Source organism: Miniopterus schreibersii (genome assembly GCF_964146895.1).
Source record: "Miniopterus schreibersii genome assembly, chromosome: 19".
Taxonomy (NCBI): domain Eukaryota; kingdom Metazoa; phylum Chordata; class Mammalia; order Chiroptera; family Miniopteridae; genus Miniopterus; species Miniopterus schreibersii.
This window is the reverse complement of record NC_138119.1, coordinates 23,705,101-23,849,279: the sequence shown is the minus strand read 5'-3', so window position 1 is coordinate 23,849,279 and position 144,179 is coordinate 23,705,101. Positions and strand designations below refer to the sequence as shown.

Genomic DNA, 144,179 nt, shown 5'->3' with positions numbered 1-144,179 from the left:
TCGAGGCGGGGTTCTTTCGGGCGACATTTGCCAGAGCGGCTTCAGCGTGCATCCGTGTGCGCGCCTGTGAATACTTGTGGCGGAGGGAAGGCAGAGGCCGGGGGCACTAGATTTAAAAATAAATGCGGCTAAGAAGACAATTCGCAAAGAGGAAATACCAGTGAAAAACAAACACGTATTTAAAAACTGCCCTCTTCAATATGCAAAAGCAAACTAAAACCAGATATCAGTTCCGCTTACCAAATTATCAAAATATTCTTAAAAAAAAAAAATAACACGCCGTGCTGACAAGGGTGTGGTGAGACAGCGCACACTGCTGATAGGAATATGACATAATCCCCCCCTTTTCCTGTTATCTCCCTGGCATGGCCCACCTCCCCTTCCCCTGTGGCCCCTGTAATGTCTAATTATGCTCACACTCTGCATGCATAACTCTCCCTCTATCTGGCTCATATGGTTTTTGAGGCCGGACACCGGTTTGAGCAATCTCTGGTCTCAGGAGACTCCAGCTTCCATCCCAGAGCCTGACTCATGGTCATTATTTACAAGACGTTTCTTAACTGAGTTCCTAAGGACCAGAGGCCTTGTTTTGATACATGCTATTCTAGCTAAAATTGGCAACATTCGCCCCAAGTTTAAATGTTATCGTTCAAAGAAATGAAGCCAGGAGAAGTACTTTCCTTTCTGAAATTCCGATAATATCTGTGTAATCAGACGTAAAGGTGGAGACGCACATAAGCGTGTATCATGCATATCCCCGAATACATGTGCTGTCCCGGCCCTTCTTGCATTTTATTATTTCAACGTTCTCGAGGTAAGTATTTTCCTTGGTTTGAGTCTCTATTTACCATCTCATCTTTCTTTGAGTATGAAGGCTATTCATAGCTTCCCAGTCAATCTAAGACAGTCATACCCTCTGCTGTCCGGCCGGCGTATGACTAAAGCTCTGTCTAGCAAGTTCATTGAAATTGGTGAAAATGGAAAAAGTATAAATTCACTTCGTATTTGAAGTGGGAAAGTAAAACATGAGCAGGCTTTAGTGTATTTTTAATGTGCTTCACATTTCCCAAACTGTAATTTTAATGACTCATCGGAAATTACTGTGTCTGCAGGTACCACTCAGGGCATCTCAGGAGTAGTACACTCATCACTGCAAAAGCAGGTATAAGATTTTATGATACGTCTTGGGTGTTACTCTTCTAGGACTGATCCATGCCACCTGGAGGGTGAACGGAGCCAGCTCCTTCAAAGAACTTGGCAGTGCTCTTTAAGTACGCCAAAATTGCACTATTACTCCTTGGCTTGCTTGTGAATATACTGAAATGAAAACAACTTCTCCAATTAGGCATTACTCCTTTATGTGCTAAATCAGTGGTGCTCAACCAGGGGCAATTCTGCTCCCCAGGGGACATGGGCCACGTCCAGGAACATTTTTGGTTATCACAACTCAAGGTTGGGGGGAGGGAAGGGTTGCCACTAGCATTTAGTTGACCAGGACCATGGATACTGCTAAACATCCCACAGTGCACAGGAATGCCCCCCACAGCGCACAGGAATGCCCCCCGCAACCCAGACTTATCCAGTTCAAATGTCAGTAATGCTAAGGCTGAAACACCCTGTGCTAACTAACTGATGGCGTGCGTGCAACTTTCAGAGAACCCTAACCCCAGTCATTAGGCTTTCTCGGGTCAACCCGCAATGACATCTTCACAGGTTAAACTTTCCATAATTTAGGTTTCATTTGATGGAGACCGCCTCAAAGAGTTTTTGAGGAATCAAATATTCATTGCCGGCACTTCTCTCTTCCCTTTTTGTAATTTGCCTGTGTTTTAAGACAACTCGAGAGACTCACTATTTATGTTACTTTCCCTTTCCAAATTTTCTTTTGTAAAATTTTTTCAGGATCTTTACTGTAACACTGGTTTCATAGATAATAAGTTTTGAAGTGGGAAAGAGTAACTAATTATTCCATTGTTTTTCCAGCTACAGTGTTTGAGTAATATTTCTAGTAACTCATATTATGCCAATGTCCTTTGTTTGGTCATCCTACTAAGCTTAAAAACAAACAGAAAGGCTATGATTTTTGGCTTCTGATCAACCATGTAATTGTCCTTCTATTTAAAGTTGGAAGATTTGGCTTGTTATTTCTAATGTCAGGAATTCATACCCCCCATGAGCCAGTAGTGGAAGGAATGGGAAACATGGCGGGGGGCGGTGCTTTGAAAGAAAGCTAATGGTCGACTTGAATTCATTAGCAATACTTTTATGAAACAAGCGATTTTCTTGAAAAAGAAAAGTATTTTAAGAAGTCACTGCCATATTGGTCATTTTTTCCCCCTGATTTTTGAAGGAACTTAAAATATGTTTGCCATCTACAGACATAGAAGCTATAAGTATGTGGATATAAATTGTTATACAAAGTGATATTAAGGCTTAGAATCATTATGCAATAATTATGCTTATTTTACCTACCCATTGTTTTTATTTTATTTATTTTATTTTTTTAAAAATATATCTTTATTGATTTCAGAGAGAGGAAGGGAGAGGGAGAGAGAGAGAGAGAAACATCAATGATGAGAGAGTCATTGATTGGCTGTGAGCCCACAACCCGGGCATGTGCCCTGACCGGGAATCGAACCCTGATCGCCTGGATCCTAGGTCAACGCTCAACCGCTGAGCCACACCCGGCCAGGCTACCCATTGTTTTTAAAGCTAGTTAGATAGCCAGGTTACTTGGTTGTGCGTTTCTAAGAAATGAAGAGTCACGATGGAAAGATCTGAATTTTGCCTAAGGCTGAGGGAGAAGATGTGATGGAGGGGACACTGGCAGAGGCCAGCGAGAAGACGGTCGTTTTCATACTGAACAGAAACCTATCTTCCTGTCACTTCCATACTGCTCCCCTTCTGGAGCAGCACAAACAGGTCCTATCTGTCTTCCTCAGAAAGTTCCCTCGGACATGTGAACACAGCTGCCCTAATTTTCCCAAGAATTCTCTTGGAACTCATTCAGACACATGGAGTATCTAGTCTAACCAAAGACAAGAAACACTCAGAGAGAAAACGCTGTGTGATACCGACACTTGAGTGTAACCCAAGTGTGAGCAGACTTACTTTTGAGATTTAAACACTATTTGACTTGAAGTCCAATCCCTATGTGTTGGAGTGAGCCTCCTCCAACTGTCTTCAGGGATTCTTTAAACGAGGAGGGGAGCTGAAGACTCCCTTTTCTCCTGGCTACCAGGGCTTAAGTTTTCAGTGACTATTGAGCCACACTTGATTATTGCCTCATGTGGATATTGTTTTTCTCTTCTGTCTTGAGCACTAACTCAAACATGAAACACAGACCCTTGTCCTGCATTTTCCCAAAACCAGTCACGCAAGGCATTTGTGTTTGTATACGACTTTATGGTAGTTTGTGGGGCAACAGAAGATGCTTATGGTGTAGGAACGCAAATGACAAATATCTATGGTAGGCATCTTTGTAAAATTAAACTTTAGACACCCTTATTTGTTTTTTTAAACATGTTTTTATGATTTTTAGGGAGAGAAGAAGGGAGAGGGAGAGAGAGATAGAAACATCGATGAGAGAGAAGCATCACCGGTTGGTGGCTTCCTGCACGCCCCCTACTGGGGATCGAGCCCACAGCCCTGGCATGTGCCCCGATTGCTGGCCTCTTGGTTCCTGGGTTGACACTCAACCACTTAGCCACACCAGCTGGACTAGACATTCGTATTCTTAAAAGTCCTTTGGCCATCCAGTTTAGCCCTCTGCCCTTTTAAACACTTCCGCACAGACTTCACCAATTCTTTCAGCTCCAGCCGTTAGGTGACGCTCTTGGCCTTGGCCTCCAGGCTGTCCCATTACTGGCTATGGGGCAGGGTCTGCGTCCCTTCCATTTGCATTATCGGCGGTACCGCTACTACACCGGCCACGCTGGCTCGGAGCCACAGTAGTGCATCCCGGTGTCCCTTCCTTGCCATCAAGTCCTGCCTACGCTTACTTCAAATTATAACCTGCGCGGAGCTCCACCCCTCCGCCTGGCCATGCCCTTTCACCACGCAGGCGGCTTCTGCTTTCAGTCTTGGTCTGATGAAGGCCCTCATGCCACGGCCAGCTTCCGCCTCCACGGGCAGGGAATTCATCACTCCGCCTCTGCCCCAACCTCCCCCCAGACCTGCTGGGGTAAGTCCCACCTTTTCCGGTCAGAATCACATCAGCTCCAAATATAGTCACATTCTGAGGTACTGGGGGTCAGGACTTTAACATATGAATTTGGGGGGGTTAACACGCAGTCCATCTCACCCACCTAAGTTTCCCTCTTCCTACTTCTCTCTAATACTTAAGGCTACACTCAGGTCCTTCTTCCTGTCCCGCCGCCTAATCATTCCAGCTCAGCCTCCCCCCTTCTATGCTCTGACCGCATTCACTTTGGCATTTGTGTAGTTTCACCTTCCTGGTTCAATCCTTCTATCAGAAAGTTTAAGCTCTTTTACGCTCTTTAAGTTCTTGGTAAGTGTTTACTGAGTGTGGGTCGGAAACTCAACAAGACTGAATTTCCTCAATCCGAACTGTCCTATTTTGGGAAGATCTTCTGGGGTCATAGTTACTGAGATGTGGCTTTCATGGACAGCGGCTAAGTGGATACGTAAGAGACAGTCACTACTCCGTTACCAACTAAAAAGTAATGGTTCAGGTCTCAGAGGAAAATTTTCTCTTCTGTATGAGTACATGTGAGACCTCTCACCTAAATCTTAAATTTTCTAATAGTTTACCCCTTTTAAATAACTTCTTCAAACATTTCTCCCCCCAGGACCTTTGCAACTAAATACCATAAAATACAATCCAAGCTTCTCACTCAAATTCTCTCTTGTATGTTGGGCTCTGATACTTAGGGCCTTTTAACTTGAAAAATTCAGCATTTACCTCAAGAATAAAATGCCAACTAACATTTTTACTGCCCTTATGAACAGAGTATATTCAAACTGGTCTGCCTGCATTATCTCATTTGATCCTTAACAACTCTAAAAATGCGTACTGCGACTCCTCCCGTTTTGTACCTGAAAAGACTAAGGCAGAGAAACGTTAAATAACTTGCTCAAAATATTATGGTGGATTAAGACAAAGGAGTCTGGCACTAGCAACCAAGGGCTTAACTACGATGCAGGATTTATCCGCAAACAGGAAAGAAACCATTCTCTGTCTCCCTGTACGATTCTTTTTAAACCCTACATTTTAAATTCATAAGTTATTTTCCTAGTATCAGTCACATCCTTTTGATAAGAATTTTTAATCACAGAAAATAGTCTTAAGTACGTTTGTTCTAATATTGTCACCTTGTGTTTCAATCAGTTCAGCAGTGTGTATGGGGGAAGAAATGACTCCGTTTACATGTTCTTGAGCTTCTTGGTTTCCTTTGTAAACCGTTCTCCGCGTTCAGGTCAAACCGGACAGCAGGCTTGTATGAGATCATGCTGCCCTCACGTGGCAGACCTTGTGAACTGCAAGTAGAGCGGACTCGCGCAGAGACTATGAAGCCCCCCTCAGAGGAACCGGGAGCAGCTACTCCCCAGGTCTTCACTGACCCCTCTCCAAAGCCAATGCGATTTTCACAAATGAAACATAACAAAGCGGGAGACTATCCAGTTAGTGCAGGTATTTACAATACTGTGTGTTTATAGGTAGTATATACATCTGCAGTTCGGTAGTAGGAACTCTCAGAAACGCTCTCCCTGTAAACTCTAATGCTAATAGAGAAAGTTAATACATTACATTGAAAATTGTATTTTAAAAACTGGAAAATTCTCAAGAAGTTAATATATTAAATTGAAAATTATATTTTAAAAATAACTGGAAAATTCTCAAAATTTCTCCAAGGGTGTATGTAATTTACCTATTTGATTATGCAATCTGACAGGGACCGCCATTTCTAAACCTGAATCTTGGAAACATGGATTTAAAACATACACTTAAATCCTCTCTTCATCATTATGAGCATGGGAAAAGCCTGTGTTGATGAGATAAAACAGCGGAAACCCTGCCCGTAAACAAAACCCAAGGCAGATCTCCACAGGGTCCTCTCCTCCTGGAGACGCAGTCTGTTGGCTTGCAAAGTCTGTGGCTAAAGTTCCCCCCTTGGTCATGATATTCTCATCAAATTTGGACCTAAAAACTCAAAACAGAGCATCAAAATTCCATCCTCAATGATGCAGACAGCTGCCTAGAAAATGTGCATCTGAGGCTACCAAAAGGCCTCCAAATTCTCTCTCAAACAGGTCTGCTTCCAGAGCCTGGGATTCCTGCCCTAAATATATTTTTTTCTACTTCAGCATGATGTCTCTGGTAGTTTGATTTTGAAATATCAAAATACAACATTATCTGGAGAGATAAGACACTATAAATCACAAATTCTCAAGCACAGATTAATTTATCAGAATACTTACTGTCAAAAGAAAAGCCGCAACTGAGTCACATGAGGAGGGGCGCCGATGTGGGTAGTTGCTTAACGGACAGGAGGGTGAAGGGATGACCCAAAGCTCAGGGTGCTGGCGAGGAGAGCAGCCCGTAGGCTGTGGGGCTGGGAGCCGGAGACGGTCACTTAATGAAGGGAAGCCAAGCATGCAAAGGGAAAGGGGGCTGAGGTCAAAACAAAACAGACTTCTCGAGAATGTTATGTGGGACTGGCCTTGTTGACCTAAACTGAAATACAGAAATTATCCAATAAGGAAGGAAAATTTTTATCAGAGTTTACAGATTAAATACAGCAAACAAAGGGTAAAAATTAAAAAAAAAAAAATGTTTTAAAGGACTTTATAATTGATGACTCTACCACAAATAAATTCTCACTCTTTAAAGATTAAACGTTCTGCACATAGAAATACGAGTGATATAGAAATGCTAAAGCCTTGGATGGATAGTGAACAGACTGTTCAGTCTCCTCTCAGCCGGGTTAGGAAAGGGCTTTGTTGTGTTTCTAAAGAAATTTTATATCTATTCACTTGATATCTTGAAGTGTTTAGAATGAACTAAATAATTTTTTAAAGAAAAAAAACTACTAAAATAATGTACTGCCAAATGAGAAAAAGGAGTTGTCGTGACTCATTTAAAATTGAGATCTAACCCTCCCAAATTATAAAAATGGGCACTAGAAAGTTAGCCGCGGAAGGGATCCTGTAAATCAGTTTTCTTTTCTGTGTATCTGAGAAAGCAGCTGTTAGTTGGTCCTTCTGTGCCGACCTTTTCCAGGTTGCACACTTATTTGCAGCACAGCAGTTGCTCTTTCCACAGGAAATATTGGTACAGTATCCCTACTAATCTCCTGGTGAACCATGTGTTCCTGTCACGGATGATGGCAGGTCTTTAACATCTAAAGAAAACACTCTGAGATCCCATTTTACATACCTTCTGCTTCAGTTCTTCTCTTGTGTGACCGGGAAAGACCCCAAGGAACAGTAGGGATACAAATTTAATATGGGGGAAATTGCAACCGATTCCTTGACTGGCTCTAACATCTGCACCAGGGCAAAGAGCAGCCACAGCTGGCGGCGCTCCTTCCAATGAAGTGCCCGAAACTGGGCTCTCTGTCAGCCTCTGCCCCTGCTCCCCATTTAAAAGACAACACTCTTTAGGAAAAGGATCCATTTTTTCTTTCCAATCCCTAAGGATGATATTCAAAACATTTTCTTTAATGAAGGAAAGGTGGCGAAATGGCCAGTCAGAATGGGCTGGATGTGAACAACAGGTCTAGGGCCCCTGCAGAGTGTTCCACACCTGCTCAGTCTCCATTTTCCATTCTTCTTACTTTCCAGTTTTAATAAAAATTTAAATATCATGATTTAAAAAAAGATCTATGTTTTTTAAAATAAAGCCCTAATAGTATTGCTTCCAACTATAGCCACACCAAAAAACACACACCGACTTGTAACTTAGTTAAGCTTAACATAGTCATACAGCTACTTAAAACATTTTTAAAAGAGAAAGAAACTCAGGAGAATCTAAAACCTTGACACTATCAAAATGGTGAGTTAACACACATTTCTTCCTAAGGTTTTGATCACATTTAATAGTACATTTACCATAGTAAAATATGGTAAGAACTTTTAAGGTGAAAAGCAAGAATATTTATAGTCTATTCATTTGAGACTATACAAGAAGGAATATAGTCAGATGTAGAAATATTACTAGGAAAAGTTGAGACATATGTGCAACAGGAATCTAAAGAAACCTCATCCGAGGTCAAATTAAAGTACAAGTCTCGGTTTCAACCCTTATGGTTTCTGGGATCTTGTGCAAGTTACTCAACCTCCCTCACTCTGTTTGTTCATCTGTTGGTAACAGCTCTCCCTCCACTTGGATTATTGTGAAGATCAAAATGAAACCATGTCAGTAAAGGTGTATCATAAATTATTAAAAGTAACTCAATAATCCCTAATTAAGCATCAAAATTATAATGATATTAATAAGCTTAATTCTAACACAGGTTTATAATTCATCCAAGAAGAGTTGTTTTCTTCATGCACGATGCCTTGAGATACTAGAAATGTGACAGGCACGACAAATGCTCTAAGGATTAACCCTGGATTACAGAAGCAGGAGGCTAGACAACCCCTCATACCTTGACTACACCTTTGTAAGCGCGCACCTGAAAGTGAGCATTATTTATAGATAAAGCCGCCCGGTTAATTCTCACAAGAGGATTACAAGACTGTCAAGGAAAAGGCCCGGCAGGTACAGGGTTTCTGTGAGCTAACGGTTGTGTCAAAGCACTTGTGGGAGTGAATTCCAGAATCACTGGCTCTCTCACAGCCTCTCCTTAATCCAAGAAAATGTACCCTCCGTCTAAGAACAAAAATAAGAGCCTGGTTTTAAATAGACGTATGTCACCTAAACCACACTGCAGATTACACAGAGGATAAGTGTGTTCTATACGCTCAGGTTTGGGAAATCGTACTAAGAATTCAAAAGGCTGCCCGATGTTTTCAGAGGTATCTCAAAATAAATTCTAGTTCCTTGTCAATTATAACAATATTCTTCTATATCCAAACCTGACTCTTCTCTCAAGCTCCAGGCCCAAATTTCCTTGGACCACCCACCCAAAGATACTTCATATTCATTATGTCCAGAAACATCGCTGTGCCCAGACCTCCCTGATGAGGGTTTGGTCTCAGTGAAACGTTATCACTGTCATTCTAACCGCCCGGTTAAAACTGTACATCGCCCTGGTTGCTGGGGCTCAGCTCGTTGGGCGCCGTCCCATGCACCAAAAGGGTGCCGGTTTCATTCCCGGTCAGGGAATATAGCCGGGTTGAGGGTTCGATCCTGGTTAGGATGTCTACACAAGGCAGCCAGTTGACATTTCTCTCTCTCTCTCCCTCTCTCTCTAAAATCAATAAAAACACATTTAAAATAAAGTGAATCAACATCGCCACTCAAAATCGGCATCATCAAAAGAAAACACAACTTTGCATCATTGTTAATCTCTTCTGCACCCCCACTCCCGCCACAGCCATTAATTAACAAAAGCCTTTGGTTTCTACCTCTGAAATGCCTTACACTCATTCAGTCCTCTGTTCTGTTCCTATTGTCATTGCCCTCGTCCAGGGATTCATCAAATTCCAACCAAATCATCTGTACAATGCCCTAACTGTTCTCACTGACTACAATTAAATGAGCGCCAATTATGTGCCAGGCTCTGTGCCCACTTTTCACTATACGAATTGAGTCACTTAATCCTCAAAATAAATCTATGAAGTAGGTAACATCAGCCCCGCTTTATAACTGAAGTAATAAATACCCAGGAAAGTTAAGCAGCTTCCCCAAGGTCAGCACTAGTCTGGAATCAGAATTGCAAACCAAGGTCTTTCATAATTCACAAGTTTTGCCTTTAATATATAGCTCTGGATAGTTAATAGCTGACCACTAAAAAAAGAAAAGAAAAAAAGAAAAGAAAAGAAAAGAAAAGAAAAGAAAAGAAAAGATGAATACTGACTAAAAGCATCGCAAACATCTGTGCCTAACAGATACGATAAGACAATTTTGAAGATTAAATAAAATGAAATATGTAAAATGCCTAGGGCAGTGCCTGGCACACAGTAGGAGTTCAAACAAGTTTGGTGCTTTTTTGTTTTTTCAGGTGTGAATAGTATAAAAAGTATATGTAAACTTATTCCCTAAATTATAAAATCCTAGGTCAAGCAGACACACTTTAAATTCATAGTGGCTGGAATACCAGATAAAGGGAAATAGTGTTTTAAATTTCAACATAAATTTATAAAATATTTCTTAGCACATCTGCTATAGAGAGAAAATACAAACATATTATTACAAAATTGTTCGGAAAAGGTCGCAAACACAGTTCCATCTTAGCTTTTGAGGTGGATGGCCTCTCCCAAGGAACGTTCCCCCCCTTTGCTGGGAAGAGAGCACTGGAGTCTTTGGAACTTGGACCTTGAAGTTCATCCAACAATCGTCATCATACCAACCGCTACTCATGGAGCAATTACCGCCACTCCTGTGTACCACCAACTCTTTCACTTTTCATAAAGCACCTATGAAGTTGGTTTTGCTGTTATTTTTGTTGTTGTTGATATTATTAGTCAAATGAGAAAACCAAAATATGAACAGTGCCAGTAATTTGCCCAAAATTACACTGCTGTACGTGGCATGGCCAGAACTGAAGTGTGTCTCTGTCTGACTCGGGAGCCCAACCTCTTAGTCAGTCTGTTTCCCTCAATCTGTAATCTACCATTGCTTTGATTTTTTTGATTTTTCTTTTATAAAGGGAAATGTTGGCGTGATTCATTACATTATAAACACTAGGTTCTTTTTAAAACCTCACTTAAGCACAACACTCATTGTCTAGGAAATCCAACTTCTTTTAATTTAACACAAAGAGCAGACATAAACAAATTATAATTTATGTAGCCTGAATTCTAATACCATAAGACCAGAAGGTTTCCTGTACATTTATCTATCCACATGGTCTTTTCCCAGAATGGTCTGGAACCCACAATGATGTCACTGGGAGGCAGACTAGCTTCATACCTTATGACTGTATGGTGATGTGTTCTGGGTACGTTTTTATCTCGCTTTCTATAAAGGTCAGATCTGTAATACATCAAACAAGCTATTTTTAAAACCCACCAAAGTCAGCAACAGTGTCCAGTTTTTGCATCTACGTATTTGCATTGCTGTTTTCACGGTGACGCTCTTTTTCTAATTTGATACCAATCACTGCTTTCTTTATGATCTGGGCTCCCATTTGAAGAAAATGATCCTGTAAGTAATTGTTCACATGAAAGTTCCATCCCTGCAGGAGAATTCAAGTTTTAAATATTTATGTTGGACCTGCTCACCGAAATAAAAATGTGTACAGTGAAGGGGTGCACTCGGGATTCACCATAACTATCTCTGAACTCTCCTTTCTCCACCACATAAAGAAGCAGAGAGATGACAGAGAAGTCAGAGGGTTCAATTTAACATGATGGTGGTTTCGGGGCCCCAGCATCTGATTATGGTAATTAGAGACGCTGCTTGCCAAATTCACTATTTTGAAGTTGAGACAAAGCTTTCATTTAAGCCTAACTTTCAACTATTTATAAAGCTTGAAGTTATTTTCATTGTTTTGTTGGGCATCTTAAATGATTATCCTGAAACACCAGAGATACCCACTAAAAGACTCTTTTCTCCTTAAATACTTTGGAGTGTTATGCTTTTGTGTGACTACCTTTTCGCTTTGTATTTCTCATTCTTTGGCCAGACCTACAGTCACTAAAGTCTAGAGCTCTTTCAAAAGGAGTTAAGATCCTAGGCAAGTCACTCTACATGCTCTTTTCATATATTCTGTCCAAAAACACTTTGTTTGGATAAATCATTTAAATAGCAAAATGGTAACAGAGTCCAGAAGGGTGTATAAAAAAAGAGGAACAATCCTTTAGTAAAAAAATAGAACATGCTGTATTCTTGCTTATGTATAGGAGCTCTGCCAATGTTTGTTGGGTTTTGGTGATTTTTTTTTTGTTTTTTTGTTTTAACCAGCTGAAGAAATACAAATTTCCTAACCAGACATCTATCAAAATCTGTAAATATCAATTTATTTTGTTGCCGCTGTTAGAACTGAGCCTTCAGTTTAATTTAAGCCACCATTTTGGTCAGTGGAAAAATAGCCCTTGTAAAGTTATTCTTATACTATTCGCCAATAATATTCATTCTGTCCTGCAATGAAGTCCAGTGCCATTAATCAGAAGGGGAGATAATACTTTTCCAAACACATTGGTAGCAGGCTGAATAATGATCTCCGAAGATATCTGGGTCCTAATTTCTAGAACCTATGAATGTTACCGTATATGGCAAAAGGGATTGTGGAGATGTGACTAAGTTAAGAATTTTGAGATGGGGAGAGATCCCTAAAGCCTCCAGGTGGGTCCTAAATGTAATCACAAATGTCTTTAAGAGGGACGTAGAGGAAGACTTGACTACAGAAAATTAGAAGGCCCTGCGGTTACTGAAGCAGAGGTTGGAGAGATGCGGCCGGCCCTCGGGAAGGAATACAGTGCGGGCGGGCAGGCAGAGCAAGAGGCAGGCAGCTCAGTGCAGGCTTCTCCCTGAAGCGCAGTCTGTGTGAGAGGCTCCTGTTTGGAACGGCTACTAGGCTCTGTTTTGTTGTTGTTTTTCATTTGAGCCCAGTTAGCCACCAGGAGGCCACCTTGATAGGTGTCTACTATCTTGGGCTCAACACGGGGTAGGAAAATCTGAACTGCAGTTGACAAATTGCTAAAAGCTCAGTGTAAACAAGTCTGAAATAGTTAACTCTAGGATGGACCCCATTTTTGGAAGTGTTATCTTCTGGAGCTCTACCAATTTCTCACAGTGAATATCAGAAAAATCCCTTTGGCGTCTGACGGGGAGGGCAAAAGACACCCTTTTGAAATACTCCAGAGCATTCAGTTTTGGTAACAAGGTCTGCGCTCAAGAGACTCTGTTTCGCTAAAGCTGAACGCATTAGGGTTTTATCAGAGACCTAAGTGACCCCCTTTAGCCTTCCAGGAAGGAGGAGGGAAATACTCCACTCTAGCCCCCTCCAACCACCTGTCCCCCTAGGGCATGGGAGTGGGTGACAGAGAGGCCCTTGTGAAGTTCACATCCAGAGGCCTAGGCTCACTGGAAGACAGAACTAGTCATGGGACGATGGGACAGCCTCCCTCACCAGAATAGGAAGAAACAGCTAAAAGAAACACACTGCAACCCAACAAAATAGTATATCTCCTACTTATTTTTCAACATTTGACTTCTGACAATGTGCAGGTCCTATAAATAACATAAATTTTACTCATAGGTTCCAAACCATAGACTCAAAATACAAAATGAAAAATTCAGGTAAAAACTCCTCGAAGGCCAGATATATAGATGTTTGAGAGTACAAAATTAGTTTCTCAGAATGGAAATGAGCCTGCGACATCCTGTTGTAGAAACAAAGGATAAAGTTTTAAGAGTAAACACAAATTATTTAAATTACATCTGGAGAAGAGAAAGGATACACAGAAATGAGAGAAACAGAAGAAGCAGAAATAATAATAGATTACTGTCTGCTTATTGTGTGACAGTTAACGGTGCAAAGTAGTTAATATACATTAGATTCTCAGAGAAGATTGTCACAACAGTAAACAAAAGAGCTAGGGCTTGGACTTGGGCATCTCTTACTCTAAAAACAATGTTCTTAACCGCTCACACCCCACACCCCTCCTACTGGGGACCGAGCCAGAAACCTGGGCATGTGCCCTGACCCAGAATCGAACCTCAACCTCCTGGTTCATAGGTCGATGCTCAACCACTGAGCCACACCAGCTGGGCAAGGGTGTGTATTTTACAGATAATTTTTTTTCCCTTCATCTGAATCATTAGAAAGTAAGGTTGAAGATTATTTGGGTGTGCTACCTTTATCCTCATTATCTAAAATTGAGGAACAGCCTATTGAACAAGCAGCTGAAACAAAGTCTCTTTGTTTTATCCCAATGCTGTTATCTTGACTGTCTAATTCCTAAAAAGTTGTGTTGCTTTCAGATTTAATTGCTAGTTCTGTTAGAGTAAGGTCAGAATCATCTGACTACTGTTGTGTGGTTGATTTGTACATCAGATTTACACAAACTGCACTACGGTCTAGTCAATGACCTTTGAGCAGTTGGGTCCAAAATATTAATGTCTCTTAGGAACACGTTCAAAAGCTTGAGTCAAACCTGTTTACTAAACTATTATATACCTAGGTAGTTCCGTGTTTGATGTGTTGGGTTACCTTAGACTACTTCAATGTGTATTTCCTGAAAAGAACAAGAACACTCTCTTTTATAACCACAGGATAGTTGTCAAAAGCAAAGGACTAATATCGATCCTGGGCTGTTGTAATCCAGGATCCTACAATCCCGGGTCACGTTTTTCGTCATCTGCAATGAGACACACACAGCTCTTTCATCTCCTTTGATCTGAAACAGTTGTTCATTCTCTGTCTTTGACATCTTCCTCATGATGACCCTCAGTTTTGGTTTGTCTAATATTTCCTCGTGATTAGATCCAGACTTCGCATTTTTTGTTAGAATTCCACAAGCGTGCTGTTGGGTCTTTCTCAGCATCAGAGGCCTGTGATGTCGGTTTGTCTCATTGCAGATGATGTTAACTAATGACTCTACTGGGAAGTTTTTACAGATTTCTCCACTGTAACTTGCTACTTTTCTCTTTTTAGTTGTGGCGAGGTGCTCTGAGACTCTGTAGATGTCCAGTCGTCACCCGGTGTTAGCATCCATTTATAATTCTCACCTGAATGAACGTTACCGTGATAGCTCTTAAAACATACTAGATTGAGGTAGTGGGGGGAAAAAAGAGATATTCAGGTCTTGACTGGGTTACTCATGTAGAGATGTGTAAATGTGTATACTTGGAAAAAGAATAGAAAACGGGAAGACCTTTGTGTGTAAGAATGAGAGCTGGGCTTCCTGCCAGTAATACTGCTACGGTCAGAGGTCTGGAAGCTTCTTCCTTTTAGTTCTTACAGAAATACAGGTATTAAATACAGAATTTATTTTTAGAAAAGAATATTTACCAATATTAATTTATTCTCTTTTTGAGGCAATTATACATTTTTTGTTTTTAAATTTTTATTGAATTTATTGGGGTGACATTGACTGATGAAAGTACATAGGTTTCAAGCATACAGTTCTATCACACATCATCTGCATGTTGTACTGTGTGTTCACCACCCAAAGTCAAGTCCTCTTCTGTCACCGTTTCTCCTCGCTTCACCCTCTACCTGTCCCCACTCCCCTTTCCCTCTGGTTATCGCCACACTGTTGTCTGTGTCTATGAGGTGGTTGTTTTTTAATTCCTTTCCTTTTTTCACCCAGCCTCCCAACCCTCCTCAACTCTGACAGGTGTCTGCCTGTTCTCTGTAGGTATGAGTCTTTCTATTTTGTTTGTTTGTTTGTTTTCTTCATTAGATTTCACATGTGAGTGAAATCATATGGTACTTGTCTCTCTCTGACTGGCTTATTTCACTTAGCACGATGCTCTCCCATCTCTCCCTGGCGGACTGAATGCCCACTGCTTTTCACAGCCAGAGTACTAAGTGTGCTCATGCTCCTGGAGTGTTGTTTCTACGCCCTCCAAACACAGAACTAGGAAATGTATGTATGTGTGTATATATACACACCTAGGTAGGTAGGTAGATAGGTACGTAGATAATAGATAGATGGGTAGATAGATGATAGATGATTAGATAGATAGATAGATAGATAGATAGATAGATAGATAGATAGATAGATGATAGATAGATAGATGATAGATAGATAGATAGATAGATAGATAGATAGATAGATAGATAGATAGATAGATAGATATAGGTAGATAGATAGATAGATGATAGATAGATAGATAGATAGATGATAGATAGATAGATAGATAGATAGATAGATAGATAGATAGATAGATAGATAGATAGATAGATGATAGAACAAGCCATGAATTCATACTGACACTTCCAATCCCAATTCAAAATTGCCAGCTTTATGCCAATCTTCCCCCAGTGCATAGTTATACTCCAATCAACAACGGTAAGAAACTAGACTTCTTTTACCCTCAATGTATATACTCATGAGCATGCCACACAAAGTAGACAATAGATTGCTAACCTGCAACACACAAAAAAACAATCCTACTGACTAGAGTTCAATATTTGTGTACAATTCTTTTCATCATTATTCTAAGGTTAAGTTTTCAAAATATTGTATTCAAAAGTTACTTGGGCTCATTGCCCACCAACTTCAATGTGGCTGTATTTTTTAATTTGAAATATTTAGTTTAAATTGCTTCTGTTTGTATCCCATTTTAGAGTCCCCTCATTCTTACTGGCTTTACATTACTTTGTGGGTTTAGTTTGTGTATGTAAAATGTTATCATGACTACAAAAGTCAAACTATACAAAAATTATACTTAGAGAAGAGTCACCCCCGCATCCCCAAACCTTCATTTCTATCCATTCCCAGTAGATAGCCAATCTTATTGCTTTCTTGGCTTTTCCTTTCTATGCTTCTATTTGGCAAAACTAAACAGCCATGTAATTGCTGTCTATCGGCCATTCGATGCATCCTGTAAACTATACGCTGACTACTCTTAGTTCGTGGAATAGTCGTTCTATAGGATAGCCTTGACCATCAGTCTCAGTGCAAAAGTCTCATTTCTGAAGACTGCAATAAAACTTTTGGTAAGCTTCCCCTAGCAAAGGGTATGGTCAATACATTGCTGTTGAACAAAAGTTCATTGTTTTGAATGGCACATGGAAGAAAAGTGAAATGACCAGCATAGTGGAACAAACAAGGACAAGACAAGATACAATAAAGCAAAGGCCATCAACAGTGCTAAAGACTGTATTCAGATGTTTCCGGGATTTTTTTTTTTTTTTTTTTTTTTTTGCAAAACAAAAAAATAAAAATAATAAGGAACAGCAGAGATTTTAATACATGAGACACTTCAGGGCACTAAAAAACAGGGAAGAAAGTAATTGTTGCATTTAAGAGGAAAAATGTACCATGCCGAATGTTGCTGAGAAGGATAGTTATTACAGTTAAATCAAGAAACATTTCTTATTCAGAAGAACTAATTTTTTCTTTCAAAATGGCAAGAATAGATCTCAGTCCATGCTGAGAAGAGAAATATTTTTTCTTAAATAACATGCAATAGGTGGACAAAGATTGCATTTACCACAGGACTTGAAGCTCTTTTTTTAGTTTATTTGTCTGTTTTCACCCTACTGTTAACAAACAGGCTTTGTTAATTCTCTTATGTCAATCCTATTACTTGTTCAGAGCTATTTCTGCAAGGTCATCAATATCCAGGGATCTTAAGTCTGAGCTTAAACCTGTCCAAGTTCAAGAGGAGTTCTGTATCCAGGGATTCTCACCCACTGAACATAGTCAAGGACACCAGACACAGAGAACCAAACTGTGAGTCTCAGATAGTCTTCTTGATAATTTTTAAAAATTTACCTTCAGGGAAAGAATATTGAGTTCACTGTTTGTATATTATTGTGTGTTCTTTTAAAATACTGCAAAGTAACATTAATTAATAATTTACTATAAAGACAATTAAATACTGTGTATCTTCCCAGGCATCTTCACTAATGTAAATTCAGAGTAAACATGTAATTTTGAGTCTGATGATTCTAGAAAGTTAAAATAAGACCATGCATAGAGAATTAACTTTGAAATTTAAAGTTCTTCAGTCATCCCTTTGAGTAAAAGGACTGAAGGGAAGAAGTGATGATTCCTTGCACTTTGTGTCTTAAGGTTTGCCTCCCAGGATGTCAAAGGGAATAAGCCTTACATTCAACACTGAAACACTCTCAGGCCTCTGAATGAAATACTAAACCTGTATTCTTGGGCCTTTTCCTTAATATTATATTTTTTGTTGTTTTGTTTTAACCTTTAAAGTGGGAATAATAATAATAATAAAGGTATTTGTTTCAGAAGGTTACTTCAAAATTTAATGAAACAGAAATGATGTTTTTAAAAGAAAAGAATACAGGAAGTTCACTGCTATTAAACTGGGTGAAATATTTCTTTCAGTTGGTTTTACTTTGCTATTTTGCATGCATGGAGGTGATTATTAATACAATAAACTTTACAGTTTACATCATGAAAATGAATGAAGTAAGATTTTTTTCTCATTGTTTTCCCATGAAATATTTCCATTAACTGCAAAAATAGCTTTAACCATGGCATCAATTTTAAATATATATTTTTGACCATAATACATGCTACTTAGAATCACCTAACATTAAAATCTAAAAAAAATTTAGAGATCATCTAACTCATCATGGCGATTCTTTGCCTAAATATTATGTTTATAAGCTGAATTTGATATTGCATAAGTTGTCAAAATATATATGAACCATTCACGATAATGTCTATAATGGAATTCAAACCATATGTGCTGGAATAATGTATTTATAAGATACAGAAATATTCAAAATAAGGTAGGTGCTCTGAATTCCCTGCAAGAACCTGACATTTCTATTTTCTTCAGAATTAAGTAAGAGAATATCTGTAAGAGCAAACCTGGGTAAGTTAATATCTTTTCCTTTGATTAGGAGCAAGAATCCAGGTATAATTTGAAAGCTCATATTTTCCCAGAACATTTTTTACTGATGATACTGATTGACAAGTAGAAATTGCTATTTATTATGCATTCCTGATTTACAAATTATTGAAAAGGCTCCCTAAGCCTCCTACCTGCCCCGTCTCATTTGTTGAAAAAGCAAAGCTATTTGGGAAGGGTAGAAGCTGAGAAAACATTGTATTGGCTCTGCAGTGTCTTACAACAAAGCTTCTATCACAATTCTCCTGTCAAGGTTGTTACGAACTTTAGATACTAGAAAGGGGGAAAGAAATAAATGGAGTAAGGGATGTCTTAAATAGCATCAAGGTGGGTGTTTTATGCGGAAGGAAAGAAAGCTAACATTGGCTTAGTGCCAACCATTGCTCACCATTTATTTGTCACAGCCATTTTGAGGATGGTGTGTCCTAAATGCCACTCATGCTTCTGGGATTTCTTTTTAACTCTCATTTTGATACAAAAATATAAAAGTTGACCTACAACAAAATTAACAGCTAGCATCACAAAAGGTGGCAACAGAAACCGAGTGTTGTTAGTGTCTGTGCACAGTCCTACTCCATTAGACAACCGAAAAGTAGAAAAAAATATATAAACCACTGTGACATAAACAGTAAAGGAAAATAAAACAGCAAATCACTTATGGTTCGTAAAATCAGAGGTAGAGAAGCCAGTTCATTGGGAAACAAGTATGTTACATTCAGATGAAATCATCACCTGCTGTTTTCCACTTACGCACATAGCTACAGAAAATCTTTTTACTACTGTTTTCAAGGAGGCAATTTCTTGTACATTTTATTAGCCTGTATTTGGTGACTCCAAATTCACCTCCCTTCAGGCTTCACATTCTTAAATGCCTTATAGTGAACAGGCCTTACTAGAAGTAAATCAAAGTATTATGATAAGAAAAGGACCTAAGTAATGAAACAGAATATAAAAGTTTTGAAATAAGTGTATAATATACATGTGACTATGTACAACACACACATACACACACGTATTTTGGGTGGAGGAGATAATTAGTCATAAACAGCACATATACGTACTGATTCCTAAATATAATTTATATAATTCGACTACATTGGTTATGAATTTTAATTATTTGGTTTTAGTATTTCAAACTTTTAATTATTTACTAATTATCATTTTTATCCAATGCCTGTTAGGTTTCTACTACTAAGTACTATACATTCTACATAATACATTTTACATCATTTAAGCCTTCACAGCCTTTTTGAAGTAGATACTAATATTACTCCAATGTACAGATAAGAAAAACAAAGCACAGAGAGTTTTAGTGATTTGCTCAAGGTCACACAGCCAGTAACCGGCAGAGCTAGATTTGCACCCAAGTTTTTATGTGCTTATACAGCGTGCGGCAAAAGTAGGTTTACACTTTCGAGTTGTGAACACTCGAAACACAGTGTATTCTTGAATTATTATTTATTAATTACTGTAGTATTAACAACTGTAAACCTTGTTTTGCCCCACCCTGTATGTTAATCATTCTGCTATACTGTCACTTGGAAGCATTGTAATGCATGGCTCCTGCCACAAGAAACTTAGTTCCTCCTTGGGGGGGAAGTATGCCTCAGGTAAAATTATTAGAGCTACATTTATGATTTGAGAGATAACAGAGGTCTCCACACGCCTAGTAATAACTCCCAGGACGGGACATGCTACCGTCAGGCCTATTTGATGTAAAATTCCCACCCCTAATCATTTTTTAATAAGAAAGAAAAGGCAGAACTATTTTCTATAGGAGTCCAATATGACATTGAGAGGACAGTCATGGCAGGGGTTAAACATCTGACTGAATATATTAGTCTTGGTGAGAACATTAGCCTGGCTTAGTTGATCAGATTAGCTCACAGTCACCTTGGAAAACACAGGAGAGCAGAGATCTAAGGAGATGGATGGCCAGAGGGAGAGAAAGGTAGAACATGAAGCCCTGCAAGGGTGGACGCAGACAGTGTGATACCTTACAGAGCGCAGATCAAGACAGAATCTAGGTTTCTATCAAGAGTGAAGCAGAATTTCTATAGACTTTCCCCACCTAGCAGTCTTGCTTGGTTTCAGATAGGCCTTGGAGATAATTTACTAAATTCGGCCTTACATGGATTAAAAATTTATTTTAATCAAGCCCTTCAGTACTTGATTCCTGGTCAGTTATTTCTTTCCCACGGCTAATCATTCTCAGATACAATAATGCCATGCACAGTAGAGCACTTTCTCTGAAACAGCTTGTTATCTTGTGTTTCCAAAAGGAAACATGTGCATTCATGTATAAGAGAGAAGGAAAATTATTTGTTTTAAATTGCACAACAAAAAAACTTATTTTGAAAATTTCACATTGGAGCTACTTCAATGCTCTATGTTTTCTGTATTTTTATGTCCATGGAAAGACGCCACGCATATCATAGGTAGAGGGTAATTTTAACATTTGGTTGTTTAATAGTTTTATTCTGTACTTAGGGAAACCAGTATTAGAATACGTCATCTCAAACCTTCAATTATAATTTTTAAAAAAATGAATGAAGGCACACTTATCTGAACCTCAGCCTTACTAAATAGAATGGAATACTTCTATTGAGCTTTCTTTCCCCAGGCATCTATGCCTTTTATTTCTCAACAGAAAATAATAGTTACCGAAACTATTATTAGGACATCAGGACAACCCAGACACTGCCCAAGGAAATAATTGGCATTTGTATTACCTGGCATGGTTCCTGGCCCATATTTTTGTAGGCTCTTCCGCAGCATCCAAGAATGTGGGTCCAGAAGCAGGGGAAGAACTAGGGAAGCATCCAAAAACGGACTAGTTAATCCCAGGTGAGCCTCATTTGCCCAAAGGTAATTCTTAGAGGATCAATGGGGCCCCTGAGAAATCTAGAGTCACTAAAGCGTTAGAAATTGAGGAAGAGGCAGGCTGTATCAGCCCAGGGCCCAGAGCACAGACATAGAGGCCAGCATCTACATAACTTAGGTAATTCTTTACGTAAGTCACAGTCAAGTGCTATGGAATGAGTTGTGTTCCCCCAAATTCAGATGTTGATGACCTACTCTCAAATGTAACATTTTGATACATTTAGTCTTTCAAACTAAATAAGTAGTCCCCCTTCTCCATGGTTTTGCTTTTCATCGTTTCAGTTACCTGTGCTCAACCACAGTCTGACAATATTAAATGGAAAATTCCAGAATAAACAATTCATGAGTTTTAAATTGCACACTCACTGGTCTGAGTAGGGTGATGAAATCTCGTGCCATCCCACTCTGTCCCATCCGGAACGTGAATCCCTTTGTTCTGCATTTCCACCCTGTACATACAATACAATAAGATATTTTGAGAGAGAGAGACCACATTCACATAACTTTTATTAGAGTATACGGTTATAATTATTATATTTTATTATTAGTTTTTTTTGCTAATCTCTCACTATGCCTAATTTATACTCTATCATGGTTATGTATGTATAGGAAAAAAAACATAGTATATATAGGGTTTGGTACTATTCTTGGTTTCAGGCATCTACTAGGCAGGGAACTACTATAGTAATTAACAAGGAAGTAATTAATGGTCAAATGAGGTCATAAGGGTAGGGCCCTGATCCAAAGAATGGGTGTCCTTACAAGAAGAGACACAAGAGAGCTCCCTCTCTCCCCACCGTGTAAAGTCAGCACAAGAAGGTGGCTGTCTACAAGCCAGGAAGAGAGGCTTCACCAGAAACCAACCTTGTCAGACCTTGGTCTGGGACGTCTAGGCTACTAGCTGTCAGAAAATAAATTTCTGTTGTCTAAGCCTCAATGTCTGTTGTATTTTGTTGTAGCAGCTCAAGCAGACAAAGATACCAGGAAACTACGTTCATATGTGATTGTTGATAAATAGAAAAGTAGCAGAAAGTTTGAGAGACTGAAGTGTTAGTTTTCAATGATACACCATACATTGAGAAGATTTTTATATAAAACTTGGGCTACATAATAACAGGACTAAGAAACAGACTTAATTTTAGAAGTTTATCTTAAATACTAGTGAAGCAATAGAATTGTTATTTCAATTACATTTAAAAATTCAAATACTGCCCTGCCAGTGTGGCTCAGTTCGCTGAGCATCCCATGCACCAAAAGATCACTGGTTCAATTCCTGGTCAGGGCACATACCCTGGTTGTGGGTTTAATCCCTGTTCAGGTGGTAATGGGAGACAATCGATCAATGTTTCTCTCTCACATAGATGTTTCTCTCTCTCTCCCTCTCCCTTCCTTTCTCTCTAAAATCAATAAAAACATTTTAAAAATTCAAATACTATTCTTTGAAATATAGAATTCTTTTAAATGGTTGATATAAATCCATGAGTGCAATATCTCACTTTGCTGCACAAATCTCCACAGAAAGCTCAGTGTAATCAACTCACTCTAGGGTGTTTATTTTATTTTACAAATCTGTATAGCACTTGCTATGTGTCAAGATCTAAGCACCTTCCAAATATTGTTTTGATTAATTTTAGGATACTGATGCAAATTTTGAAGAAGATAAATTATTTGATGGCAGGGGATATTAATAGGAGTGTAGATAAAATACATTCATAGCTAATTATACTCGACTGTGTCTTTCTCTACTGAGTCTTCAAGCAGTGCAAGCAAATATGCCTCATGTTTCAATATTTTCCTTCCAATTTATGTCTCTGTTCACTGGCTCCCCTAGTAGTAAAAAGTAGTACATTTCACCGGTCTTTGCACTCTAACTCAAATAGAGGCATTAGGTAAGAATGGACTCTGTGTTTTACTGAACAGGTAACCCAGCTGCCTTAAGTCTTAGTATTTGTGAGTGCCATACTAGAAGAGTTGTGTTCCTCACATTTTTCAGAGCCCAGGGAAATGCCTGGTGCATAGTCTGTTCTTAACATATACTAATATAATCAATGAACCTGGTTTTTCCCAAGTAACTGGATTAACTTTTCATTAAAGTGATTCTTTGAAATTGTCAAGTCTTTTTGTAAAGCAGCTTGATAACTGGCCCGGTCACATGTGGCTGTGTGAGAATTAAATAATTTTTGACACTTATAATAATTGGAACAATGCCTGGCACACAATAAATGTTCATAGTAAGTGAGTATATAATTATTATGAATTAAAATGTTTTTATTATATAAAATATTGAGATATAATTTTACAAAATTCAGTAACAAACAGTAATAAAGAAAGAAAATCGGTAATAAATAATGTTCACTAAGTACATAGGCCTACACTGAAGGCTTTTTAAGTAAAAAAAGACAAACTGTGAATTATGTAAGATCCTTAGGTCCAAATATCTTTAATAACACAAATGTTAATGTCCTTTTACAAGCCGATAGAAACATACTAAACACTTCATCTGCTGGTAATAATCCTTAACCTCCATAAAACCTGACAGCAGGGGAATATTTATTTATTTATTTATTTATTTATTTATTTATTTATTTATCTATTTACTTATTTGTTTCTCATCTGTCATTATTTCTTTGTTCATCCTATAGATTATATCAAATCTAATCTTTAAAATGGAAGAAGCCAAAAGCCAAAGTTTGGAAGAAGATTTTGAAGGACAGGCCACACATACAGGTAAGCAAAGCTACAGGAAGAAAACTAATTATTAAATTAAGATTAAATCTGGATATCTCTAATGTTCTTATTGCCACTGTCCAGTATGAAATTTGTTATACCTTTGAGTGGACTGATGGACTCATCTAATAATAATTGAGTGGGTACATTAATGTGAGATCAAGTACTTTAAAAACAGTTTTACTTAGATGCTAAGGAATGAGAAATTGAATTAGAAACACTAATTATTGAGGATTTCTTGCTGCCCAACTATCGTAAGACCTCTCTATATACGCTAAAATTAAGCCATTATCCTCTCCCCTAATATCCCCCATTATGGACTTTCTTTGCCATTGTAAACAATAGTAGACCAAACGGTAAAAAAAAAAAAAAAAGCACGTTTTTAATTTTTTGACTTAAAACAAAATAAAGGTAATGACGAAACATTCTTAAATCAGTATCGCTCCAGGAAACCCTAAGACTTAGGTTTGTCATAGAAAAAAATGTGGAAGCGACAACGTGTATCAAAAAGAAAACTGTTTAAGTAAATCAGCACCTATGCAACGGAATACCATGACTCCAGTTTTTAAAAAAGGAAGCCTCTCTGTATGTATGTGAAAAAAATCTCTGAGATATATTATGAAATAAAAAAAAAAATCAAGGTTAGGGCAAGTGTGTATAATATGCTACCATTGTTTAAAGAAACAAGAGGAATAGGAGATCCTCTTTCTATACGTATAAGCACATGCTACACCCACGCATGTTTTGTACACGCAAAGCATGTCCCTGGAAGACGACGACACAAGTAAACAAAAAACATGAATTGGCCAAATATAACGAATGCAGCGGTGGGCCAAAGCGGTCTTACAGGTAGTTGTTCATATGGAAAATAATACAGTAATTAATAAGTAATATTATAAGAATAAGCTTTCGTGCACTCACAACTGTAAACCTATTTTTGTCCCCCGCTGCAGACATAAATTTATATTAAAATTACTTACATAACAATTCTTAGGAACTCTGTGGAGAAAGGTAAACTACGTCCACAGGTGTAACGCGGCATCAAAGGCATGGGTATGGCTGAGCGGTAGAGAGGGGTATGGAAAACTGCGTATTTTCAAGAACTTAGACCTTCTTCCAAGCACTGGTATTATTTATCAGGGCAGCCGAACGTCAGAATGCCAGCTGGGTCGCCCTTGGTTTAAATCTGCAAGTCCTGTCCTTTCTGCATTTGAGAAAGATTCTTAGAATCAGAGAAGGAATTGGGATGGTTATGTAACAATTTTTTAAAAGCTGTTTTAGTTTCTTTAATTGAGGTGGGGCCTCCCTCTCACTGGCTTTCTTGTATGTGCTCTTTGTTATTCTGGATCTTGAGAATTTGTTTTCTTTAATTTTAATTTGTTTCTCCAACAATCCTAGCTTCCTTTGTTACTAGCGTGCTGCCAATTTCAGTTTATTGCTGAAGCTGCCTTCTGATGTAATAAAAGTGCTGCTTTTCTAAAATTCTACTTTCCTCTCTACCCTCTAAATTTTTAATACCTCTGCCCCCAAAATATTGACAATAGTTGAAAGTCCGTAATCTGCATTTTCATCGATGCAGATGTTTCAGGAAGAGTCTTAGCCAAAAGCCATTTAACAAGATTAATGCGGTAGAACGTTTTTATGTGTGGCAGTTAGAAAGTTCTAGCCCGAACAAGACGTTTGTTTCTGATACGGAACATGACAAGTCTATTCCCATGGTGATGCTCGTGCAAATCTCAATGGTATAAAGTCCTTTTGAAAATAAAAAGGGAAACAATTGGTTTTTCCTTGTATTCCAGGACCCAAAGGAGTAATAAATGATTGGAGAAAGTTTAAATTAGAGAGCGAAGACAGGGACTCGGTCCCACCTAGCAAGAAGGAGATTCTCAGACAAATGTCTTCTCCTCAGAGTAGGGATGACAAAGACCCAAAAGAAAGATTCAGCAGAAAGGTAAGCTAAGGGAAAATCGATAATAAATAATTTACAATGTGTAAACATGAATCACGTGTTTTTTTTACAGCACCATTTTTTAACCTCACTTATTTACTTGTACAATGTGTATGTCTATGTGCGTGAAGAGGTGTGTTAGAAGGTGATGTTCTCTACGATGTTAGTGGAGGTTACCGCAGAGTATCAGAGTGGTGGCATTACTTTCCGCCTTTAGCTTATAGATCATTTTTTAAATCTTTATCATGTATTAACTTATAGAGCAACAATATTAATAAAAGAAACCATAAAGTGACTTTTCACTGTGGAGGGAAAATCACTTCAGTGGATTATCTCCAGATCAGTCTGTTTGAGCTGTATGTTGGTTCTCAACAGACAGTGCTTCAGAAATATACTTGCTTCCAGGCTTCTGGCCACCGTAAAAATTTTCTAGTCTAAGATCTTGGTTTTGGCTCCTTCGTTATGTGATGTGGACGAGGCGATTACATTTTCCAGTCTTAGGAACGGGAACAACACCTCCTCCCCTTGCTTTAAAGGGATGTGCAGAAAAAATAAGTGTAAAAGTGTTTTGAAACATGTAAAATGCTACACAAACATTAGGCATTATCATTATTAGAGCTGTACCAAGGTTAAGTTTTAGAAAGGCATCTAAGTGCTTAAATATCTACATGCCTGAATGTGTGAACGGGACAAGTTCTCATAAAAATGCTCAAATGCGTAAGTCCACATTTGTGTGGTTTAGTCTGTTAAATGAACAGAACTGTAGTAGTGACTTAGAAATTATACGAAACATTGAACAATTTTTTTAGGGTGAAAATTTTTAAATTGGGACAATAATCTTAAAGCAGGAAAAAAAATAATATGATAAGAAAAAGAGTGAGAACATTAGAAAAACAAATCTAAGAGGCAGAAACAAGAGGACTCAGGAAAGCATCAGATGCTTTTGCTTAACCTGAATCTCAATGCCTCCTGCGAAATTCTGTAATACCTACCTCGTAGGTTTGTTGTGAGGATTAAGAAAAATCATCTCTGTGAAGTGCCTAAGGCATAGATTTTTCATAAATACCAGTTTCTTGCCTTCTCAACTGTCTACTTGCAATATTGTCAGCAGTTGCTGTTTGAGAGGCTACTTGAGGAGAAGGCTAATTGATCCCCCTTGGGAACGGCCCAACTTCCAGGGTGCTGTGCTGCCCCAGGCCTCTTTATACCCTTTATTGCTCCTTTACACCCTTTCTTCTACTACTCCCTCCTTCGTTTGTTTTTGTGGTTGTGAGGGATGGGTTTTTAACAGTCTATTGAAAAAATTGATAATTTATGTAGCTATTAAGAAAGGTTCTACAAGTAATTTTATATTCCATCTGCAGTGATAAGCAGCTGGCTGTCTTGGAAGATAAAAGTTGGGTCATTTCTCACCTCAGCCTAAGCCAGGGGATAAGAATTGCCTGGAGGGCTTGTTTAAATATGGCTCACCCAGCCTCACCCTCACAGGTTCTGATTTGAGAGATCTGGGGTGGTGCCCAAAAGTTTGCATTTCCCAGAACTTCTCAGGTGCTGCTGCTGCTGCTGCTGGTACAGCAGGAACCTCCTGGCTAATCTGATGGACTCTAAATAGCAGTAGTAAAAGCTGTCTCGGCTGAATCCTACTCTACACATCCAAAAAATCAGCAAGCAATAAGATACAATCTTTTTAACAACTTTCCTGGATGAGACGCTAGCATCCAAAGGCATTTGTTGAGGACACATTTAAATGCATGTGTGTGTGTGTGTTTTATGAAAGTCACTCCAGAGTAGACCTTCCTGTTTGTTTTTTCACCCAAAGGGATAGGTAGTTACGTGGCACATTTCTGACAGGTTATGATCGTCTCATGGCTCAACTATATTCAGCAATATTTATGCATCCATTTCTATCATGAAATAATTACTGAACCCCTATTTTGTGCCAGACATTATAGCAGATATTGGAGAGTAGTGAGACAAAAAAAAATTCCTGCCCCCATGAAACGTATCAGTTAGGAAAACAATTATTAATATTAAGCAATTCAACAAGTAAATATTTAATACAATATCAGGTAGTGTTTCTTGCTACGAAGAAAAGCTAAACCCATATAAGGAACAGAAAGCTTGGGGCAGGGACTCTTTTAGGTAGCCTGATCAAAGACGGTGACACTTGAACAAAAGCTTAAATGAGGTCAAGGAGAAGGCCACATTGGGGGTGAGGGAGGACAGCAACTGTAAACTCTTTGAGTTGAGGATGGGTTTGGTGTGTGTGAAGAACTGAATTCCTGGCTGAATAATCTCTATCATGCTTTTATTTATTCCCAGATGAGCATTCAAGAATATGAACTAATCCACCAAGACAGAGAAGATGAAAGCTGCCTTCGTAAATACCGTAGACAGTGCATGCAGGATATGCACCAGAAGCTGAGCTTTGGGCCTAGATATGGGTTTGTGTATGAGCTGGAAACCGGGGAGCAATTCCTGGAGACCATTGAAAAGGAGCCGAAAATCACCACCATCATTGTCCACATTTACGAAGAGGGCATTAAGGGCTGCCATGCTCTAAGCAGGAGCCTCATATGCCTCGCAGCCGAATACCCCATGGTCAAGTTTTGTAAAATTAAAGCTTCTAATACAGGTGCTGGGGACCGCTTTTCCTCAGATGTACTCCCCACGCTGCTCGTCTACAAAGGTGGGGAACTCATAAGCAATTTCCTTAGTGTTGCTGAACAGTTTGCTGAAGAATTTTTTGCAGGGGATGTGGAGTCTTTCCTGCATGAATATGGGTTACTGCCTGAAAGAGAGATCCACGCCCTAGAGCAGAGCAACATGGAAGAAGGTATTGAATAAGGGTTCCCCATGTCGGTGTCTCCTATTTCTCTCTTACGTACTGAACACTGATGGGGTAGTACCCATGGTCCTTTAGAGAGTACCAAGTGTGGGCATGGCTATTCTAATGTGGTGATAAAGCCAGGCTGACACCGAAGTTATAGGAGTAGCTTTTCTTAGTATTAGCTACTCAAATTGACGCAATGCTTGATTTCAAAACATTATAGTCTCCAGAAACATGCTAGCACACAAAGAGAACATGGATAATATTGTGACAGTTCTCAAAAATCCCTTTCAAGTTATGCGTTAGCTTTTTTTTACTCCTTGTTTTTTCCACAGTGTTATTATTTGGACTTTTAAAAATACACCATTAAATACACCACTTTTCCTACATAACAAGAATAAAGTCTCATGAGGAAATAAATATTCTATGTGAAGTCTATTCTTTCTCAAGTATTACAACATCGAGGCCCGAAAAACATTATATAACCTATAGTACAAAAAAAAAATTATCATTCAGAAAGATACCTTATATTCCAACCAAACTAATGCACGAGAAACTTAGAAACATTGTACTGGGTTAAAGTTGTAATAAAAAAAATATTTTTTAAAGCCCCAGCTGGTGTGGCTCAGCTGGTTGGGTATCATCCCCATGCCCCAGGAGGTTGCCAGTTCTATTCCCAGTCGATGGCACATGCCTAGGGTTTGGGCTCTATCCCCGGTGGGGGGCGTGCAGGAGGCAGCTGATCAATGTTGCACTCACATCAATGTTTCTCTCTCTCTCTCCCTTTCCATTCCTCTCTCTCTAAAAATCAATAAACTATTCTTTAAAAAATATATATTTAAAATACAGTTGTAAAAAAAAAGTGTTAAACGTAAAATTTCGTAAGTTAACCTTATCTATGAAAAAAGGCAGCACAGAAGCAAGTTCTTTTTATTTTTTGGACAAAAGGATAACATTTAGTAGTAATAATGATTATAACTATCATTTATTGAGTGCCAATTATGGGCTAGTAATTTACACATATCATCTCTAATTCTTAACTATGCTCCTGCAAGTAGGTAATATTACTCTCATTCTATAAATGATGAAACTGAAATTCCGAGAAGTGGAAGTTCTACTTCTAATTCCCTTGAAAATACTTGAAAACCTCTGCTCCTAAATGAACACATGAAAATACAAAATAAAGCTTGAAAAATGTTTTGAAATATGTGAATGGGCAGAAGAGCAAGATAAAAGAAATTTCTAGGTGTCTGAATCAGAGTGGAAAATAACAGTGAGTGAGAGCTAAAGCCCTATGGCCTGTAATTGAAGACATGGTGCTTGATAAGTAACAAAAAATGGGCTCCCTGCAATAAGTGAGCTTAAAACAGGTTTGTACATGTTCCCCGTGGTGGCCCATTGTGGAAACCAGAGATTTGTCACAAGTTCTAGTCTCCACTCTTCTAAACTACTATTTTATGGCTTCTCCTCTTTCCTTAAACCTTTAATGCCCTTTCCCCTCAGTAACACTTCACTTTGCTCACACTTCTTTGAGAAGACAGGAGTTATCAGGTGAGTCCTTCCTCATCTCTCCATCGCCAGTCTAAGATGTGCACCTACATGCAAGCACTGTTTCCGCTGACGCACGGGGGCGTTGGTGCAGCTGTCGAAGGCCAGCTGATCAAATTATGCTGTGGATCCCATCCTTCTCGCCCACACAGTAATTTTTCTACGGCAATTAAATAATTGCACCTCTCACTGCATCATCTATTTCTCTGTTGTATTATTCATATTGACATAAATGAGTTTTTAAATTACCCACTATTTAAAATATGCCCATCTATAATTTAAAATGCCCAGCCATCCTTCACTTCTCTGCTTTTCTTTACAGTCATGTCTCTTGAAAGAAGTATCCAAAGTCACTATCTTTATTTGTCATTTCTAATTTTTTCGCCCCACACCAATCAGGCCTCGTTATTGGCCAGTCCCTAACATATAGTTGCTGCAGTGGGTAGTGTTCTTGCTCACGAATCTAAAATCCCATCTTCTCTTCCTCTTTATTGATCGAGAAAGGCATTTCAATACCCTATGGCTGATGAGAATCAGACACAAGGTGGAAAAATTCTAGGAGGGAGACATGTAGGTAATAATATATAAAAAATAAGGAGCTTTTAGAAAAATAAATAAACATGTTTTCTCCTATCAAGTAATTGCTATCAAATTGATTAATCCCTTACAGAGTCCTCTGTTAGGAAATTACTGGGATTTAAAGAAACCATAGCGAAAAACAGGAGCTTTATACGAGATGTTTATAATTTTAAAACTCCTTAGTAGAACAATTCTTTAGACTGACATTAATTCCATGGACTGGTAGTAAATAGTTAAAAAGATGACGGCAAGACAGTGAGGGAGGACAGTCAAATGGGTATCTCCAAAGAGAACAATACTTTAAAAATAAAATGTAAGTTCTTTTCGATTGCTAGTCATTAACCACAATACGATACGGCTTTGTAGGACAGGGATAGAAAAGCATAGATGAAGAGCCAGAGAAGGCTCTCATCTGTGGAAATGGAAGTTAAAAACGAGCGCTCGGAAAGACCCCTGCTCAACGAAAGATTCACTCCTGTAAGAAACAACCCACTGTGCATCAATTTAAAAGGAAGAGCTAGCAAGCTTAAGCAGGACTAACCCCAGGAATGTAGTTAACCCATAATTGCCAAAACAAAAGTAACTAGGTGGCACCTTTGTAGGGAGTAAGTGATGATAGCAACCATTCTCAAAATATAAGCACCCGGTGACTAATGGATGCCAGAGTGAAAGCTTTGATGGCAACACTCACCAGCAAGAGTCGGACAAAAAGGCAGGATTTGACTAGAATATCTGAAACCCGCTGCTGCAGAGATCCTGGGTTTCAAACTCCCCTCGTGTAAACACTTAATCTGCTATTGTATGAGGCAGGAGGAGAGGAAGAGCCCATTTTCTTCTCAGCAAGAGTAATGTTTTAAATGTAAAGGGTCACAGTGTCATAACATGTCTCATAATGAACCACCCAAATACACTGGAATAGACCTGCAAGAAAAGCCCAGAGTGCTGGTTGTAAAATAATGTGGAAATAATAGAAAAATCTGTAGGGAATCGCAAAATTCTCTTGGAAAGTGCGAAGCTTATTCATTCATTTGCTCATAAAATATTTATTGACAAGTTGCACTGTGCCCTGCAGTGTCCTTGGCCTTAGGGAGCTCAAGGTAAAGGACACTCAAATCAGCAATAGGTGGTAAATTCATCTGCATTTGTAGCTCTGTCTATGTCTACATTAGTCGTGATGGTTAATATGCTGAGCGCTGGTACCAGAATTCTTAGGTTTGAATTCACTCACTAATTTTGTGACCTTGGGCACGTTAGTTAACCTCTCTGTGCCTGTTTCTTCATCTATAACATCATAATAATCGCTCAGCCTCATTGGGTTGCTATGAGGAAAAAATAAGTAAACTGTAAACTACTTAGAACAGTGCCTGTCACATAATAAGTCTTACTCAAATGTTATTATTATTGTTTTTATTACTAATAGATATACATGAACCAAAATGGTGCATAGCATACATAGATATAAAATCTTAAAGATAGGATTATGGAAATAAAGGTAATTTAAGAAGTTGGGATGCAACTCGTCTACGCCAAACACAAACACATTCTTCTATATAGGACCTTATTAAAAATTCTACGTATTTGAATTGTAGGAGAGTGATCTAAAAACCCACTGTTTAAGATGGACTGCAGGTACCACTATAAGTATAAATTAAATTAATTCTGAAAACAGAAGTGCAAAATAAACATTCAAACACAAATAAGAAATTTATAGAACTTGGAAGAGTTTGATACGGAATTTATCGCAGAATAAAATTATGATCATATCACCAGCTGCTGAAATCTGTCTAGTAAATGATCACCTCGTGGTGAAAGTTCTTTGTTCCCTTTTTCAAATACTCCACCAAGGTTTGAGTGTCTAATATATTTCAGGCTTTTATGATTCCCCTCAGTCTTCCTCTCCCAAATCCTTCCCGCTCTGAACAAACGGCCTTGCCTTCGACATCACAGGAGAAACCTGAGCCCACACAGGATGAGGCTCCCTAACGGTTTATCCACATGCATGAACCCATCAGTTCCCCGTCTCATTGTTCTCAACGGTGTCTCGTTGTGCAAGGCTAATTATGCCATCTGTGCTCTTAATCAGATTATATCGCATTCAGATTTCACACGGTTTTTGCTTATATCATTTTATTCTCTTGTTCTACATCAGCCTCTTACAACCTAAAAGCAAGTCTCTGGTTCTTCAGAACCCTCACTAGCTGTGATGCTCTCTAGCATTTCCCTTTCCTTCACTGACATACTATTTTTTTTTAAATCCATGTCCTTTCTGGCCGGCCGTGGCTCAGCGGTTGAGCATGAACCTAGAATCCAGGAGATAGGGGTTCGATTCCCTGTTTTATCTTTTGGTCTTTCTTCCTTGGCATATTGATGTTTTCTTGGACTAGCTTCCCAGGCCCTTTGTATTCTGTTACTCACTCTGATGGCTTCAGGTACCACCTACAAAGCTTCTGAACCTTGCCACCACTGATATTTTGGGCCATATAATTCTTCGTTGTGGGGGTTGTCCTGTGTATTATAGGATGTTTAGCAGTATCCCTGGTCTCTACCCTCTGGATGCCAGTAGCCATCCTACTCCAGTGTGACAAATAAAACTATCTCAAAACATTGCCGAGTGCCCTCTGGGAGACAAAATCACCCCCCGGTCAAGAACCACTTACCTTTACCTATAAAATGTATATCTTCTATCTCCTGAGTTCCATGCTGATGAAAATATAACCACTCATCATTCTTCAATTGGACCATTGTAATTATTCCCTAACTGGGCTCCATGAATTCCAGTCTTCACACTGACACCAGAACGTTCTATAAAAGGTTGTGGGTGGGTGAGAAAATCCCAAGGCTGTCAGGCTATACAACTGAAGGTGTCTTGGAACATCTGTAAAACAAATAAAAAGTGGACTTGTAAAGGTTCTAGACCTATACTCTGAAACATTTGGGGATAGAGACATTCTTCTTGATGACCTGTGACTTGTGGGAGTAAAGTGGCTGTGCACAGAAATATTATAACTCCCATCAGTAGAAAAATATATTCTTTCAAAAGAAGAAAAATTTAACAGCAATTTTCTCTAGTCAATTTTCAAGAATTTGATCTCTAATTGAAAGTGTGAAACCTGAAAAGATTATAAAGACTAGTATGGTATTGACATACCATTTAAATAAAGATACAGAGGTTTTATGACAAAAGTTATTATTTTTATAGCAGTTAGATTTGTTTCAATAACCCTAGTGCTTTTAATAAGAAAATTATGAAAAGTTACTTAAGAACAAATACATTTGCCATGGGCAGTTGTTTGTATACCGTTATGAAAATAAAATAGTTCATAAACAAGTTAAATATTAAATTCCTGAAACATATATGAAGTCAAAACACTATGTAAGTCATGATTACTAAAGAATTCATGTGAAAGTAATACCATCTATGCTGTGAAACGGCGACTTTGGAGACCCGAACACAGCTAACATTTCTGTAGTGTACTATAATATATAACAATTTCACACACATTGTCTCATTTTAGTCTCACAATTGCCCTATGAGTTAGAGCAATGGTTTTAATATGTCCAGTTCAAGGACGGAGAAAAATTTTTTCCAGTTTTATTGAGACATAATTGACAAATAAAATTGTAGGACATCTAAAGTGCACAGCATAATGATTTGATGTACACAGACACTGTGAAAGGATTCCGCCTTAGTCCCAGTTGAGTTAATTAACACAGAGGATGAAGTAACTGAAGTGTTTGTGGTTATCTGACCCCTCCAGGTTCATACAGCTAGTAAATGTAGAGTTTGAACTTAACCTTGGGTCTCCCAATCCTAGTGCCTACGTTCTTGACATTATATCATACTCCTTACCTAGCAGTTTCGGAGACAAAAACAAAAACAAAAACATTAATAACCAAATTTGGGGTTCCCTAAGATTAGAAGATCTTTCTTAATATATTTTGGGCCTGTATGTAAATTCTTTAGGGGAAAAAAAACACACAAAGTTACCAGATAAAGCTTCAGTAGGTGTCTCATAACTCCAACAACTAACGCAGTGAGCGGGGCCGTGGCAGAGAGAGCGAGGCTAAGTATACAGTGATCTCAGTTTTCAATTACGGAATTTCCTTTTTTGGGGCAACAGCGTTTAAGGAAAACATTAAATTTTATCTTCACTTGAGGCTCTCAGCTGTAACAAGTATCAGTCTTTTTATCTTTCAGGATTTTTTTTTTTTTTGCCATAGTATCCAAGACAATGCTCCAAAAATTAGTTTTCATAAAACCAGGTGTTTCGCCCTAGGCAATTTTATTTCTCAGAGTGTCCACTCCCAATTCCCAATCCCTGAACACAGACAAGCTTGATTTACTCATCTTATCGCAAAAACAGTAATTCATTTTTAAAGGCTGACATTTATTCATTGCTGACAACCCATAATTATCTCCCATACAGTATTCCTGTTCTAACAAATTAATACACTTTCAACAGGCAATAATAATCATGTGAAATTCAATTTGCCAGGTAACTTGAATTAGAGATTCTCATGCTTCTAAACTTCTGTAAGTCCCACAGAAATTCAGAAGCATAAGACCATGACTGTATATTATGCTTACGTTTTATTGAAAATCAATACAGATGCCATTTTTGCCTATCATTTTTCCTACGTTGAGCGTGTAAGGATAAGTAGGACATTTAGTATTATTTTGCTTTTGCTTGTGTTTTGGTGACGGAATAGGGAGGACTTCTAAATCTCCATTTGACTTTTTCTGAGGTCGAGTGGCAGTGAATTGCTCTCCAGCTGAAACTAGAGTGATTTTACTACTCTTCTCAGATCCGCAGTGAAAATTTAAAGTAGAAATTGTTCCAAATGTAACAATAATGAGAAATCTAAATGATATAAAATCACTAGTTAAAAGGCACATGTTGTCAAATTAGACTTTAAACGTCCAATTACTGTTTAAGAGATACATTTAAAGCATAAGGATATAGGAAAGTCAGAAGTAAAATGATGAAAAAGTTATAACAACCTAATTATTTTTAAAAGCAAGTATCACTAAGTCAATATCAGACAAATAAGCTTAAAGAGAAAAAGCATTATTAAATACAGAAATGGTCATTACATAACAATAAAATTTCACCAGCAAGATCTATTTTAAACTTACATATACCTAATAAAATGTTGTAAAATATTCACAGTATAAATTGGTAGAATACAGGGAGAAAGTGATTATCATCAGAGATTTTAGTACAGTTCTTTCAATCCTTAATAGATCAAGTAACAAAAATTAGCATCAATATAGATATTAACCACGTAATTAAAAAGCTTGATCTAAGGGACACATATAAAACACTGCAACCAATAACTAGTGAACTAACCGTTTTCCCCTTCTAGCACACAAAGATTTTCAAAAGTTAAATAACCAGGACACTATAAGACAGATGACATTTTAGGAACACAATGCAATTCAGTAGAAATTCCTGATGGATATATACATACACTACTAAATAACTCCTGTGTCAAGTATAAAATTATACTGGAAGTTTCAAATTATCAAAACTGAAAAATAATAATATTCTTTACATCAAAACTTCTGGAATAAAGCAAAAAGGCTATATCAGGGAAAGTTTTAGTCTTAAAAACATAAATTACAAAAGAAGAAAGAAAAAAAACAAATGACCTCAGTAACTAACTTAAGTTAAAAAAAAAAATGAGGTAAACCAGCAAATCAGAAAAAAGAGGAAATAAATATGATCAGAAATCAATGAAATATAAATTATAACTATAGATAGAATCCAAAACGTCAAAAGTTGTTTCCTTTATTTTAAATTTTTTAAAAAATATGTTTTTATTGATTTCAGAGAGAGGAAGGAGAGAGACAGGAACATCAAGGATGAGAAAAAGTCATTGATCGGCACCCAGGGCATGTGCCCTGATAGGGAATCGAACCGTGACCTCCTGGTTCATAGGTCAAAGCTCAACCACTGAGCCACGCCCACCAGGCCAAAAGTTGATTCTTTTAAAAAACTAAGAGAATAGAGGAATATCTGCCAGATTCATGCAAGGGGAAGGAGCATAAATAGTATTAGGAATCCTTTTTAAAACATATATACAGATACCTGATATTAAGATACAAAACTTTATGAACAACTTAATGACAAACAAATTTGAAAACAGATAAAATGGAAACATTTCTAGAAAAACATAGCTTACCAAAACTGATTTAAAAACAGAACGTCTGAACAATCCTTCAACAAGCAAAGAAACTAGGAAAGTATTTACAAATATTACTGCCAAAACACGAGGTCCAGATGTATTTCCATGTTAATTCTACCAGACGGAAAAGAAACAGATCATTTTATATAGGCTTTTCCAGAGAACAGAAACAGGGAGTATAACCACCAAGCCATTGATGAAATTAGTATAATCTTGATACCAAAATTGGACAAGGGCAGTAAACAGGAAAGGGAAATTACAGGCCAATGCCACTTATTCGTATGGATGTAAGAATTCTAAATAAAACATCAGCAAATAGAGTCTAACAGGGTTTGTAAAGGATAAAGCGTGACCAAGTGAGAGGGAAGCCCGGAATGGATGAAGTTCGTAACTGCAGGTTAGGCTCCTGCCCGAGCTTTGACGTCTTCAGTTGCTGGCATCACTACCTGCGCCTCTTCCCACCTCCAGGCAGTACAGGTGCAGCTACCAAAATGCATCGCAACTGCAGGGACTACTAACTCAGGTTGAGTGAGCCAAGTCCCCTGATGGTTGGATCCATAACCCAGCCTCCTCGAAAACACTGAGATTAGGTCTGCCGTGAGTCTTAACCTTGGGTGCGTCCAGTCCACACCCAAAGCGAAAGCTCCCTGCCTCTTCCCACTGACCGCTGCTTGCCCACTCCAACACGCCATGTGCCGCAGCACCCTACTGCGTCACCATCTCCACCCCACCCCATTCCCCTTTCTGTCTAAAAGCAGCGCGTTTCCTTCTCTTTCCAGCCTGTTCTCCGGGCGTTTCTTCCACATCTTTGCCAGGACTGAAACCTGGTTCTTCAAAGAAGTCACGCTTTCCCTTTCTCCCTTCCAGGTGGTGACTGCCGGTTCTGCGAGACCCAAGTAGCATTCTTGACAGTCTTCTTTATTCCAGATCATTCTTCCCACTTGCTTCTGGAAAAAAAAGTCTGTGTACTTGCTAAAAGGCTCATGCTGTTTGTCTGGATCACTTGCCCTCTGCCCTTGGAACTGTCAGCTACTGACCTTCTGGTCGCTCTCCCTCGTTCATCAGAAACGAGACCCTAACTCACACCGCCTTCCTTTGTTTCAGGTGCTGTCATCACGTTATTGTATCAGGCCACCTGTCCATAACCTGGACTCTCTGTTCCTTGACCTGCAATAACCTACTTTCACCTCTGCCACTCACTTCATTTGCTATCACCTATGTGTTTTTCCCCCAAATCACTATTCCAAACATCTTTACTTTTTTATCACCATCATGTCTCCTTATTTGTCGACTATTGCCAAAACGTTGGGTCTTTGATTTCTTCTGGATTTCCACTGCATTGATGCCTTTACATGACATTTATAATTCATCAGATCTTTCTCTCTCTCCCTCTTTAACTTAGATGTCATGGTTCACCACTTAAATATTCTTTAAACAATATTCTTGCCAATAGCATGAATTTCCTAGCCCTTATTTGCTTTCAATGTATTAGACAAGACTTCCAAATACCGTTATTCAATTTTTCTGCTCCTAAATCTGAGAAAACAAAGACTCCTGGGGGGGAGGGGAATTACATGATTTCGCTTATTTATTTATTATTACTAACCTCACATGGGGCTTTGCCACTGTCTGGCAATCCCATGATGTTGCCTTGGTCAACGTGATCTCCCACTCTTTGAAACAATTATTTGAAATCTTAATTCTCTTCTTTCAGGACATGACCTTGCCGACTTCATAGAAATCTGAAGGCATCAGAGGAAATCATCTTTGACTTTCTACTACCAAACCTACAAGCCTCATATACGCCTGCACCAATTTTCTCCTGTCTCTGACCTTTAGATTAGATGTTCCTTCTCCCATGGCCAGTAGCTGCCAATGCTTTAGAAACTATCTGCTCTCACTTCTTCAGGGATATTAAACTCATGGTTTGTTTTTTAACTTCTCATAGTCATCCCTCTTGCTCTACATATTCCATTATCACTCCTCTCCATCGCTTCCTTAATATGTATATGTCCCACTGGCTACTAGGTTTAGCAAGCCACTTTCCTGAACCGCAGTTTCTGCATTAAAAGGGCATAATAAAAATAAAAATGCTTTATAAATTGTAAAGCACTATACTATATAATGAGTTAGTTTAATATTGTTAACAATTGTTCCAGCCTAAAAATCAAAGGAATTAAACAACTTTCCAAGGTTTTACTGTTTCTTCATTCACTGAAAAATCTAAGGGTATAACTACTCAGTTCCCCATAATAATTAGCTATTATTTCATTTATAATTAGAATCTAGAAAATATTTTCAGTAGTGCCAAGTTAAAAGCATAGGAATATTATTTAAACCTTACTGCATTTGGTTTAGATACACATATTGCAGTCTAGCATCTTAGCTTATTGACGTTCAGAATTTTAATCCTGAGGACAGGCATCTGGTGTACATCTACAACTAAATTGGATTTGACTAAAATAGAATCTAAGAGCTGATTAAACTATCTTCATCCCTATCGTTAAGTTCCTCTTTGCAATTCTGTAAACAAAAGATCTCCTTAACAAACTGAACAAATTGAGTGAAAAATCTTTTCCTAAAAGATCATCTTTTTTAATTCAGAATTTTTGTACAGGGCTCTTTTGGGATCAAAATTTCAGAAGTTTCACAGTACAGTATAAAGTCTAGCTTCACTTGGTGCTTAGTATGTTAAATATTTATAAAATATTTTTGCAAAGATGAAAAAATGAATAATCTATTTACAATTATTGAGACAGATAATAGTTACTTAGCCAAATGTCTATTCTTCCTAACTATGTGGTCCTTGGATACAATACATGATAATTAATGTGTCCTTCAATTGTATCCATCAAATTTGAACACATTCAACAAATCTCTGCCCTGCTTACTACATGAGTGTTGTAAAAATGCAGAGATATGGTGACACTTTAGAAATGGCAAAAGTAGAGACACACATTTGTCATTTCTACCTGCACTTTTATCTCTTGTCCTTGATAAATCAAAATGTATTAATTTACCTTATACTAGGTTATGAATTATATGAGAACTCATTGGCTACCTTTAGTGAATACTCATTAAAATACTGATACTTTCAATATATTTATTAAAGTCAGAAATTAAGAACAATTTACTAGATACTGTACTTTGGCTAATTTATATTTAGATGAATCATTTAGATAAGGGTCAAAAAACACAATAAGCATCGTAATAAAGCTTATTTCCAACTTTTTGGTGGACAAAAATACTACTAAGAATCTTGTGAGCACTCACTATGGTCTACTTAGCTAGACAGGGAGTACCTAAGGTTCTTCAGGGTATTGTGGCTTAGCACCCTCTCAGCTCCAAGTAGAGAGAGAGGCCAGTCTTGAACAGACTTGGGGGTGTGCCTTTTGTCTAATGGAGTGTATTATAATGTGAGTGATAGGAAATGCACAGTATCTTTAAAAGAATTTCCTAAGTTTAGTCTAAAAGGGAGAAACAGTTCAAAATAGAAAGGGGGTCCTGGGCCCTTCAACCTTCAAAAATTAGGGAAGCAGGTTGAGAAAGCTACTCATCTTCAAACATAAGCCATTTCTCATGAAAAACGATGAGTGAGAGTAGTTAAAATTTCATAGGAAAGAGCCTAGAGCTGAGAACTACTCTGCTTCTGTGATGATGATGAATTGGAGACCCGTGCCCCACTGAAGCTCAGAATTGCTCTGGACAATTCACTGTTTTGTACCTCTCATTTCCCCTCTTTTTGAAATAGGAGTGCCTATTGCCTATCTTGTCAGTTTATGCTAGGTGAGTATGGGAAGAAAATTTTTCTTTAGTTCATGTATCTCCAGCTTGAGAGTAACTACAGTAAAGATGGATTATATGCACCTGAAATGGATGTAGGTGACGAGATTATAGGCCTTGAACCTGAATCTGAGACATTGAGATGAGGTTTTTAAGGTGTTCTGGGAGGTGGTGAGTCCACTTTCCACATCAGGAATGTAAATTGTTATGGTTAGAGAGTACATTAACTAATCTCCAAATATGGCTGCTCTCAACCCCTTTTCTTCTTGTATCTGTATGCCCATTGAGGGGGTAAGGTTCTTTTCCCCCTTTCCCTTAAATCCATGCTGGTCTTGTAGGTTATTTTGACCAATACAATGTAGAGGAAAAGATGTTCTGAGACTTTCAGGACAAGGTCTCAAAGGACAGTTTCTATGTTTCCCTCCTTGGAATACTCGTACTTAGGATGCTACTTCTTGGATCCTGGGCATCATGATAGGGAGAACCCAAAGCAACTTGGAGAAGAACTGAGGTGTCAGCTGAGTTTCCAGTTGACAGTCACCATCAGTTGCCAACCATGTGAATAATCTATCTCAGATGTTTCAAGCTCAATCAAGCTCCTAGAAAATTATAGCTCTAGTCAACATCATGTGGAGAAGGCCCACCCAACTGATCCCTGTCAAGTCAGGACTATGAGAAAAAAGAAATGGTTGTTGTTTCAAGCCAAATAAGTTTGGGAATGGTTTGTTAGTAATAGACAGCCAAAATAATACATACAGTAATGACATTAATAAATTAACATCAAGAAACCCATTTCAACTCAAGAACTGAAACATCACCAGTATTGTTTCATCTATTTCATTTTCCTTCTTGCCTTCCTGTCATCATTCTCACCTTCAAATTATAACCACAATCCTGAATTTATGTTATGTCATTTTTTAAAGTTTTATCTCAAATATATGTATTTATATATTAAATATTAAATTCATATATATATATAATTTGAATCCTTATCAAAGGATATTTTTTCCATTGCTTTTTCAGAGAGAGTGGGAGAGAAACTTCGATGTGAGACACATCAAGTAGTTGCCTCCCGCTCGCACCCCTACCAGGGCCAAGCCTGCAACTGAGGTACATGTCCTTGGCCAGAAACAAACCCGGAACCCTTTGGTCCAAGGACCAACGCCTCACCACTGAGCAAAACCAGCTAGGGCATCCTATATACATATTTAACATAGTTTAAATGTGCGTTTTTTGTTTGGTTTTTGTTAATCCTTAACTGAGGATTTTCCCACTGATTTTTAGAGAGAGAGGGAGGAAGGGAGGGAGGGAAGGAGGGAGGGAGGGAGGGAGGGAGGAAGGGAGGGAGAGAAAGGAGAAAAACATCCATGTGAGAGACACATTGATTGGTTGCCTCCCACATGCATCCCGACTGGGGCTGCGATCTAACCAGCAACCCAAGTATGTGCCCTCAGGAATTGAACCTAAGACCCTTCAGTGCATGGGCCGACGCTGTAACCACAGAGCCACACCGGCCAGGGCTAAATGTGCGTGTTTTCAAGCTTTATAAAAATTGGATCACACTGCATGTAGGCTTCTTAGACTTGATTTAATTATCACTTTATTTCTCAGGTAATTCTCCCTGCTAAATAAAATGACAAAACCCATACTTTTTTTTTTTTTTTAATAATTGCTCGTTTATTGAATGCTTACTGCATATCAGGCACTGTTCTAGGTGATTTATATATACAAAATAAATGAATGTTCAATTCTATGAGTAAATACTATTATTATCTCCATTTTACAGATGAGAAACAGAAACACGGGGGGTTAAGTAACTTGGCCAAGGTCACACCGGCAGTAAACATCAGCTCCTGGTAGTCCCTTTATTGTATCTACAGAACTTTTTCAATCATGTTGTTTACTTGTCTTGTTTTCTTCTTGTCCAAATTATGCCAATTTTATTTTGTGATGATACCAACTTAGGCATCATGATTCTGTTTTCCAATGCATTCATTTCTTGCATTTCCTGTATCTCCTTGCTCCCACACTGTTTATTCTGTTCCTTTCCTTCTTTTAGTTACACATTTAGCCTTTCCCCTTAAGCACTGAAAACCGTGTCCCTCGGTGCTGTTCCTGCTGTGTCACACACTTGGCCCAAATGTCGTATGTAGATTCTAAGTGTGTGTTTTTCTTTCATCTATAAAGTTTTATTGAACCTGTAAAGGTATGATTTTTAAGAATCAGCCTTTATTACTGACCTCTAACTTATTTCTGATTATCCGTTTAATACTAACGTGAAACTGACTGACTTCCTTTATGCCTAGGACATGATCAATTTTTGCTAATGTACAATGATTAAGAATATTCTCTGTTGATTATTCTAAATATGTTCATTGAACCAATATTGAAAATTATTCAAATCTGTATTCACAAACTTTTTTAGTCTGCTTGATTTATCAATAATTGAGAGCTGCTGAAATCTCCGACTACTGTTCAATTTGATTTAGCCCTATAGTTCATACTTTTTGAGGTCATTTTATAAAGGATATACAAATTTAAAATTGTTACATATTCCTAGTGAACTGATCCTTTTCCTGTTATTTAGTAGCCTTCTCCATGCTTTTACATAATAAAGTCTAATTCTGATTTAGCATCACTAAAGCTACACGTATTTTCTTTTGCTATTTGCGTAATGTTTTGTTTTTAAATCCAGCCTATAGCAGGATTTTAAAAAATCAACTTGTTGGTTTACTTTAGTCTATTCATATTTAATTAGTTTACTTCTTACTATTATCTAAATTTGTCCCTTCTCCCACCCATAATTTTTCCTTTTGTACTGAGTTATTGATTTATTCTGTATTTTAAACTTCCTTTCTTCCAGAATGATTCATCCCATACCTATTCTTTAGCAGTAATACTTGAGATTTTATTATACATACTTAATATAATTTTAAAGTTAAACAATCTTACCCATTTTCTGAATAATAAAAGCACCTCAGAACACTTTAATTCTAATCACTCTCCTCTCATCTTATAAGCCATTGTCCAGTTTTTCAATTATATCCTATTTTAAAAGGAAACATTGTTGCATAAAATGTTTTTACATTTGTTTACAACTTTACTTCTTATAAACACATCTTTCATTACATTTGTTTCCTATAAAAAACACTTGATTTACGTGTTTGTCATTTCATTTACTCGCTAATTCTTCAGCGTCAGAGCATCCTTTTGGAACCCTCTCCCTTCCTGAAGATCATCTCTTTGCAGTTTCTTTAATGAAGGTCTGTTGACAGTAAAATCTGTTTTTCAGTGGAGCATGTTTTTTTTTCAGTTTGTCTTGCTTGGTACAAAGCCTAAGTTGGTTAGTTTGTCTCAAAATTTTGAAGGCATATTTTACCATCTTTCGGGTACGTCGCTGCCATAAAGCCTACTCAGTATTTCTCTCGCCTTCATTGATCTTTTCCCCCCCTTTGATTGCTTTCAAAACCTTGGGTTGGTTATCCAGCAGTTACATTACATTGGGCTGAGTCATGAATTTTACCTATATATGCTTGGGACAGACTGGGCTTCCTGAATTTATGAATTCATGTTTTCCGACAAATGTGGAAAGTTATTTCTTCAAATATTGCCACTCCTCCATTCTCTCCCCCTGGTACTTCAGTCTCTATAATTCTTCCCTCGATACCTTAGTATTTAGATCTTCCAGCAGCTCATTTCTCCTTGCTGTGCACGGGGTCATTTCTTTAGCTTTAGCTTTCAGTTTATCCACTGTCTTTTCAGCTTAGTCTAATACGATATTCAAAGTCTTAGGGTTTTTTTAATTTCAAGTAACATTTCTCATTTCTAGCAGTTCCACTTCTTTATTTTGCATATCTGCCTGTGGTTCCATCCTTCATGTATGTTGGTGATGAGACCTTGGAGAATTTAATCCAAAGCTGGTTATTTCTACAGGTTCTTTCTCATGCTAGCTAGTTTCAGCTTGTGCCTGGTGATCTCTAGTCATGAAATGACATTGCTTTATCTTAATCTATGAGAATCTCTGGCCTATTTCTTGCTTCTGTCAGGAGTTGTAGGGAACTTCAAGACGAGGGCAGCTTCAACTGTGCTGGCTAGAGTCTCAGATTCAGCTTAATCCCCTTGTTTGTGGTCTGAGGCAAACTGCATAAGGCAGTGCTAAAATTGGTATCTGCCATCTGAGCAACCATAGTCCACCTGTATGCTTAACACAATATCCACGATTTCCAATTCAAAATGTGTTCATTTTTGTGGGAAAAGAAAAATAAAGGTATGGTCCTTGGAGATCTCCCCTACTTTCCTTGAGCCTATTAATGCATTCAAAGGTATATTTTTATTCAGGATCTAGCTGTTTTGCAGTACCTAGTCTAATGTGCTGCTGGAAGAAAAGTTTTATTTAATAGAGTAAAACAATTATGATATGCAAACATGAGAAAGCACATGATTTCTGGCAACCCTTACTGATTCAGATCTGGAAAGGTTTCCTACACCTTGATCAGAACTTGATCAGTATTTTGGAACTAGGTATACATTAGAAAGGTCCTACAGTATGAACTTACCCAATAGGTTGTTGCCCCACTTTGTAGAACTTTCTCCTGTTGTTCTATCACTAAGATATTCAGCCAACCCTGACTATTCAAATTTTCAATGTCCTGATGAATATGTGATCCAGATCAAGAGGACTAAAATCTGTGAAAATAAACCATCATTTTGAACATTTAAAAAAATAAATAATAATGATTTGTTACACAAAGCTTCCATCTAGATAAATAACTTTATTTTTGGAAGCCTGAGCCAATAGAAGCAGGGCTAATAAACAAGGCAGCTGGTGATTTCATTTTACAGAAACACACCTAATAGGAGTTTGGCAGCAGGTCTGGCTGCTGTTGTCTTAAATGCAGATGTCTTGCTTGCATCTTTATTATTCATAATTGTTGGTCAGTATTTTCTGGATGATCAGCAAGCTCTTTGTGCCTCACCCTAATCACTGAAGTAGTGAAAGGAGATACCCGCAGCAAGGACTGCAACTGCAAATGCTGCAATCATACCTACAAGGAAACAAACACAAAACAAATGGAAATGGGATGAGCAAAAGAAGGGCTTTGCTGATTCTAGCCTCTGAAATGTAGGTAACTGATGGGCCTAAACAATAGCACACATACAAACACATATTCTTACATGCATATAGACATGTCCTAAAAGCCGACAAAGTCTTAGAGGAAAATACAGCAATAAGTTGAAAAAAAAGTAGATTGCAAAGGTTAGTCTGATAATCACGTATTTCACCACCTTAATGAAACTTAAACAACAAAAGATACACATGTACGCACTCACACACGTGTAAGAGAAACTAACACATACTTTTAAAGGGTTCTATCAATTTACATTGACATTCCAGTGGTCTCATGCTTCTTGGCTTAAACCAAAAAGACAGCTCCAGTGTGCAGTGGTTCTCAATCATTAAAATGCAGTCATTTGCAGAGCTACTGAAAACTACAGAAACTCAGATTCCACCATTCTAAAATCTAAGAATTAGTAACTCTACGTTGGTAACTCATACCTCCCACCCCCCACAGTGATTAGTAAGTTCAAACAAAACAAAACGGACCAGAGAATCCCAGACATACACACACACACACAAAGAATTTACGTAATTAACTTAAGTTTATCTAATAAGTGACAAGAAGAACAACTAAAACTTCTGGCTCTCAGTCAAAAATCTTAATACTTTCCACAAAACAAGACTGTACATGTTCTTTGATCAATAAGTCTGAAAAGCATGACAGTGACTGCCACACTATCGTGGAACCTTTAAAATACTGAAGTGCATTATAAATTTTCAGACTCAAATTTGACTTTTTTTAATTAGAACAGATATCAAAAACTGCAATGGCACTCCTGGGAACACCAGTTTGGAAAATACTGGCCCTACTATACTAGTCGATTCCCAAAACTCAACATGCTGCTTTTCTTCTAAAAACAAGAAAAAAATTAGTAGGAAGTGTCATCTTTGAGGGCACTTGGGATAATGCATCATTTGTAAATCTTTCCATCTCCAGGGCCCAGCACTTTCCACAATTCTCAATAAATACTGGCTTAATCTAGCACTTTTAAGTAAAATAAAACACAATAACTTTAAAGCAACAAGAAAACTGAAACCCAAAATACCATCTTTTTCAATGTTATAAAAGAAATAAAATACCCATGTTTTGTTGAATTTTCATTACTACTGTAGTTTTGATTGGTTCTTTTGGTTGGTCATCATGTGTGTTGTCCAATGAAGCTTCAGTATTCATAGAGGAGCTCAGAAAAGCTGCAAAAGGATAAGAATCATGAATCCTACGGTGGTTTTGGCATTTAATAATTTCAAATAATTAGGTATTAATAATAAAGATAGGACCAGCAAACTGCAGCCCATGGGCCAAACTTGCAGCACATGGGCCAGACTTCACGTGTCCACAAAGCCTAAAATAGTAATTTGGACCCATACAGAAAAGTTTTCTGATTCTTGATCTAACCTGAAATTTGAAATATGCAAGCAAAATATGGTAATATATTTGACCTTTAAAAAACTGTTAAGAGAGACAAGCACATTATCTTGTTTTACAGATGGAATATAAAACCTGGGAAGTTTCATCAGATTTTAAAGGTGTGTCTCCAAATTTTAGCTGATACTGTGGATAAAGTACGTCTGAATTATTAAGTTAATATCTACTAGGAGATGACTAATGCATCTAAGTAATTTTAAAGCCATAGTTATCCCTCACCTTAAGTGAGTCATTTTGACAAACAAATTGTTCTTCATCCCTTAAGTCATTTAAAACTATGTTATTTTAAGATATTTACTTGGCAAACATGTATTTTAAACATAGCAACTACTTGGCAAATATATTACAGAACAGAAATAATTAAATAATAACCAAACAAATAACACTAAGTACTTAGAAAAGAAAGCTAGATACTTATAACAAGTTTAACTATACAGCAATCAACTTCAATTTTTAAACTTAAATATTTGAACTCTACTTTTTATGGCTTTTTTTTTCTTCTAATTTATCTTTATTGTTGAAAGTATTACAGGAAATCTTAGCAGTAGTCTAATCAGGTTCTTAAATAACATCATAGAATTACCTGTGTTTATTTCCTCTGCAATTTCCAAATCTTCTATTTGAATCCTCTGATCTAACATCTCTATAAAATGGTCTCTGATTTCTTCAGCTGACTCATCGCCAAATTTATAATCACATAACATTACTGTGGATCCCGGAATGGGGACAAAAACTCGGTGAGGAAGGATGTGAAACTCTTTTTCAGAATCTAAAAGGAGAAGAAACATTACCAATATTTAGATAGGTGTGTCACTGGTATCACATACCAACAGAAATAAAACCTAAAATAAGGTGAAAGCATCATGTACTAGAAATAAAACCTAAAAGTTGCTTTCATTTTCTGATTGACCTGGCACAAAATTGCTCTTACTGACTCCTGCTTTACCTCAATACCCCTGGCCCCTGCACAGGACCTAAATGAGACATCTATGAAATAAGCTGATCACTACCCTCAATATGAGGATGCTGTTGATTATATATTCTTGTATTAGCCACTCTCCTATAAAATACCCACAAGAGAATTTCGTCCCTGGTCTCCGGAGCTGTTGTTTTTCTTGTTTAACTTTACAAGTACTAAATTTTATAAACAATTTTCCCCTCTTCATGCCAGTCTGGAGCCAAATTAGTGGCCCATCTATATCGAGTGTATAGAATATGACAGCATGCATTTTTGTACATGTATGTACAAAGCAATGTCACCACTCACGTCCTCTATGGGATGCTAGTAGCCCCCACATCAAACATGTGTAGGACATCCAGTCATGTTTTACATACTAACCTCACTACCAATTCCATCTTGCTTTCGTTTCATTTTCCCTTTGCCTCATTCATATTGCTGATATTTATGCCTCTGACCATTAATCTTGACTAAGTTCTTAGTTACTCTTAGGATTTTATTACATGCCTTGGGTAATTAATAATGCATCCACATTCTATCTTTCAAATCAGATTATATGCTTCTTGAGGAAAGGAGACTGGTCACTGATTTGTATCTATCACATTGCCTTGAACAGAACAAATGTTTAATGAATATCTAATAAGTAGACATACTACATGCACTAAATTAGAATTAGTATTTCTGGGGCAACAATTAGTGCTACATATTGTCATAAATAGAGTTAAGTAATTTTTTTGAAAAAACAATCTGGATCTAAATAAACAGTGAAGAATTAACTATGCTTCTGCTCTTCCTTGACAACTCACAAAGTAAAATAGATTTCCCCCAATTTCTAGCATCATCACTGGTCTACATACACACAATTATTGTTTGGTTCTACACAATGATTCTAATGAACTACCAACAAAGATGAAGGTTTTGTGTAAAGAATGGCCTCTTTCAGTAATGGGTAAGATTTTTAAATCTACCAATGTACAGACCAAGTAGAAAAGTAGGGCTCACTCTAATAGTAACCTATTTCTTTGCCAAGAAACAAGTGGTAGTTTTATACAACTCCAAACAGAAGGCGAAGGGTGTCTGTCTGCATAAGTGCCCTGACTTAAATTACGTCTTCCTGCCATCTTCTGCTTATTATCTTGTTTTCATACGAGAACTGGAAGAGCAATTTTACTCTTTGACCAGACTGCCCTCTATCTGTAAAGTTATGTTCCTGCAATTTGTACTGTAGCACGCGCATTGTCCACACACTGATATTAGGAATATATTATTTTATTTGCGGCCACAATTTCTTGAAACAGGTTAAGCTCAAAGCTTTCAATGATGGCTATAATGTGTTTATGTAATTGGCATGCAAAACTTAAAAACTATTTCAAACTGCATTCATTCTTGCTTTGCCTAAAAAAAGAGGTAAGTATGCTTACTATAAATCAAATGTTAAAGAACTGGTTGCAATGAGTTTTAATTACTCGTTATAAAATGAAAAGCTCTTATAATTTTCAAATTAAAATGTTAAGTTAGCCATTTAGCATTTAAATAAGACCAAGTTTTCCAGTTGGTCTGAGGTTAAAAATGGGAGGGGAGACCTTTTTAAAAAGATACTTCTTAAAAAAAGTATTCTAAAGAGGAGTCCTTTAGGAATATTCCCACAGCAGAGCATCTGCTGGTCATTCAATAAGAAAAGTAAAAGATGACATATTGTTATTAAAGACAGATATAGGTAGTTATGAAAGATGACATATCTATTATATCCTGACGTCCTATCAATTGAACACATGCCAAAAAAAGTACTTAATTTTATACTCATAACTTTTTTTTCTGGAATTTCATTCAAAATCAGATCCTCAAAGAGTATTTCACAACGATCAGCAACTGTATTCAATATATCTCTCTTCACTGCCTATGGAAAAATAAGACAAATTACAATAAGAAATAAAATCTGTTGCTTTATATTAGCATTATTTTATTACCAAAAATCCTTCACATAACTGGATTCCCTGTATAGTCATGTTCACTAAAATAAATGATACATCATTCCTTTTAAAATGTCCACTTCATATGCTTATTAACAACATTAATAGTTTAAAAGCAAATTTGCCTACCTCATCTAAATAAATTAAAACCAAATAAATAAATAAAATTTTGTATCTAAACAGATGCTCCTAGTGTTCTGAAGTAGGAAATATATAACTATGACAAAAGTGTTAATCATCCTTTTTAAATTTGTGAATTATACAGATTGTAGACTACTACACCTAATAATTCTTCCAATGAATACTTTTCCCATTATTTAAAAAGCTCAATTTCCCTTAGAAGAAATATTTCCAATGTACTAATAAGTTACAACTATGAAGTACTTAATGTACTTGTATAATCATCATTTTAAAAAAGGCTTAAAATGAGCCCTGGCCGGGTAGCTCAGTTGGTTAGAGCATCAAACCAAAATGCCAAGGTTATGGATTCAATCCCAGGTCAGGGCACATACAAGAATCAACCAATGAATGTATAACAACAAATCAATGTTTCTCTTTCTCTCTTTCTCTCTCTCTGCCTCTAAAATCAATTTTTTGAAAAGGCATAAAATGGATGTTCTACATACGAAAATCTTGTGACTACTGCCCAACTGATTGGGCCTTTATTAGTTAAAATTAAATTAACTATTATGAAATCGGAGACTGAAAGAAAAAAAATTTTAGGATTTGTGAATAGTTATGTTAACATGTATCTGTTTTTCATGTACCGGTTATTCCTTTTACCTGCACAGCGTCTTTAACTTTGGGTTTATTGCTGTGAATATACGCTCTGCATTTCACAGCCCCCTTAAGGTTTATAGAGCCGCTGCAAATCTGGACGGTGGCTGTGGATCTGTGATCTGAATTCAGAAGCTCAAAGACAAAAATCACTTTAAGTTCTCATAGCCAACATTCTATTAACTATATAAACTACATTAATAACTATATGAAATATTTAAACATTATGGAAGCCATTTCATAAAGCGAGAAGAAATTTTTGACTGAACTAAGTGAAATATTCTCCATAAATTATTAAAAGGCTTTCATATTTCTCATAAGTTATATGTTATTTGCTGAGTATACTGAATATATTCTGAAATTAAACACAACTATAAATTTTTTCTTACTGACATAACCATCCAAAGTACCAATATTCAATCATTACATTCCCTAAATTATATAGGGTGTCCCAAAAAAATGTATACAACTTTAATAGCTGATAACTTACTTAATTTTGAAAATGAACTGTATGAACTGTGTGTTAATAAACACTGACTTTATAATCATTCAAAGTGTGTACACATTTTTGCAGGACATCCTGTATGTTATCTGCAGGTTACTCAGGTAAGTATTATGATGAAAAGATGTATAAAGAAGACCTGATCTAATAGGAGCCATACAGCATGCAATATAAGATTTGCACAGAAATAACTGGAATACACAGCAGGATGTGATAAATATGGTAAAATTACAAGCAATGTATAGACATTTATTTATATGCTTTCAACTCATAATTTTCATAGACTGAAGTTAATGCTATATGCTCCACCAAAAAAATAAAATAAAATAAAATAAAAAAGCAAGTCAGCTATGCCTGCCACCAGAAATGGTATCAGTGGTTATAAGCAGTTATGTTCACCTTACAGTCCCATTCTTCTCTAATCTAAAAAGTGTTAGTTCATGCTTGGTTCTGACGTATTTTACAGACATTTTTAACCTTATCATTTTAGTAAGTGCCAAAACAAGGAAAGCATCGAAACATTATTCTTAGAAATAACATATTTTAGATAAGTAGGATTTTTAAATATTTACCAACTGCGTTAACACTCTGACATCAAAAGAATGGCTACTTGCTTGAGCATTTCCTCTAGATTTTTTCTGGAAAAAAAAAGTTAAAAAACTAAATTCTTGAGATTAGAGTGGATGATTAAAAGATGACTTAGAAACTCTCCTACACTTACTAAGTAACTTAAAGGAAAAAAGTCTTATTATTTGTTTTATTTTAGTTTTTTCTATAAACGTGTTACTTTGTGTATTCTATAGCAATCAATGTATATTGATAAAAACCATTAGTTCCCTACTTTTATTCCTCTAAAGCAAGGATTGGCAAATTATGGTCTGTAGGTCAAATCCAGACTACCACCAGTCTTTATAAATAAATTTTTACTGGCATACCCCAACATCATTCATTTACATATTATCTGTGGCTGCTTTCATGCTACATCATCAGAGCTGAACAGCTGCAGCAGAGGCCAAATGGCCCCTCAAAGTTCAAAATATTTACCATTGGTTTTTTTACATAAAGTTCACTGATCCTTGCTCTGAAAGGAGAGATCACTAAAGTTTCTCTTCAGATCACAGCTACTTTAGGAGCCCATATAGATCCCACTTTAAAATGGTGAAACTTGTCTTCAAACTGCTATCAGAGCAGGATTCTGATTATTTCAGAAATAATCTCCCATCATTTTCTAAGAAAAACATCTGCCCTTTACTTTAAAAGACCTTAGAAAAAAGAAGTAGATGAAAACTGTTTTCATGAAGGAAAGGACTTAAGAACTACGGATAAGTCATCTTTTATTTTCCCTTAACAAAATTTCATAAGATGATTTTCTCTTAACTCACCTGTCCTTCTAGTAGGTCACCATCTTCAGCTTTAACTTGTCCATTTATCAAATAAACACCATTTTCTATTTGCTTGGCCCAGCGTGCAAGTCCATTCTTATGAGAAACACAACATGGATATCTTTCAGAAATGATGCCATCTCAAATAAACTCCCTAGACTCAACTTTTTCCACTTAATACACTGAAGTAGTAAAAATCTCTAAGTATCAGTAATGTGGTATTTAAACTCAGTCTCATAAACAACAACAAAAAGTATATCCCCAATTTTTGGCACCTTACTCATATTTAATAACAGTTTTTCTAATCTTTATCCCAAACTACCATTCATATCACAGACTTAGGAGGCTTAATAACTACACAACCACAGTCAAATAAATTCAATAATTTCCATTATCTTTTAAAAATGTGAGAAAAGAGAAAGAGCCTCAAATATATAAAGCAGTATTAAACAGGAAAAAATAAGCCACCTTCAATTGCCTCCTTCAACAGGAGAAATGAGATATAAACAAAAGAAGGATACAGAAAATTTTTAAAAGAACTGAAAAGGGAACAAAACAAGACCAAAGAGAAAGCAAAAAGACCAAACAGTATATCTTCTTACATAACTATATTTTATAATGTACACAATTATGTTAATTAACAAATATTTATGGAGCACCTATCATGCTGAATACGTTAGTATTATGACATTGTCCCACCTCTAAATTTGTAATCTGGGGTAATACATTAGCTACCTCTAGTAATATCATTATAATTAGATGCAATTTTGAGGATTATAAAATGAATGGCATACAACCAGAATAAAAGCAGATTATCTATTCAGCAATAACTGCAGAAAGTTTGTTTTACCCTGATACCTTTGTATTTTTCTCCAGAGTATAGCTGACAGAAGTAGTAGACAGTGGGATGTGAATATTAATATGAACTGTACACTCCAAAGAAAGCCATGAAGTTGACAGTCCATTTTGATACTTCCAGTCTGCTGGTTTTGCTGAAGTCTTTAGCAGGGAGGGAGGGGAAAAAACATAAAACATGAGATATAGGTCATAATATGTAAAACCTAACCCGTACACCTGATAACTGACACATTTGGCGAAATTCTTTCATCAAAGGGCAATTAGATTAAAACTATATAAAAATAAAGCATGCATTTAAGTTTAGCAATCTTCAGAATACTGAACTTAGCAACTTCCTCCCCCAGCAGTTGGCTGAAAAGGATCAGATGGTCCCTGTTTAGAATTCAGACAAGACCTCTTGTTCTCAACTGTAGTTTCAACAATGTCAATTCTGAAGCTCCTGATGTGAAGCAAGTAACCACTGAGTGACTACTAGGTGCCACATGTTCTCCTTTCTGTCCCATCCGTGCTAACAGAATTCTACAAGTTACCTTTTTACATTGCTTTTAAACACTTTAGTAAAATGTTAGTTTGGATTCTGCTAAGTACAAGTAGCTTGCTTATTAGGCACTATAGCTACCAAAAGCCCACATACTTTTACCACAGCCTCTCAAGTATGATACTAACACATAAACAAAGAATGGGCAGTTTAATAAAAATATGTTAACAATTAAGAAAGAAACAGATTTTCCTTGTCAGTAATGAAACTGATATTTCAAAATCAAGAACTATAGGTAGTTGTGGACATCAATAGGAGGGTCAGCACTGAAAAATTTTAAAACTAAATAAAGAATTGAATTTTATTTTTAAAATAGTTTGCAACACAGAAAAATCTTTAAAGAGCAATTTTTCTTACCTTTGGATCATGGATATCATAAGTTCGACAAAATATTCTTTACTAATTAAGGATAAAAATGACCCAAAATGAAGTAATTCTTGATAATCAAAGAAAACATCGAAAAATAAAAACAAAATAAAGTATAAGCATCCAAGAGTTTTTATAAGATCATACCACTTTACACATTTAAAGATATATATGCATATCAATGTATATGTTTGTACAAATATATATATATACATGTATAAATTGCTCTGATTATAGTTGTGGTGCTTTAAACTATGTCCTACAGCTTCTAAATCCTGCTAATCACAATGATTAGAATAAAAGCACTTGCGAAAATTTCCTCAAATACACACTCTGTATGAGAAAAAGGTGTGGTGTTTTGGATGGAGTCAAGCCTGAGAATCTTTATTGGGTCAAGGCGCCTGTACATGAGACTTTCTCATTCAGTATCCAAAGAAGTTAAAAGCCCAGCTTCTGCAGGAATGATCACTTTTTTAATTCTGTCTTTTTCAAATCCCGATTCATTGGGCCCTTGCATTGCTTCACTCCCTTCGTGAGGCTGTCTCTTGCTTGGGAAGCACTCTTGCCCTGGCAAGATGTAGAGGACAGAAGCTAAGGAGGCCCTTTAACTGGATGTTAGTGTCATTTGATCTTGGCTAAAGACACAACAATTTCTTGGATGTCCTAACTGCCCAGCTCAGTGCACCTGTGCTTTGAATTGAACATTTTATCAATAGCACTTGGAGGTGAAAATTTAATATAATAAAAGCACTACTTTGCCTAAGTTGTCAGTTGGGGGTCTATTGTGCTTCAGCATACAGGGGTAGACAGCTGGTAAATAGTTCCCAATCCCCAGTACTAGCCGCCTCTGTCAAACTCTTTGCAAACCAGAGACATGATGAACAACCACTATTACTATTATTATTATTAGCAGTCCTAATTGTGTGTTACTTAAAGAAAAAAATTACAAACTATGTCTATTTTTTTAAATAATGATTTAAATAAATGTTTGGGGGAAAACATTTGCAGGAACATTATTTTGGTATCATACTTTTAAAACATAAACACCTAAATAAAAGATACTTTTTTGTAGAAGAGCAAATGTGAAGTGTCACTCGCTCTGAGACTTCCTCCTCTGTGAAATTCCACAGTCTCTTTTTATTCATAGATTTTTCCACAGCAAATACTAGCTGAAATAGAGGAAAACACACACACCAATTGAATGCAAAATGAAAGAAAAGTGAGTACAGAAAAAAAACACAATTATAATGTCCCTAAGTACCCATCTAGCTTTAAAATTCCACAATTCTATCATTAAATTGTCTTCAAAAGAAAGAGTGAAACTGATTATTAACCATTTGGGTTCATTCATGCAACAATTGATTTTTAAATAGAAAAATAAAATCCACCGTCATTAAGAATCAACTGGACATGAAAAATTATTTTGGAGCAACTAACATTTAAGTGAAATACAGAATAAAGACTTTATTTTAATTAGAGTGAGAAATGACAAATTATTTTTAAACTATATAAAAATGAGCATGTCACCCATTTGGTGTTTCTTATTTAAATGTCACAAAAGATTTAAAGCAATATATAAGGACACATAAAATATAGTAGTAACATAAGTTTAAAATGAAAAAAAATCAGAAATAGTGACATACATTTATGTCAGAAATAAGAATTATAAAAGTGCATACTTGACATAGGGAGAGGAGTCATAAATTTGGCTTTCTAACAAGAGTGTGCTTTCTAACAATAATGTGAACAGAGAAACCTAATGTTGCCTAATGATTCACATGGTCCATAAAGCTGATAACAATTGATTAGAAAAGGCACAACTTTCTTCATAATGACATCAAAAGAAATTTCTTCAAAGACAGTATTATGTGATATAACAAACAAAGTTCTTAACAATGAATGACCTTACGGGAGACATTGGCAATGGCAAGTTTTATGAAATTCTTTCTTATAGTGTCCCTCAATGCTCGCTAATGGAAACAAAATCAGATCATTCAAACTCCATAATTTCTGAAATACAGCATTTCTAAAGTCTCTTATGCTTCTTAGGAAAAGAGATACAAAAGCAAAAGGAAAGAGGACCTGACTGATTCTCTCTAGCACTGAGCCCACATTCACCCCATTCAATCCAGTGCCAACCACAAAAGGATGCACAACCAATGTTATTAATACATAAAGGTTTAGATTATATTCCAAAATGCTAATGAGATTGAGTAACTGTGTGATACACATTTATTCAAAATGGAAAAGATGGCAGAAGGTTGAGTAACTTGCCAGGGGAAGGATATATCTCCATTTGCTTCCTTTACTCCCTTAGATACAAATATCAAAGGTTTGAGGGTGGGACATCTGATAGGTAAGGTTATAAAACTGGAAGAATCTATAGCATCTGAAATTCTTAGCTGCATATTTTTTTACTAGAAAAAGTTTTGGGGGAATTCTGCACTTTGCAGATTATGGGGTCTCAATAACTTTTTAAAGGCTCATTTGGCTCTTGAGTACAAAGAGAGATGAAAGCTGCTGCAGAGTTTGCTTTAGCCTTTAAGGGGAAATAGCTTGCAAACCTTAGTATTTACATCTAGACTATATTACCCAATTCACTGATGTAGGAATAAAACAAAAGACGGGATTCATGATACTCTGTCCAGCAATAAAGAATACATATCTGATTATTGTTACTTTATGATTTACTCTTAAGATACTGAGAGAACTGAACAGGTGAAGCATCGCAAAACCTATTTCACATAATAGCAATCACTCGGAACTAAATTAATACTGCTATTGCATGACAAAAACAGTTAAATAACTTGTTTTATCACACACAAGATACCATGCAAATGGGTGGAAAAGGTGTTTCAACATAATCTCAGCATAAAGAATTATGGAACAATAATCTAAATATGACTAGGATGACTGTATATATGTATAACCAATTAAAATAAGATATAACTTTGATCATATTAAGACTTTTTCTATTTCAGACTTACTCTGCGCAGGGTGTTTTGAAAATCATTTCCCATTTCTAATGTTGTAATAATAAATACTCCAAGAACTAAGAGTCCACCAGGTAGCATTCTGGATACCTAAAAATAGAAATACAGTATTAGCTAGTATAAACATTTGGGATTATATGCAATCCTTTGTGTTTGAGAAGCTATTAGATCAGCAAATACCTACTGAATACCAACTATATGCATAGCATGGAGGTAGGAGCTATAAAAAACTGGTTAAAATAGTGAGAAATGGATGATAATAAAGATGAATGGGGTGTCATTATGTATACAATCTTCTTAGAGTATCCTGAACTTTTACTCTAAAATTGCCTTATAAATAAAACCATTTAAAACATTTTTTTCTAAAATATATCTTTATTGATTTCAGAGAAAGGAAAGGAGAGGGAGAGAGAGAGAGAGAAACAATGATGAGAGAGTCATTGATCGAGCCCGCAACCCGGGCAAGTGCCCTGACCAGGAATCGAACCCTGATCACCTGGATCCCAGGTTGACGCTCAACCGCTGAGCCACACCTGGCAGGGCTAAATAAAACCATTTAATAATGAAACCCATCAGCACATAAATAAGCCCGTTTCTCATGAAATCCAAGACTGAAATATCTCCTAAGATTTTTTTAATGGCTTCTGTTATCCGCTAAGTAAAGTATCAATTTTGCTTTAGATTGCTATTTCAGACTCTAAAATCTGGCTAATCTGATATTCAGAGCCTCCCTCATTTGACATTACTTTCTCTGAAATAGTAAAATACTGGTCAAAAACTTCTTGCTGTTCTCCATACATATGACTAGGCTTTCTAACTCTATACTTTACTCGGGCTGCTCCCTCAGCCTGGGTGGACTTTTTCTTATGCTTTGGGTGCCTTACTAGTTGATCTGGGAGGTTCTTAAGGGAAGAAATAATGCTTTACTATGTTTGTATCCCTATAGTATTTAGCAGAATACGAGAGCCTGGAATTTGAACAGAGAGAGTCTGACTTGAAAATCCATTGTTTCCTATTGTTTAGGTTTACCTCAGTTTTTAAAATCTATTTATTAATATAATTTAGCTTTATGTCATTTGTAATTTTTCTTTACTCTAAAATAATACTGGTTAAAAATCCTAGCAAGTCTTTCTGTGTTCAATGGATTGTTTGTTTAGGATAAGTCTCTTGAGGTGGATTCCTAATTTAAGAAGTTATGCATATTTTTAAGTGATGCATACTACCAGTTTTGTCTTCCGTAATATCTATGATTTCTCTTCACAAGATTGTGGCTACTTCTTAATGCCACATGGATTTCTTTCTACCATCTATACTCAGAGATAGGAGTGCTTTGGTTACCTTTTGTGTAGTTAATACATGAACAAACTGATGACAAAATTAAGTCTTCAGAAATTCAGATACCATAATATAATCCCTAATATAATGGTGTAGTATCTGCCAGTGGCTCCCTCTGATTCCATAAATTCTACTTATTATAATAACACAAGCTTGACATATAAAGAATAAAATTTTCATATTTAGCATGGGGCACCTGCATATCTTCAAAATCACCAACATAAAATTAACCATTTCTTCCTAAACGCAAAAAGTGTGAATCTATTTTGCTATTTAAGTTTTATGTTTCTACATCTCTATATACATACATATTTGTATACTGTATATAAAATACATCTCTCTATATACATACATAAGCTACATAAATAAACATACATACATATATACATACACTAAGCCCTTTGGAAATATAAGTTTAAAATATTTTTTTATTTTTGTTAGAAGATGGTATTCAATATTTCTTGGACTTTTTTTTATAACTACATACCTACCCTCCCCCCTTCACAAACATATACACACAGACACCAATAAACATGTATGTGTTTAAAAGATTTAAAGTTCATTGGAGAAGGAAATAATTTTACTTTTATCTTACTCTAACATTCTCTATTAGATGATATAATCCATTCAACATCTAGTTTTAATTGATTTAAACATCATTTCCTTGCCCATCCTCAAATCTGTTTCCTGCCCATGTAATAGCAGCACCATCTTCCTAGAAACCCAGGCTAAAAATCTTAGTTATCTTTAGCTACTCTTTCACAATATCTCTCCACTCCCAATCTACTTGGTCACTAAACATCTTGATATCAGCTCTTTCTCTTAAATGTTTTCACAATAAAGATTTAGCTCACTGCTTTAGTTTATTCATGCATTCATTTATTCAATATTTTGGAGTTTTCTTTATACGCCATGAAAATACTGTGATTGCCACTGAGGATATAGCCATAAACAACAGACATAAACTCTGTTCCTTATGAAGCTGAGCCTTGCTTAGACTCACATCATCCTTTTTTGGACTATTGCTATAACTATACGTTTTCTCTTCTGTTTCCAGTCTCTCTACTCTCCATTTACACTGTACCAAGGCATTAAAATTATTTTCTAAATTACTGACAGATCAATATTAACTCCTCAAAATAGGGAGCGCTGGAAGTCTACCATACAAACTCCTCATTTCTTAGGATGGGACTCCAAAGCCATCCCTAACTGGCCCCTTATAGTCTTATGTCTAACTATATTCTTTTATATACCCTGTGTTTCAATTACACCCAGTTGCTTGCTACTCTCCTAACACATCTTTAACTTCCATGCCTTCAGGTCATTTACCCACACCTTCCTTTAGGCATTCAATTTGTTCCCTGACTTCTACTGGCAAAGTCCTATTCATCTTCAAGTTCCCAGCCTTCGATGAAGTTGTCTGAATCCAGCCACCGGCAGGTGTTTAGTCATTACCCTCTCTATATTCCTGCAACACTTTTCCATTTACATCTCATTTCTCTTATAACTGGTTTGGGTAACGTCTTTTGCTTTGGTTAAAACATAAATTCTGAGGGTATATATTTTTTAAATTTAACCATCGTTTTATTGCCTCAGTGCCTAGACTAAGTCTTTAAAACAATCTGACCAGAAACTATATTATCAAAAACTAGTATTATTTTAAAGTAAAAAAAATAAATAAAAATCTGCTAAATGACCACAGTAGGAGATAGGTTAAAAAATACAACAGATAAAAATTAACAATGGAAAAGCATAGCATATAAGATCAAAAAGTCAGACTGCCTAGGTTCAAATCCCAGTTCCACTACTTATTCTGTAATTTTGGGTAGGTTACTTAACTTCAAGTAAGAAAATGCAAGTTGTGAAAACTTAAGAATGAGTACTCCACCCTGGCCGGTGTGGCTCAGCTGGCTGAGCATCATCCCATGCACCAAGAGGTCTCCTGTTCGATTTCCTGTCAGGGCACATGCCAGGGTTGCAGCTCGATCCCCAGTGGGGGGCATGCAGGAGGCAGCCAGTAGATGTTTCTCTATGTCTCCCTCTCCCTTCCTCTCTCTAAAATCACTAAAAACATATTTAAATAAAAAAGAATGAGCACTCTGAAATCCTAGTCTGGTAATCTGAGGATGAAGTGCTTTTATTTTGTCAGTCAATAAACACAAACTCAGCTATACAAGGAGAAAACTATGATGACCTGGTTAGCATGCTCTGTGGCCCATTCTTCATCCAAGTTATCCAACTTATCTTCGGGATGTTTGAGGTTCTCATTTTTTTCCTCTTTGGGTGGTGTTCTAGTGGCAAGAAGCACATAATCCTTTTGTGGAGAACACTTAAAAACAAATTAGAAAAACTTATTAGAATGATATCTGACAGAGGAATGTAAAGCTCTTATGATATGCAAAAACTGAGTAAAATTTATAACAGCTTAAAACAATATAATTGTTATACCTATATTATAATGGAATCTATAGAGAAATTGATTTTCATAAATATCCTTCTAATACTTCCCTCACATGTCATCTTTTAGTATATTTAACATCAGCCTCTTATTTATTTGGACATCCAAATGTGAATCACATAGTAGTCACTAAAAATAGCTTACTGGACGGGTGAATGAAATACATTTAAATCAAAAAATAATAAATGAGCTTGGTCAATTTTTCTAGTTATTATACTTATTTTCTATATAACTTGAGATTGGGTGATTCAGTAAAATAAAGCAACAAATGACCTTATGCATCTTACTTTCAGCAAAATGACAAATACTGTATGTCAACAGAAACTTAAAAAGAAGAAAAAAGAACAAACAACAACAAAAAGAAATGACAAAAATGGGGAACTTGCACGTGTGTCCACAGAAAAACAATGGGACGCATAACTGAAGTGATATCAGATTTATGTTACTCAGTTTTAGTAGCAGTTAAATGGTAATCCAAGGTGGGAAGTCCAAAGATAAACTCAGGGAACATTTAATAGCTCAGTGTTACCGCAGTGGAAGTTTCCCATAAAGAAAGTAAAAATAAGGCTGGTAATACAAGTTAGGATGTTGTCATCCTCGGGCACGACCTGCAATTCCCATCATTAGTGTCATCTTGGACTAGAAAATAAAGAAAGAGAAATTATTTCTACAGAAGTGATTTGCAGGAATAAAAAGTTATGTACACAGGAAAAGGTAGGTGCTGATTAAGAAAGCTCTTCCTTCTCATAAAATCTATGACTTTGAAAAGAAAATGACCCTAGAAGGATGAAACAGACAAGCCTGAGGGGAAGGAGAGAGTGATGAACCCTAGAATAAAGAGGAAGCAGAAACATGTAGAATAGTGGATGGAATGAAAAGGCAGCATGAAGCAAGACCGCAAGGAACGTCCTAGTTGGGAGACTTATTTGTGAGAAACAGTCTAGGTGCGGTAAGGCAAGTTTGGAAGAGGGTATTTCTCACTGACCTTTTATTTTACTGATCCCATCTTTCTCTAAAACAATTCTTCCCTTAAATTTTTTAAAAAAATAATGGGAAGTAAAAACCTTAAATAAAAAGTTCCTAGCAAAAAAAGCCCTGTATTAGATATTAAGTATCCTGAATAAAAAAGTAGTCCAGATTGTTGCCAAGAGAGGTAGGCTGGCTATCTAATGAGGGGCTTCATAGGATGATACTACCTGGGTGAACAGTGCAGGGTCTGCCCTCTGTCTTACAAGTTAAGAATCAGATGTTACCATGAAGGTATGACTAGAGGACTCATGGGAATGTGAACAGAATCAGAACAAGCAAAGTTAATTAAGCAATTTGAATATTCTAAGACATCATGATAAAATATCCAGAAAGAAAACTGTCACAATAGAGCTTTATTGCTAATAGGCCTCAAACTCAGGTCCTTTGGCCACAGTGCACTTTCCCCTAAATAGCGTTTAGATGGAAAGAGGCAGTTTGTCTATGTAACTCTCTTTTTGTTGTTGTTATTGTTGCTTTGTATTGCTGACCAGTCCTCCTTGCTTATTAACACAGTCTTCCTTCAATTATAATAAATCAGTTGGTGCTTATGCTTTCTAAAGTAACTGTCCAAATTGCTATTCCATTTTGTGTTGATTTTTTAAGGTTTAACTCTATGAGGCACATAGAATATATCTAATTTTCAGATTTCTCTCCACTGAATCAACATTTAAAAATATCAGTAAGACAGGTACTACACTATGTGACAAAATATAGGACCACTGTTGTTACAAGTCTGCGATAAGACTAACTAGAATGGGAATAAAACTGTCAAAAGCTACTTCTATAAAGAACTGAACAACCAGGAATGAATAAAGATTAGAAGGGAGTATAAAACAAAGTAAACGATACATACCTGTCCTATTAAAAGACCGGAGACCAAAGACTTTCCTTGGAGATTGAGGTTTGAAAGATACTGGCCAACAGTCTCTTCTACAATGTAGGTTCTCCCCATTACTGAGAACTAATTCAATCTCCTAAATTACAAGAAAAAAACATAGTATTTTTAGGGGAAAAATATAACTTGCAATGTTTTCCTCATGGGGGAAGTATATAGAGAGAAGTGGTACTACCTCAATATTACCTCATGCCTTGCAGTGATTGCTTATTAAACAGGGTGTTCTTATTTGCAAAGTTCAAATGTAGCTCCTGAATTCTCAGTGCAGTGCTACGGTAACTGACTACTAATCAACCAGAGTTGATATGAGGGATGAAACTTAATTCCATACCTGGGATATGAGAGAGGACACTAAATTAGTAGTCAACACACCTGATTCCTTATTTCAGATTTACTATTCCTTAGTTGTGTTATCTTTGATAATCTATTGCTGAGCCCCAGTGTGCTCATTTCTCAAACAGGAAAGATGATAATTTTTTTTAATCCTCACCTGAGGATATATTTTGATTGTTAGAGAGAGAGGAAAGGGGGGGAGACAGAAACATCGATGTGGGAGAGAAACACTGATTGGTTGTCTCCTATGAGTGTCACAACTGGGGACAGAACCTGCAACCTAGGTATGTGCCCTGACTGGGAATCAAACGAGCAAGCTTTTTGTGCATGAGATGACGTTCCAGCTGAGCCACCTGGCCAGGGCAAAGATGGTAATATTTGATTTGCTCACTGAGAGGTAGAAAGAATCTAAGCACACTATGAAGAACTACCACGTGCTAGAAACTGTGCCAGGTGGGATGTTACGAAGGTAATACTTGATCTCTGCTCTTGAGTAACTCATAGCCCAATAAGAGTTATTGAAGCAGATAAATGGCAATGCAATAGTAACAAACATTTGTATAGCTTCTACTGAAACAAAGAAAGGTAATTTAACTTGCCCAAATGACAGAGCTGGTAAGTGGCAAAAGCGGGATTTAAACTCAGTCTGGTTCTAGAGTTCATGCCCTTAAATACTATGCTCATACTGAGGAATCATACCCAGTCTCTCTACTAAACCATTATTAAGGGTAGCCCTGGACTGTGGATGAGAACCAGTGTATTCCTCTTACTGGATTATTTGATTTGATTTTCTGTAGCTAAAAACCAAAAATGCTGACTAAAAGAGCTAGGCAGTAATGAATGATGATCTCAAAGAGTTTGCATTCAGTGTGGGAAATAAAAATGTGAAGAGATGATATTCAAAAATGTTATAAAATAGATATAAAAGACTGCAGGAACACAGTTGCAGCATTTTGAATAGAGATAATAGTCATTTGAGTTCTTTGTATAAAAAATTTTAATCTGAGTCAGTACAACAAAGCGAAGGCAACTAGAGATGTGCTGGGGTGGCGTATCTGACACCAGTAAACTGCCAGTCACAATGATTTTGCATTCTCTAAAACCAAAGCCCTGAGAATTGGTTCCATTTTGTAATGTCCTACTGGATGCTGGGTTTTATTGTTGTTGTTATTGTTATTTTTAAAGAGCCTGTTCAGTTTTGTCTCAAAATGCATTAAATTTCTTCCTACTTCTTTTCTGACAACCGTACAAATAAGCTGAGTTTGCACACCATTTCTGTTTAGATTAAGTCTAGAATTGTCTAAATCATTAATGCCTCAATAAAGTTAAGGGCTTTTGACTTTTTATAGTGCCTTAAGGTATGCATTTCTGTGCATTAAACATTCCTCTACTTCATCTTGCTATTCTACTCCTTCCCTTCTGAACTAATAATTCCTCATTCTTGCAAGAAAGAGCAGTGACAGTGACTCCAAAATTATGGTATGTAACTTTCTAATCTTATTTCTGCCAAAGTGTCACCTACTAGCCATGTTAATGAGTAAGAAATAATGTAAGAGGAATATGAAAATGTATTGGGTCATAAAATCTGGTTGAATGTTAGATATTTTTGTTCAGTGCTCCTTTAAAACTTTTACATGTAGCCAACGATACTTTACAAAGGACTCTACTAAAACGGCAGGCCTTGCCTTACACAGTTCAATTACTTCTGAAATGTTGTGTCAGCAGAAGCTTTACAAGTTGTCCAAACACTGGGCCAGAAGGAAAGCAGGTTGACTTGAGACAACTCAACCTCCCTGCACTCTGACGATCTAGTCTACAAAATAAAAAATTTGGATCCTAGCAGGTCCGAAAACCTATCTAACTTCAGGATCCTGTGAGTTCATGTACAAAATATCTGCATTTTCCAAATGGCAGATCAATGATATGATAACATTGTGGACCTAGGGCATAGTACAGTACTGCACATACCCGCACCTTAATTCAAAGTGCTTACGTAAAATATTTCAAGGGTGTAAAAAAAAAAAAAAATCAACCTCAAGTTCCTTACTGATATTTGCAAAACGCCTGCTACTGGGGGGAATCGCAGGGTGAGCAAAATTAGCAATGCTTTATTTTCAATAGAGAACTTAATAGATTATTTTAGGAGAGCAATCACACATGAAATAATTTTCAGATTCAGTTCCGAACTGGAAACAAGCAGTTCTCTTATGGTGGCGGAGTGAGAAGAGGTTTTTAAGAATGTTTATAAACTTCTGTTACAACAGAAGTCCTTCCATTTAAAAAAATATATAAACGTCAGGTCACATTTTCTGCAACGTTTACCTGAAAACATAAAACAAAGGTTACACTCAAACTCCTCCTCGCACACACACACACACACACACACACACGGCAGCTACACAGCCGTTCCCAACACGGTCTGTCGTACTCGCCTCCGAGTGTGCCGCGCCGCAGTGTCCGCCCATATGTTTCCTACAGTCTGTTCCTTTTTTCCCTAAAAGAAAGCTCTCTGAGCCCAGGCGCACACGCACCACCTCCACGCACCCGAGGCTGACTCACCTGTCCGCGTGGCCGACAAACCTGTCAGTCCGCAGGAGACGAGAGTTCAGGGTTCGAGCACCAGCCTCCGGGGGCCAGACTCCCCTGCGGCTCCCGGGGCCGATGAATTCATCAGAAAGCGACGGACGTCCCCCCCCCCCTCGCTTCCCGCTCCAAACCCAGGGTCTCACGAGTCAGGCGGCGCAGACTGATGACGCGACCGCCCCCCTGCCTTTCCCGCTGCGCCTCAGCCAAAGCGCCTGCGGCCGCCACCCCGCCCCCTTCCGGGCACCCTTGAGAGCGAGGCGTTTCCCCGCTGCCTGCCGTCCGGCCCTGCCGGGGCCGATGCCCTCTAGCGGCTCAGTGCCTAGAAGCCGCCAAAGAGGACTGCCCATGGCGTCCAGAAGCTTGGACGGTAAGGCTGCCCTGCTTTCCAGGCGGGGCCGCGGGTTAACGAGCACCGTGTGGCGCCACCTCGCGGAGAGCGGTCGCGGGGCCGGGCTAGGAGAGCCGGGGGGCGGGGAGAAAGGAGGAAGCTGAACCGACCGCGAGGACTCGGGCTCGCTGGAGGCATTGAGAAAAAAATACATTTCCCAGAGTCCTACGGGGCTGGAAGCGGGCGGAAAAGGGAGCCGGAAGTCCGGTGCAGGTCCGGGTCAGAGGCCGCCTCTGAACTCGTCTTCCCAGGGTGCGCAGTTTCCAGCGGGTGCGCGCGCAGTCGGGCGCGGGCACAGTGGCGCGGCTACTGCCGCGGCTAACGCAAGACTCGATTTCCCAGGGTCCCGCCGCGGGAGTCTCCGGCGGGCGGGCGCGCGGGAGCCACCGAGCGAGGTGACAGAGGTGGCCGCCCAGGCTTCGGGGTCCTCCTGGTCTCCGTCTTTCTTCTCCGTTTCTGCTCCGTCGGCCGCTGCCGCTGCGGCCCCCGGCCCGGCCGACATGGCGGCGGTGCTGCAGCAGGTCCTGGAGCGCACGGAACTGAACAAGCTGCCCAAGTCTGTGCAGAACAAACTTGAAAAGTTCCTGGCCGACCAGCAGTCCGAGATCGATGGCCTGAAGGGGCGGCACGAGAAATTTAAGGTGGAGAGCGGTAAGTAAGACGCTCTTCGCGCCCCGCGGTCTGGGCGGGACTCGGAGCCGAGGCTGGTCCTCTCTCCTGACCTGCCCGCTCCGGCTGCGACGTCCCTGGGAGCACCGAGTCCTCGCTCCGTGGGCACCGCGGGCCCGGTCTTCCCTGCTCCTCTCACGCTTTGAGACGAAAGGAGCCTTTTTGTTCGTTTGTTTTTGTGAATCTGAATCCACAGTCAGGTCTGTTGTCTTTGAAATCAGGGTAGTCTCCTTATAACAAGAAGTTGTGAAGATTTGGGGTCTGTTTATACCGGACTAAAGAGTCTGCATCCCCTGTCTAAGCCGGGAGTGCCCTGTCTGTACGTTTCACGGAAAACAGTGGTGATTTCCGCCTGTCTGTCGTCTGGGCCCCTGCCTTCAGAGGCCTTTGGCCAATTGACTGCTTCGTGCACTTATTTTGAGTGTGTGTTGCTCTGGTCCAGGAGGAACTAGATGTTCAGAAAAATGAGTAGGTGCATAGGACGGCGTTGCAATGAAGCGAACGTGCAGTAAATAAGTTTAATATATCGGACTTTATATCTAAAAGTGGGAGTTTAGCAGAGAGCATGTTAAGACCTATTATTAATACCTGCAGTAGACCCTCAGATAAGGGCAGAGTTACCGACAATAGTGACTTGAGCATCCTTGATGAAAGGTTAAGAGCTAGTACCATTAGTAAAATCCAAACTTTCTGCTGTGTGCCTTGGTTTATCAGTTGTTTGGAGTAATTGGTACTGGGTTTTAATAAGTTGATTGAAAATTCTGAATAAATTTTTACTTCAAAAACTAATTATCAAATAGGGTTGATGTGTTAAAAATGAATTTTCTGGGTCCCAAAAGTGAATATGGTACACTGCACTCTATTCATTAATTGACAATAAATACTGAGTACCTTTGATGTGCCTGATACAGTGCTGAACAGCATACTCAAGTCCCTTCCTGTGGTAAGTTAACACATTTGTTTTTACATAAGTGTAATAATTTTATACTTTTGGTATTTTGGCTATTTTAACACAAGCCTTTTAAAACAAAGCATTTTTTAATCTAAAATTTTTCTCCACTTAATAAAGCTTACTTGGCTGCTTTATGCTAAACTGTCTACTGATGTGTGGGGAAAACACTGAGATAAGACATGCTACCTGCTTTGAAGAAGTTTGGAATCTTGTGGGATAGACAGACAAGTAATTTGTAAAATCCCCCTCAGGCCTTATTTTCTTTTGTCATATGCTTATAAGTCAGTTGGAAATATTGAAGTCATTTTCAGTGCTAGATGTATTTACCTTTATCTAAATTCTCTTACTTGGAGTACAGTTCCAATCCTGTGCCTTAAATTTTTAAATGAAGCTTATTAAAAATAAGTAGCAGTATCAAAATTGTGAGTACATCTGTGTTTGATTTTCTTTTTTTCTCTGCTCTTCTGTAGAACAACAGTACTTTGAGGTAGAGAAGAGGCTGTCCCACAGTCAGGAGAGACTTGTGAATGAAACCCGAGAGTGCCAAAGCTTGCGGCTTGAGCTAGAGAAGCTCAGTAAGTATTTAATTGCATCTTTATAATATTCATGGCATATTGAGCTCTTCAAACACCTTCGTATGCTTTGGAAACATTTACTGTATATAAAAATATTCTCATTTATGGTAATATTTTGGTTTTTGATTCAGTGGTTAAGACCGTAAAAGAAAATAGGGTTTAGTGGTCAGGAGGCCCGGGCTCTAATTCTGAGTGCTATTTTAAAGCTCTTTTGCCATATGTAACTCATAAACGTGCCTGACTGTTTATAAAATGGCTAAAACCACATGCCCGCCTACTTACACAACTGTACAGATCAAATGTGATATGTTGGAAAGTATTTTGAAAAAAGCAATTATGCAACTGAAAAGGTAAAGATAGTGACTTAATTATTTTTATATTGTTGAAAAATTAAAACCTATTCCAATACGTTTGTTTTAACTCTTTTTGTTACAATTTTTGTAAATATTCTTTAATCTCGGGATATTTCCTACTTAATCCTAGTTCAGGTGAAAGATGAGTAGCTAATTTCTTAATTCATTTTCTAACATCAAGTCCTAGAAGGTACACAAGATCTTAGTTAAAGTTCTTTGACGTGTCTTGGGAAGATGATATGTATTTGCTTTGTCTACAGTAGAAGAAAGCAAATGTCAAAAAAGATCTGGGTAGAGTAGGGACATAATACTTGTTACTAGATATAGCTGGATTTTAACTTGATTAGGAACTCAGGAAGCTAACAATAAGAATGGTTAAAACTTCAACCTTCTTTCTTAACCAGGTTCGTGCCCATTGGCTATTTGTTTGGGTCATAATTTTTTTCCAGCTAATTTTGGCACAACTCATTTTTAAAACATGGCATACATAGGATGATATGGTATGGATACATGGGTAATGAGGGCATAAGTACTTATTGAGTAACTAGATCCAGTTTATTATCTATAGGTCGATTTGCCTTGGCCTAATAAAAAGGTCTTTACAGTAGCAATGCTAAAGAATTTCAAGAAAATGACTGATTACATCTGCTTGTATGAGATCTGGGAGAGGGAGGGGAAGATGGAGATAAACCAACACAGACATGTTGGCTAGAATGATCACATGGAATTTTGGAGACGAGATAGAAATACAGTAAATTTGGGATATATTTATGAATTTGGAATACGGTGTATAATAGTCTTTCTGAGATTCAGTTTCTTAATTTTAAAGTATGTGTGGGTGGCAGTTGGATAAAACCTGTTCATTGCAAGTTTTAAGCCTATGTGTGTATGATCACAAAATTCCTTTTATCCAGACAGTCAAATGAAGGCACTAACTGAGAAAAACAAAGAACTTGAATTTGCTCAGGATCAGAATATTTCCATTCAGGTAAATGTTATTCCTATGAATAATTATAAGCATGATACTTCAGGAAGTTTTCTATTCTGATTTTATTAGTTATTTAGTCAATGAGAAGATGAAACATATTCTGTTAGGAGAAGCTACTAACAAAAACATGTATACATAAATTTCTTAGTTGGATCTTTATGTTTTATTGATAGATTGGACATTTCTTTTACTCCTTTGAATATATTGGTATTTGTTATTTAAAAAACACTTGTTTTTAGCTCTGAAGCACTCTTAGGTTGTGATTTTTTAAATTATCATTTTAAGTGTAGTCCCATAGAATTAGACGTAGGATAGATATTCCGAGGTCCATCTATCTATCTACTCGCCCCCTTATCTACCTGCCTTCCATCTTTACTTTCTCTCAGAAATTGCCTACTTAATGCGGACTGTTGCCCAGGCACTGTGTCAAGTATTGTGATACAGTTGGGCATATGAGTGGGTTCACATCCGAAACCACTTCCTTAGATTAGTGTTATGAATAGCAGACCGAATGCAATTACAAGGGTTGTTAGCCAATTTGTCTGAGTGGTCATGCCCTGTGATTCTTTAACCAGAAGGCACTTTAGACTCTTTTCCATTGCTTTTTTAAAATTTGCATTTGATTTGAGTTTGAAAGGCACAAGAAAAAGTTAAGAGGGAAAATGGGCAAAGCAATTTTTAAAAAACAGGAAAGCTGCATAAATGGTTAATGGCAATGTGAAATGCTCTATTTATGAGCAGAAAAATGCAGGTAAAACAAAGGTAATGTAATTGTTTTTCAACTCCCTATATTAACAGTAGTTTCTTTGTTTTTTGTTTTGTTTTAAGAACAATCGATACTCTTGGCTTGGGCTTGAGAATTGCTACTTATGACTCAAAAGCATATTAATTGTTGTTGTCTTGCTACAAAGCAATTTGACTAAATGCATTAAGGGTTTTAAGTAACTCCTTTTCTAGGGATCTTCTCTTGAGAAATAATTTGAACCAAGGTATAAATGTAGTGACAGCAAAAAATTAGGAGCAAATTAACTGTCCTACAAAGGCATGTTTAAGTGGGACATTTCCGAGTGATAGTGACATGAGTTTTTTCATGAGCCAAGGAAAAATAATTTTTAAAAATCCAAAACATGAACAGAAATGTTGAGGGTATAGGTAATTTTTTAACTTTTTGCTGTATGAGTTATAAGAGAAAGAAAACCAACCATTTTTAAACTGCAGCTAACATTAACTAAAGTGACAATTCCATATTCAAGTTCGTGTATTGATTGATCAGCTTGATTTTTTTTAACTTCTGCTTACTCCTCTGTGTGACAGAGCCAGTTTACAAGAACAAAGGATGAATTAGAAGCTGAGAAAAGAGACTTAATTAGAACTAATGAGAGACTGTCTCAAGAACTTGAATATTTAACAGGTATGGAGTGCTTTAGCCTCTAACTCCCACTCTTTTCCTTTCTCTTCTAACAGTGCTAGGAATTAATCTCCTGTCCATGTCTGTTGTTGATGTTTATCATAACTCAGAGTTCAGGGTAATAGCCTATTGTTTCTCCCACTTATTTATCTTTAGGTCTTTATCAAGGATTTAAAGAAGTGTCTAGACAAGTACACAAATTAAAAACATCTCAAAGAAGTAGTAATTTGGACCAAAATCTACATGCAAAGATACTTAATATTATAATACCAAATTGGAAGCAGTTTAAGTATTCATTTATAGAGGCCGAAATCCTTTATTTTATATATATATATATCTTTGCTTGTATAAGCTATCCACAAGTATTCAATATAAGAACCTAAATGGAGAACCCATATTTAAAAACATGCTGAAGTAGTTAGGAAACAAGAATATAAAATATATAAACCCAGACTATAGTATATAATACAGTGGATATGTTCAGGTGAACATGACTCTTATGCAGTTTACTGGTATCAAGTTCCCTTTGCTTTTGTAAGAGTTTTGAAAAGTTTTATTGAAGGAAGAATTTTCAAATATTTATGTTGCTATATAATATTTAATTAGACTTCCAGTCTCAGAAAAAAGTTACTTCAAAGTATATGTTGATGATGTTAATCAGTTGATAAGTAGGTAAAATTAAAAGAATTTTTCTTCATAAAAGCCTTGATGTAAGGAATATAAAGAAAAGTAAGTGTATGTATTCTGGTAGTTTTGTATAGAAGGTCTTTATATGTATCATTGTTTTTTAACTTAACAAATAGCTATTTGTGAAATATTAATAAACCTTTGGTTATATATCATAAAAATTAATGTTAATTTTGTGTATTTAACTTAAGATACTGCATTTATTTTTTTTTATTTTTTATTTTTAAATATATCTTTATTGATTTCAGAGAGAGGAAAGGAGAGGGAGAGAGAGATAGAAACATCAATGATGAGAGAGTCATTGATCGAGCCCACAACTGGGGCATGTGCCCTGACCAGGAATCGAACCCTATTCACCTGGATCCTAGGTCGACGCTCAACCGCTGAGCCAGGCCCGGCCGGGCAAGATACTGCATTTAAAATAAAAGAACCAGTATAATTTAAATGTTTGGTTGGGTGCAAGAATTTGGTTATCATCTATTTGTTAAATTTGTAATTGTCTCAAATAAGTTAAAATGGAGTTGAGAACTTCTTACTTAGTATTAAAAGTTTATATTCCTAGATATGCATTTTTGATGTTTGGTTCCTCTAATCAATAATTAGTTATTGTTTTCAAATTCTCTTCTGACCTTTCTAGAGGATGTTAAACGTCTAAATGAAAAACTTAAAGAAAGCAACTCAACAAAGGGTGAACTTCAGTTAAAACTGGATGAACTTCAAGCTTCTGATGTTACTGTTAAGGCAAGTAACAAGTAATTCCTAATGCACAAAATAGAATTTTTGCTTAAAACTCACCTAAATTAAATTTAAGCAAGACATCTCTAAAGTAATTAAAGCTGTGTTTAATTTTTAATGTCAGGGAATTAAGCATTAAGATAATTTTAATTAAACTATTTTGCTTACGTGGTATTTTAGTTTCTTGTTCTTTTCTAATTATGTTTTCTGTTAAGAATTCTTGCAGATATTTATGTTGTAAGGTATTCTGCTTGTGTTCCTTGGCTGCAGACAAAATCTTTTAAATACCATACATTATCTTTCCCTACAAATGTTTTTTGTGTGTTTTTTTATTTCTTTAGTATCGAGAAAAACGCTTGGAGCAAGAAAAGGAATTGTTGCATAATCAGAATACATGGCTGAATACAGAGTTGAAAACCAAAACTGATGAACTTCTGGCTCTTGGCAGAGAAAAAGGAAATGAGATTCTAGAGCTTAAATGTAATCTTGAAAACAAAAAAGAGGAGGTATGTTAGAAAAGTTGTACCTTTGTGTTTGTTATAACATGTTTGTGTGCCAATTTATTAAACTTATTTAGAGGTGCAAACAGATAAATGTATTGTAGGATTAAGGGTTAAACGTGGAGAACATAACTCATAAACATTTTGCCTGGGAAATTAACCAGTTGCTTTGAAATAAGAATTTATGATATTCTTTGATGAATTTTGGTACTACTACGATCTTATATATCTTTTTTAAGGCATGTTTAAGAAGTAGTGGAAAGTTTTTAGGAGCTAAGAATCCAAACATGATTTTATGAGCTATTATTTTTTATTTTCTCAAATATCCTCACTGTATATGAAATTTTTTTAGGGTGTGGGGGGTTAGTTTTTCCTTGGGAGCCGAACTTCATATCAAATTAAGTTCAGTTAAATCAACATTCTCCCCTTATCCATCTCCACTTTGTGTTTCTAGGTTACTAGAATGGAAGAACAGATGAACGGCTTGAAAACATCAAATGAGAATCTTCAAAAGCATGTAGAGGATCTGTTGACCAAACTGAAAGAGGTGCAGTAACCACTTTAAAATGTTTCTTTTATAGAAATATTAAAGCGTTTATGAAACTTATTTTATAAAATTATTTTATGTTTTAAACTGTTCCTGGCACCATAGTAAGGACACTTACCTAATCAGCTATAACAATTACATGCTGTATCCAAAGTAATGTCTAAAATGAGTATCATTAATTTTAATATTATTTAAATATTCAGTTGTCATTAATATTTTATTCTTAAAGTAATTCATCTTTATCATGAAAACAGTTTAGTTTTTAAATTTTATCATACTATACAAAGCTGTATTTTTTTATTTTGGTGTTTGATAAGTCTTCTAAATTCAGATCTATAGTGTCTGTTGCAGTTGGGTTTTTTGTTTATTATTTTCAGGCCAAGGAGCAGCAGGCCAGTATGGAAGAGAAATTCCACAATGAATTAAATGCTCACATAAAACTCTCTAACCTATACAAGGTAGGTACCCTACCACACATTTTAGTGCCCTAATGTTACATTATTGGATGTTCTGGTAACTTTTTAAGATTAAATTTTAGAGTGCTGCTGATGACTCCGAGGCAAAGAGCAATGAACTGACCCGAGCAGTAGATGAGTTACACAAACTTTTGAAAGAAGCTGGAGAAGGTAACTTCGCAGTTTTTCAAAGATGATTTTATTTTTAGATGGTACTTTTTTCTTTACCTTTGTGTAGATTGTTGGATTTAGATATTAGATTAACTTTATTAGGGACACAAACTCTAGTATAGAAGATCCTGGATTAAGATGTTTTAAACTGTTTTTTCAGCAAATACTATATTTAAAAATGTAAATAGTTACTGTTTTTTTTGTTTCTTTCAGCTAATAAAACCTTATGTATAATCTGATTTCTAATAGAAAATTTTTCTTCCATATTTAAAATATTTTGCTAAGTACATATAGGTTTATAGTTTGGGTACTCCCTTAGTCCATAAACAAGCCTCACTTTTAAATTATAAATAGTGTACTTTAAAGTCTCTGATTTTCTTATATTCTTGCTTTTTTTGAAATGTAAGTTATTTATGTATGATCTTTTTCAGTTTTCTGTCTTCTAAAGATGAGATTAAAACCAAAGAGACACTTAGAGGCACTTTTTTACAATTTGAGTTCCCTTATTTTCTCTGTGAATAGAAGACATCAAAGGGAGAAATAGATTCACCAGGCCAGGGCTTTTCAGGAATTATAAATAGAGCACAAGCTTTAGTGGGTAGTAACTGTCGTCCACAGCCTGTCTAGATTTTAATACTGTCTGATGGAGGGGAAAAGGACTATTCTGTTCATTTTGTAAGCTCCAACATTTTAATTATTTGTTTGAATATTGTCTTTAAAAATGTTTTTAGCAAATAAAGCAATACAGGATCACCTTCTAGAGGTAGAGGAATCTAAAGATCAAATGGAAAAAGAAATGCTTGAGAAAATAGGGAAATTGGAGAAAGAACTAGAGAATGCAAATGACCTGCTTTCTGCCACAAAACGTAAAGGTATGGATTAAAATGCTTATTAATGGCTTGAAACATTAGAACTTCCCTACGTGGGTCTCACTTAATTTTACTAATAGAATTTCTCTGTAATGTTGTGATTAGGAAACTCGATCCAGCTATAGCATTAGAATGTACTTTTAGTGTAAAATTAGTACTTTAGATGTACCTTTACTGTATTGTCAGACAGAAGTATCATTTGGTCACACATAATTGTGTGTCAATTTTCAGAGTAGTTTTAACTATAATTACTGCATGATTTTTATTTTATATTTTTAAATCTATTGATTTCAGAGAGAGGAAGGGAGAGGGAGAGAGGGGGAAACATCAGTGATGAGAGAGAATCATTGATCGGCTGTCTCCTGTACACCCCCCACCGGGGATCAAGCCCACAACCCGGGCATGTGCCCTGATCAGTAATAGAACCTTGATCTCCTGGATCATACGTAGATGCTCAACCGCTGAGCCACACTGGCTGGGCTGCATGATTCTTTTAATTGAGTCATGTTATATTACTCTTGAATGTCATAGTTTTAAATGTAGGAATTTATATGTAATGTACAGTAGATGTCACTTCTTAACTTGAAAAATATTAGTGCCTTTAGTTTGAAATTTTACAAAAATATACTAGATTTCTGTGTGTTGGCACAGGAGCCATATTATCTGAAGAAGAGCTTGCAGCCATGTCTCCTACTGCAGCAGCTGTAGCTAAGATAGTGAAACCTGGCATGAAATTAACTGAGGTAAGAATGGTGTTAAATATTATTTTCCTTCAGCAAAGGTGTTCATGTCTTTCTGAAACATAATCCTCAGAAAAATTAATATTAAAATCATTTGATAATTAATGCATCATTCTGGGAAAGGTTTTCTTGGTTCCTAGTTCTGTGTAACATAGTAAATATTTCATCTGTGTAAGTGCTACTGAATGTTTATTATGAAGATAGACTGTATACTTTTGTTGTTATGTCTACATTTGAAATGAACCGTCTTCTTCTTTCAGCTGTATAATGCTTATGTGGAAACTCAGGATCAGTTGCTTTTGGAGAAACTAGAGAACAAAAGAATTAATAAGTACTTAGATGAAATAGTGAAAGAAGTTGAAGCCAAAGCACCAATTTTGAAACGCCAGCGTGAGGAGTATGAACGTGCACAGAAAGCTGTGGCAAGTTTATCCGTTAAGCTTGAACAAGCTATGAAGGTTGGTTCCATTCCCAAATTTTAGCTGTAGGGAAAATACATATGAGAAACAGTAATTAGACGTATTAAAGCTTGTCATCACATTGTGAAACACCTGTAATCACAAAATGTTCTACCTTTATTTAGCAAAAATTGTGAGAGCCTTTTACATTTTTTAAGACTTTTGAGATTATTTCTGTAGGGTTCTGTAGCACATGATAAGTAACCACTTCAAATCTATCTTTGTAATAGGATGCTACTAAATTTAGCCTAGTCAAACTGCATGATGTTGCTGAAGTGAGGGGAACTGGATTTGCTAAAGTAACTGTGATGGAAATGCATTCGCCTGGGAAAGTGCTGAGGTCGTCCATTCTGTCCTCCTATAGTGTGAGGAAAAGGGGTGTGGTAATTCTGTCTAGAAGTGATAGTACAGTTTCACCATAGGGAAGGACTTTTTATACCATGTGACAATTTGGCAAACCTTCATATACATTATTTTGTTCCTGTTTCTTTATATGTTAACACTACCAAGGAAATTCATAAGTATCTTTTACCTCTTAAGATTCCCTTTCAATAGATAATGATGAAATATGAGTACTTGTACCCTGATAATTTTGCTTTTAGGGTATAGCTATTAATATTGCTGAGAAATCTTTAAGATTTATTAAATAAATTTTTGAGGAAATTCAGTTAAATCAATTTGTATCTGCTATTCTAAACTGATACATTTCATTTCCTTCTTCCTTTTTTTGAGAATAGTATAAATAAATTGTATCCTTAATTCAACCTTAAAACTTTTGTTGCTGTTGCTAATACAATTTCAACATCAGTTTAAATCCGTGTATGTTATATCTTATTGTCTCTTTCCTGAATCAGATGACATCTACCAGTCTTACTTTGACAGAATATTGGCTCTTTGATACCCTCTTTCCTCATCTGGTTTGAGAAGTGGTCCCTTGGATCTAATTAGATCTTGAGTTTCTCTGTTGAGAGTAAGCATTTTGGTTGCAGCTTTTTGTCTGAAGGGAATAGATAGTGAGATAGAGGGGCTTAAGAATCAGAAAATAGCAGCTATTCATTGTGGAGAAACCTATTTGTTTCTTCACTAATGTACAGGTACAGTAATAAAAATACCTATTTTTTTAATAACTGCCAAGGAATTTAAAGCTAATTACTATAGCTTTTTTTAATAACTGAATCTTCTGTCTTTAACGTACATTATGTGTCCTTCAGTCTAGATTCTGTGATGATCATTTGTTAGATTTTTTGGGTTTCATAACCAATTAACTTCCTTCCTTGACGTCTTAATCCCATTTTGAACTCAGTAGATTTGTATTATTGCCATAGTTTATGAAATTCGCCTGCTTCGTTTTGTCACATACTTGTGTCTTTTGAACTTGGTTCATGTAGACCTTTAGAGCAATGTGCTCAGAAATACCAGGATAAATGTGCGCCATCTTTCACTTGAATGGTGTTTAAAAATTGTTCATGTTAAAACAACACATTAAGAAGCAAACTATGTATGAATTTGAGGTAACATAATATTTCAAAGATATTTTGTGCTTTTATCAGGCTCCTTTAAACTGTGCCTCTAATTCTCTAATGGTACTATGATGCCAAACTTTACATATACTATCTTTACATATAGCACTCCATATACTATCATTTTTTTGTTTTGTTTTGCTTTACAGGCTTGTGACTTTGGCTACTGAGCCTTCATAATTAATTCCTAATGTATTTTTTATAAAATCAAGTCTTTTGTGCATCTTACCCACCATTTTTTACTTAATTGATATTTTCAGATAACCAGTGTAATGATTATTGTAATGTAGTCCTTTGTTTTCCTCTTAGTAACAAAACTGTTGAGATTATTTACATGGTATCATTTGAATTTAGTATGGTTATAAGATTGTAATTGACATTTAATTTGGGGGAAGTCGCACATTGCCTGTTGTTTTTATATAGTGATGAGCACTCTAATGATGAACAATCTGAGATATTAAGAAATGTATATGTTCATATTTATAAAGAATTTTATTTTAGGGGCTGTTATATAGAATGCATATATTGTATAGAATGTTTTTAGTTTATAAGTTGATTGCTATGGTATTTGAGCACTGTATATTTTTGTTATTTGTATAACTGCTTCATTTGTATAGATCTTAGAAGGAAATATAGAATTCTCACTTGAATTTACATTTTGAAGGAGATTCAGCGATTGCAGGAGGACACTGATAAAGCCAATAAACATTCATCTGTACTTGAAAGAGACAATCAGAGAATGGAAATACAAATAAAAGATCTGTCACAACAGGTTAGAAGTTTTTGTTTCTTTTCGTATTTTTTCCCCCTAAACTGATGGCCCGGTGATGTTTGAATCTGTTTGCAGTTATCTAAGAGAGGACTGCCACCTCAGAAATTCTCATCAGTTAGGAATACTACTCCAGCAGAATTGCAGCCTAGTCATTGTTTTTTATAGCCCCTCCCTTTTTTTCTTTTGTCCTTAAATGTTTCATAAATTTTGAAATGATAGGTACTGGTTGTCATAAATGAAATAATTCAAAGATAAATAAAAGCAAACTTTGTATGAATTTGCTTTTCCCCTTGCCAATGTCCCAGAATATAACCAAATCACAGACTTCAGTATATTCTTTCATGTCACCCTTTTTGTATGTACAGGCACACATGAGCATATGTAAACACATACAAGTTTTTTTGTTGTTACTGATACAGAACCATGTCATATTCATTACTCTGCCACTTTTTTTTTTTTAACTGAACTAGTCAGGAAATGTACATCTATTTTTGTTCATGTATTTTACCCTAATTTTTGTTTGTGGGTCTATACACATAAACACAACACAAAAATTTTATATGAATGGATTAAAATCTATTTTTCATGCTCTTCTGCTCCATTATATAATACATGCATAAAGATGCAAGTGCAAGCACACACTTGTACACACAGTGGTATCTATATCTGTGTATTTTATTGGGTTATTGTTTTACAAAAAATTGAGCCATGCTTCTGGAATTGTAAGTTGGCTGCTTTTTAAAAGTGCCAGCCTTCTTTACACACTTTAATAGAAATGAGAATAATTTTTTTGTTAAAATTTTTTTAAGGTTTTAATCTCTTAATGAGATGCTTGATATTTTTTTAAGATAATTTAATACACATTGATGGTGTTTATAAAGTAATATTTCTAATTTAAAATTTCCATTTCTCCAGAATTGAAGCCAATGCTATTTGATAATATATTAAAACTTTGTTTTTAGATTAGAGTGCTTTTAATGGAACTTGAAGAAGCAAGGGGTAACCATGTCATCCGTGACGAGGAAGTAAGCTCTGCTGATATAAGCAGTTCATCTGAAGTGATATCACAGCACCTAGTATCTTACAGAAACATTGAAGAACTTCAGCAGCAAAACCAGCGTCTGTTGGTGGCTCTTAGAGAACTTGGGGAGACCAGAGAAAGGGAAGAACAAGAAACAACTGCGTCCAAGTAGGTTATGGCCATCTCTGTTTGTTCAGCAAACGTTTGTTGAAACCTTGTGTACCCCCTAGCAGTGCTGGATACTGGGGAAATAGTGATTTAGGAGGGAAAGAAAAAATTGAGCAGCACTACAAAACAAAATAACAAATTCTGGGACCTCGGTTTGTGGGTGAGATCAATAATGTAGATAAATAAGTAGATAACTTAGTTCAGTGTGGTGAGTGCTCTCGTGGATAAAAGCCTACTTGAGGGCGCCTCGAGGTGGAGGGCAGAGCCTAGGTTTTAGAGAACAGACCAGGCTTCATGGGAAAGCTATGTAGGAATTCTTCAGGCAAAGTAAAGAATATTTTTAAAATGTGTTTGGTGCTGGAGGAGGAGGAAGGGCTATGAACACAAGAAGACTACAGTTTAGACTCAGTGGAATTGGTTTAATTTTTGCAAACAAGATTTTCAGATGACAGTGGTGAGTGCCTGAGTCCTGTGGTGGGCCTTTAAAAGTGTTTCTTATAGTATCAGTAGAAGAAAGAAAGGTCCTAAGAGACAAAAATGTTACACTTAATGATAGGTGCTAAAATACTTATTAGTCTATGTATACTGTAGAAGTTATAATGCTGCTTAATCTCAGTGAAGTAGACTTCGCTCTTTTTTTTTTGGAGAATTACTGAGCTTCAGCTCAAACTTGAGAGCGCCCTCACTGAATTGGAACAACTCCGTGGGTCACGACAACATCAGATGCAGCTTGTTGATTCCATAGTTCGTCAGCGTGATATGTACCGTATTTTGTTGTCACAAACAACAGGAGTTGTCATTCCTTTACAAGGTAGGTTTTTAGTTGGGGGAGATTTTTCTGAAACGTATATTAGGGAATGGATTTTGCAATGTAAGCAATACGCACTCTCATAATGGTAACTTCAAACTTGACTACCATATGTGAGTGATCACAACAGGTCATCAATCCTAAAGTATACCATTGTTTTAGATATTAAGAAAGAAGAAATGCTGACCATTGTTGAAAAGTGTGCATCTTAAAATCAATGAATTATATTTATTTTGGTCATGTTTGGTTTTAACATTCAATCTGCAAATATATTTAATGAGAAACCAAAAATAACCTTAATAGGTTATTTAGTAGATTCCTTATTTCATTATTTCTGTGGTCTATGATTTTATTTAAGACTAGCTTATTGATTTGGGTAATGATGTATTTACAAAGAAATGTTATATCATTTATTTTTATGTTTTTACATTTCTGAAGCTGCAAGTTTAGACGATATTTCTCTTGTATCAACTCCAAAACGTTCAAGTACATCACAGACTGTTTCCACTCCTACTTCAGTACCTATAATCGAGTCAGCAGAGGTTATAGAAGCCAAGGCTGCCCTTAAACAGGTAAAGACCACACCCCTTTATTATCTTGGGTTAGGTTTTCAAGAACACAGTGTCATCTAATAATTTCTCTAATATTTAGTTGCAGGAAATTTTTGAGAACTACAAAAAAGAAAAGGCAGATAATGAAAAAATACAGAATGAGCAGCTTGAGAAACTTCAGGAGCAAGTCACAGACTTGCGATCACAAAACACCAAAATTTCTACCCAGCTAGATTTTGCTTCTAAACGGTAAATTTTCTTTAAGTCTAGAGCTCAATTCAGCAGCATATATATTAAAATTGGAATGATACAGAGAAGATTAGCATGGCTTCTGCCCAAGGGATGACTCAAATTCATGAAGATTCCATACTTTTTAACTTTGGGTGGTGGGCACACAATATAGTATACAGGTGATGTGTCATAGAATTGTACACTTGAAACCTATATGATTTTACTAACCAATGTCACCCCAATCAATTTAATTTGAAAAAAGAAATCACATTTAGATTATCAATGAAACCTAAATGGTATACTGCAGTATTCAGATGAACCAAATTCAAGGGTTAATTTGCAATAGTGTTACTTTTTTGTGGATCATGATCCATATGAGACGCTATAGGTTTCAGTTTTAATATTGGTTAATGATTCTCATAGGCATTGCTAAGGAGTCCAGATAGTTATTAAAGCTGAAGTTCCATGTGAGGAATGTTGTTGGTTTTCCTTATTGAGTGTGAAAGGCCTACTCTCTCTGTAGGATTTGATTATTTTATAAATGCACCAGAGACAGTGAGCATAACATGATCCAATTTCATTCAGCCCTTGCTATTTTAGATAGAAGACGAAGAGATACTAGATAGTTAATTTTGGGAAAATTCACTTTCTTGGTCACTTACAAAGGTATAATAGTCAATTTCATTCCATAGTTGTTAGATCCATTGAATACTTGTTAGTTTAAAAAGTAGGACAAATTTTACTTCTGTATATGCAGGCATACCTCAGAGATGTCGCAAGGTTCAATTTCAGACCACTGCGATGAAACGAATATTGCAGTAAAGCAAGTCACACGCATTGATTGATTTCCCAGGGCAGAAAAAGTTATACTTACACTATACTGTAGTGCTAAGTGTGCAGTAGCATTATGTCTAAAAAAATGCATACCTTAATTAAAAACTATTGCTTAAAAATGCTAATTTGTCTGAGCCTTTAACAAGTCATGATATTTTTGCTGGTGAAGGGTCTTGCCTTTGTGTTCATGAAAATGCAGTATCTGTGGAAGTACAATAAAATGAGGTATGCCTGTACTAAATGATAAAACTATGTTTTTGTAAGGATAAATTCCAAGATAGATATTCCAAATAAAAGCATCTTTTCCCCCTACATTCATAGCTATAACCAGCAATTTTCTAAGATTTTAGGCACTTAAGAAAATAAGATGAACCTTGGCTAGTGTGGCTCGGTTGGTTGGATCATTGTCCTGTACACCACAAGGGCACATACCCAGGTTGCAGGTTCAATCTCTATCAGAGTGCATGCGGAAGGCAACCAATTGATGTTTCTCTCTCACATCAGTGTCTCTCTCTCTCTCTCTCCCTCCCTCCCCCCTTCCTCTCTCTAAAAAATTCATTCATCAAAAACATAAGATGAAGAGTTACAGAGGAAAAAGGATGGCAAAGTATTTATCATGAACCATGCATACGTATATAAATTTGCATACTGCATTGTGGTGGGTTTCTGGTGTATCAACATTGTATTGGCAATATTTTGAATATGATTAAAATTCTTGTAAATGAATAAGATTAAAAAGTTAATTCATCATGAAATGCTGTCCTTATTTAGAATTTGAATTTAACTGCTAACTTTGGAGTTTAGAAAAAAGTATGAAGGTGTTACATTATTACAAAGCCACTTTTTTTATATAGCTAATCATTTAAAATTAAGCTAATGTGAAATTCTTTAAGGAACTAAGCTAGGATATAGTATTTCAGTGTCTCATAGAATTATTTTTCTTTCATACAAGTTACGAAATGCTACAAGATAATGTTGAAGGATATCGCCGAGAAATAACATCCCTACATGAGAGAAATCAGAAACTCACTGCAACAACTCAAAAGCAGGAACAGATCATCAATACAATGACACAAGATTTGAGAGGAGCAAACGAAAAGCTAGCTGTTGCAGAAGTGAGACCAATTTTTCTCATCTGACTTGCATTATAAATTGCATTTGACATTTGTTTTTTAGTTATTTGATTTTACTGGTTGGTATGACATAGATATCTGAGAGGTTTGTGTATTACAGGTCCTTGATCAAGGTTTAAACTGCACAGGGCCACGTACCCATAAATCTGCATATATGTGGACCCAGTATAAGTAAACCTGTGCAGTTCAAACCCATGTTGTTCAAGGGTCAATAGTAGTCAGAGCCAAGGTTGGGAATCTGTAGGCAGAGGGCCAAATTAAGTTACACGTAGATATTCACCTGTGTAGCCGGTTGGAACCCCTAATTGCTGCTTTGTTGAAGGGTCAGCTGTATCCAGTTTTGCATCAGCTGGGTGTTTGTTTCTATTAAAACTGAAAGGGCAAAGAAGTTTGTTTCTCTGTACTAAGATTTTCTTACAAATCATCCATTTCAAAATAAAGTTGTAAATCACTTTCTGTAGCTACAACAAAGACAGGTATTTTATCCATTCTTGCTCATTTCTAATAAAAGATAATATAAAAATCACATTAGCATTGAATTATATTTCTGAATTTGAACATGAATATAAATGTCCGTCAGGACTGAATTCTTTAATGACTAATTTTTATGTAGAGTTTTGCTTTTCTGTGAAGTTATCTCAACTTTTTTGTTGTTAATCCTTACCCGCGGATATTTTTCCCATTGATTTTTAGAGAAAATTGAAGGGGGAGAGGGAGACAGAGAGAGAGATACATCACTTGGTTTCCTCTCGCATGTGCCCCAACTGGGGGCAAGGAATCAAACCTGCAACCCAGGTACATGCCCTTGACCGGGAATCAAACCCTCAACCCTTTGGTGTGCAGGCCAACGCTCTAACCACGGAGCAGCACCGGTTAGGGCTTTCTCTCATCTTTCAATCACTACTTGTGAACTAGGTGAAGTTGTCTTCCACTTTATTTGTTGAGAAACGAATTCAAAAGCTAAGTGATTTACCTATTTGGGGACAATTACACGGTATGAGTTGGTTCTGACTTAAGCCAAGGTTATCTAAAGCTATTGGCTGTATTCTTTTATTTTTATATTTCTTCCACTCCTTTATAGGGAATGTACTTTTTCAAACTGGTGGAGTTAGTTTTATGATTGATTATGTAAATATGTAAATATTAATATGTCAATATGAAAACTTTGAGGATATTGATCTTCAAATCACCCTCGAAAGTCCCGAGACTCAGAGTATACTCTTCATGGGGGGAAAAAGTTTAAATACATTAGTTGGCACTCTCAGATAGTAACCAAGCTACCTTCTAACACTTGAATAATTTAACAGTATGCAAGTAGCCTGTAGCATAATTTTGCAATTGTGTTTCTTTTACTCTGACATTTTTTATTTTTTATTTTAAAGTCTGATTTGTTAGAGCAAAGAAATATAAGTATTTGTGGTCATTGCAAGATTTTTTCCTTTGATCTTTTGGTGTTCCCTGTCATTTTTGCTTCACATTTCAACACATGAAACTAAGTTATATTTTCTTACATAATGAAAATAGTCTCTAATTAGCATCAAGAATATGGAGTAACAAATGATCATTTTAATTTATAATTGTATTACATTTGACACATTGTTTTTCAACATTGTTTTCATTTGTATTTTCCTCAAGGTAAGAGCAGAAAATTTGAAAAAAGAAAAGGAAATGCTTAAATTATCAGAAGTTCGTCTTTCTCAGCAAAGAGAGTCTTTGTTAGCTGAACAAAGAGGGCAAAACTTACTGCTAACTAATCTGCAAACAATTCAGGTAACCAAATAAAAAGGCGCATATAGAAAACAATTTTAAAGTTAAATGTAAATAGCTTTAACATTATATCGTCTCAGTTTTCTTCATTAGAAAACTTATCTCATTTTTGTCATGTATTATGGTGATCATTGAATTTTGAGGTTTATTAAGATATGTCAATATTCTAAATAAAACATGAAAGAGACCTGAAATTCACCCAATTGGCAGTTTTGATCTTCAGGTCTACTTTCACAGAGTTCTGTGCAGTTTAGTTGTTTACAAGATTAAATTGGGGGGGTTTATTTTTTGCTATAAAACTTGAAGAAATCTGAATTACTATTTTAATATGTTTCTCTTTTTTTCACTTTTTAATAGGTGTTTTAATATGTAAAGTGTCAAAATAAATTTCTTGGCCAATGTCATAGATCTTAATTAACTTCATGTAGAAATGGTGTAATCCTGTAATCCCCTATATCCTCTCATTTGTATTCCTTTTTTTAACTTTGTTTAAAAGCATAACCAAAATCTTTTCTTTACCTTAGGGAATACTAGAGAGATCTGAAACAGAAACCAAGCAAAGACTTAGTAGCCAGATAGAAAAACTGGACCATGAGATAACCCATCTAAAAAAGAAGCTGGAAAACGAGGTGGAGCAAAGGCACACGCTTACTAGGAACCTAGACGTGAGTCTGTCAGGGTTCTGAATTTCTGTGGGTTTGTTTTTGTTCAACAGTCAAGCTGGTGTGTGGACACACTGTCATCTCCTGTTGAAGCATGTTTTAATGAGACCTTACAAACTCTCTTTCTTGCCTCTGTGTGCCTAATAATTTTATCGGGTGCTACACACAGTGAGTTTTACCCTCTCAAGTGCTGGATACTTCTGTATTTCTGTAAATCTTGAGCTTTGTTCTCTTGAGTGTTGCTTTTTATGATTTATTAGGCAGGCCCAAAGCAGTGCTCAGTCTAGAACAAGTTATTGCTCATTTCTGAGTTAGACCTTCCTGAGTACTGGTCCTCAGTGTTTGATGGATTATGCGTTTTTTTCAGTCTGGCTACTGGGAAAAGGCATTATCCCTGACTGGCGCCAGGCACTCTTCACTCCAGTCTCTTTGGATGATTCTTTACCCTGTCTGGGGTAACTTCAGATACATGTGCTGATCAGTTTCACTGAATATTCAAGAGGGATCCTCTGCAAATCTCCAGTGTATTATCTGTATAGCTCTCTTCTCTCTAATGGTCTATCTTATGAATTCAAACTAATTTAGCTGCCTTGTACTCTCAGTTTTGTGTTCTCAATTCAGGGAGCCTGCTGGTCTCTTCCTCATTTCCCTTACACTGTGTCATAGCCTGGGCACTCTTAAATCAGTAAGCTAAGAAAATTGTAGAGCTAGCCTTTCTTATATCCTGTCAACCCACAATTGTGAAATTGTTTTATGTGTCATGTCCATTTCTGTTTCTCTGATGTATGGGGTCTGTGTTTGTTTGGTTTTGGTTTTTGGTTTTTTTAGTGGGCTATTTCAGATGAGAAGGTAAATCTGGTTTCTGTGTTTCTGTTACTCTGATCTCAGCCAGAGTTTAAAGTTCTGTAAAAAAAAAGAAAATTGAACTTCAAGTTATTTAAGACTCTTAAAACAGTGTTTGTAGGGTTAATGTATTTTTTTCTTGTAGGTTCAACTTTTAGATACAAAGAGGCAGCTGGATACTGAGACAAATCTTCATCTTAACACAAAAGAACTATTAAAAAATGCTCAGAAGGAAATTGCTACATTGAAACAGTACCTCAGTAATATGGAAGTCCAGCTTGCCTCCCAGTCCTCACAGAGAACTGGTAAAGGTAACTAAATGCTTAGACTGGAAATAAAGTATTTCTTTAGAAACATTTGTAACATCTGTCAATAAATAGTCTTTTCTTTGTGGGTACTATTAAAAGAAAAAAAAATACTTTTATTCTTCATATAGTAAAGCTGTTTTAGGCCTAAATTAATAGATTTGCAGACTTGGAAGATTCAAAATAGTGCTGCAGGCATCTGGCAAGGTATGATCTTAGTTTTCCAATTGTTGAAATCAATTATTCATACTTTAAACATATACCTTTTGGAGGCTGATATTTGAATTTTAAACTCCGTTTTGAGATGTAGCTACTTATTAAATCTATAATAACAAGGCTCATTTACAGAAATAATTGATTTGTTTGGTGTCTTTCAGAGCAGTATTCCTAATTTTTGCTCTTTGATAGCCTCAGGTAAAAGATTTGTTTCCTTAGATTTTGCTTCTCTGTGGGAATACACCATTTCAAGTGCAAAGCCTTTGTGTCCAGATAATCTTTCTATATGGTTTTATTTCTTAATAGAAGAGAAATAAAAAACTGTAATTGTATATGTATGTGTGTATGTATATGTGTATGTACATAAATACATATCTAATAGTCCTCTCTTATTGATACCATTTGATAAAAAAAACTTCAATCTGTAATTTCTTCCTTTTCCAAGGATTTTAGAATGAAAATTAGGCTAAATGATTAAAGATTTGGTGTTTTAGACTAAACAGTGTTTAAATGATAATAATCAGTAATTCCTTCAGGTAGCTCCTCAGTTCAGTGGAAATATTTTGTACTCTTTTCTTAAATATCCTTAATATTTGTAACAGCAGATTTCAAATATTTGATTTTTTTAAAAAGAAATAACACTGACCAAATAATGTTTTTAAATTTTGGTATTCAGCATAGGTTGAAATATACATTGTAGATAGTTAAGTTCTTCTACATTTGAGCCTTAATCCTAATTTCACAAACTATTTGATGATAATCTCTTATATCATTTAAAATGTTAATTTTAAGAAAGCTGTTAAATATTTTAGGTCAGCCTAGCAACAAAGAAGATGTGGATGATCTTCTGAGTCAATTGAGGCAGACAGAAGAGCAGGTGAATGACTTGAAGGAGAGACTCAAAACAAGTACTAGTAATGTGGAACAGTATCGGGCAATGGTTACTAGTTTAGAAGAATCCCTTAATAAAGAAAAACAGGTATGTACAATTTTGAATTCAATTTGAATGCACTGACTTTTTTTTTTTCCAGTTAGGAGCCTGCTGTGTGTAAGGCACTGTGGTAAGGGCAAGTTGGACTGATATCCTTATGCTTACCTCTTAAAAGTGCTTGAGTCTAATAAGTGAGATAAAAACAACCCACAGAACAAGGAAGGGTATAATTGCTGTAGCAAAGGTTACAGATCAGATGTTAATGTGAATGGCAGGTAGGTAAGGATATTTGTCTTCTGAACAATAATGACTTAACAAAACAGATGGTATTTGTGCACAGCCTTGAAAGTATCATTTGGATAGTCAAAGTTATTCTGTAGCAGGAACCTCAGCCAAGATAAAAAAGGCTAGTTTGACTAGTGTATTGAATTTGTGACGTTGAATACTGATGCATATAATCATGAGTGTAGTTGAGAACCAAATGTGAAATGTTTTGAATGTAAAATTGTTGATTTTCCCCCCCAACATGTTATTGCCATAATTTGTTTTAATTAGAAAGATTAATGTGGTAGATTGAAGGACACAAAATTTGTTTTGGAGACTATATCAGTAGTCTAGGGTCATAGTTTTAAAAGATCTTTTTCTGGTTGGCATCATGGAAATTAAAATACGTGGAGGGGGGAATTCTTTCAGTAGTTAGTAGAAAGAACAGATTTGGCAAGTGGATAATGAGGATTGACAGAGAAATGAGAATTGGAAATTTCAATTCAAAAGAGAAAAATGTCCGGTGGCCAAGTCGAAAGGTAAATTATGCTTATAGTTTTAAATGTTTCTGAACTCTTTAATCAGCATTTGGTGGCTTTAAAAAAAAAGGCAAAAAATAATTTTAGTACTTTTCAAGTTTAGTTTAGATTTGGAGAAAGTAATTATTTAATTTTAAATGTGTATAATATTTTGTATCCTACTGTTTGGATGATGGTGAAGGTAACAGAAGAAGTACGTAAGAATATTGAAGTTCGTTTAAAAGAGTCAGCCGAGTTTCAGACACAGTTGGAAAAGAAGTTGATGGAAGTAGAGAAGGAAAAACAGGAACTTCAGGATGACAAGAGAAAGGCCATAGAGAGCATGGAACAACAGGTAAATTCGGTTATTACCATATCAGTCTTTTTGTTTGTGTATATAAGTATTTGAATTCTTAAATAGTTCATTAGTTACCATTTGGTTCATCTCAACAGATGATTGAGCACATACAATTTTAGTTTTATGTTGTATTTTGCTCTTACCATGTGTTCATGTTTTCTTTGAATGTTTTAGACTGCTTTATGGTAGTAAGTCTCAGTGCTGCTTTTTAGAAACTTCTCCCTGAGACCTGACTTTTCCAAATATTAGAGACAGAATATGGAGCTGCAAAATTTGTAGATTATATCAGGTTATAACTTTTAAACTTTGTAAGAAGTCCCTTTGGGTGATTGGGCTTTTAAAGGTCTGTTTTCACTACTTTAAAAATAAGTTGGCAGTTAACTCTGGTTTTTAATCTTGTTCTTTTAATTTAGTTATCTGAGTTAAAGAAAACACTCAGTAGTGTTCAGAATGAAGTACAAGAAGCTCTTCAGAGAGCCGGCACAGCTCTGAGTAACGAGCAGCAAGCCAGGCGCGACTGTCAGGAACAAGTAAGTGTTGCCCTTGTAGCCAGTATTGAGTGAGCTTTGATCTAGGGAACAGTTCTTGGGGGCATTAATGCCGTTTGGGAGTTGGTGAGTCTTACAGAAATGCAGGGTTATTGCCACTTTTGGGGAACTTGGGCTAAGGTCAGTTGAAAAGTGTAGATGACACTAAAATACAAAGATGGGAGTAGGAGAGTAAGTGTGGGCTTCGCTCTTTTTTTTGTACTATTGCAGTCCTTTACTAGTTCTGGTTGTAAAACTATTATAAGCAAGATAGAGATACTTTCCTCGGCAAAACATTTTTAATACATTACTGAGGTTACAGATTTTTACACACCACTTTTTTTTCCTTAGTATTTTTATTTTTAGAAGAAGGGAGAGAGAAAGAGAAACATAAATGTGAGAGTAGAACATCAGTCAGCTGCCTCCTGCACCCCCCCACCCCCACCCCCTACTGGGGATCAAGCCTGTACTCTGGGCATGTGCCTTGACTGGGAATCAAACCAGCATCCTTTTGGTTGGTGCATGGGACGAAGCCCAACCAACTGAGCCACACCAGCCAGGGCACACACCACTTTTTATAAAGCTTAATACGAAACCACCTTATTTGTTGTAAGTATATGTACACACATGCATATATGGACAAGTTTTTTTTTTTTATGAACAAAAAAGTGATAAAACATAATTCACGGTAATGGGGATTATTTAAATGGTAGAATGAAAAATGAATATCTGTAAGAATATTACTAATGTTCTCATTTTTAAGTTCAGTGGTATATTGATAGCCACTTGTTTGGTTACTATTCTTTATTGCCTACATATACACAGCATGTATGTGTGTCACAGTTGCTTTAACGATGCAATACAGGGGAAAATGCTTCAAAGGTAAATTACACAAAAATGAATGGTTCTTGGCTTATTGCGAAACAGCATAACATTGGAAATTAAAATCAGAGAATATATCTATAATTCAATTTTCAAATTAATTTTTCATTTTTTTGTTTACTTTTAAGTTTTTGTGTGTATGCATGTATTTTACATGAGTTATATTTAGCTTTTATTCTATAAAATCTGTTCCAGATTACTACATAGTCTTCATAAGTTTCATTTGGACCAGCTCTTTAATATTTCATTAAATAGATAATAGTGTAACTTTTAATTATTCCATTTTGGTGCATTTACATGGTCTCCACTTTTATTTTAAATAATGCATTGTGCATCTTTTCTTTTGTACTGATTAGCTTTGGATTTTTAATCTTTTGTGTCAATGGGGGGATAATTTCTTATAGGCTAAAATAGCTGTGGAAGCTCAGAATAAGTATGAAAGAGAATTGATGCTCCATGCTGCTGATGTTGAAGCTCTACAAGCTGCCAAGGAACAGGTTTCCAAAATGGCCTCAGTTCGTCAGCATTTGGAAGAAACAACCCAGAAAGCAGAATCACAGTTGTTGGAGTGTAAAGCATCTTGGGAGGAGAGAGAGAGAGTGTTAAAGGTATTATTGCACATCATAATAGAAAGTTCTGGAGAACTGAAAAGTTTGGGTTTTTCTTTTTAATATGCATGGGAAAACCTGCTATTATGACAGAGTCTTGGCTTACAGGATGAAGTTACCAAGTGTGTGTCTCGCTGTGAAGATCTAGAGAAACAAAACAGATTACTTCATGATCAGATTGAAAAATTAAGTGACAAGGTCATTGCCTCTGTGAAGGAACGTGTACAAGGTCCGCTGAATGTGTCTTTCAGTGAAGAAGGAAAATCTCAAGAGCAGATTTTAGAAATTCTCAGGTAAACCAAGTATATTCTTTTCTTTTTTTCTTTTTTAAGTATATCTTTGTTGATTTCAGAGAGAGGAAAGGAGAGGGGGAGAGAGAGAGAAACATCAATGATGAGAGAGTCATTGATCAGCTGCCTCCTGCATGTCCCTGACTGGGGAGCAAGCCCCCAACCTGGGCATGAGCCCTGACCCGGAATCGAACCCCCATTGCCTGGATCCTAGGTCCACGCTCAACCACTGAGCCACGCCCAGCTGGGCACCAAGTATATTCTTAATGCTTTATTTCTGTGGTATGACAACTATGAACTATAACTCCAAATATATAAATTAGATAAGTGCGGGTTATTTGCTATTTTCGTATAAAGCTCATACTGTCTCTTGGCCAATAAACCCATTGCCACTCATATGGTGGTCACTTGACATTTAGACATATGCCACTTTAAATAAATGGCTTTAAGTTGAACTTGATAGTAAGAACTTGAGTGGGTTCTTTAAAAAACTAAATGCCTTTCAGATCATTTTAAAGATACACATTTCTAAAGCCACCGTCTATAATGTCTCATTATTTCTTAATGAAAATTATTAAAATTATTATTAAAGTGAATGGAACTTATATTAAAATTACCCATTTTAAAATGTTGCTGTCATTTTTTTATTCAAATAAAATCTTGCATCTTCTTGTAGATTTATACGACGAGAGAAAGAAATTGCTGAAACGAGGTTTGAGGTGGCTCAGGTTGAGAGTCTGCGATATCGACAAAGGGTTGAACTTTTAGAAAGAGAGCTGCAGGAACTGCAGGATAGTCTAAATGCTGAAAGGGAGAAAGTCCAGGTATGTATCCAAGCTGTAAGAAAGCAGTTGTTACGAGGTCATTTTAGTTTCCAATAACATAAAATTTAACTTGAAATTAGCTTTCTTCTTAAACTCCTCAATTCATTAAACATTATTAGGCAATGATACAGTAATGCTTAAGAAAGGAGTGGTAACCAGACTGCCTGGTTTCATATTCTAGCTTCATATCATTAGATGTTGTAATTTCCCTGCTCTTAAATTTCCTCATCTGTAATAATGGGTGACGATAATGAGGATTAAGTGAATTAGTGCACATGAAGCATTTAGAATCCTGTCTGGTGTGTAGTAAGCACTTAAATTTCAGTTACCTTAATTGTAGTTGTCATAATGCATCTGGATAGGCATTCTAGGAAAACATGGTGGATTAAAACTGCCACGGGTTATTTTTTCCTCAAAAAAGGAGCAAAAAATAATAACTACTATCAAAGAAAGGATAAGAAAATGGTATAGTGAATGGATGGTCGCAACACAAGCTCGACTCCTTAACCCTCACTAACACCCAAAAACTTATTGCATGACCTCATTATGAGGAGATGCAGTAATACAACCCCACATCTACAAGGAAGGAAATTGAATCGTTGATCTTCTTTTAACTGATAGGTAGTTGGAATGACTGCTAGATAGAAACCATTGACACAGGAAAGTGAATAATTAGATTTATGGAATTTACGTTTTCAGACAAATTTAAATCTCTAGAATTACATCATGTTGAGAAAGCAATCCAAATTCAAATATAGCCCATTGTAGAAATAATAAACAGCCCCTCTAATTCTTTGGAGTTAACACTTGGAGGAAAGTGGCAAAATCAGGGTTTCTAACAAAGATTGCATATTCTCTCAGTCTCTGCTGCTTCCTTTGTTGTTTTTTGGACTATAGAAACACAAATAATATTCGAAAATATCCGTCCCACAAACAACATCAAAGAGGAAAAACCAATTCTTACATAGAGTAGGAAGAAAGTCAGGAAGTAACACATTATATCAAAAATTATAGAATGTCTACCCACTGTGAACACTATAGCATGGCAACTGTGAGCCATAGCTTTGAAAATGGTTAGGGAATAAAGTAATATATAAAAGATAGATAATTACACCCATTGAGAACAGGAAGGAAGTTCTTTACAGGTGAAAAATACTCAGTAAAAGTGCTCGAAACCAAAGTGATAAAACAACTGAATGAAATGAAAGAATTTCTGAACAAAGGTGGGGGAGGACCAAAATAACATTGTTTTTAAACTATTAATAAATTCAGTATCTAAAGAATAGATAATAGAAAGATAGAGATCTGGATTGCTGTTCTTACCTAAGGGTAAAATGGATTATTTGTCAGTGGGGTTTGAAGTATCTTTTTACTTTCATCTTTGTGACTTCTTGCGTTTGTTTAGTCTTTGTAATCAACAAGCGCACAGAAAAAGAAACTTAAAACTTTAGTGTTAAAAGTTGATATTTAAATTCTCACTTTTTGTAGGGAAGATTAGAACTGGTAGGAAAAGGTAGGTCTTCACATGTTGTTAGATGTTGGTGTATATATACATGTGCTTGAAATCTTTAGGTAACTGCAAAAACAATGGCCCAGCATGAAGAACTGATGAAGAAAACAGAAACAATGAACGTAGTTATGGAGACCAATAAGATGCTAAGAGAAGAGAAGGAGAGGCTAGAACAGGATCTACAGCAGATGCAAGCAAAGGTTTGTAACTTACTGATCAATAGTAAGTGCATGTTATTTTTATTAAAATACGAATTTTTACATCAGGTATTAAAAAAAAATTGGCATTATTTTCAGGTGAGGAAACTGGAGTTAGATATTTTGCCTTTACAAGAAGCAAATGCTGAGCTAAGTGAGAAAAGCGGTATGTTGCAAGCAGAGAAGAAGTTATTAGAAGAAGATGTTAAACGTTGGAAAGCACGTAACCAGGTAAATGCAATTAAACCTATTCCAAAACATGGAACATTAAATTTTTTAAATGGAGTAAAATTTAAGGGGATAAATTATTTGAAGAACTAGCTAAAAGTTATTGTGTTTAACAGTCTATTACATGTACATAACTCGTTTTTTAAAATTTTTGGTCATATTTTGCATGTTTTGTAAAAATGGCTAATTTTAACTCCAAATGTAGGCTTTCACTTTATCTCTGAAATACTTTTGTTCATGAAAAAATGGATTTATATAGTTTATTGAAGCACTTTAAGAAGACCTTTTTGGGGGGGACAAAACCATATCACACAGTACTGCTGGAAACTCCAGCTCTATATTCAAACAAAAGGTTGAAAATCTGCCTTGCCTCGTGTTAGTTATGTGATTTGTCAGAGTTTCTTAGTCTTCAGAGGCAGTTTTCCTTGTGTGTAAAAATGAGGACATGATAACACTTTTCATGTTACAAAAATTAAACAATAAATGTGAAGCAGCAGTTCACCCATCACCTGGTACCTAGAAAATGCTCTAGGATGGTAAACATTTTATCAGAATGGGACTGTAAGATTTAAGAGCCCATTTAATCTTTCTCTTTTTTTTAATCACATAAGTAATCTGAAAAGTCAAGAAAGGAGGGTCTTCTACCCAAATCTACATATATTTCTATTAAATTGTGCTGCTTTCTGTCCTGTTTAATCAGTTATATTTAGGATTTCTGTTTCTAGATTACAATGCATTAGAAACTCTTTTTTTCCTTGTAAATGGCACTTTATTGAAATAGATGTTTAATATTAAAAGCTTGTAGATTTTTGGATCTCTTGAAATAGGTGTTTAATATTAAAAGCTTGTAGATTTTTGGATCTCTTTATTTGGCTCCATTGTAACTGTTCTGAAATGTTCATTTGCAACTATGAAAATACAGGGTGGAACAAAAGTAGGTTTACCATTGTTAGTGCATGAAACACAGTTTATTCTTGTTTCATTAATTAATTATTGTATTAATTTCCATACGAACAACTGTAAACCTACTTTTGCCCCACCCTGGATAATGAATAGTTAATGGCATTTTCTATTTCGGCTGAACTTTTTAGCTAAACAAACTAAAGGTTTGATCTTCATTATCTTGTAGCTTGGTGCTTCATTACTGTGTATGCAAGATACCTAATGTAAACATAATAGGTGTTTTGCTATTTTATAGCATATTGGTTTGAAAAAACCTGTAAAACCATGTTATGCATTTTTGCTATTTTAGCATCTAATAAGTCAACAGAAAGATCCAGATACAGAAGAGTATCGGAAGCTCCTTTCTGAAAAGGAAGTTCATACTAAGCGTATTCAGCAGTTAACTGAAGAAATTGGGAGACTTAAAGCTGAGATTGCAAGGTATAAGGAAGAAGCCTTAAATTGTCTATAATACATGGACTCAGAGAAGTTTGTTTCTGTTCTTTATAAGATACCCCAAGTGCTTTCTGATTTTAGAAAGAATGGAAAGTATTAGAGCCCTGACTTTCCCTTTTATTACTTTAAGGAGCCACGCAAACAGTAATTTTCTTTATGTCTCCTTATATAAATTACTTCTCTGTATTTTATGACTTTAAAAACTACAGTTGGTATAAGGCTAAATGTGTTTATTTTCTAAACAGTCAAAATAACTTTTGCAAATAGATTTTTATTTTTATTTTGGTTCGAATATATTTATGAACCTATTGAAGTATTTTAATAAAATATTTACATGAACTTATATTGTCCTTTTAAAGATAAGTTGAATATTAAAATGGATGTTTCTGGTTTACTTTTTTAAAGGTTTAATGTCAGTTGTCCATGTCATAACCCCTATTTATATGATGCTTGATAGCTTACAAATTTTTGTCACGTGTATTTTTTACTTGTTTTATAACAGTAGTCTAGCATTTCATTTCTTCAGTAATGTTACTTAATTTTAAAAATGAGAAAGCTAAAATTCAGAAAGGTACCCGAGGTTGCAGAGTTAGTAGTTGTTAAACCCATACTCTTAACTCAGGGTCATGTCATGTAAGTTTATGATAATGTACATGGTTTGGCAAACTGTAACCCACAGGCCTGTTTTGTATGGCCTGTGAGCTAAGAATGCTTTTTTACATTTTAAAGCATTGTTTAAAAGGAAAAAGAACATGTGACAGAGTGTATGTGGTCTACAAAACCTAACATATACTCAACACCAGATCAAGTGGAGTATAGATTTTGCTATCAGTCAGATGTGAATTAAAATCTGTACCAACACTTGATTGCTATGTAAAATCGTGTATGTTAGTTGACCACTTATAACTGGATTTTTCTCATTTCTAACATGGGCATGTATGCCTATCTAATAAGCATATAACATCTTTATAAAGGACCACATAATCATAAGTTAAGGAATTATCTTTTAAAGCATGCATGGGGTTTTTTTAGGATTTCTTAAATACAAATTTTACTAAAGCAACACAATAAAAAGTGTAAATCGAAGGATTTTAAAACTTGAGAGGTCTCATATACTTAGTCTTTGATTTTTTTTTTAGATCAAATGCATCTTTGACTAACAATCAGAACTTAATCCAGAGTCTAAAGGAAGATTTAAATAAAATAAGAACTGAAAAGGAAGGTATCCAGAAGGACTTAGATGCCAAAATAATTGATATCCAGGAAAAGGTCAAAACTATTACTCAAGTCAAGAAAATTGGACGTAGGTATAAGACTCAGTATGAAGAGCTCAAAGCCCAGCAAGACAAGGTATTTGAAGGGATTTTCTTGCTCTATGTATAACATACATATATATTTGTATGTTTTTTGACGTACACAATTTTGATCTACACAATTCACACACCATTTTACATATCAGGATGACATAAAAATCTTATTCATAATGTTGATTATTGGTTTTTAGGTTCTAAACTTTAAGGTAATTTACGGCACTGTTGTTTAAGATTAGCTCTTTAATATGTCCCAAAATGCACCGTAAGTTCATAAAAAAATTCTAATAAATGTTAGGTATATTAGTTCAGTTTTCCTGTTTCAAATATTGTCCCTTTTCAAACTGTGTTCTGGTAACTCATTGCTGATTAAAATTGTGTATATCAAAGAATGATAGTTCTTTATAGTTAGGCTATGATACAGTTTTATTTATTTATGTATTTAATTTTTTTAGCCTCGACTACAGATATGTTTTTATTGATTTTAGCGAGAGAGAGGAGAGGAGGGGGGGAGAGAGAGAGAAACATCAATGTGAGAGAGAAATATCAATTGGTGGCCTCCTGTACACACATTCACACTCAGACTGGGGATGGAACCTGCAACCTGGGTATGTGCCCTGACCAGAAATCAAACCTGCAACCTTTTCTTGTACTGTTTGCTCCAACCAGCTGAGCCACACTGGCCCGGGCGGGCTGTATTATAGTTTTAAATAAGTAGTTGATGTTAACCACCTATCTAAAAGAATTTTAAAATCCTTGTTATATTTTGACTCTGCATTTTGTCTTTAATTCCCAAAGGTAAAGAACTGTATATTGATTTAATGACATACTTTGCACGTTAGATTAGAAAATATGTAAAGAAAAAAAGTCCAAAATTCTTACCCCTCAGTGTTAACCACTTCTAGTATGCTTTTCTTTACTTGTGAGTAATTTGTCATTCCAAACAATTTTATGTTAAACATTACATCATCATCTTGATTAGCTGGTTAACATTCCATTTTATGGAAAACCCTAACCTATTTAACAACTTACTATTGGACATTAAAGTTGTTCCATAGAAAAGTCATTTATGAATGCCTTAAATTTCTTTGCATAATTATGATTAATTTTCTTAAATAAACTTTTAGAAGTGGGATTGCTGAATATGTGGAAGTGGAGTGTATTATTACTTTTTGTTATATTAGGTCATGGAGTCTTCAGCTCAATCTTCTGGAGACCATCAGGAACAGCATGTCTCAATCCAGGAAATGCAGGAGCTCAAAGAAACCCTTAACCAAGCTGAAACAAAGTCAAAATCACTTGAGAATCAAGTAGAGAATCTGCAGAAGGTATGAGTGTGAAATATGTCCCAATTCTTCCTTGTTTGAATGCTTAAAGAAATAGAATGAAATATTATTCAGTCCTAAAAAAGAACTTAAAAAAGAAATATATGCTAAAGACTTTCTGTTATCGTATGAAAATGTATGTATCTTATGCTTTTTACATTGAATGACTCCTGTATGAAAGTAGTAGCTAATCATCTTCAAGTGTTTGCTTACTTGGTTTGACCAGCATTTTGTATTTATACTTCCATTTAATTTAAATAAGCAAAGTAATGTTTTACATTTTAAGTTTGTAGGGCCCACAGTTTGAATTGATTTGATTGCTACATAGTAAATACTTGTTTTCCTTTAAAAGACATTATCTGAAAAAGAGACTGAAGCAAGAAATCTGCAGGAACAAACTGTGCAGCTTCAATCTGAACTTGCACGACTTCGTCAGGATCTTCAAGATAGAACCACACAGGAAGAGCAGCTCCGACAGCAGATAACTGAAAAGGAAGAAAAGACAAGAAAGGCTATTGTAGCAGCAAAATCAAAAATTGCACATTTAGCTGGTAAATTTCTGTATATATTAGGTTTATTTAGTTAGACACAAAATAAGCTGTCTTAGTTTTCAAGTGATTGAGAATTCCCTTGATATATGAAGTCTTGTTAATTGGTAATGACTAGATAGGGAGTCCTGCTATCTTTCTGCTTTGGTGTATAACTATCATGACCTTTTGATGGAGATCCTTTGAGTCCACGGTATACTGTCCAGATGCCTTCTGGAAACTCCTAGACAGAACTGGATCCTACCAGCCCAGGGATTTTTCTGTGCCTCTCACTTCACTGAGGGCCCCTCTAGCATAGCCCTTCAGGAAAAATACATTTCAGAATATGTCAGGTTTAGGAGGAGCCCTGTGTTGCAACACAGAGGGCCTCACTGTACCTTGTTTTCCAGTCTTCTTAGTAGGTAAATAAAATGCCAAATTAGTTGGATTTTATTATGAGCAATTTTTTTAATCTCTAAGATAGTGTCCCAGCAACAAAATAAAATTAAAAAAAAAAGTTATTTATTTTTTAGTGTATACAATAGATTGTATGAAATTGTATGAAATGCAGTTTATAACATTCTTGTATTTTATAATACATTGAAATATAAAAGGACTTTTGCTGGCTATAATTTATGGTGGATCCTTTATCTTTTTGAGATCTTTGTTAGGAAAAGTTACATATTTTTATGTTTGAATAAGTATATTTTATACTGGAGTAGTAAATACAAATATGTTTAGAACTTTGCCTATTGAGATGTATAGTGTATCAAAACTATTGTAAATGTAAAAGTTCAGAAATAGAATCTGATATGGCCTTTGAGTATCTATTAAGCACATAAACATTATTTCCAATGTTTGATTGTAATATTAATAGAATCACAAATACTTCTTTAGGTGTAAAAGATCAGCTAACTAAAGAAAATGAGGAGCTTAAACAACGGAATGGAGCTTTAGATCAGCAGAAAGATGAATTAGATGTTCGTATGACTGCCCTTAAGTCCCAGTATGAAGGTCGAATTAGTCGCTTGGAAAGAGAACTCAGGGAGCATCAAGAGAGACACCTGGAGCAGAGAGATGAACCTCAAGAACCTACTAATAAGGTGATTAGCTAATTCTGTTTAAATGGCAGATCTTTTTGTACATTTTACTTGAAGGTATCTGGTGATTAAGGAACCTTTATCAGAGTGAATTTTGGCTAAACCCAGAATACAGAAATAATTAACAAAAATAAAATATTTTGATGGCACTTTTAAGTGGAATCTTGTGGGATAGGCACAGTAATCCATAGTTTTCTTTTTATATAGGTCCCAGAACAGCAGAGACAGATCACGCTGAAAACAGCTCCAGCTTCTGGTGAAAGGGGAATGTGAGTTTTAGTTCTTTTATAGTCTGTTTTTCTTTTAAAGGTTAGGGAAGATCTAGTGATCTTTGGGGAGACAAGCAAATCTGGACTCTATTACAAAAATATGTCCCATTAGGTAGAGCATCTTTTATCTTTTAGTTTGTGATCGACGTCCAAGATAGGCTACTGATTCTCCCTGGGATGTTAAGGATACAAATATAAGGAGCTGAGTTGAGACTTGGGTAAAGTGGTCAACAGTTGAATACATTTCACATTGTCAGAATACACTACTGCAGAGTATTTCTTGCACAGATTTTAATGCTTAAATTCAAACCTTTTCAAGAAGAGTTTTGAAAGATTTAGTAAACAGTATAAAGCTAAACTTACTGTCTCATTAATTTTTATTTTAATCTGCCTAAAGCCTACCCAAAGCAGTGTTAGAAAAACAGAATTAGTAAGGTCTGAATGCATATAAGACCATACTTGTTGAACACTCACTTCAGGAAATATATGTGCTTTGCTTTTGATAGAGCATACGTACTTTATAAAGAATATTTGTAGTAATTCAGTTATTCTTGTTTTTCCCCCTCTATAAGTGCCAGCACATCAGACCCACCAACAGCTAATATCAAGCCAACTCCTGTTGTGTCTACTCCAAGTAAAGTGACAGCTGCAGCTATGGCTGGGAATAAGTCAACACCCAGGGCTAGTATCCGCCCAATGGTCACACCTGCAACTGTTACAAACCCTACCACCACCCCGACAGCTACAGTGATGCCCACTACACAAGTGGAATCACAAGAAGGTAAGTAGAATAATACAGATATGAGTGGACTAGCTGGTTATTTAGATGTATTATGAGAGGATGACAGTAACTTTAAGGAAAAATAAGGCTTCCACCGAAGCTAAAAGTCACACATGATAATAAAAGTAGGCAGTTAATATTTTCAAGTGATACCTCCCAGGATACTTGATAATGTAGCAAATTTCCTCCCTCCCTCCCTTCTTGCTTTGTTGTGTTTTTTAACTAAACAAGGAGGGAAATTTACTCCTATAAGTGTATGGCATGTCTTTTCCAGGATCAAAATTTTCACTTTTTTCTTTTTAAGGAATTTTTTTAATATGTTTTATTTTAGAGAGAGAGAGAGAGGAAGGGAAAAAGAGGGAAACATCAGTCGGCTGCCTCCTGCATAGTCCCTACTGGGGATCGAGCCCACAACCCAGGCAAGTGCCCTGACTGGGAATCGAACCATTGACCTCTTGGTGCATGGGACGATGCCCAACTAACTGAGCCACACCAGCCAGGGCAAATTTTCACTTCTAATGGCTAAGAAAGAGAATATGAAATCCTCTTTGGAAAACCACACTGTCATTGGTTGAACCCAAACATCACTTTTTATTGAAATTGTCTGATCTCTTCATTGCTTTCTCCACTTTGTTCCCATGGCACTTTCTTAGTTATTACATCAGTTACAATTCAGTTAAATACATACTTTTTTATTCCATTAGGTTGAGTTCCTAAAGGTAAGAATTTTCATTATTAAATCTTTTTATCCAACCCTGAGATAGGTAGGTGTTTAGTAAAACTTTACTAAATGCAATTTCCTTGACTTTTTGTCTTAACAAATGTTAGAATTCAGTAAACTTTTTAAGCATTTAGAAATACATAATATGTACATATACTATAAAACCACAGAATATTTTATTTCAGCTACATTCAGTACAATGATTTTCACCTATATTACATTAAACTTAATGGTCATTTTATATCAATGAAAAACAAAAATGATACTTAATAAAAACTCACATCTGATTGACTCTGGCTTTTAAATTTCATTTATTTTATATAACTTTATATAATTTAAATAAGATAATAGATCAAAAACAGTTTCAGGTATTTAATTCAGCTACCTATCAGTCACATAAGCAATACAAAAATGAGTAATTCATTGCCTTTATCTTCTGTTTTTGTCACCTATACCACAGAATAGGGAGGATAATCCCGGCTTTGATAAGAATAGGAGACTTATTAATTGTATTAAGTATTTTAATTACTTTTCAGCTATGCAATCTGAAGGGCCTGTGGAACATGTTCCAGTTTTTGGAAGCACAAGTGGATCTGTTCGTTCTACTAGTCCTAATGTCCAGCCTTCTATTCCTCAACCCATTTTAACCATTCAGCAGCAAACCCAGGCTACGGCTTTTGTGCAACCCACTCAACAGAGTCATCCTCAGATTGAGCCTGCAAATCAAGAGCTGTCCCCAAACATAGTAGAGGTGGTTCAGAGTTCGCCAGTTGAGCGACCATCTACTTCCACAGCAGTATTTGGCACTGGTAAGATTAATTTTAAAGTGAAGTTGTAGTAGGCCTGTGTGTTTGTAGTTTCTTGGATGTGGTACATGTCTTTTAAAAAATATATATATATACGTTTTTATTGATTTCAGAGAGAGGAAGGGAGAGAGAGAGAAACATCAATGATGAGAGAGAATCATAGGTCAGCTGCCTCCTTCATGCCCCCTACTGGGGATCCAGCCTGCAACCCAGGCACTTGCCCTGACCTGGAATCCAACCGAGATCTCCTGGATCCGAGGTCAATGCTCAGCCTCTGAGCCACGCTGGCCAGGCAACACATGTCTTGAATATTCTTTGTACATAACTTGTTTTCTACGAGGTATTAGAATGTATGAATGTATTCCTAACACTTTCTGTTTAGTTTTTAAAATTAACTTTGTCTAAATTGAGTTTGTTATCATGCCCTAATTCAAGATTTAAACTATGTAATTTCAAAGTTTCAGCTACCCCAAGTTCTTCTCTGCCTAAGCGCACACGGGAAGAGGAGGAGGACAGCACCATGGAAGCCTCGGACCAGGTCCCCGATGATGCAGTGGAGATGCCTCTCCCGAAGAAATTGAAAAGTGTTACACCTGTAGCAGCTGAGGTGTGTGAGGTCCTCCTGTTTATTTTCTATCAATAGAGTTAAGATATTCTTTCTGTTACAGCATTATTAGGTGAATAGGCCTTTTGGGGCCCAAATCCAGAAAAGTTTCTTAACTTACTGCAAAGTTTCCACTGATGGCTCAAGTGTTGTTGCTGTTGCCAACAGTGTTTATATCCTTTGCATATCTTTGATTAAATTAGTTCCCATTTTAACTTAAAAGATACAGTTACAAAACATACGTTGAATTCCCTTTCAGTTTTTTGTTTGTTGTTTTGTTTTTGCTTTTTGTTAATCCTCATCAGAGGGTGGGAGGGGGAGAGAAACACCGATGAGAAAGAGACCCATGGATCGATTGCATCCTGCGCGGCCAAACCTGCAACCCGGGTACCTGCCCTTGACCAGGAATTGAACCCACGAACCTTTGGTGCATGGGCCAATGCTCTAACCACTGAGCCACACCGGCCAGGGCTCAGGGTTTGTTTTTTTTTAATTTAAAGAATAAGGAAATTTATAGTCTCATGCACATTTTAAACTGCTACCTACTGTCTTTTTCTCAGATTAACCAGAATTAACAGTTCTTTATTTTCATTTTTTGAGGCTAAATTATAATGAATTGTTTTACTATCAAACATTGAGACTACTAAGTCAGTTTCATTAGTGTGTATTTAATTATTGTTCATAAGTCTTATTTTGTATTACTGAAAAAGAATTTCATTATATTTTATAAGTAAACATAAGTGAACATTTCTGATGTACAGTTTTATAAAATTACAGATGAATTTTCTTTTATTGGGAGAACTAGCTTAATGCATTAGCTCATGAACTGATATGACTAACACTTGTATATCATGATTCAGGAAGAAGTTACGGCAGAAGAAAGTACTGATGGAGAGGTAGAGACTCAAGTATACAACCAAGATTCTCAAGATTCCATTGGAGAAGTAAGTAAAATATTTAAAGTAACAAATTGTTGCCTTTAATGAATGAAATTAGCTTTGACAATTGAATCAGACTTTTTTAATTGGCTGCTTTTACATCTAATGAAATATTAGAATTACCAGTGCAATTTCTGCTTTTTTTAACTCCTGATTAGTATAATGCCTTCTAAACTTCATTAAAGAAATGTTTTTGTTTACACTTAGCACATATTTTCCATGCTAAGAGTTGTCATGAGTAAATATTACCCACTCAGTTATTTGGAAGGACAAGTGCCAGTTGAGTTTTCAGTTAACCCATAGTGCCCAGTATGGTGGTCTTCTATTTCGTCCCTTACTGAATTAAATTAATCCATGGAAGGAAATGCATTTATACACTTCTTCATTTATTGAGGCCTCTCCAGAGACCACCTCACTAGTGAAAATGCATAGACTCTGAAGTAACAAAGCACTAGGTTCTATTCCTAACTCTACCACTTAGAAGCTGTGTGACTATAAGCAAGTTGTTAATTCTCTCTAAGCCTCAGTTTTCTCATCTGTTGGACTAATATAACATAATTTTTAGTATTATAAAATACCTAAAATAATACCTGCAACATATTTGACACTCAAAGTTTTATTTACTTTCCTTTCATCCTTCTGCCCACAGATTGAGACTTTATAACAAGTAATGTTCACAGAACTCATTACTATAAGCCTAATGTTGTTTCTGGAAGTTTGCATTTATTAACTAATTTAATCCTCGAAACAACCCCGTTTTATAGGTGGGAATAAAACAATGCCCAGATAAGTCACATAACCCAGGTTCTCATAAAATCAAAGCTGGATTCGAACTTGGGCCATCTAGTTTTCTATTGCCCTCTTAAGCTTGAAACAATACTTTATATCTGGATAAATTTTCAGGATCATTTTATTCTAAAATTATTTTATCTGTATAAAATAAACTGTCTTAAGCTAATCATGAGTAACCATAGATTACAAGTAAATTTTAGTTTCTTAGCTGCATATGAATCACATTGTGACTCTTGTTATATTTCTGTTGGACAGCACTGATCTATATCACTGGTAGTTTTGACACACCTATATCTGTGTATCTTTTATATTTTTTTATTGTGGGGTCTTTTTTAATCGATTTTAGAGAGGAAGGGAGTGGGGGAGAGAGAGAGACATCGATCTAAGAGATACTGATCGGTTGCCTCCCATATGCTCCCCAACTGGGGACTGAACCGGCAACCTAGGTATATGCCCTGACCAAGAATCTAACTCAAGACCTTCTGGTGCACAGGACAATGTTCCAGCCAACTGAGCCACAGCAGCCAAGGCTGTTTTTTTTTCTATTTTTGATGGGAGTATTACCCAGTGAGATGTATAATAATTCTTCTATAGGAAAACAGTAAAGAAACCCAAAGGTTTATCTTCTTTCATTTATTTTTTAAATTAATTCTCCTTTTGAAAACCATGTTTTTAAAAATAAAATGCTAGTGGTCCATACGTGTTCTTTAGTCTTTACTTGGATCTAGGCTATGTTACTGATAATGTTAGGCATCTTTGACTTTTTATAATTTTTTTTAATGTTTAAAGGGAGTCGCTCAGGGAGATTATACTCCAATGGAAGACAATGAAGAAACCTCTCAGTCTTTACAAATAGACATTGGAGGCCAGTCAGATCAGCAAACAGCTTCATCCCAAGATGGTCAGGGCAAAGGAGATGATGTCATTGTAATTGACAGTGATGATGAAGAAGATGATGATGATGAAAATGATGGCGATCATGAGGTAAATTTGGCTTGAAATCACTCATTATTTTTAAACTGCTGGATGAAATGCTGAAACCCTCAGGACTGCTAATGCATCAGCCAATAAATTCTGATTCTCTGTCTGCATAAATCAGTTATTTTGCTTTTCTTTTATCCTGATTAGCTCCTCAATTAATATTTTATAGTAAAATTGAATGTAGAACAAGTGATGGAAAATCCCAGTTTGTTTTTTAAACGATTGCTAAGTACTTTAGGATGTTAGATTAGTTAATCTTAAATCTTACTGATAAGTGACAGGATTTACTTGTGAGATCTGTGATTTCAGGAAATAATAGAAGAAACTAGGATTTTTGTTCTCATGGAGCCCTATAGTCCTTTTCAAAAGAAATTGAGGTGTCATGATCATTGAAGCATATTTTAAGTGAAACTTGTTTTATTTTGGGAGTTAATCCTGTATTGACAGTGTCACATTTTAGATTCTTACATTAACCAAACTGTGTTTTAAAAACCTCGTATAGTATAATTTCACCAATCTTCAATGCCACATTTTAAATTTAGAATTAAAATGGACCATTTGACATTTTGTGGACATCCAGGAGCTTTAATCTTTGAACTGATTAGATTCAGAATTGATTGTTATCATACTACTTCTGGTAAACTTCACAGTTGCTCCCACTAAACTAATCCCATAACAACTTTCAGGGCCACTCCTATACCCTGGTCAACAATGTGTCATGTAAATTTCTAAGTGTGGTATCAAGATGTGCAGAACATGTGTGCTATATCCTAGGTCTTTATTTATACTTAGGGTTTTTTTTTACTAGGATTATGAAGAAGATGAGGAAGAAGATGATGATGATGAAGATGACACAGGGATGGGAGAAGAGGGTGATGATAGTAATGAAGGCACTGGTAGTGCAGATGGCAATGATGGATATGAAGCTGACGATGCTGAGGTAACTGGTTACAATTTTGACTGTCTGTTTTAAGGACTTCCTCAGAGCACTTTCTGTTCTCCAAGGGTATTAAAAGGCTTCTGTTCTCAGAACACTACAACTTTGTTTACTTTTGGGTTTTTATATCTTTTGTGTAGTTGATTAATAATTTTTAAGATAATTATGTTTGATTTATTTGCACTTAGTATTTATATTTTGTTTTTAGGGTGGTGATGGGACTGATCCAGGTACAGAAACAGAAGAAAGTATGGGTGGAGGTGAAAGTAATCAGAGAGCTGCTGATTCTCAAAATAGTGGTGAGATTCTTAGTCTCTTTTTCATTGAAGATTCTGGTAATATTTTCTAAATTAGGATTGCATTTAATTATCGCATAAAACTTGGTTAGTAAATTGGTAAGCAAAAGATTGGCGTTTGTCCTAGCTTTGTTATTTTAGTCCGTCATAAAGTCTGCTATATTTATATTTGTAAAGTGCAGTCATTATATTATCTTTTCTACCTCATTGGACTACTATAAGGTTAAAACATTTTGAAATCTATATAAAGTATTATAAATGCCATGTGTTGCTGCTGTTCTTGTTAAGTGGAAAAATTAAATCAGGAACATCTAACAGCAGTTCACAACCAGAAGAGGTCAGTCTAATCAAGCTACATGTTTTAAGAGTGTGGGTTTGGAGCTTTGCAATATTGTCTGCTTATCCAATGAATAAAAGACTTTTTGACCAACAGCATGCTTTTTGTTAAATCTTTGAAAGGATGAGTCCTGGAGGGCCATTGAAATGTTGTAGGCAGTAAAGGATTATGAAATTCATAGAAAAAAATTATTTTAGAATAACTTTAAAATGTGTTTTGAAGAATTTTGACCATCTGGTATAATATTCTGGTTTTATAGATAATACTAAGCCAAAATCATTAATAGTCATGTAATAAAAACCTTATATATTTATACTAATGGGAAAACAGTATCTCATGAGTTTTCATATAGGGCTGTGTATTTTAAAGTACAAGATGTGTGCTTATTTGAATTAAGGAAAGTAAGGATGGGCAATTTTTCATTTTAAATTTTTAAGAGAAAAATAAACTAATGAATGTTAAACCATATAATGAATAGTTTTTAAGAAAGATGAGGTAGGGAGAGATTAATGATGCTTGGGTAATACACATTTTATAAGGCATTTTGTAGATTTAAGATACATCTTTTGTTTGGTTGGGATAAAGAGGGAAATTTTTTGCCTTGTTGCTGAAACCAGAGTTCATGTGCCTGGCACTTCGAATGGCCAAAATTCTGAAAGTCAGAATTTGGAGTGAGGAAAGGTTTATTGATTGAGAAGGTGCCAACGGAAAAGATAGAGACCTAATAGTGCCTTAGATCCATCTTGCTTGCTGGACTGAGTTAAGGGACGGAGGGGAATAGGTATGCGGAAATGCTGGCAGGGTTAGTTTTAAGTGGAGGACCTTGGAACTTGGCTATTTGTGGTAAAGGGATGACAACACAGGATCTTCCTGGACAAGGGACCCTTGGCAAGGATTCCGGTGTTCAAGTTCCAGTTATGTCCTGGTCCTTTGGTTGGGTGGAGGGGTGAGGCTTTGGTTCTAGGTGCAGCTGAAGGTCAAAGTTCTCTCCTCTGCTTATGCGTCTCCTATGACTTGCAGTTTTGGTCTGTTGCCTCTGAAAAGCAATTTAGTATTTTGTTGAACAGGATAGGACCATTTTGAGCTGTTTCTGTGGTTACACATACCCCCTTTTGGTTGTTCATCCCTTAATCTTGAGAGAAATAGGGCAGCCAGGTCTGGGTTTAGTTAAGAGGGAGGATTCGCTGCCCATTGTGCCTGTTACTCAGCTCTTACATCTGCCTCTTCCACGGTGATCCCTGCGCCTTAGAGAGGGCATACAGACTGTTCAGTTTACCAGCAGAGACCACAGCGGTAGAGGAAGCAGCAAGTAGGATACCTGTTCCCTAATGAGATGAAGAGTAGAGTAGCTTTTGTTACTATGTCCTCAAACCATGATGAGCTGGCAGCGTTCAGGAAAAGGCCAGTTCTTAATCATTTCAAGTCACTACAGATTCAGGATCCAGTCCAGTTTATAAGTAGAAAGCAAAACAAAACTCAAAAGACCATGGGCAGCACTAGAATCTAAAATCCACAAAGGTATATTATAGTTCCTATTGAAACGTAATTTTCTCTCTAAAATCACCCGCATTTTTACCAAAAATAGCCAAATTAAGACTGATTTATCTGCAGAATAAGTCTAGTGTCAATAAACTTGGCCTGTTTATTTGTATAAGTCCAGCAAGAATAGTAATTAACCATAAAGGTACCTTTAAGTCTGCTTTGCTGGAATTTTCCTAAGGAATATTCAGATTGAACTTGAGCGTCTGGAGACTAAGAAGCCAAGCTATCAGACTTTTGCAGTGCCTGTAGATCTGGGTGAATTCCTCTCAAGGTCTTCAACATATTCTGAGGTTCTTTCTATCCAAAAAGCAACCTTAGTTCCTCACCTGGTAAGACTGCTGTGAACCATGTAAACAAGGTACCAGGCTGTTTTCCCAAAGGGTCTTTTATTGGGTTGCAAAGTCAATCTTAACTCCTCAAAGCTTTCTGGTCATACCTGAGTCTGCATGTCTCTCTCAAACATGATTTTCTAGTCAAATCTTGGTAATAAAACCAATTTCCAATTGTAGCCTGTTATAAAGAACAGATTTTTATTGAACTTATCCAAATAATCACTTTGCCATGAAAATAAAAATACTCCTTAGAAATTTCTAGATTCTGGAGGGATCCAGTAGGGAGAAAAAAAATAAATGTTTCAATTCTGCTAACAAAGATATAATTTACCAAATTGCTAAGTCATTGGTAAACAAGTTTCCTTTTATCTGGAAAACAAAAGATTAAAAGTCAACAATCTCAAACGAAAAAGTCATAAAAATTGTAACCATTTTCATCAGTTCTTTCAGTCCTATGAAATTGAACTTGTTCTGCTTGAATCCAGTTTTTCCCGGTAATTGCAGGGTTGTCTCTCAAGGTTCGTATGGTTTGCTCAGTGAAGTTGGGTACCTCAGTCACTAGAGATTGTGGAAGATACACCCCTAGTGGGAAACACATTTTCTAAGTTTCTTTGCCATTGTAAGAGCATCAACCTTGTGGCAGGAGAAGGCTTCTACTCACCCAGATTATATACACACACAAAAAACAACATATTGGTAACCCAAACTAAGTGGCAGTTGAATGAAGTTGAATTTAAAAGTACTATGATGGATGAAGGCATGCAAAAAACAAAAAATTGCCAGGGAGCTGAGTTACCCAAGTGGCCATCTTGGGTTTCCCATAGCCCTAACTATTCATTTAATTTTCAGTCATTGTTTACCCATTTAATTTCTGGGATTTAGAAACAGACTGTTGCCATGTTACAAGTACATCAGGATGGCAAAAGTTGGGCAATGAGGAGTCCTTTTTGCAAAAATGGAATAAACTTCATCTTACATGCGCCACGAATTGATAATCAGGTTCGGTTGTTTTAATTCAGCCCTCAATTTTGACCACAGACATCTTAGGTCAGGATATCTCAGATTTTGAGCAATTTCAAATATATTTCTGGGATGTTTATAACATAAAAATACAGCATAAGGAAGACTCCATTATTTTTTATTTTACAGTGTTTCCCATGTAATTTGAACACACCAATATAAGCCTAGTTTAATATTTCTCTTTTGTAAGGAGAGAAAACAAATCTTTTGAGATGTTTCAGGGGCCCTCTGGAAAACCTCAGTTATTCCCAGGTCGTGACTATTAATTTAAATTTCGGGAAGTATCAAAAGGTTTGGACATTTGACTAAATGTGACCATAAGTCATCATGAAGCTATACTTAATTATCCATTTAAAGAAAAATACATGCAGACGGCCCTCACAACATGAACACTACAGTAACAAGTACTTCTCACTTCAGGAGACCTCTGGCTGAAACCATAACTATCCTTATTTCACCGTTTCTTTAGGAAAATATACTATAACTTTCAAGTAACATGATTTTGCTTTGGAAGATAACCTATTCTTAGTGTCTAAATATGAAAATAGGTACCTTTTTTCTTTGTCATAAAGATGTGTGTCTTTGGAGCCTTCTCCAAATTTCCCATAAAGTTCTATAAATTCTGAAAGAAAAAGAAAAATGCAGAAGTTTACATAGCAAAACTTTTGTTCTCATTATTTAGGAGATTCTATTTTCTTAAGTAATCAAGTTCCTGATTAAGACAGTATAACACAGAAAATTATTTTGATAAAGCACAGAATCTTTGCTTTCTAGGCAGAAAACTTTTTCACAGTATTAGTAACAGACCAGTAGTGCTTTTTTAGTGTAGAGAAAACCTAACTCTAATTTTGTATCAGCTTACTTCTTTGAATAATAAACACAGGTAGAATAAAAGTATTGTTTAACTCTGGTGATTCTATGCCTACTTAACCAAACCAACTTAAAACCAGCTTTAATATCAAATATTTTCCTAGATTACGTGGTTCTGAAAAGCATTTGGGTTCGTTTGTTACATATTTTGAGAATTCTCATATAAGCACTTGTTTGTTTAAGCCAATTTAATACAAATTAGCAATACCATTCAGGTTAGAAATATCCTATATCTAGAACACACATATATTGACATACATACAGATCAATGTAGACAGATCTCATAGCTTTCATTTTAAAACATCAGTTTTTATTGCCCAGGTATAGTGAATAACTCAGTGGTGTAAAACTGGATCCAAATGATGTTTCTGGCAGATGGACTGAGTTAAGATTTTATTCAGATTACCCAGCTTTGCATGCTGTAGGAATTCCTTTAAAGCCATTTTAAAAGTAATTTATTATCAATCAAAGAATGCATTCCATTGTCTCCAAGAGCCCTGAGATCCTCCTTCAAGGGTGTCCCTTTACATGGTGTTGTCAACAAACACAACAGAAAATGGAAAGCGAGCGTGCACAATAAAGTTGGAAAATCAGGAGGTAAAAAGAGTGGCTTCAGAACGCCTGAGTTAAAAGTGGTATATTTTCCTGGAGGAAGGTGGCGGGGATGGAGCCTGAGCACACGTGGCAGCTGCCACCTGTCTGGAGATGAAGATGGAGGGGAAGAAGCCACAGACTCAATATTCTCAACTTTAAGCCAATGACCAAAGTACACACAGAGCAAGATCCACACGCAAATAACAAACAAGGTGGTAAACGGAGTATTCCCCTAACCAAATCTCAGATAAGCTAGACGAGTTACAGATTTCAAATTCAAGTGGCCAAACGCAAACAAACTGGTTCAAAAATCAGGTAAAAGTCCTACAATTATTCCTGTCTCAAACAGGGAACCTCAAATCAAAACAATGTGGCTTATTCCAAGGGAACATGGAGGAGAAGGGAGTTCCTGGTTGTGCACACCAGGATGACTTCCCTGCTTCCAAATCTAACCCATTGGCTTGCAGAGACACACACAGACACAACAAACACACTTAACACGATCTACCAAACACAAAGACACAGATGAGTAGAGCCCAGCAATTCTGATCTTACTCTCAGATGGAGGCCTTCAACTAAAAGTAAAGTCCAGATAGCTTTATCCCGAGGGAGAGAAAGCCCACAGAGTTTACCATCTGCACACTTACCCCCAAAGTAGAGCAACTTATCCCAAAACAGAACCAACATAGATTGAAGTCCAAAGGCATTTTCTTACTCCAAATGAGCTATGTGCCGAGGTTGGCCAGTACCTGCCAGGGAAAGTCCCTTCCGAGCCCCCAAGGCAAAACAGCCTTGACCGCTGTTCCAGGAGCCGTAGCTCCTAGCTCGCTCAGCAAATTGTTACTGACACCAAAGTTTGTGTGTACGATGCTTCAAAAGGCCAAAACTTAAAAGGTTAAGAGTTTGGAGTAAGGAAAAGTTTATTGATTGAGAAGACAGGAGACCTAATGGTACCTCACATCCATCTTACTCACTGGCCTAGGTTAAGGGTTTTTAAGGGATTGTGGGAACAGTGCTGGTGGGGCAAGTTGTAATTGGGGAACCTTGGAGCTTGCCCATTTTTTGTAACGGGGCATCAACACCGGATCTTCCTGGACAGCAGGTTGTTGGTGTCTGAAGGAGTTCCAGCATTCAAGTTTGGTTGTGTCCTGGTCCTTTGGTTGAGGGACAAGACTTTGGTTCCAGGTACAGCTGGAGATCAGAGCTCTCTCCTCTGCACGTTCTTCACTGCATAACCTGCGGTTTTGGTTTGTCGTCTCTGAAAAGCACTTCAGTATCTTGTTAGGATAGGACCATTTTGAGCTGATCTGTGGTTGTATCTGTAGGTGTTCTCTCTAAATATTAAGTGTTTTGAGGGAAAGTGTTCATAGCCATTTTTCCTAGATACAGAGCATGTAACAGGTGCTCACTGAATACTTGTTAGAGAATTTTTCACTCAAGCGAAAATAGGCCTTACAGTAGTCTAGATAAAATTAAGTTAGTGGATAGATTGTGCCTATTGCCAATAGTTATAAAAATGCTTTTTCCAAGCATATATGCTTGTATTGAATTCTCACAATAAGCTTGTCAGGTTTAAGTACCAGTGTAAGGGATCTGAGAAACAGAAGCAGAAACAAGCAGTGACTTAACCAAGGTCACAAAGCTATTAAGTGTTAGAGCTAGAATCTGTTCTAGACCTGACTTTAAACTACTAAATTCTGTGATATTCTGTTGAACTTTCAAAGTAGGTAATAGCTTTTGTTGTTACTACCATGTACATAGAGGGCCCAGACATCTGAAGGACCATTAAATTCAAAATTTAGGACAACCAAAATATAAGAGTGTCATAGTAAGGCTTTTTCCCAATCTTCATCCTCTTTGAGTGTAATCCTGATACCATAGTGGTCTGACCTTTTTGCCCATTTTAATAATATGAGCCTAAATTTATTAAATGTTTACTTTGTCAAGTGTTAGGCTAAGTGCTTTATGTCTACTATTTGAAATCTTCGTAAAAACCTTTTCTTTAGGTTACATTTGTCCCATTAACCAACCAAAGAAATAGACTCAGCGAAGTTAAGGGACTTGCCTAAAAGCCATAGTACTGATAATTGCATATCTATTGTCTCTAGGCCCACCATAGCTCACGAACTTACCTTCTGAAAATATTAGTGAGGCGAACATTCCTAGTGGCAAGATTCATACTTCTAGGGATTGTCCAAGGTATTTTGTGGTAAATTTAATCGTTCAAAGTAAGCTTCTCTTTTCCTGTAGGTGAAGGAAATACAGGTGCTGCAGAGTCCTCTTTTTCCCAGGAGATTTCTAGAGAACAGCCATCATCAGCGTCTGAAAGGCAGACTCCTCGAGCACCTCAGTCACCAAGGCGCCCACCACACCCACTTCCCCCACGACTAACCATTCATGCCCCCCCTCAAGAGTTGGGACCACCAGTTCAGGTATGAAAAGTAGTAGTCATTCTGAAAAATGAACTTTTAAAAATCTTGGCTTTTCTCCCTTTCCAGTAGATAGTACTTTTTTTTAGAAATTAAGTGAACTCTTTAATGTTTTGGCATATTTTTATAAAATTTTTTGAACCAAAATGCATCTCTAATTTCTTTTCCTTGAAAAGGCAAAGCTTACTAAAAGTTGTGTATAAGCTGAAATGGTTATAGTCATAGCAAGTAAAAGTCTTCTCACTGTGTTCTACAGGTTACAACAGGAAAAAGATTTTCTAATGTAAAATGTATTTTAGCAGCTGACCACCATCTGTTTTGAAAGTTTCTTTCTCTAAGTTGCATATGTTTTTAAAAAAAAAGAAATTCTATTCTGCTTAACAAAACATTCTTCCCTCATTTTTTAATAATCACATTAATTCTCACTTTTAAAATTAATGCAAGTGCGCGTGACCCTTTACATGTAGCATTTTTTGGACATCTCTTAATCAGAAGCTCTTGCAGAAACAGGAAAGTACAAAGGCTCTATTAATAATCTAGCATGAGTCTTATCCTTTAGTGTACAGTACATTTTCAAGTGTAGATCCTACTAAAATACTGCTGGTGAAGAAAAACCGCATTATGTGAAAATATAAAGTCTTAAAGGATTGTGTATGCATCCTGCAAAATATGCCAAATCTATCAATTTAGAATTGTCTAAATTGGGAAATTTTATATGTAGTTAGTACTGCAAGTATTATATCCAAAGGATAATTTAAGCCATAAGATCCAAAAGCATACTTGCTAATAAATTAGTTACAGCCCGCTGGGCATCAAGTTGAGCATCGACCTAAGATCCAGGCGATCAGGGTGCGATTCCTGGTCAGGGCACATGCCCGGGTTGCGGGCTTGAGGCAGTGATCAGTGACTCTCTCATCATTGATGTTTCTATCTCTCCCTCTCCTTTCCTTTCTCTGAAATCAATAAAGATTTTTTTTTTTTTTAAATAAGTAAGTAAGTAAATTTAGTTACAAAGAAATAATATATGATCAAAGATTCATTTTAGATATTGGTTAATATTTTGTCTATTGGTTAATAAAATATTTGTTAGTTAATATTACAGTCTGTATAATTAAGAAGTTGTCACAGTTTAAAACTGATTTCTTTAGTATAGGATTAGTGGCAGTTTTTCCTAAAAATATATCCTGATTTTTACATCATCTGCTAACATTTTGGTTATTTTATTACCAGCATAATAAGCTATATCTGTTGATGTTTAGTATTTGTTTCATTGTCTAATTCTTTAAAACAAATGTAATTCCTTTCTGGACACAGAGAATTCAGATGTCTCGGAGGCAGTCTGTGGGACGTGGGCTTCAGTTGACTCCAGGAATTGGTAGCATGGTAAGTACCTACACCCCATGTAAAATCAATTTATTTGTTAACAAATATTTGTTTAGTCAATATGTGTGTTCCTGTCATGCCTGTTTAGTTCCTGTTTTTGTTGTAGCAGCAGCATTTTTTTGATGATGAAGACAGGACAGTTCCAAGTACCCCAACTCTTGTGGTGCCACATCGTACTGATGGATTTGCTGAAGCAATTCAGTAAGTTAATGAAAGAGAAGCATTTTGTGACTGATCAAATTCTTCCTGTTTCCCTGTTAATTTGTTTGCATTCGATTGGCTCATGATGTACTGAGTCCTTCTCTGCTATACTAACAAGTTTTAGGGCTCAGGGTAGAAGGGCTGAGGATGTCGTGTTGGGACAATTATAGAGGTGAGTGAAATACAGTTGCTTTCATCAGGAATGTGAAATTTAGAGTCAGTAAAACAGTGGTTAAGAACATGAACAACCTGGGTTTGAAACTAGCTGTGCCATGTAGCTAGGTTCCCTGTTCCTGAATATCCTCATATTACTTATGGGAATAATGATATAGTAGTTCCTGTCTCACAAGTTATGAGAATTAAATAAATTAATTTATGTTAATTTACTGAGAATATCACCCAGCACATAGTAAAATGCTTTCTAGGTGTTGGTGAAGGTGTTGATAATTACAGTGATCATGGTGGTTAGTGTCATTGTGAAAGCTAAACATATGCACAAACAAATACAATCTTAATTACGTAGGAGAATAGAGGCATAAGCAGTAGGCTTTCTTAACACAGATGTGATTTCAGTAATTAGGAGGAAAGCATCTGAGAGGACTTCATGGGAGGAGCATTGAATTGAGTTATGGAAAAAAATACCTAACACTTATTTCCACAAACCGGTTTATTGCATATTCACGGCCTAGAGAGTGTTACTGTTGCCCTCTTACAGATAAGGAAGCACAGAGACGTTCATGAATTCGCCAGAGGTCAGACATCAGGAAGTGGCAGTTTTTGGTTTCAAGCCAGTCAGTCTGGCTCTATAACCTTTGTTAACTGTGGTGCTGTACCACTCCACTTAGAGGACAGAAAGGCTTTCCGTGTGAAAATATGTGATTGATGTGTGCATAGACACATAGAGATGTTTAATGTGTATGTTTAATACACGCATAGGTACATAGAGATTTCTAGCAAATTCAAGAAATGTGAGGCATATAGTTCAGGAGAGGTGAAAGTTATTTACATATAAATCTTGTATACATAAATCACATGTAGTACGAATTGATTCATATTGTTACAAATTCTTTGACTGCTGATATTTTGAAAATGTGTAAGTAAGAATTCCTTTATCAACTTTATTTTCAATTTCTTTCCTTCCCATTTTGCTTATGCTTTATTTTTCTATATTCTTTATATCATTGTGGTTTAAACAGGGTAACTTTAAGTTTCATCTTAAGTTAACTTTTGCCTCTTTAGTTCCCCACAGGTTGCTGGTGTTCCTAGGTTCCGATTTGGGCCACCGGAAGATATGCCACAAACAAGTTCTAGTCACTCTGACCTTGGCCAGCTGGCTTCTCAAGGAGGTAAACAGCTAAATAAAGGCTTGTATCTCCCGGGTCTGTATGTATTTGGTGATAAACTATTCTGATGTGATTTTTTTTTTAAGTAAGCGCATATAAGAGAGGTTGAGATCTAAATAATTCCTATGCTGATTTATGGGAAAAGCTATAATATATGTACTACTAACAAAACATCGCCTTACATATAAATCTTATCTTTTCAACAAAGTTCTGAGTTCTTTGAAAATAAAGACTAGCTTTTACATTTGTGTCTCTTCTGGCACCTAGTATAGCATCATACATGTACTGAGTATTCAGAAATATTTCTTAAACCAGTAAATACACTTAAATACTACCAGCCGTTTTAAAGTTTTTAGAAGGAATGCAACATATTTTCTGTTTGGCTTGACAGTTAACATTTCTAATTAAATGCATAAAACTAGTTCGATACTTTCCATTAACATTAAAAATAAGAAAAATAAAATGTTAAAAATATGTGGAATAAAATGACCCCTAAATTAAGTAATAGTAATTGGTTATTTGGACATGAATTATGCTATTTCTGGAATAATTACCTTTTAATCTTCACTTGATACCCAAATAGCCTACTGTGTTTCTGGGATACTGTTACAGCATTTTATAAGTGAATAGGGAATACATGCTACTTAAATAACAAGCCCCAAAGGAAAGATTAATCTGCAGCCCTCATATAAGTGTTGTAGTATAAATTTGTCCCTGATGGTTTAGGATGTTAGTTTTAACACTACATGCTTCTACCAGCATGCATTGCAAGTTGACTTCATATAAATTCAAATTTTTACGTGGCTTGGTATTTTATAAGGCAATTTCTAGACTTGGAAGTTAGCTCTAGGCTTAAATTGGAGTGCCACCACTTACTAACTTTGTAACTTTGGGAAAGTTAATTAACCTTCTTGAAAGTCAGTTTCTTTAGCAAAAAGGGGACTAAATAATACCTTGCAGTTTGGGAGATACGTAGATTCTAACATAGTACCTAGTTCATAGTTGGGTACTCAATAAAGTTAGCTTGTATGAAACTCTAAGAGCAGCATTTGAGCTGGCTTTTTAAGGATACTTACGTTAGTGTTAGGGAGCTTAAAGGATGTGTTTAAATTGTATTTACATTTTTGAGGGATTGATGTTTGCTCAGTGGGCTAATTGTGTATTTTTAAAAAGTTGTGTGTCTTTACTGATTAAGTTATTCTTTCATATACCTCTCATATTGACACTTTTTGTTCTTTCAATCATTTATTAATATTCAGAATTGTCTTTAGGTTTAGGAATGTATGAAACACCTCTCTTCCTAGCTCATGAAGAAGAGTCGGGTGGCCGAAGTGTTCCCACTACTCCTCTACAAGTAGCAGCTCCAGGTAGGTTTCAGGGCGGATTAGTAGATTGTGTGTTTTATTGGTAAAATTGAAACTTGTGAGGCATCTTTTGGCTGAAAATTATGTAAATCACGAAGTTAGAGTGTTCATTGCTTTTCTGGCCTTGTTTTGAAGTGAACGTATTTACTGAGAGTACCACCTCTGATGCTTCGGAGCATGCCTCCCAGTCTGTTCCAATGGTGACAACATCGACTGGCACTTTATCCACTACCAATGAGACAGCAGCAGGGGATGATGGAGATGAAGTGTTTGTGGAGGCAGAATCTGAAGGGTAAATGTATACTTTGGAATATTTGCTCGCTTTAGACATGTCAGACTTGAATTTGTTTTCCTTTAGCCGGGAAACAATCTGTTGAGCTGTATTTTCAATAGCACCCTATTACAAAAGTAAACAGAACCATGTATTCTGAAAGACTAATTTTTGAATGTAATAATATTTTTGGACTTGGAAGTTGTTACTATAGAAGACAAAGGTTAGCTGCCTGAAAATTGTGTGATATATTTATTCTAGAGCAAAGTATTTCTTTAAAATCACTGGTACTCTTCCATTAACATAGCTACTTGAAGTTTCCCCCAAGAAGGAAGTCTTTCTGTGAAAATTAGGAATATTAGGAAATGACTCACCTTTCCATTTAGTAGTGGGTTTTCAAGTGAACCTTACTTATCTTTTATTTAGGTGCATTTAGAACTTCTTACAAATTAGAAATTATCTAGTAGTTTTCAAGATCTGACTACATGTGTAACACATTTGTTATAAACAAGGTGGTCTTGAAGAAGTTTAACTTTCAAGGTGGAACCTAATTTAATTTTTACAAATAAAATAAAAAGTTGGGCTGTTTCATGGGTCAGAAGCATAGTTAGAAGTAGAACCCAGATTTCCTAGGTAGAACTCAAAGATTTTGTTTTATTTAGCAACATTTCCTTGCATAATCATAGGCCAATTCTAGTATATGAAGAAATAAGCAGGTCTATTTATTATGCTCAAACACAGCGCTACTTAATTTGAGGGAGGTTACAGACCCTGCTGAGAATACTTGCTGCCGTCAATTCCATACCCTGTATGCAGGCCACTTCATATATGTCATTTCTAACTCACACAATACAAATGAGAAAGCTCAGAGTCAGAGCACGTACCTCTGGTGTCTGACTTCAGCCCCATGTGCTTTGGCTTGACGCCTCATCAGCACGTAGTCATGAGAGAGAGCTTTCAGGTACATGGTTACTATTAACTATATTAAATTCCGCAGGTGATAAGAACTGGAGCAGACTGAAGTTGTCCTTGTACTCTTACCTCCTCACTTGCTTTTTGGTGTGCTTTCTAGAATGGGAGAGGGAAGTGGAATTATAGCCATTGAGCCAGGGACCCTACCCACAGCATGTCTCATCTGTGCTAGAGCCCTGCTGAGTTAGTAGTCTGTTAATCGTTGGACTGTTGTGAATTATTTTACTACTCTACTTTCCTAGAAAGTTGTTTTGAGATTTATCAAAATCTGGAGAATATATCTCCTGTGAATGTTAAGAATGTTAGACATCCCTTCTCAAAAAGAAAAAAACATGTAACAAAAAAGAGGAAAAACAAAAACTAAATTTGGAATGTATTAGAGGAGGGGGGAGGAAGAAGCAGTTTGTTCCCTGCCCCTCTTAGATGGCCTCCAGGGTCAGAGCTGGCAGCTTCGAGTTGGAGTAGAGCTCTACATTAAGTGATAAACTGTGACGAAAGGAGTTTGGAAACAGAGGATACACTCTGGGATCAGTTTGTATTTTCTAACCATTTTGTTTTCCATTCTCAGTATTAGTTCAGAGGCAGGCCTAGAAATTGATAGCCAGCAGGAAGAAGAGCCTGTGCAGGCATCTGATGAGTCAGACCTCCCGTCCACCAGCCAGGACCCTCCTTCCAGCTCTTCCGTAGGTGAGTTCCTGCTGTCCACTGCAGCACAGCTTTACACATCACACTTGTTTTCAAAAGACACTTTTATTAGGAAGAGTTTTATCATCTTTTTTTCTTTAATTTTAAAATGCTGTATTTAAAAGGGAAATTTTACTACAGGGAACTTGGTTTATATTAAAGGGAATTGGTTGTATTAGTGGTGCTAAAGGGGCTGTGGGGGGTGGGTTACTGGAGGGAAGCTAAGGAGTAGTACTCTAGGCCTCTCTCTTACCTCTGTTTAAACCAGAGCAGCTCCATTTTTATTTGTTCTACATATTAGGCTTCTACAAGAGACTTGATACAGAGAGTTGAGAGGTGAGAAGGAGCTCTTTTCCTTTAAAAGAAATGCTTGAAATTTACTGATGGAAACAGTTTCAAAGTGCGGCTTTTCACGTTTTTGAAGTCAACTTTGAAAAAGGCTATTTTATGTCTCTTTCTTATAATAAAATTATTTCTGCAGTACTTCTTAAAAATAGCATTTGTTGAGCACTTAGCAATATGCTAAGCCCTTTACATATATTTACTCATTTAATTCTCACATCAACCCAATGTGGTAAGCATGGAAACTGAGGCACTAAAAGGTTGAATCACTTCTCCAAAGTCACATAGCAGTAAAGGATGGGCAAGCCCAGTGCAAGCTCACAAAGTTTGGCTCCAGAGACTCCAGTCTTAAACAATACACTATACCAACTTACCTATCTCACAATTTTTAGGTAGGGAGTTACTTTTATTATTAAAGAAATACAGTACTCAGTCATCCACTCTGATTACTTTCATTTTGAATTGTTATAGCAGTCATTCTCAAACTCTGCCAGGTTATGGAAGACATGCTCAGTTACTACGTTTTCAGTCATGGAACATTGTCATCTCAATATCTCTTCTCCCTTTCAGCTGCTTCTCTGACACACCAACCTCTGACACACCAGCCAACAACCCTGGTTTCCAATCTCATATCCACCTTTTAACAGCGAGTAACTTTAAGTCACTGCACATTTCATTGTGAAATATGCACATTCATAACTAATCTTGCAGCCAAGATTAGAAATAATGTATATAAATGTTATAACTCAATATTTTACTACACAGAGTAAGGCTGAAAAATTATAACTATCATAATTATTAATAATACAGTTAGTGAAGTTTGGTGCCCCCAGTTATATTCTGACATCCCATGAGAATTGTTTTTTCTCAACAGAATTGGAACTAGTTGTATCTTACTAGAGCTTGCATGGAAAAATATGGTTCTAGTTCCCTTTTATGATATAATATGAAGTTAGGATCTCTTTAAATTTATTTGATAATATAAAACACTACACTTTCCCATCTGAGCAGTTATTCATTTGGTCAACAAATATTTGAGTGCCTGCTATGTGCCAGACAATTTCACAGAAAGCACTACCAAGAAAGTGACACTTAAGTAAACACCTATAGGAGGTTCGGGAGTGAAGCTGTGCAATCATTTGGGGGAAGAGTGTCCTAGGTCGAGAGAAATGGCAGATGCAAAGTCTATGAGGCAGGAGTGTGATGTGTTCAAGGTCAGCAAGGAGGCCAGTGTGGCTGGACTACAGTACGGACAGAGAGATACTAGCTGGTGACAGATGAGATGGGGAAGGTACTTCTAGCAGGTCATTGTAATTGCATTGACTTCCATGGATAAAGGAAGTTTTGAGAGGGCTTCAAACAGCAGTGACATGATCTGGCTTAAAGATCTGTCAGTTTTGCTGCCATGTAGAGAAGAGACTGAAAATGAGTAATGGACAGAAACAAGGAGAAAATTTGGAGGGTTTTTCAATAATCGAAGGTAAAGATGATGATGTTTTAGACAGGCTTGTAGAGCACTGAGGTTGTGAAAAGAGGTCAGATTTGGGATGTATATTTAGATTAGAGCTGGCAGGATTTCTAATGATTGGAGTTGGGGTATCTGAAAAAGAGAGTTGGGTGTGACTCACAGTGTATTATAAGTGGACTGTTACTTTCTTGTTTTCATTTTCCATCGTATTCCCCAACCCTGAGCACAGTGTGTGATACATGGAGAGGCACCAAGTAAATACTTATTAAGTCAGTGGAGTGAATGAATGAAAAAAATCAAGAACTTTTCTTTTTAAAGAAGTTTTTTTCTTTTTACCCATTTTTGATTAAGAATTCCTAGTTAAAAAACTTTTAAATATTGAAAACAAATGGACTCCTCTGCATTTTAGCCCTGCATTCATTTAGTCAATTTTTGCCATTATAACTGCTGTTTTTGTTTTTTGACTTGCTTTCTTGTATCTTAATGTTTTTCTTCTTAGATACTAGCAGTAGTCAGCCAAAGCCTTTCAGACGAGTGAGACTTCAGACGACATTGAGACAAGGTGTCCGTGGTCGTCAGTTTAACAGACAGAGAGGTAAATTTCTACCATATTGACTACGTGAAAGGATGTGGGATGATAATAAATCCTTATCTAATCCTTATCTAAGGTTCCAACTTGTATCCTATTTTTAAAATATGTTCCAAGGATTGATTAAATAATAACACATTGAGTGTGGGATGCTCACTAGTACACAAGCTTCTCGTAGACAGATATATGTGCCACGGGTATGTAGTGAACATGTGCTTCTGTTTACTCATTTCTTCCTTGAGTTCAGAGTAGGGTTTAAAAAGTGCTATGTGGTCGTTTGGTACATCTCTGCCTATTATACTTTTTATACAACAGTATAAAGCTTTGTGACTTTGTTTAGCTAGTAAAACATGTAAAATTTTAATATCTCCATGTTTTGTAATGTAACTATTAGAGATTGCATTCATGGCATAAAAAATATTAATCTCATTGTAATGATTTTCATTGAAGATGTGAAAAGTTTATGGTAACAGTTTTTGAAAACAATTTTTATAATGAGCTAGAGTAAGTAAATACTCTAGTTTTGGGTTAACGTAAAAGACTCATTCAGTTTGATTCTTTTTTTCCTCTTACAGGTGTGAGCCATGCAATGGGAGGGAGAGGCGGAATAAATAGAGGAAATATTAATTAAATGTTCTATGAATTGTAATAACTGTGAATAAGATTGTCCAGTCTGTTTTAGTGTTATGATTGTCGAGTTTGAAAACATTTTTGTATTTAAATTGATATGCTTATCTCAACATTCTTTATTAATAAAAGGTATTTCAGTGTCAAGTTTATCGTTCTTTGCTTTCCTGCCTGTTCCTTGCCCGTCGGCCTAAGGACAGTTGTACCAGACGTTGGATAAGGTCTGCCCAGAACGAGTAGTGATGGCTCTCGCTGTCCTGCTGGGCACGTCGATGTTGTAGGATCGATCTAGATAGAAGGTAAATCATTTCATTAGTTAAAAGGAAAACAAAGCTCTCGAACTTAAGAACAGATTATGTTGATTATTACACTCAAAGGCAGTGTTTGTCATTTTAATACCAGAAATGTTTCTAATTAATTTGAGCTTTCTGACAAGAAGAAAAACAAATTTCCTTGACAGATTGACCTTTCACCCCCTCTTAATCAAATTGGGTTTAGCTCTCCTCTTTCAAAGTAAAAGTCTGAGAAAACCAAGTAAATTTTAAAAATAGTAACTCACTTGGGTTTTGTCCTTTTACAACACCCTGATGCCATTTACATAGGAAATACCGGATGTTTCAGAGTCTTGGGTAATGTAATTTAATTAATAAAATTAGTTTCTCGGGAACTTATTTCTGATCCTATGGACTGTGTAATGATGTAGATCAGGATAACTTTATGGCAGACAAGCCCCCCATTAAATACCAAATGCTGTTTCCAGTAGCAATTTTACACAATTGATGTTTTATCATAATAGACTCTTATCTCGTGAAGGCTGCAGCAGAATTCAGTTGCAATTCTTTCAACTTAATGTGAAAGTAAAGCAAAAATTTAAACTTCCTCTTCGGGGCAGTTAGAATGAGTACTATATAGTTTAACTTCTCACCCTCAGTCACCATTGAACACTTGGTGTTTTTGTTTGGATTATATTTGTATTTCAGAGATTAGATCACACCTTTGGGAAGCTACCGAGGTTTTACGTAACTCACCCTTAGAAAAGGCATAGTAGTCATAGCCATCGGGTTTTCTGACGTTGGGCAGTGATATAGCTGAAGTCACCAAACTGGGGAGTCCTCTCCACAGTGCGCTCACTTTAACTTCATCGTGGAGGGAACCTGTAGGTGACATTGGAAAGAGCAGCTGTCAGACATACCTGGGTATTAATTCCAGCCTGGCCACTTAGTAGCTCTGTTACCTTGACTGTTATTTAACTACAGTGCCTAGCCCTTGCCCTCAGACATGGTGCGAATACCTACCTTTTGTCACTGTTTTGAGAGTCACAGATTTGTATATAATGTTCTTGGTAAGAGATATTTGATAAATGGTATTTACTATAATGAACAAACATTCAAACTGCATACCTTACGCACATAGGAAAAGAAAGTATTGATCTTTGATCATTCACTGAGGCAGATTGATGTTTTGCATCAATAAGCTTAAAATTTTAGGGTTGTTTGGTCAGCATTCATATTTAATAAGCTTTACTTTATAAGAAACTATTACACCTACTTCATATGTAAGGATTTTTAACAGAAAATAGTCACCTCTGTCTTGATAAACGACTCTGACGGGCGGCGAGTATTGGATTCTGATGGTGTGTGTTTGAGGTCCGAGAGCCCGTTCAAAGCGACGCCTCCTAACGTGTGTCGTTTCTCCATAGACTGGGTAATTCAGGGCAGGCCTCCTCCCAGAGCACTTTCTATTGGGTTCCTGTCTGTACGTGTACTGCTGAACTCTGCCACCTGTTATGTATTAGAAAATCATACATAAATGAGAATTAATGTAATCCCCCCCTCCCAAGATGGAAAAGAGCTTTTACAAGGTGGAAGAAACTGTTCTCCGTAAAGTATGTCTAGACAATAATGGCTGTTAGTGAAGGGTATTATGAAAGTAATTTCCAAATCTTGAACTACTTGCACGATGAATGAAGGCAACAGACTGCATAATTATGTATTTAACTTCGTGTGAGAGTAAATGATGACATTCTTTATATCAGTGACCAGAAAACAGGTGAAATTGTTATTTGCATGTTGAGAGATCTAAACACTTCTTCAATATCTTTTTAAATATTTGATCCAGCCATTAAAGATATCTTTTGACAGTAAACCCAGTAGTAAATGAAAATATTGGATAAAATTTTGCTGGCAAATCAATTATTCAAAGTTGTGTAATTTTGTCAATTATGTAACACATACCTGTCTTGAAAAAGTACACAGATTCGGGTCTTTCCTTATATTTAGGTACTGAAAGTGCTGCCACTATTTTTCCATTCAGTCCTCCGAATCCTTTCACAATTTGTTTGGGGTACCCAGCATCTTTTACATCATTGGTAAAACGCCAGTACTGAGAATCCTGATGTTAAAAGAGAAAGTGATGTTAACAGCGTTGGGGGGAAAAGATTAGGAATTCATTCTTAGGTTGAAGTATAGGGAGAAAGTTTTAACTTTGGGGTTTGAATAAGTTGACCATTAATGTTACCAAATTGTGATAGAATCTTTTATTAAAATATAGAAAGCCTGCCTGGCCAGGCGGCTCCATTGGTTGGAGCGTCGCCCCAGAGCAGAAAACGGGTGCAGGTTCGATTCCTGGTCAGGGCACATACCCCGGGTTCGGGCTTGATCCCCAGTTGGGGTCTGTACAGAAAGCAACCAATCGGTGTTTCTTGCTCACATCGATGCTCTCCTTGTCTCTCCCGCCCCCCTTTCCTCTCTCTAATAAAAATAAATATGGAAACCCTTCTGAAGTGGAGCTTAGGCTGATTCATGTTTTCATAATAAGCAAAGAATAACTAATTGCTGATTTCCCTTACAAAGATACTTTTCTTACCTTAAAGAAGAAAGTTTTTCCGTCACAGTTGCACCTGGTGAAAACAGTGTCGATGGGAGAGGGAATGCCCCAGACTTCAGTAATCCTCCGAGGAGGAGACGGCGGACTGCGTGGACTGAGCATCCAGAAATAATGACCTAACATTGAAAGTGACAGATCAGCCTACAAGCTGAATGACCATGAAGTCCTATCCCAAAAGAGACCAAAGTGAAAAACTTCTGATTATCTTGAACACACTGGACGGGTTAATGAGCGTTCCAAGACTAGAAGTTTTGTGAGGACTGTACGAATACAGAACATGTTTGAATGTTTCTGAGAGTAGATCTTTCTCAAGTCAAGTTCAGCACAACCGTTGAAATATTTTAGTTTTCCAGTTTCTCTAGAAAGAGTCTTCTGACTTTGTGACTTACAGAAAGTCCCTTTTCTCTCAATTTCTTTATCTTTCAGAATTCAGTTATAATTAAAGGGCAACTGAAATCTCTCCAGCCTCCACTGAGCAAGTCTGGGGCTTCCTTTCAGATTTAAGTGTAAGACTGCACTAGTGTCAGTACAGAGACTTAACATGTAACTGCTGTTCTGTGATTCCTCTACGAAGAGTAACACGAATCCATCGCAGTCAGCTTGTTATTTTCAAATACACTAGAGCAGGGAAGACAAATCCTGATGCCACTTCCTTTGATAGGAAATTGGAATTTGAATTACCTTTTCATTCCTAACGGTACAAAAAATCAGGATCATTCCAAGCCGTTTGTTTTGCTACTCTTAACATGTCTAATTTTGTTAATCCAATATTTTAGCAATTGCTCTCAGGTTTTCATCACTGTGTGAGGTAAGGTCATTAATCAGGTTCCCCTTCAGAAAGCTCAACCCAAACTACCACCTCCTATGGCTTTGCTTCTCATAAACGCTGGGAACAAAATGATGGGCAGAAAAAGAAGTGTGTGCAGAGCTCACCTCTAAATGCAACTAGTGTCCCATTGGCCAGAGTAGTCAGTCCATCTACCGGTTTACCGTTGCATAAATTAGTCTCATCTAAAACAAATTGAAAAATTAAGTCAACACAAAACAAAATGAGAAAGTGTTATGGTTTGTTTCACAGAGTTCTGTTTCCTCTATTTACCCTTTCCTAAGCTCCTGAGGGGCATATAGTTTGAGGTGTGTGTATTTCACAGGTGAGAGAGAAGTGATACATTTCATAATTGTTTTTACTTAAAGGTGATACTGTTCAAAAAGTATATAAAAATAAGTGATGGCCTGGCCACTGTGGCCCGGTTGGTTGGAGCATCGGCCCCTGCACCAAAAGGTGGCAGGTTAGGTGTGATTCCCAGTCAGTCGTGGGTTCCATTGTGCAGGAGGCAACCAATCGATGTTTCTCACATCACTGTTTCTGCTTTTCTCCCTCTCTCTTTGTTAAAAAAAAAAAAAGAGTTGGAATGGACCAGGTTACCTGATCTTCAAGTAAATTCTTTATTGGATGTTTAATCTCAACATGACATTGCATTTTTCAGTTCTGATTGCCCTTTGGAATTGGTTTATGAAAGATAATACTGCAGACGTTTGCTTTGCACTGTACTTTCTTTTAAGGATAGACTCCCAACTAAATACTTTTGGCATTCTGTACCCTGGCTCTGCTCACAGGCGTGCTCAGTTCCTAATGCTAGGTCATTAACCATTTTCCAAAGATCAAATCATCTTACTGTGACTGCTCCTCTGCTCACCTGCAGAGAAGCTGTGAAACCTTACAAATTAAGAAGTTCAGGGCCCTAGGTAAACACACGCTATTAAATCAGGGCATTCCGGTTCTGGTAGGCTTATGTTAGCATTACGAACTTTGAAAAACAATCCCCCTTACCTGAAAGCATGGGGTTGACGTCAATGCCCTGATTGAGTCCCCTCACTATGAAGTCAGCGCCTGGGACGACGAGAGGAGTTAACCCGGGGCGCCTGAGGATCACGTCAGGTTTTTCCTCCTCAGCAGCATCTGCGTCTTCCTGCTCTGGGTTTTCATCCTCTGGGTTTTCATCCTCTGGGTTAGGAGCTGGGTCAGAGCTGGCGGTGGTCTGAAGCAGGGCTTCCTCCGAGGAGGCGGGGTCCACTGTAGGCACTGTTGACGTGGGCACCTTTGGAGGAGATGGCGTGGGCTTTGGTTTCCTCACTTTAGGTGTTGTGTTTGGCTTTTTGGTAGTAGTGGGCATCTGGGGCGCTTTGGTTGGCTTTGGGGGTTTAGCAGTTGTCACTTTAGAACTAGTAGCTGTATCTTCCAATTCAGTTACTGTTTCTTCAGAGGTGTTCACAGTCTCTTCAGTTGTGGTTGTCTTTTTTGTGGCAGTCGTCACTTTGGGTTCAGGCGTTGTTTCCTTAGGAGTCACTTTGGCCGATGTCGTGGTGTCCTTGGTTGTGGTGGTTACCTTCACAGTTGTACTGGTTTTGGATTCAGTGGTCTCGTCTTCCGTTGGAGTCGCTGTCTCTTTTGTTGTACTCTTAGATGTAGCCGTTGTGATTTCCGTTGTGGTGTGCGTGCCTTCTGTTGTCTCATCCTTCGCTGTGGTGGTCATTTCAGGTTTGGTCCCTTCAGGAGCCTCGGTTGTAGGTAGAGTGGGCTCCTTGGGACTGTTTTCAAGAGCCTTTGGTGTGAGTTCCACAGCGTTCATGGGGGTAGCCGGGGTAGAGGCCTCCGCGGTGGTTGGAGCAGGATCCTTGGGTGGGGTGGGTGCAGCCTCCTTAGGGGTGGTTGGTACAGGCTCCTTGGGGTTGGTGGGTTCAGGCTCCTCGGGTGTGGTGGGTTCAGGCTTTTTGGGTGTGGTGGGTTCAGGCTTTTTGGGTGTGGTGGGTTCAGGCTTTTTGGGTGTGGTGGGTTCAGGCTTTTTGGTGGTGGTAGGTTCAGGCTTTTTGGTGGTGGTGGGTTCAGGCTTTTTGGTGGTGGTAGGTTCAGGCTTTTTGGTGGTGGTGGGTTCAGGCTTTTTGGTGGTGGTAGGTTCAGGCTTTTTGGGTGTGGTGGGTTCAGGCTTTTTGGTGGTGGTGGGTTCAGGCTTTTTGGTGGTGGTGGGTTCAGGCTTTTTGGTGGTGGTGGGGGTGGTTGTAGGTTCCTTGGGGGGGGTGGGAGTAAGAGATTCAGTTGTAGTTTCAGTGGCTTCCAAATCTTTAGATGTTTTCTCTGCACTTCGCGTCTCTTTACCTGAAGTCGTCTTCTCTGATGTACTAACTGAAGACTCTTTAGTTGTTTTAGAAGTCTCTTTAGTTTCAACTGTTGTCTCCTTATTGGCTGTTGTGTCTTTGGATGTTTCAGAATTGGGCGACGGACTGGGTTTAGGGTTGTTAGTTGTCACGGCTGTAACTTTGGAGGTTGTGGTAACTTTGCTGCTTTGGGTGGTGGGCACATTAGGAGCTGTGGTGGGCTTGAGGTCACCGTTGTCCGATCCGCTTCCAGCTTCATCTACAACTGGTGGTTCCGGGGCAGGTTTCTTCTTAGGGGGTTGTTTCTTGTTATCTTTTACTTGAGGGAGAAAAAAAATACATCTTTTATTTTTGAGTAGTTTGCCTTTAACAATGATCTAAAGGTCCCATTCTTATAGCTGTCTCTGGGCAGGTTGCTCACCTCTAATACGTCTATTAATTTACTGTAAAATGTTAAAGACTCAGCCTATCTTATTGGGCTATTTTAGGAAATGAGTGAGATAAGGGGAGAAAGCACAAGTAAAACTATACAATCACTACATGGAAACAAGTGGCAAATTTGAAATTACCCACAGGTCAACAACTGATTCATCTCTTCACATTACAGCCCCCTGCCCTGCCCTTTCTCATTGCTCAGTGCTCCTCCCTCCTGGAAACCTAGTTCCCGCTCTTGTAGATTCACTGCACCAGTCAGCTTGAGAGACTTCTACAGCGACCTCCAAGGATGCTCCAGTCACCCCCTCGTCCCTGCTGAGCCCCGTTTCCATACACAGGGCTGTTCGCTGTTCTCTTTCCTCTGCCCAGTCCCAGGGTGTATAGAACAGAGATTAGGGTGCCACAGCAGCAAAAAGACCCCATTTAACAGGATTTGCCATAGCAGCTCCCCCCTGGGTGAACCAACAGAGCCCCACGGGCCCATCACTGAGATGCGCTCCATTTAGCAAACATGTATTAACACTTCCAATGCGTGCAGGACCCTCTGGATGACTCAAAGATTAAATATCTGGCTATTCAGCTAGAGAGAAGGCTTCGGGGGAAATCACAACCCCCAGGAAATAGTTCTTTAAAACTCCAGTATCCAAAATGCAGTACTTCCTGGAGAAAGAGAATATGGTTTAGAATTTTGAGAAATAAGAAGCAGAATAAAAGGCAACCCCTTTTCAGGAGGTAATAGCCTCCTCTGTAGTATGTTCTCTACTACAGAAAAATCAGCCGGGTAGGACACCTAATTTATCAGGAAAACAATAAAGAGGATCTGTAAAACGTGGGCAGCTAAGGATGGCATTTCCCAGAAAGGTGTATGAGAATTTTAATAAATAGACATCTTAAAGCAGCACATACGTGTTTGTTAAATAAAATAAGAAATCGGGGGAAGGGAAAATGAAAACACGAGGACGTCGGGGGAAGAAGAGGGAGGAAGGAACAGGATGTCAGGGAGGCAGGAACTGGAAGGGAAAACCACGGTCCTCTCCGGCGCCACCCTGTGGTCCCTCGGCTCCTGCTACGGCGGAGCCTTACGCTTTGCTTTGGCCGGTCCCTTAGCTGCTTGGCACTGATTTCCTGCAGGAAGCCGGCATCGGTTTTTTCTAAAATAGCCTCTGTGAAGTTAGATACCCGCCCGCCCAGCCCCCAAATACTGAGATGTCCTCAAATCACTCTATCAACACGCATCACTCTTAGATCCCTACTGTCACGGCATTGATAGAGTCTTTGGTCTTTATCAATGCTCAAACCTTTGGGTTTCTTCTTTAATTCTTTATTAGCGGCTGCATTTTTGGAGGACTTGATTTTCCGAATACTTGAAGAGGAAGAAGAAGAGGAGGAGGAGGACTCTTGGTTTTCAGAAACAGAATGTTCTATAAATCAAATAAAAAGGGGATCACACCAATTGTGATTTAGAGAAGAACCGCCAGTCCAAACACAACAAGGAATGCTGTTCACTAACTGACAGATGGCTTGTGTCCTGATTTTATTTTATCGGTAACGTAATCCACTGCCCTTCTAATTTAGTTGTCAGCTAAAAGCAAGATGCTTGAGCTCATCACAGATACTAGCAATATAACTACAACTTTCTTGTATCTCACAGAATCTAGTTATTCTGGGGGGGAATCATGGTCTTGCTCTTTCAACATCAAAACTTGTCTCTCCTGATTATTTTAACCTAGACCCATACGGGGGTTCAGTAAATAGGGAAAATAAATATCTGAGGGTTTATCGTTTGGCTTAAACTTCTACTTAAAACAAGTAAATGAAAAGCGTAATGAGCCTTTAATGACTCATACAATGGTCCTGTTCTGTGAGGAGCCTTGTATTAACCGTCACCTACAGCTTATTTCATCTAGAAACCTCCTGTGTTGCGTCTGCCATCTTCCTACCTTCTGTTATCTCCTCTGATTCTATAACTTTCTTAGTCGTCTTCTTGTTTGTTGGTTTGGGTGAGCGTTTGGTGGTTGATTTGATGGGTTGACGTGCTCCTGCAGGCGGAGGTGCGGCCTTTGCGGACGGCGGTGGTGTGGGGTTAAGCACTGAGGCCAAGCAAGACAGGTGGGTTAACATCTTTACATTCGTCAGCAACTCTAACTGTGAAAGCAGTGGGTGCATCTGGCTTCTAGAGGAGATGCAGGTGAAAACCAGGGTAGGCAGGCTCTGGCCCAACACTAATTACTCCAAACCAGTGAATTCTGAGGATGCATTGCTATAAAATACCGGTTCTCAAACTGTTGTAAGTCAGGACAGGAAACAAAGGCTCAGGGGTCAGGAGAATTCCAGCCCTTGACCTGCAAGGGAAATGGGCGAATTCGTTCTGAACTTCGTTTTCTTGTTTGCAAACTGAGGTATGTATTCTAGATGATTTCTGGAGGCATTTGTCTGTCTAAAAAATACTTGAGTTGATAAACTCCATCCCTTGTACCTGCCTTCTGTGATTATCAAAAAATAATGACTGCATTGGGATGCGAAATACAATAATTACATTTTTTGTTTTCGTATTATTTTTAAATAAATGATGCCAATTTACCTTCCAGTTACTTTTTTAACCCTGAAATTGCTATATGAAAATTTATTGTTGTAAAACTTCCACAGCTTCGTGTGATGCTTTTCTCAAAACTCGTTGCCCTTCCCCAAGCTAAACAGCTGTGAATGGTTTGATGTGTTTCTTTTAAACTTTTTGTCACCCCTCGGCCCACCTCTTTTCAAGTCTAGAAGAGAAGACATGTTTTGATCATTAGGAACCAGAAGAAAAGGAGAGGGACTTGTGCAAGAGTGGAAAGCAGAGGACAGGGGGGACCCTCTGGGTCGTGGAGCGTTGTCATAAATCCTGCTGCTCTTACCAAACACCTCAGGACTGGACTGCTGCGGTCTCCCTGAGCGGACCGCTGCTCCTCTCTCGCCCCCCTGCTCCCCCCAAAAAACGACAAGTACCTCAATTTGAGAAACTGTCCTGCCGCGTACTAGCTAGTGACCTTCAGCAAAACACTTAACCTCTTGGCTTTTCTCACCCGCATTCATAGCTCGACTGCTGACTCCTCCGATTCTTGCAATGTGATGACACTGAGATTTAGAGATGCCAACAAGCAGCATCTCTAGCAATCTCCAAGCGACTCAGTGGGGAGTCACAAGATAACTTCGTTGCTATTCTTTAAAAGTGAAGAATTGAAGCTCTGGGTGTTCCTTTATTTTCATCAAATTTTTTCATTGAGTTTTCCATAGACCTCATGAAATCGGATCCACCACGTAGGAGCATAAACCGTTCCCTTTATTAACAGGTTCTCTCAATGCTTCGTCACTCCAGCCACCCTCACTCCCCACCTATCTTCTGCCCCAAATGCATTCTTAGCTTTCTGTCTCACAGCCAACAGGATTCCCAGGGCCGTGAGTAAATACATCCCGCCCACCATGGGTCCTTCTGAAAGCTGCAGGGACTCCGCTCTGAGGTTTTGATGACCAGGGTGTCATCTCTTTTATTTTTGGAATACTTTCCAATGAAAACACTGAACAGTTAAGAAATGCCCCCCGGCTCTGCTGTTTCACAGCTTTTCACCGCTTCTCCACTGCAGGAGGTGAGGCCTTATTTAAATAAAATGATAAGGTCACGCCAGCAATGCTTATCTTCACTTTCTTACACAAATATTCTTGTTCTAACAAAGCAGGCTTTAAGAAGGAACATTTGCTAAAAGAAAGAAATCCATTGTCTAAATATATTTTAAAATCTCGGCTTTTTGGTAAAATTTAGAGGGTTTTATTACACGCTCAGGGTACTCCTTTGGGACCTATAACCAGAGAAGATTTTAAGGTGAGACTATGCCTTTGTAATGACTATCACGGCGCAGGCCCTGGACACTGTGGAGATGGGAAGAGACAGTTAACAAATTCTTGGAAGGTTTGCTTGTTAATTTAGTGCCTTAAGCTAATTCATAAATTTGCTAATTCAGAGAAGCTGAAAGTGCCGGTTCTCCCCTTAAACACACACTGAAAATCATGACTGAAAGCACAGAGAGCTCAAACGATGGTTGACGCAGTGGGATCCGCACCATTCAGGTGAGACAAGAAATCATCAAGGGAGCTGGTGACTTGATTTCACCTGAAACTGAACCACACCTGAAGGAAAAAGCATTTACACTCAGGCCCCTCCTCTCTGTTACTTAGCCTGCGGTCTCTTGCACTCCTGGAGCCTGGAAGAGGCTTTTGTTATTTAGTTCATGTGGATGAAACAAAATGTGTGAAATAGCTCATAGGTTAGTGAAATCCAGACCTCGGGGGACTGTGAGCTGGACACTGTCAGGGAGGCTAAGGTGGCGCCCAGCTCTGGCGGCCCCGGGGGCCCCCCGGTGCTGTGGTGCTTTGCTTACCTTCACAGAAATCGTCGTAATCGGAGCAGCACTTGCCATACTTCTTACACTGGGCGTCGCAGTCACACTCCCTCCCTCGTTCAAAGGACTCGAAGCAGCGGCCTTTGCAGGAAAGCTCTACCCAGAGCAAAACAAAGCATTAAGGATTAGTGACGATGCAGCCAACCCGTGGATGGAGAGCCCTTTCCCACCTTCTAGAGCCAACTGGAGCCCCCAACGTGCATTTCTAAGTCCTTTACTTAGGAAAATGGGTGGTTTCCCAAATGGAGACAAGCCCAAGTCAAGAAAGAAATATGGGGACTTAGGGAAACTTTTTCTTGCCCTTCAAGGCTCCAAAGGACAGCACAGTGCCACCTGAGTTATTTACATGTATGGACAATGGAAAACTGGGAAATGTCTCAATAGTGAGTTACCCTTCACATGAAATCCATCTTTTTTCCTCCTCACACCACTGCTTTGTCATAGATTTTTGTTAATTTACTATTCAGATCCTACAACAATGCATCCCAGATGGGCCAATGTTTCAGCTCAACATTACTGTTAATGCGGAACCTTTATCAGGACCGACCGGGCAGGGTGCAGAGGTGAGATTCCAGCCTCGGCCACCATGGACTGTGTCAGACAGGCCTGCTTATTTCAGAACAAACCTTAGAGCACAATGACGCCAGCAGGCCTCTTTGAATGAATCCCTTTACGCACACATACATTGTACAACGGTATATTTATGAGCTTCACATGCAAATTCTAAAGCAAATGTAACTTTAAAACAACTTTAATTATAATTTTTATAAATTAAATATGACATGTTTCTGTGTTAACAACAAAATGGCCCAAAATACCTACCATTAATTGAAAATTCAGACATTTTGGGGGTTTTCCCCCTATATGATATATATATATATATATATATATATATATATATATATATATATATATATATATATATAAAATTTATTTATCTTTATTATTGAGGGTATTACAGATGTCCTCCCATTTTCCCCCCAAGGCCCTTTGGGTTTTAATTGAAATTCATCATTAAACACTAATGCTTCATCTTTAAAGTGCCATTTTCAGGTAATTTAGAAACATGTTAATATTTTTTTTTTTTTTTAAAATCAAGTAGTAGACAAGATTATTTTACGTCCATGGATTCTTCTGATGAAACTCCTGAAGGGCCTCGTCACTAAGCAATTACATCTCATTACTATTTACTAAATGACTCCGGAGTTACGGTGCTAAGTCTCTACTGAAAACAAGACATTTTATTTGGCACTTGTCAAAAACCTCGCACAAGTGGCAGCAGCTTCGGGCGCCCCTTCCCCTCCCCCGCCAGTGACAGGCTCCGACGCCATCCCCAGGTAGAGCCCGCAGCGACACTGATGCAAGTGAAGGGAAAGGCACTTGAGCAAAAAGAGGTGAAAGTGTGGACAGGGTGCAGCGGGGGGCTCTCGAGAGCAGCGTCGCTTGACAGAGGAGGCACCAGCCCTGGGGACTTACCCGCAGTGCAGAATCTCTTGAAATCAGGGCAGCACTCCATGTAGTGTTGACAGTTATAATCACAGTTGCAGGGGGTATCTCTAGAATACCCTTCCCCGCATCTCCCTGCACAGCTTGATAAATCTAAAATCATACAATATAGGTAAACACGGCCAAACCACTTCGCAGAAGGGGAGGGATTCTAACGAGGGCAAAGCCACTCGGTGAGAGAGGATCCTGTCTGTTGGAAAACGTGGCGAGTCAAAGTTAGCGGTAGGTCCGTCCAGGTGACCTGATCTTTTACAAGATCCACTTGACTCTTTCCTAGACTGCGAAGATAAATACCCTTGAGAATCGGTCGAAGTAAGAGCTTTGCACTCCTCCTGGGCGGGGTTGGCAGCTACAGCTCTACTGTACTAAGAGGATGGCTTGCCTGGCCGGTGTGGCTCAGTGGTTGAGCATCGGCCCATGAACCTAGAGGTTGCTGGTTCAATGCCTGGTCAGGGCACATGCCTGGGTTGGGGGCTCGATCCCCAGTAGGGGACGTGCAGGAGGCGGCCGATCGATGATGTTTCTCATTGATGTTTCTGTCTCTCTTTCCCTTTCTCTTTCTCTCTCTCTAACAGTTAATAAAAAACATTTTTTAAAAGGGTGATGACTTGTTGCCATTGTTGGAGCATCTTTGTGCTGGGCACTGAGTCCTATGTTATCTCTGATGCTTATGAAAATGTTGCCAAGAGAGTATGAGCAGCTTCTCTTTAGAGATAAGAAAGCTGCAACCTTGACATTTTAATAACTCGCTCGAGGGCGCCCAGCCAGTGAGTAGGTTCGGGATACACGTACTGCAGGTAAATGAACACCTGTGAGTTATTCGTATTGGCCTCTTTCACTCAGGCGTGGCCTGAGTTGGATCCTAACTTACATGGTCCTCTTAAGTCAACAGCCCATCTAGAATTTGAGCTCTGGTGCATCTGATTCTAAAACCTGGGCTTGCCCCACCACAGTGCCTCTCGTTCTTGAAGAAGAGTTGAAAGAAGCTGGCTGTGCCATAAGCTCTCCTAGGCTTCCCTTTCCTTGTGTGGGTGGGCTACCCGGGGTCTTTAAATGTCATGAAAGTCAGATGTTTACAACCGCTGCTAAAATGCCTACAAAACTGATAACTCTTAAAATAGCATCTGGACATGAATCTAAAGGTCATGAACAGAGTTGTTCTGGGTAAAACAAAACAAAAGCATAATTATCCCCAAATATATTTTCAAAATCATTTGGAAAACACCTTAAAACCTCCCTGAGAGAGAAGCACAGAAACATAACGATCGAATCCGTCTCTGGAATGGAAATTGGCAGGTGCAATGTCCTAAATCCATAGAGGGACGTTTGAAACACACTGAAAAAAAATCTCAAAATGATGAGTCCAGGAGAGCGAAGGTCTTAATATGCAAATTAAACAGTAAATTTTAGGAAAACTTTCAGGTTTTTTTGCATACATATGCGCACAATACACACAGAAATGCATATATAGTGTATGTATATGAATACATATATTATATATAAAGAAAAAAAGGCAGTGGGGAGAGGTTGAGTTGGCAAGAAAAGCATATAAGACAGCATCGAAAGGTCATTCCTTTACCGTTAGCAGATTTCTGAAACAGGAAATCAAATGCCTTTACAGGAAAAGCTTATTTTCATAGTTTAAATTAAATGTCTGTCTTGCTGTCCACTTTAGCAACTCATTTTAAATTCATTTACTTAAAGGAGAGCAGAACCGTTAGAAAATGCACCCAGTGCTGGGAACCTTGTGATTTTATTGCGAGAGGGCCGCGGGGCCTGGGGATACCAGAGCCATCATAATTCCTTTGGAAATATTTATATTTGCTTCGTGCATTTTCCATCTTATCTAAGCGATTCTGAAACTATGCCCATGGCAGGCCGTTATCTTTCTTGCTCAGATTCCTGAGAATTTCAATTCTTTTATGGAAATGTCTACTTTATAAATGTAATTTCATCACCACAATCATGCACCTGCTACCGAATGACATTCCCACCGGTGTAAGTCCGTACCTAGGTGAACAGTCCTTACAAGAAAGAGGCATTTTCAAGATTAATAAAATGCCATTTCCAACATTGCAAATGTTCCTTGTAACATGATATCTCTATCTACACTAGGCCAAAGGAAGTTATTTATCGATAACTTATGTTATGTAAGAGATTAGTTAAATGTCTTTGTAAACATGTGGATTAAAATGACACACTATTTAAATATTGTTCTTATCAGTTAATCAGATGATGTCGTATCGTTCCTTTGATGTCTGTATATTTTTTTTAGCTTTTGGGAGAACCGTGGGGATAATTAATACAAAAATTACTCTATAGGAAAGCTCAAAACTTCTTGAAAGATTTCGTAATACAGGAGACAAAAATGAGAATTCCAAAATGCTCATGGAAGTTAACACGTTTCACATAATTATAAGGTTGTACTCTGCATTGCACTTAAACAAATATACATTGCTAGAAATCTAATTTCTTTTGTCATAAGAGTCAGACCTGAATGATTAGCAGTAGTTGTGAAATAAAACGATTTATGATATTTAAGATACCTTGAGAAGACACTTGCTGGATCAAGAGAACAGAAAGCAGCAGCAGCGAGTAAATGGGAAGAATTTTCCACTCCATGGCAGTCCCTGGAAAGAAAAGAAAAGCATCTTTTTAATCTACCTCTTTAATCTCCCCACTAGCTTATGTCTGTGCTGCAGATAGTGTTTCAGTAACTTTTAAAATGCAATTTAAAGATAAAACCATCCCATTCTTGAAACAAGACTTTCTGAAGTAATCAGCTTTAACTCTATAGTAAGTATTTTGACCGTTGGATTGAATCTTCTGCAGAGGAAATCAAGTCACCATCTCCATCATATAATTGGACATTTTAATTCTTTAGCACTCCCCCCAATAGAATACAAACTCATCTTAAAACTCCCTTCCAATGAAAACAGGTACTTACAGTGCAAGGTTTAAATCCTATCTTGAGGGGAAAAATAACCAGCTTCAGTAAAATTTAATTTAATAAACACAGGAGTTATTGTTCCAACTTTCCCTTAACTCTCAGTATAAATTTACAAGCTTCCGACAGGTGTACTGCATAAATGTGATCTTTTTCAAAACCTTCCAACTACTATCCTTACAAATATTTTTCAAATGCCTTTAATAAAGCTTATCCCTATTGAACTGAAAACACATTTAATTCCACGAAGCAAGTTAACGTTGACACTTACCAGTAAGAGGATGGATGAATTTCTCCAATGTCCTGGAAGTCTTATATATCAGTGCAGATCTACTAGGATGAACCAATTCGTCCAAAGGTTAGACAAAATCAACAGTGACAGCCAATGAAATCAAACTTTCCTCATTTATTGGAACAGAGCCCGGACGACTAGACTTAGGCAACATCTGGAAAACACTTCCATTAAGAGAAATGACTACTACAAAATAAATTTCAATTTATTGGCCCAAACACTTCTGATTCCTAAGTGAACAAATTGTTCTGAGATGGCAAAGCACCCTGGCCAGCTTTGACTGGTGTATTGAAACAGCAACTTTTAAAATGTCAAATGCTGGTATCCTTTCTTTTTTTTTTTCTTCTTCCAGTTAATCTAGCAAAAAGTAGTTTTGAAACTTATCTAGTGTTAGCTTTTGGCATGTATTTTTCTGACCTTATATTATTAAATCAAATGTACAAATTTTTTCTAGAGTATTTTTGTTTGCACAGAGCTCAGAAAATACGCTCTCAGTTACCTACAAGTACATAATCCACAGGGTGGATTTTCTAGGTTCCTTTACCATGTAAAAACCTGCTTAAAAATTGTATCACTCCCTTAGTTCTTTTGTTTAAGCCCAGAAGTGTTTGCAGAAGGTCTTTTTAAATTACTAATTTAGCTTCCTTGCCACAGAGAACATGTAAACTGTCGGCCTGCAGAGCTGAGCCAGCTTGGCTCAAGGCTTCACCCCATCCCGATGAGCAATGTCCCTGTTCACATCCTACCCACCCGCCTAAGGCCTTGCTCCTGTCCCAGCACCTTTGTGACACCTCGGTTCAGTCACAGATCGATCACATCCGGAATCGTAGTCGACAAATGTCCTACATTTCACTGAAATTATTTATTCATCTATATCCTTCCCACCCCAACAGACTGTGATTTCCTCACAGACAGCAGCGACTATGTCTTAATTCTCTTCCCAACATCCAGTCAGTGATTCGCCGAGGCTGCTTGACAGGCTCATCGAAACAAACTTGTCACCTGGGTTCCACCGTGTCACGTATTTGCTGGGTGCCGCGTTGAGTTATTACAAATGCTTTACGGTGAAGATAGCTATCCACGTGTTACAAATAAGACGAAGACCCACAAATGAAGAACCTGTGACCCACGTAGGGACACACAGGAGTGGGAGCCAGAGCGAAGATTCGCACCCATGTCTTTTCACTTCGAGTCCCATCATGTTCCCACTATATCCAGCTCCCTTTCAATCAAAGCCATCACTTCAGGACTTAACCATACTCCTTCACATGGACATGTAGCAGGTTCATGAGACTGTGACCTTGGGAAAGACGGGAATTGTGACATAAGCATCTCTTTTGTTCCCACAGTGCTTATTCTGGGCTAAATAAATAACGTACAAAGACAATTGAGAGACGATCTGCTCACCTCTAAGCAATTTCCTTTCTCTGGGAACTACCTCCTCCTCTTTAGGGGTATTACCCTTCTAGCCACTTTTATAGATGTGACCTTGCCACACCAACCACAGCTGATAGGATTAACCTAAACTAAACTGGGCCAGCCAGTTCCCCTGCCCTGGCTATTTGGAGGTGCGATTCTGAGACTGCAAGTCCGTCTAGGTAGACGTTTATTGCGTCCGTTTCTGTCCACGGTCCAAGGAAGCAGGAGAAAGTGCTTCAGAATAAAGAGGGGAAATGAAGCAGGCCCGCAGGGAGAGGCAGAGAGAGCTCTGAGCGCCTCTAGGTCTTGGCTACTCTGATCCTCAGGCCCAGGTGCCTCCTTGCTCTGTATCCTCATGGCAAACTCCCTGGTTGGGGCTGAAGCTGGTTAAAATCACTAATCAAGCCCGGCTAGTGTGGCCCAGTGGTTGAGCGTCAATCTACGAACCTGGAGGCCCATGGTTCGATTACGGGTCAGGGGACGTGCTCCAGTTTCGGTCTCGATCCCCAGTAGGGGGCGTGCAAGAGGCAGTCGATTAATGATTCTCATTACTAATGTTTCTCTTGCTCTCCCTTCCACTCTCTGAAATCAATAATAATCATTTTTTAAAAATTTAAAAAATAAAATAAAATCACTAATCAAAACATAGTAGATATTCAAAACACCGTACTGGATGGAATTAAACCAAATTCTCTTGGTTCTTAATTTTACTGAAGTCAAGAGGGGGCAGCTAGAAGCTTTGTAGCCTTTTCAAGCCAGACCTTGACAGTGTTCCCTTCTTATTTGTCAGAGACAGATATTCACACAGACACACATTCTTAACACAAATAAAAAATTGTTTTCTGATAATTGCCTCTTGGAACTATCCATACCCCTTTAGACAAGTTTATTATAATGATGGAAAGTGACATTCTTAAATTGGTTGAATACTCTGCTCCAGTAATACATATTCTTCAGTTCAAGCTCTAAGCTTGGAAAACTGAAAAAATAAAACACACACCACTATTATGGCCAACTCAACAACACATTCTCATTGTCATCAAATGTATTTTCTCTGTATAATTATGAAAAAGACCGAGAAACTTTATTAAATGTCAAGCTCCTGAGGTTTCACTTATAAATACCTGGTTTGTATAATTCTATCGGGTAATGAGGCTGTCTGGATAAATAGTTTGCCCCTAAAGCATGGAAGCATTTCAATTTTATCTTTTTAATGTATCTTTATAAACTATACTAAACGCTTCCTTCTGTGACTATTGGGCCATTTAACCTTCCTTGCTGATCACACAGCAATTGTTCCATTAGGTTCAGGCTCTCCCCTTGAGATTTATTTTTTCATTAAAGGTATTTTATTAACGTTCACTTAAATCTCATTTAATTGGGATAAAATTATCGCAGGATTGGTTTTCCGTAAGGGGGAAGTGGGGAGAGTAAAGAGGTGGAAAGGAGGTAAATAATATTAGATCTTCTACTCGTCTTCTGGGCACGACCTTCAGACAGTTCTCCCTCGTGAACCTATTTGTGTGCTTGGCAGCCCCACAGTGCTCCCTTCAGAGAACACTCAGTGTGCTTAGGGGTATTTTCTCTGCAGTAAATTATCCCGGACTGTGTGCCCTTCTGCTCGATGCGCCCTGTCTCCATCCCTGCTGTTAGCTGTCACTTTGTCCTATAGCCAGTGTGTCTGTACCTAGTGGCTTCTCTCCACCTCTCCACGTCTTTGATGTGCTTCATTGCGTTTGAGCAGTGGCCTAGGAAACACTGAAGCATGAGGGGCAGAGAGGGGGGGCCGCAGAGGCAAGCGGCTCTTTCTTGCCCCAGTTTTGCTCCCAATGCTAGGCTGGTGTACCCCAGAAGTGGAAAGCTCCTCTCCTCTCATTTGGAGCAGAGACCTGGATGTAGGGCCTGGCTCTGTCTATTCTCTTAGGGCATTTTCAGGTACTGGAAAGGGTCGTGGCTCTTTTTTTCCAGATGTGGATTAAAAGACTGACCATTAGTAAGACAAGTATTATTGCATTTGTTTTTGGAGATAGTAGCAGCCAGATAAGTCCTCCTGCTCTTTTCTACTTTTCCCAGCTGCCCAGCTGGAGGTTACATTGCCCGGCTTCCCCTTCTGCTATGTGTGGCCAAATGACCTCATTTTCTCCAATGAAATGTGACTAGAAGGGATATGGGCAAGTTTCACCCTACTTTCCTAACAGGAAATCGCTTGACCTGGACTCCTTCCACCTTCCCGCAGCCTTGAAGGCAGACAGACACCAGCGCCCACCGTGCAGACAAGAAGGGCAGCCTGAAGGCAGAGTCCTTTACGGGCCACGCAAGCACTTCCTCTGCCTGGACTGGTCAGAGGGCTGCGTGAAAGGAAATAAATCTCCATGTAATTTGAACAACTCTAATTTGGGTTGTTTTTGCTACTTTAGCTTAGATGTTACCTTAACAGAAACCTTAGGGAATTCCCACATATTTATAGGACTCATATTCCAAAAATTGATTTGTATCCCACATCACCATGCAAAGGAATGAACTATGGGCAACGAGCTATTGGTATTGGGAAGGAAGGAATAAGCTATTTTTATCTGCAGATGATATGTGATTGTATATGGAAAAATCCCGAGGAATCTACAAAAAGCTTCAAAACTAATGAACGTATCAAGATCCTATGACACAAGGTCAATAGCAAGACTTGTGTCGAGACCCCTTTAGTGCATGAACTCAGATGTGTTGCCCCTTCTGAATGTTCATAGGATAAGAGCTCCTTCACTTGTTCGTTCATTCAATGCTTTTGAGGAGCAAATAGGGCTCACTGCAGCCCAGCCCTCATGTGATTACTGGGGACACATGCTGTACAT

The 144,179-nt window shown here is 37.2% G+C and overlaps 4 protein-coding genes across 12 annotated transcripts; 2 read left to right on the top strand and 2 right to left on the bottom strand.

The window, feature by feature from the left end:
- Positions 1 to 24,183: 24,183 nt before the first annotated feature.
- Positions 24,184 to 29,039, top strand: PDC (phosducin; the record flags this gene model as incomplete). Its single annotated transcript, XM_081121441.1, has 3 exons — positions 24,184 to 24,244; positions 26,044 to 26,195; positions 28,515 to 29,039. 3 exons carry the CDS (start codon positions 24,184 to 24,186, stop codon positions 29,037 to 29,039), a joined length of 738 nt encoding a protein of 245 aa, XP_080977567.1.
- A 13,746-nt stretch (positions 29,040 to 42,785) lies between these two features.
- On the bottom strand, positions 42,786 to 66,737 carry ODR4 (odr-4 GPCR localization factor homolog). 2 transcript variants are annotated; one of them, XR_013997713.1, is made up of 15 exons: positions 66,620 to 66,737; positions 63,686 to 63,806; positions 61,540 to 61,674; positions 58,005 to 58,100; positions 56,080 to 56,186; positions 55,009 to 55,045; positions 54,114 to 54,254; positions 53,256 to 53,351; positions 52,446 to 52,511; positions 51,378 to 51,506; positions 50,433 to 50,521; positions 48,250 to 48,437; positions 47,321 to 47,431; positions 45,972 to 46,166; positions 42,786 to 45,807 (listed from the first exon to the last, which is right to left on the bottom strand). XR_013997713.1 is itself a non-coding variant. In XM_081121399.1 (14 exons), exons 2-14 carry the CDS (start codon positions 63,782 to 63,784, stop codon positions 46,099 to 46,101), a joined length of 1,362 nt encoding a protein of 453 aa, XP_080977525.1. In that variant the 5' UTR covers positions 63,785 to 63,806; positions 66,620 to 66,737; the 3' UTR covers positions 45,879 to 46,098. The 2 variants fall into 2 exon arrangements, 1 of the variants encoding a protein (XP_080977525.1); XM_081121399.1 differs by lacking the exon at positions 42,786 to 45,807 and having other exon boundaries at positions 45,879 to 46,166.
- A 66-nt stretch (positions 66,738 to 66,803) lies between these two features.
- Positions 66,804 to 124,407, top strand: TPR (translocated promoter region, nuclear basket protein). 5 transcript variants are annotated; one of them, XM_081121392.1, is made up of 52 exons: positions 66,804 to 67,013; positions 67,377 to 67,685; positions 69,126 to 69,230; positions 70,498 to 70,571; positions 71,886 to 71,982; positions 73,304 to 73,407; positions 73,743 to 73,907; positions 74,356 to 74,448; positions 74,826 to 74,906; positions 74,987 to 75,074; positions 75,806 to 75,946; positions 76,595 to 76,686; positions 76,944 to 77,141; positions 79,326 to 79,433; positions 80,396 to 80,622; positions 81,270 to 81,433; positions 81,869 to 82,002; positions 82,082 to 82,230; positions 83,999 to 84,161; positions 85,815 to 85,949; positions 86,471 to 86,611; positions 87,597 to 87,762; positions 88,785 to 88,951; positions 89,888 to 90,040; positions 90,457 to 90,573; positions 91,857 to 92,060; positions 92,169 to 92,353; positions 93,027 to 93,174; positions 94,747 to 94,884; positions 94,981 to 95,112; positions 96,362 to 96,492; positions 97,647 to 97,857; positions 99,002 to 99,145; positions 99,495 to 99,693; positions 100,567 to 100,772; positions 100,977 to 101,038; positions 101,611 to 101,819; positions 103,077 to 103,349; positions 103,805 to 103,953; positions 104,811 to 104,894; positions 106,470 to 106,664; positions 107,470 to 107,601; positions 107,807 to 107,897; positions 114,840 to 115,021; positions 116,333 to 116,401; positions 116,508 to 116,602; positions 117,842 to 117,948; positions 119,217 to 119,312; positions 119,445 to 119,601; positions 121,121 to 121,239; positions 123,546 to 123,641; positions 124,211 to 124,407. In XM_081121392.1, the coding sequence occupies exons 1-52, from the start codon at positions 66,944 to 66,946 to the stop codon at positions 124,264 to 124,266; spliced, it is 7,311 nt and encodes a 2,436-aa protein (XP_080977518.1). In that variant the 5' UTR covers positions 66,804 to 66,943; the 3' UTR covers positions 124,267 to 124,407. The 5 variants fall into 5 exon arrangements, with proteins under 5 accessions (XP_080977518.1, XP_080977519.1, XP_080977517.1 ...); XM_081121393.1 differs by having other exon boundaries at positions 116,511 to 116,602; positions 124,211 to 124,298; XM_081121391.1 differs by having other exon boundaries at positions 116,511 to 116,602; positions 119,205 to 119,312; positions 124,211 to 124,298.
- Positions 124,362 to 139,944, bottom strand: PRG4 (proteoglycan 4). Of its 4 annotated transcripts, none has more exons than XM_081121395.1 (13): positions 139,894 to 139,944; positions 139,222 to 139,305; positions 136,646 to 136,768; positions 135,149 to 135,265; positions 132,677 to 132,826; positions 132,035 to 132,157; positions 128,980 to 130,620; positions 128,082 to 128,159; positions 127,128 to 127,264; positions 126,497 to 126,653; positions 125,846 to 126,043; positions 125,291 to 125,416; positions 124,362 to 124,550 (listed from the first exon to the last, which is right to left on the bottom strand). In XM_081121395.1, exons 2-13 carry the CDS (start codon positions 139,295 to 139,297, stop codon positions 124,453 to 124,455), a joined length of 3,024 nt encoding a protein of 1,007 aa, XP_080977521.1. In that variant the 5' UTR covers positions 139,298 to 139,305; positions 139,894 to 139,944; the 3' UTR covers positions 124,362 to 124,452. The 4 variants fall into 4 exon arrangements, with proteins under 4 accessions (XP_080977521.1, XP_080977522.1, XP_080977523.1 ...); XM_081121396.1 differs by having other exon boundaries at positions 128,980 to 130,614; XM_081121397.1 differs by lacking the exon at positions 136,646 to 136,768 and having other exon boundaries at positions 139,894 to 139,911.
- Positions 139,945 to 144,179: the final 4,235 nt, after the last annotated feature.

What these genes read in the sequence shown, in the direction of transcription:
- TPR (XM_081121390.1), top strand. Translation starts at nt 66,944, where the DNA reads ATGCCCTCTAGCGGCTCAGTGCCTAGAAGCCGCCAAAGAGGACTGCCC. An exon ending in AGAACTTGAATATTTAACAG is followed by an intron (nt 71,983 to 73,303) that starts GTATGGAGTGCT and finishes TGACCTTTCTAG; the next exon opens with AGGATGTTAAACGTCTAAAT. An exon ending in ACAAGTGGAATCACAAGAAG is followed by an intron (nt 101,820 to 103,076) that starts GTAAGTAGAATA and finishes ATTACTTTTCAG; the next exon opens with CTATGCAATCTGAAGGGCCT.
- ODR4 (XM_081121399.1), bottom strand. Translation starts at nt 63,784, where the DNA reads ATGGGGAGAACCTACATTGTAGAAGAGACTGTTGGCCAGTATCTTTCA. An exon ending in TTCAAAACACCCTGCGCAGA is followed by an intron (nt 56,187 to 58,004) that starts GTAAGTCTGAAA and finishes CCTCTATTTCAG; the next exon opens with CTAGTATTTGCTGTGGAAAA. An exon ending in TGCAGAGGAAATAAACACAG is followed by an intron (nt 47,432 to 48,249) that starts GTAATTCTATGA and finishes ATCCTTTTGCAG; the next exon opens with CTTTTCTGAGCTCCTCTATG.
- PRG4 (XM_081121395.1), bottom strand. Translation starts at nt 139,297, where the DNA reads ATGGAGTGGAAAATTCTTCCCATTTACTCGCTGCTGCTGCTTTCTGTT. An exon ending in AGTCGTTTATCAAGACAGAG is followed by an intron (nt 125,417 to 125,845) that starts GTGACTATTTTC and finishes TGTCACCTACAG; the next exon opens with GTTCCCTCCACGATGAAGTT. An exon ending in CTACTATGCCTTTTCTAAGG is followed by an intron (nt 124,551 to 125,290) that starts GTGAGTTACGTA and finishes CCTTCTATCTAG; the next exon opens with ATCGATCCTACAACATCGAC.